Source organism: Heloderma suspectum, chromosome 2, assembly GCF_057233095.1.
Source record: "Heloderma suspectum isolate Gila_16-S chromosome 2, 16-S_ref, whole genome shotgun sequence".
NCBI classification, from domain to species: domain Eukaryota; kingdom Metazoa; phylum Chordata; class Lepidosauria; order Squamata; family Helodermatidae; genus Heloderma; species Heloderma suspectum.
Window position 1 is genome coordinate 223,218,236 of NC_139459.1, and position 144,179 is coordinate 223,362,414.

Here is a 144,179-nt window from a genome sequence, read left to right on the forward strand (position 1 = left end):
TTAAACAGTGGGGCATGGGGCTTATACAAATACAGCAAAGAAGGGCCTGGGATCTGTGCCAGACACATCTCAAATATATTTTTTCTGTTTGCTATTGAGCAGTATTAAAATACTATAAACCAAGATGTAATTGACTGTTCCCATATTACAAAGGAACGGGTATGTAGCCATCTTCTGGCTATTTTGTTGCATGTGTTTTTATAACATTAGAATCTGCCCATAACTCTTAAGAGGCCATCTTTGATTGACAGCCAGTCAAAGAAGCCAAAAGGCCATAGGGAAAAATGCACATGCCAGAGATATTTGGAGAGGTACACCATGTAGAGGTGTTTATATGCTAATGCTAGAAGCTTCTAAGCCAAGATTGGGGAGTTGGAGTGCTCAGTTTCAAAGGAGAACATAGACACAGTGGACATAACAGAACATAGATATCATGGCAAAGCAACTGCAGGCACACTTGGAAGATACGGATTATGTAGAGCCATTCCAGTCTGGATTTCAACCTGATCATGAGACTGAATCAGCCTTGGTCACCCTGATGGATGACCTTTATCAGGAGAGAGACAGGGGGAGTGCAACCCTGTTAATTCTGCTCGATCTCTCATTGACTTTCAATACCATCAACCACGATATCCTCCTGGATCAGCTCCATAGGCTGCACATTTGAGGCACTGTGTTACAGTGGTTCCAGTTTTATCTGCGGGGTGGATTTCAGAAGTAACATTGGGTGACCATTCCTCGGCCCCTTGGCAATTGAGCTATGGGGTTCTGCAGGGTGCCATCTTGTTCCCAATGTAGTTTAACATCTATCTGAAGCTGCTGGAAGCTGTCATTGAGGGATTTTGAGCTAAGTGCCATCAGTATGCTGATGACACACAGCTCTGTCTCCCTATGACATCTGAATCAGGTGAGGCTGTGCAAGTCCTGGATCAGTGCCTAGACTCAGTGATGGGCTGGATGAGGGCCAATAAACAGAAGCTGAATCCTAACAAGATGGAAGCCCTGTGGGTGAGTGGTTCCTGGGTCTGGGAGGTCAGCTCATTGCCTGTTCTGGATGACATTGCACTCCCCTTGAAAGATCAGGTTTGTAGTCTGGGGGTACTCCTAGATCCATCACTGTTACTGGAGGCCCAAGTGGCGGTGGCAGCTTGGAGTCCTTTTTGCCAGCTCCAGACTGGTATGCCAGCTCCAGCCTCTCCTGGACAGCGATAGCTTGGCTACAGTGGTACAGGCGCTAGTAACCTCAAGACTGGATTACTGCAGTGTGCTCTATCTGAGGCTGCCCTTAAGACTCGTCAAGAAGCTGGAGCTAGTGCAGAATACAGCAGCTCAGCTATTATCAGAAGCTGCCCTTTTTCAGCATGTAACTGCTGAGGGAACTGCACTGGCTGCCTATTTGCTACCAGGCCAGGTTTAAGGTTTTGCTACTAGTGTATAAAACCCTAAACAACTTGGGACCAGAATACTTGAGAGAGCGCCTTCTCCCTTATCAACCTGCCCAGTCACTGAGGTCATCCGATGGGATGCTGCTGGTGGTTCTGCATGCACTGGAGTCCACCTGGTGTAGAGTCTTCAGTGTGGTGGCTCCCTCTCTGTGGAATTCCCTGCCTCTGGAGGTCAGGCAGATACCAACATTGTGGCATTTTCAGTGCCTGCTGAATACATCTTTATTTCAAGAAGCCTTCCTTGATTGATGAGCCAGTTTTTATTGGTATTGTTTGTTTTAAAACTTTTAATATGTTGTTTTATATTTATATGTTTTAATATGGTGGTTTTATTATTTTTATCTTGGATTGTTCACTGCTCTGGAGTCTGTTTAGATGTGGAGCAGGTATATAAATGTTGTAAATAAATAAATAATGGAAAACTGGTAAAATGGAGAGAAGCAGTGGGATACAGTTATCTCTGGATACAAACTCTACAGGAAGGGAAGGGGTATTGGGGGCAGCATCACTCTGTGGATAAGGAAATCTCAAATGGGACAGACTCTTTCACAGAATCATTGTGGGTGGCAATACCAGGCCACAAAAGTAATTTAGTACTGTGTACATATTAATACCCTCCTAACCAAAATGTTCAGGGTCAACTTGAGATGGAGAATGAAATCAGAGAGCCATCCAAAGGAGAAAGTGTTGAAGTAATTGGTAGCTTCAATTGCCCTCACATAGACTGGATAAGTGAATGTTTTGGTCACAACAAAGAAGTGAGTGTGATTAATGAGCAGAGTCAAAGATGCTATTAGAAGCAAAAAGGCTTCCTTTAGAAAATGGAGGTCTTGTCCAGATGAGCACAAAAAGGAAAACAAACCTACACACACACAAATGTAAACAATCGTTAAGGATTGCAAAAAAGGGAAGAATTTGAAGAGCATATCGTTAAAAGCATTAAGAACAACAATAAAAAGATCTTCAAATACATCAGGAACCGGAAACCACCTAGGGAGGTTGTTGGACCATTAGAGGACAAGGAAGTTAATGGAGGATTTCAGAGCAGGTGAATGAATTCTTTGCAACTGTCTTCACAGATGTATCACAGATATCCATACCTGACCTGGTATTTTCAGGAAGGAAATCTGCAGAACTGAGGCAAACAGTGGTGACTGATTAAAGTCAAGGCCTTGTTGACAAATTAAAATGTTTAAATAAATAAGAGTGCAATCCTATGCACATTTAGACACAAAGAAGTCCTACTGCCTTCTTTCTGTCTAAACATGCATAGGATTGCACCCTAAATAAATAAAAATATGCAAGTTTTCTACATTTAGTTGGAATTGCCTCACTTAATTAGTCATAATTGCCTCTCTGTTTTCTGTTGTGCCATTTACAACGTTTTCTTTGTCTAATAAAGGTGCAGGGATTGCACTCCAACGGCACATGATGAATGATGAGGCAGAAGCTGCGGAGACTGGTTGAATACAGAGACAACTGGGCACTCTTCCTGAGCTCACTACAATGGGGCAAATAAACCCCCTTTTCCCAGCACAAGTGCTGCTGCTGAAAGTGAGGATATATTTATAGGGATCATACTGGCAAATCTTGCCAACTGTCTAGTAACTAGGCTCTAGTTGAAAGGAATATGTCTGTTGTGTCTGTTAAGGCTGGGCCTTTAGCCAGCGCTTCCATAAGCCTCTGGAACAAACAAAAATAAAAGGCAAAGATCCGCAGCTAAAGCACATTCATTGTATTGCACTGGGGAACTTTTTCAAAAAGTATGCAGTATACACACCATATACACACAAGTATACACACCAGACCTCATTCGTAAAACAGAAGCCATTTACAAACTCTCTCTTGATAGAACTCTGTTGATTTCAGAGGCATCAGTGATAACCTTGACACAAATCTATGTTGTTACAGGACACACAAAAAACAGCAGAAATAGTTGGTCAATGCAGAAAGTTGTCAACGGCACTCCAGTAGAGCATGTAGAAGGTCTCAGGTTCAATCCCCAGTGCCTTCAGGTAGGGCTAGTAAAAAAAATCCTCACTGGAGAGCCACTGCCAGTTAGTTATGTACATTTTGAGGTCTGTACATTTCTAATTCAACAATCCTCTGCATGTTTACTTACAATGCACCTGAGTGAGACTTACTTCTAAGTAAACAGGCATATGAACAAACTGCCCAAAAGCAAAAAGTTCTATTATCCACTCTCTTTCTAGTTCTCTGGATCTTTATTGTCATCTGAACAAAAAACATCCAATGACAGTACAGTATGTAGTTTGCCCTTTTATAATATCAGTGTTTCTTTAAGATGATCTATCAATAGATACTGGTATTTGGTAAATACCATACAATAGGTATTTGGTATAGCTGCATGAAAAGAGAACCCATATATGGCTTACCGAAAAACTGAAAATATAGGGAATTGGATAGTTAGAAGTGATACATTTGAGAAAAAAAACACTCAAGAATAACTTCTCCTGCCAGGATCAAGTCCTTCAACAGGAAATTTTCCCTGTAGACATTGTAAATATTGTGAACATTAACTAAGACTAAAATAGTTTGTAAATCTTGCAGATGGGAAAAATATATGCTGAAAGATTTTACCATACACAACAGTAAATTTGTGTTAAATGCTATACTTTGTCCTTGCAACTAATTGCAGAAAAGTAAAACTACAAGGAAACTCAAAATCAGAATAGGAGAACATATTAGTAATATTAAACATCAAAATGTAGGGCCACCATTAGTACAACATCGGGAAGATAAATCTCATAGAATAAAAGATCTTTCTTTTTGGATAATAGAGACATTATAAACAGATAGACAAGGTTCTTTTGAGAAAAGGCATCAGGTGGATTTTGAGGTTAAATACAATGACTCTCTTTGGCCTTGATGACTCTCAGCCTTGCAACACTGTTGTTTCCAATCAGTATTTGTGCAGGATTCCAAAACACAGATGTTTCTAATCAGGATTCAAGCACATATTCGCTTGGTTTCTTCACCCTGGTCTACTATTGCCCAGGAAACTAGAGTCTGAAGAGTAAGCATTATCAAATTTGGTCTCATTGTGTAAATTTGTTTATTCCTGACATGTTATCATTCAATATATGCTATGGTTAGGCTTAGTTTGGAATTTTGAACTTCTGTTTCATCCGATTTTTTAGCTTTGATAAACAGTTGTGTTGTTGTTTCAGTAGCTATGTTGTATATGTTTTTTCAAAATACAGGGATATGTTTAAAGTCTATAGTATATTTTTTTGTACATTGTTCCACATATTTTCCCAAAGAAGGAGCTACACGTGATCTAAAATGCATTGGAATTGTTTGTTTTTGTGGAATAAAACATCTTTTTGTGGAATAAAACTTCTCGCTTTTGGTATGCTTCAGGGGAGGGGGGGTTGTTGGATTCTATATGATCTGAACAAGATGCACAGACTACTTAACAGGTGAGGATGAAAAGCTCTTGTCAATTACACTGTACATGATTTGATTAACAGTCTGGTCCCGTATCCAGCTATGCTAATGACACTGAAAAATGTGCTAGAGTGGGGTGTCTGTGTGGCAGATTTCCTGTTGTAGTGCCATTGCTTCTGAATTCAATAACCTGCACTGGTACTGTATGAAGAAATCTGCTTAGGTGCAATATGCTATCACTTATGCTGCTATACCTTGGACAGCCGGTTCAGGGGCTGGAGGACAGACTCGGTCAAGAGGCAGGTGCAGAATGGCGGTAGGGGAACTGGCCTGGTATTGAAGATGCAGCCTCAGATTATTTATGCTAGTGCAAAGGTTTGGAGGGGAGAAAACTAATTACAATCCTATGTTTAATACAGTGCCAGAAAACTCTATAACCAGTGTGGTGTAGTGGTGAGAGTATTGGACTGGGGGCTGGGAGGTGTGGGTTCTAGTCCTCACTCAGCCATGGATGCTCACTGGGTGACTTTGGGCCAGACTCTCAGCCCAACCCACCTCACAGGGTCGTTGTTGTGAGGATACAATGGAGAGGAGGAGGATCATGTAAGCTGCCTTGGGTTCCTTGCGAGATGATAAAGGCAGGATATAAATGCAATAAACACATTATCCAGTTCTCTACACTGATGAAGCTGCTTGTTACACCTATTCTTGAAAAACCTCCACCAATGATTTCCCCATTTCTGTTAGTACACTCAGTCCATATCCACCTGTTCTTGCGAAAGTGATGGTGGAAGTAGCCTTGCTGCTGCAATCCTCTGCACTTATCTGCGCGTAAATCCCACTGGACTTAATAGCGTTCTGAACAGGCATGCACACGATTGCATTACACAAGGGTCACCCTAGTAGCTACAATTTGTTTTTATAAATTGATGTTCTGAGACTCAGCCTTCTGGCTTTCGTTTGTCGGCGTTCGCGCAAGGCAGTTGTGAACACTGAATTATTCCGGAGATGTTTAAGTCCGCTTTGTGGCCTTCTAAAGCCAGCTACTTGCTTAACTTGAAATGCGACATTTGTTTTATTTGATTTTCAGAAATTATCTCCTGATTTCTACTACACCAACTGACGACGGGACTCAAACAGGATTTGTCATCGGCGCGTATATGATCTCCTCGTCAGTCGTGACAGCCGAAGGAAGGACCGCCTCTCCGTCCTGCGGGGGCCGCTCTAGCCGCAAGGGTGAGCCACGAAGAGACTTACTTCCTGTTCCTGCTACTTAGTTCATCCTTGGGGCCGTGATGACGCAATTCCGTTCCGGCGTAACGCGGGCCTCGAAGGTGCGCGCGCATTTCGCCGCGGCTTAGCGACGCGGCTGCCCGGGCAGGGGCGTTGATCGAGGGAGAGAGGGCGGCGCGGGAGACGACGCCGGGGAGACGTGGCGCCTGCGCAGTGAGGAGCGGAGGCTCAGCCGCCCCTTCTCCGTGGGCCGTTCGCTTGGGGGCCGCGTGGCTTTTCCCGGGCCTGTTCCGGGCTGGCGTCAACCCTGACGTGCCCCGAGGGGAGCCGTGCTGGAGTCGCTCTTGGCAGCAGCGCGGCCTTCTCTGCGGCGAGGCCGCTGCGGTTGCCTGAAGCTGGGCCCCTCTCCCCGCTTCCTTTGCGGCTTTTAAGGCAGCCTTCCCCAGCCCGGTGCCTTCCAGGTGTGGCGGGCTTCAGGTGTGGCGGACTACAGCGCCTATCCTCCCCAACCTGCGGGGCGAGGCCGACACACCCGTAGGACGCCAGGTCGAGGAAGGCTGCTCATGTGCATTATGCTGGATTTTATGTGCTGAAGCGGGGGGGGGGGGTGAAGGGGCCTGTTCTTGGTGGACACCAGACTACCTTGTCCCCTCCAGCTTTACTGGAGTGCGCTGGGTGCCCGGCTTGTTATGTGTGATGGCTTAGCAAGCCTAGCAGCACCCTTGAAATGTGGGAGTGGGAATTCTTCTGTGCTTGTCTCCTTTGCCTGATCCCTGCTGTAGTGATATTCTTTGGTCAGGCTACACATTGCATTAAGCATGCTTTTTTTTTTTAAAGCAGCTTTATATTGCCCCTTCTCTTTTGAAGGAAAAATAACCGATCAGGTTAGGAGAGGTGACCAAAGAATGAACTTTACATGGAAATCTCTCCTCTTTTGTCCTGCTTTGCAGCAGAGGCTGGAAATGTGGGAGTTGGGGAGACAGACCCAGCAGCCAGGAAGTTCCCCACACCCCTTGGTGTCTCCTTTGGGCTTTATGGCTTCCTCCCCACCATGCTGCCTAATGAGAGAGGCAAATGAGCAGGCCAGACAGTAGCTGTTTAGTATCTCCTTTTGCTTGCTAGTTCTGGCTAGCCCCACTGGGCTAATCTTTCCTGCTGCCATCTAAAAAGAGGATGTATGAGCAGGGAAGTCTTCCAAAGGGGGCAGGCTCTGGAGGACAGCAGTAACCATCATTTGTCCCAGTCTTTGCTGCCAAAAGAAGAAAGTTTGAGTGATTGGAGGTAGATTGCAAGGAGCCGTAGCTGCCTCCTGCCCCTCTTTCTCTTAGTGGCATGATGGAGGATTTGATTCACTGGGCTGAATCCCCAGTGAGAAGATAAGGTGGTTGATCCTTCCATGACCAGTTGATGTAAAGTACTTCCCTCTCACCAAAGTGTACTGTAGCCTAGGGGAATCCAAATATAGTAGGGAGGCAGGGCTTCCCTGTGGTGGAAAGAGAACTTCTGCAAAAAGGGAGTATGCGGGGGGGCGGTATTTCCAAAGGGGAAATTTTTGCCAATGTTGACAGTTATTGCTTTGCTCATACTGAAACTTTGTTTTATCTGTAGTGTTGGAGTCATCACCAGAGTGAAACCTACTCGCATGTGAACAAGTGAGCCTCACCGTTCTGGGAGCATTGCAGGTTTTCTTGAGGTAATGCATTTGAATCATGCAGAATACAGGTCTGTCTTGAAGAAAAAAGTGTGTTAGGAAAATAATGGATTTTGCTGCTAGGTTTAAGCCAGTGGGCTGGGAAATGGTTGCTGTGTAGCTGGGCCTCTTGGGGTCCAGCCTTGTACCTGCCAGCCTGACCTTGCCCTAGATTAAAAAAAACTGGCACACCCCTTTCGAGGGTCTGCCCTGTGCAGTAACAGGTGTGAGCATTCTACCAGTAGCTTGATGATCATGTATAATACTGCATACAGCTCTATTGTGACTTACAGAAAACCATACTACGGCTTACACTCACTAATAAAGACATTCAGATATCTGAGTTTAAATAATGAAGGACATAGGCCATAGTGCTTGAAAGATAGTGTGCCAATTTTAACTTCTACCTAGTACAAAATGGTAAATTTAATCCTGATGTACAATAGTCATTTTATTCTATTTAGGCTTAGTGGCAGTTCCAGATTGTCTTAGGGCCACCTTTGTACCTCTCCTGCATGCCTTATGTGGCAAACAGCCACCCCTGTAGCTAAGAATTCAGTCTGCTTGGTTAGGCCCTTCTAAAGTCTCTTGGATCTTCATGCTAAATACTAGAACTCTAGAAATCTGCTTCACTATGATTGTAGCTGGTATATTAAACATCCTTCATCTATAGGTTTAGAAGTGCCCCCATGTACAGTAAATGCTAATAGCGTTAAAATGAGTCTGTCAATAACAAGTATTTCTTATAGATGCTAATGGTACAAAAAGAGCAGGAAATGACTGGTTATACTGCACTGTCTTATAGGTAACTATCTGGTCTTTCAGATGTGCCTAAAGATATTTTAGATGCAAACAGGTGAACTTAGCACAGGGTCATATGTTAGACTAGAGCTACAAGTTTTATGTTTCTGTTGCACAGTAGGCCTTGAAAGGGAGCCAGATCAAACTAGATACACTACTAGAGCTCACTTGTGCATTGCCATGTGATTTATAGGTCCTCCTATATTTTCTTTTAGGAATTAGTAAACAATTGGGCCTCTTGACTCTTTTCTTACTAGTGTAAAGCTCATGTTGTAATGGGCGCTAGTAGTCTGAGAATGATTTGATGAAAAGATGTCTGCCCGCTTTCCTTGTGAATGGAACAACTTTCAGGGGCATTTCCTTCTTTCCCTTGCTTCTTCCTCTCTCAACTTTCCAGTTACATCCTGCATCAGCTTCCCTTCAATGAGCACCCTAATAATATGACCTCTTCCCACTACATTAAAGCAAGCCTCCCCCTGCCATAGCAAATGGGGTCTTCCCCACCTCCCTCCCTCCCTCTCATTCATCCACACAACTAGCCTCCCCCTTCCAATAAGAACCCCCTCCCATTGCATGAAAGCATAGACAGACCCACCCATCCTCTGTTGCAGGGAAAGGGGGTATTCCAAGCCCCCACCCAAGAAGCCCCACCTTCACCTGGGCCTGAAAAACAAAAGGTGAGACCTTGGGGGGGGGGGCAGGGGAGAGAAGAAACACTGCCTTTCTCTCACCTACTCTGAGCCAGAGCCATCCAATATGGTGACAGTCTTGCATGCACCCCCCACACACACTCCTGCCATGTTGCCCCACCCACTACCCCCCTCTCTCTCATACACCCTTCACCCATGTGCAGGGTGTCACAGGAGGAGCACCAGCGGCCCCTCCCCCCTCACTCTGATTCGTCCTGTTCAAAACAGCACAGTCCTGGTGTGGGGGAATGTGGCCATTTCCCCTAGCAGCTGCCCTGTGAAGCCTGCCTGTGAACCAAAACAAACCCAAACAAAAAAAAGGAAAGGGGGAAGATGCAGGTAATGGTGGTTGGAAAAAATGCCATGTCAGATCAGGTGCTGTTTGACGTAGAGCAAATAAACTGGCACTGAACCATAGAGCAATGGGAGGCTGTTTGGCACAGAGCACGCCAACATTTGAAGCTCTAAGCTCAAGCTTCAAAGTTTCAAAATTTTCTGCACATCAACACTGCTCAAGCTTCAGTTTTTAAAAGGGCAAAATCACTCTGGTAGATCTCTAGTAATAAGCGTTATACTACTGCATTCTCTTACAGATTGCATTAATTGGTTGTAAAGCGTGCTGTATTTCCAATACTTATAGAAAAGACTAGGGAACTCAAAGCTTGAAGTACACACGTTTTACAGTCATATTCCAGACTTCGTGAAATCATTCAGGGAGTTCCTGTTTTGATGTGGTTTAGAATGGCTTATTTCCTACATGCCAAGTACAGTAAGGGAGCAATCTTATCCAGATAGACGGCTGCCTCCAGACTCGGAGGTAACCATCTATCCAAAGCAGGGCAGGAGAAGCATGGAGGGGATCGTTCCCTCCGCACTTCTCCTGCCCTGCTTTTTCAGCTAGACAGCTGATGGTGACTGTCTAGCCACAGGAGGATGGGGCAGGGAAGGAGGCTGGCTGCCTTATGACACATAAGATGTGTCATACAGGCAGTTCTGCCCTGGAACACCCCCAGCCACGCCTCTTTTCAGCTGCTCCGCACTCCTCTTGCGAATGCAGAGGATGGGGCTGTTCCACGCTGCCTTGTGGAGGAGTTCCCGGAAAACAACATATCCTGTCTAGCGGCCGTAGGATTGCTCCCTCCGTTGCTTCTGTGCTGAAAAGTAGAGTGTTGTGTTGTAGAATAGAGCTGGGCTTTAGATTTGTAGCTTGGACCAACTTGAACTGTGCACTCTACTTCTGCAGGTAGCAGGTTAGTTTTGGTTACCTTTGTTCGTGGAGTGCTAAACTAACTGGCCGCCTTGGCACAGGGAGCCCTTGTGTGCAGTCTTGGAACTCTTCTGTAAAGGTGGCTGACATAATTCCCTCAAAAATGCTACAACATGTATCTCTCCCAAGAGTGTCACCTAACTATAAATGCTGTGCTCATGTATCTCATGATTTTCCTGGTAGGGTGGATGTGAGTGGCTGCAATAAGTTCTTTTTTAACCAAGTATTTTTAATATTAAAGTGTATGGAAACTACTGTGCAGCTCCTGCATTAGCCTTTACTTTTAATAATCGGTGTGAATGGAAAGGTTTTGGCTACCTAGATGAATATGCTACCATCTGCTTAGTGCAGCAATTCTTAAACTGGGTAACAGGGCTCACTAGTGTGCAATGAGAGATCACAGGCTGATACGTGGGAGCAAACTGTCCATGCGTAGAGGAGGCGGCATTTGCATGATGCTCACCTGTGACTTTGCCTACTTCAAATTGCCTGTGCTAGGTAACTGCATTGGGGTAACTCATAGGATTGCACCCAATGCTGAGATTGAGTAGAATTATCCATACTTCAGGGTATGTATGGGCGGCTGCCCATTGCATCTGTGCATGAGTACCATTCCAAGCTATAGACAAGCCAGATCAGTGATGTATTCAGAAACTCGGGATGGTTGGTAACTCTCTGTACCAGTAAAGGTTTAACACTAAAAGTAGGTCTAATCTTAATTTAGGAACAAGTGGACCTTTTTATCTGAAACTTTGGGAGACAGTGGCTTGGGATTTTATGTGTGAAACTTCTGAGTTGTCTTCATCACAATGACCCTTATCAATATTTTTTTCCAGGTAAACACCAATAGAAGAGTAATGCTCAGGTACTGCAGTGAGAACACAATCGTATTCCAGTTTGATGTGTGTTTTTTGTTTCGTTTTTACATTCTGGTTTATGCAGAGTAATTTAATTAAATTGATTTTTAGACCTTTCCATGGCTTGAGTTTTTAATGTCTTGCAAAAGGCACATGTCTCAGAAGAATTTGGTCTACATATTATTAGGAGCAAGCAGAAATGTTCCTATCTTCACTATCCCTGCCTATAGCCACTTTATGATGTGGCATCTGCATTCTTAAATTATGCTGGACGTGGCATCCCTTTCTACCACTAGAGGGAGAAGAAGTACACTAAATGGCCTTCTGCCTGGTGTCTCTTCCAGTGAAAGCAAACTGCTGTAATTGCATTCAAGGAATTGTTACCTTGATAAGTTACATAAGGGGGTTAGCTGTACTAAAAACAAACCATATGACAAATACTGTGCTTTTTAGCAACTCACTTAAGGAAGTCTTGCAGGAGCATCACTAGAAGATTGCAGCAATTTACTCTATGCAAATTATGTTCAGTATGTACACATGAGCACGTACCTGGCTACTTAATTCAAATTTCTGTATGCAGTCTAAAGTGGTAGAAGGCAGGAGTGGGAGAGGGGACAGAGGGGCACAGTGAATGTGTGGAGGGGCTACATAAATGCTGTTCCCTTTTGCAATGCTTTCTCCGTAATTCAGGGCGCTCGAAGTAACAACTTTTAAGCATAGCTTTTTGTGATTACATAGAGTCCTGTTAGATGTGGGATATGCAGGGCCTTCTTAGTGATAACCATTCAAAACTTTACCTTAACATTCATCTGGCTGTGGGAGGGTGTGTGGTGCTAATTCAGAGTGTGAAGCCCTGATAACTAGGAAATGGGTTGTATGTGTTGCCTAACAAAACTACTAAAATAAGCATTCTTATGAACATTGTCTGTTAGAGGGGCTATGGTCCGAGTGCATCTTGACACTTACATAATTACACTTGTATTTTTGTATAGTCTGGCTTATCAACTGTGGCCCCACATTAAAATTTCTGGCCATGCTTAAAACCAGTGCAAAACCTATCCCATTCCTTTCCTATAAGACTGAGGTTATGATACTGAAAGATAAGGTTTACCGTTTGTGGTGTAGAGGATTGAAGATTTAATAATACTTGCAATGTTTGGAAGAATACTATGTAGGTATAATTTGCAATTGGATTTATATTTGGATATTTGGTTTGTTTATATAATCCTTTTTTTTTCTTTTCCTCCTTTTGCTATCCTCCCTTTTCCCCCCCTCAGAATACTGTAATGTTAGAAACTGAACATTCTGATTATGTTGTTGGTAGTGTTTATTTCATTTATAGAAATAAAATTAAAATAGATTTTTTTAAAAGTGCAAAACTTCGAAGGGGTGTGATACTACTGGAGCACAATGAAAGCAGTTGAATAACTCAAGCTCTAGCAAGGATTGAAGTAGCAGGGGAAATCTGATGGAAGGGACAGCAGGGAGATAATAGCGGACAACTGAAGAAGGGACAGGTCATGGGAAGCACTAGAAAAGGCCATCTGGATTTTGATACAGTGAAGTATTAAGTTTTCTGCATTGGAGAGGTCTAGAAATCAAGTGAATTCAAAATAAAATCTCGTATATGCTCTACTCAGTTCATGTGTCCATGAGTTTGGCAATTCTGTTTGCAGCTCTTTGAAATGTTGACAACTCATGTAAGTGGCACATTTCCTAATGCACTACACCTGATATTTTTGCAACCCTTCCCTTGATCTGTGAACCCCATACTTGGTCAGCAGAGTATCTAAGGGTGCAATCCTAGCGAGTGTACCCTCAGTGATCAGATGCCTCCAGGTTTGGGAGCTTCCAACCATCCAATGCATGGTGGGAGAACAGCAGAGGCAATCTTCGCCTCCCTGTCCTCTGACCCTGCATATTTCACTAGACAGGCTTTCGTGCCTCGGAGGGAGAGGGAAGGAGGCTGGAAGATTCTCAGGATAACTTGTATCCTCACCTTCCCAGTCTCTTCCCACCGGAATGCCCCCTTTCCTCCTCCCCTGAGGTTGCTTTTTCAGCCTTGGAGAGCAGCCAGTGGGGTTCTTTCTGTGCTGGTTGCGAGGAGGCAGAGGAGGAGGGTTGGACTCCCTCTCCCAGGATTGGTTCACTCTCTCCAGCCTTGGAGAGGGGAATCTGAACAAGCCTATGGTCTCTGGGATGCTCACCCAGGGACTGTAGAATTGCTCTCTTAATGGCTTTAGAAAGAAGTCTTGGCTAAAAGTAGCATGTCCTTAAGCATTCGAAGTTACATTAAGCAGCTGTATTTGGGAAGGGTTGTGTTATATAATCTTTCAATATTTCATAATGGTCATTCTGGCATAAACTGTTAGGAGTGGTTGTAGCTTGCCTGATCTAATCACATTTTTTTCTGTTGATAAAACAGTATTGGGTGTTCTAATGCATTACACGAAGGTACTTGTTCCTTAGGGCCACAAAGCAGCCCTGCTTTGGAGTCTTCTAAGTGAAGTAAGTGTGTGTGTGTGTGTGTGTATGCTTAATTATGCAGCCAAGAAGGAGAAATGCTTGCAACATAGGGTTGATTCACATTTGGGGTGGGGTGTAGTGAGCCCAGCTATATAGAGCTCCTTCCTACTTTTAACTTCAAGACATGGGATGGAACTACATTAGCCTTGCTGATGTGATTCCTTTATGCATATGTTTCTGGGTAGTATGAGAAGATGCCATGGGGAATTGGTTTCCATGCCACTGCCAGAAAGCATGAATCATTTCATTGTCGGCAAAAGGCAAGGAGTGTTTAAATGAGCCAAGGTGACAGAGGTAGCCCATTGTCTGCTGAATTTTCACCTGGGCTGCTTTTGTATTTCTAAGCTCTTTCATTCTAAAGGCTTGAAATCCTGCTTAAAATGGAAGTAGGCTGCTATAATATTTGCATAGTGCATGCATGGCGGCATTTTAGCCTGCAAACCAAGCTACCGCCTGTGTGGAGCACATTCAAAACATGTGGTTGCAACATAAACATCACTTGGTGTATAGCATGTAAAGTAATTTGCTGGCTGCTTTTAAGAATTCCTCCAGCTGACAAAACAGCTTTTCTTGTAATGACACTTGAGATTGTCCTGTCCGTAGCGAAAATACTTCATTTTGCTTTCTGTATGTCTAACTTCTGTACTGAAGCTATATATCTTAGTGAAAGATGTGCTCAGCTTTTAAAAATGTGTTGACTGCTTAACTGTCATATGAGGCTTTCGAGGCGTCTTCTAAATCACAAATTATATGTAATGTGAAGAACAAGGAGGACTTCAAACTTGGAAATAGCGAAATGCTGGCTTTTTAAAGAGAAGTTTTATCCTTCAGCTGTTTTACTAGATACGTTAATAGAACATGCTATATTCTTGCCTGACTGACTAGTTTTATGGGCTAGGGATGATTATGATGCCCTAATAAGAGAACATTGAGTCGGCCTTCTATGGTGTAAATCATGTGACTAGTATACTGTACTATCTAAGTAAACTGTACGGTGGCTGCTCACACAGTGAAAGGAAAATCTTTCACTCATTCAAAAAAGATGAGGGCAGACACCAGGCCATATCAAATGGTAGTTGCTTTCTGGCTGTGGGGTGACTTTAAAAACAAATTCCCACTGAGGCCATATAGTTTATGTGCCTTTTTGTTCTGAGGGTTTGTTGCAGTGCAACGGAGCGAGTGGGAAAGAACTGAAGACTCATTACCTAATTTTTACGACCTGCTGCAGTAAAGTTAAATACTTGCGTTAGTGAAGAAAGCACCCATTCTGTGGCCTTCAGCTGAAAATTCTTGGGCACAGTTCATGGGGGCAGGCACTGCCAAGCTTGTCCTTCCTGTTCCTTAGAACTAGATTAACCATTGCTCTGCAAAAATGTGTCGCAATAGGAAGCAAGTGGTTATATGAGGCTTAAACAACTAATTTTCCAGTTGAAGGAATGGCCCTTAAAGGCCAACTGTTTTAGTGGGCAAGCATACAAGTAGCCTAACTCTGTTGATAAAGGATCCCTTCTATTTTAGTAGCTTTAGGGTGCAATCCTATGCCTTGTGGGCCTTTTCTCTATCTAAACACGAATAGGATTGCACCCTTAGTAGCTTCATGTTTATTTGGGTTATTAAGACTATTGTTATAGTATTGTATTTTTGAGCAAAGTTGTACTAGAATTATTATAATTATGTATTTTAAATTGTCAAGTTATTTCTATTATTATTATTATTATTATCATCGTCATCATCTCAGCCTCTCCTCTGAAAGGGCTAGATTGTTGTACTTCAGGGTAACAGCCAAGGGCTTTAAAAGGACTCAATCTCTATTCATTTCTTCCTTCCCTCTCACTGATTAGACTTGAGCCTTATCATTCATAGGAGTGACTGGTTTGTGAAAATGCTTGTGCAAAAATCTCATCAAGTCCTGTCTCCTTCCCTAGCTTGGTAGGAATGCCACTGCAGGTATTTCTGGGGAACGGATAAAAGCAAGAGTGGGTGTCAGCAGTTGTCTGCTTGGTGATGCTCCTCTGTTTTCTCCCATGTTTCCTCACCAGGCCAGGGGATTGCTGCAGAATACGCCACCCCCGCTCACAGGGGATTATTCTAGGTTTTTTTTCATCTCTATGCAGTTACTATGAAAGGTTTGAATATATATTTCCTTTTTTTAGTTAGTAGTTGGATGTACATAACCTGGGTGCTTTCTCATCTTCATTCTAAAGACCCTCTTTTTGTGAATACAGGATTGCCCCAAGACAGAAGCAGTTACACTGTGTTAAGTAACTGTGGGAAATGACTACAAAGGCTTCAGTGTGTCTTATCCTTGTTTTTATTTATTTTTTATAATTATATCCTCAGGGTAATGATTCTCAAAACAGTTTACAAAAATGGAAACCACGATGCAAAAATAATACATATGTTTTAAAACCAATCCTTAATCATGCTATAAAAACAGTCAGAAACCATACTTGGCATATACACAGAACAATCCAGTATATCCCTCATCCAAAGAGGAAAAGCCCTTGTAGCCTTGTTCAGTCTTCACCAAGTGAAATTGAGTGAAAAAATTGTGCAAACAATTCCATGGAGCGTGTGACACAACTTCTGATTAAGTAGCTTTAGTGTTATGAAAGTAGTTGGGAGAACTCGGCACAGCTTCAGAGTAGCACTGCTATCATAATATTTACCCAAACTGCTGTGGATACACATTGCTATCTCTGTTTTTCTTTCTTTCTGAAGCAAATGCTAGTCAGTAATGATTAGTAAACCTGGTTCCCTCTCACTGTAAACAGAGCTCCACCATTAGAAGATGCCTTTTTCTTTGAAAGACTACCAAATAATGTAGCTTTGAACATGGAACTGAGCTGTGTTTATGTTGTACTGAGGCCGAACATTTGTTCAGGTTTCCGGTACAAAGGTTTTTTCCTGAATGGGTAAGAATAGTTTTTCTTGTGAAGTACATGATTCTCTACTGGCAGTGATTTTATCTGTTTGGATTAATGCCATGTGTTGACTGAACATCGAAGAGGAAATGTCTCTTCGGTTGAGGAAACACTCCTGTTCTAACGAGTTCCTGCTCATTCTGGGAATGCTTGCTTCTACTTACATCTACATATTCAAACGCTATGAATAGCAGCCTAAAGTTGTGACTTAAGAACAATCACATGGAAGCAAGTTCACTACACCAGAGGCCTTGTTTCTGAATAAATAAGGGACAGAAGGGTTATTGCAACTCTGTTACAATGCTGGAGAACAGTGTAAGGGCAGAGCTACATGTTATGTGTAGTTCTGCAGACTCTCCCCACCCCTACACACACACACACACACACACACACACACACACACACACACACACACAGCCCCACAAAATTCTGGACCCCTAGTAAAATATGGCCACAAATACATGGTAGAGTACGGATTTTGCATGCAAACACAGGCATCTTCAGGTAGAAGATGACAATACTGAGCTAGATGGACCAATGGGCTGGCTTGGTATAAAACAGTTTACTGTGTGTCGTGTCTTCCTTTGACCTTACACTTGCAGAAGCTTCTTCATCTTATTAATAGGCTGAAACACTGCCTGCTGTGGGGGGAGGGGGAAGAAGAAGAAAAGCAAAGCCAAGAGGGCGCCTTGATGTTTGCCTAGAACTTCGTGGTTTTATCACAAGCTCTTTTGACAAAATAAGCCCTTGCATAGGAAAGGAGGTGTTTACAACAACAGTCCAGGAAAAAAATAAAAAACCTGACCAGTACTTCAAGGAGACTGTTGCAAGCCTTGCTGTGGATGTATTATTGAAAGGACAAGGCAATTTGGCCAGATGTGAATCTATGATAAGTGTCTTAGCTGTGTGCACATGTTCTTCAGAAGAGGAAACGTAGTGAGTGACTTGACATTATGGTGGTAGTACTTACCTGGGGTAGCAGGGGCTTTATCAGGCAAGAATGGGAAGCATTCAAGAATCCTAATCTTGATCAGTAGGACCTTGCACAGATCCTGCCTGGTTTCCTTCTGTAGGGAGTACCTTTCCTTTCAGGTATTTGCTATATAATAAGGGTTAGAAACATGATTACGATTATCAGAAAGATGTGCTTCAGTGTTGAGCCAGAGCTAACTAAGGGAGAGGCCATTCATATGGATAAGTGTGGCAAATGTTCCACAGATAACACACCGGAATGCCTCACTCCATGGATAGGGCTAGTCCTGATTCCTCACCATACCTGCACAACCTATCATCCAGCAAGTTGCATGTAACTTAGCAACTCGCACTATGAGTGCTGTTCAACCCAGAGATAGCAATGGACATCCTGTAGGCTGGCAGGCGTCCCCAACCTTTTTGGGGAGGAGGGCATATTTGAAATTTTGCGAGAATGTCATGGATGCTCTCACAAAATGGCAGCCATGGGGGTTGTTACTTGTTCACATAATGATTGCTGTGATAGGTGTGGCCAAAAAAACTCCACAACTATTTCTCAGAAGGCAATTTGGTAAGGCTAAAAGAAAAGTAGCTTGCCCAAGAACCGAAGTCCAAGGCAGAAGTGGAGGCTGAGCTCCAAAACACAAAACCACTCTTTTGAACCAAAAGACACCCACCTAACTGCCCACAATGCACAGCTACACCAATAAAAAGGGCAACATACAAAAATGCCACACGCACACAAGAAATGCAGACAAAACACAAAAACTGGCAAATGCACACAGACATAACAGACCTAACCAACAAACCAGCTAATAGCGCGTGCACACGCACAACAAGCAAAACAATGCCCCTTGCTCTACGTCATATCCTTCTAGCCCCAAGAATTCTCCCTGCCACCCCCTAGCTCACTTTTCCCTTTCTGAGGGGAGCTGGGCACAGGTCAAAACAGCACTGGGCTGCAGCCACTCACCCTTTTTATTTCCTAAGAATGCCTCTGGGGTCTGTGTGGGGCCCAGAGACATTCTTGAAAATAAAGATGGCACTGAAGGTTGGTGCTTCACTTTACAGAATAACAGCCTCCCGGTTAAAAACTTTTAAAATTATTTGTTTAAAATATTTAAAACTAAAGAAAAAAAACTCAGAGGGCTCGAGAGCCTGGCAGGCACCAAGGGAGATGTCTGTGGACACACCGATGCCAATGAACACCGCATTGGGGACCCCATGGCTGAAGCAATGCCATCATTTTGTTCCCTCAGCCCTTGTGTGTTATTTCTCCACATTTCTCTGTACCTCCCTTCCTTCCGAAACCTTTCAAATGTGTGCAAGCAAAAACACAGTTTGGAGTTGGACTAAAGGCAGGAATACAAATAATCCCCTCTGAGATCAATTTTTGGGCTCTCCATTTTGTAAATAAACAAGGTTTTTGATTCCAGGGCTTGCAGGGTGACAAACGTGGCTATTTTAGATCCAGCAATTTCTGTGGAGCCTTATCATCCCCAAACGATCTCATGGTTTATTGTCTGACGTCAGGTGCAGCATTCTGTGTTTAGCAATAGCTGCCAGGGAGGCCAGTATGTTGCTTTTGGAATCTTGATTGCAAGTCAGATTTACAGAGATTTTAAAAAGATTATTTGCTTGAATCCAGGAGTCTTCAAGAATGTATTTATCTTAAAGTAACATGGCTTCCAGGTTACTAGAGAGAGTTATGGCAGCCTTCCTTAACCTGGCGCCTGCCTGATAGGTTGGACTACAACTCCCATCATCCCAATCAACATGGATGATGGGAGTTGTAGTTCAACATATCTCGAGAAGGCTGAGTTATGGTACAGGTTAATTATGCAAACCCTTACACTTTGCATTAGGAAATTGTTTGTTACTCTGCAAACCATTCAGTGCAATTGCTGCACTGATTTGCACACAGCTGGGGGTCTGGAACCTGCTCTTAGTGAATGGTGGAACAATTTTGTCCTTTCTTTGATCAGTGCTCTCAACTAACTCTTCCAGGGATTCTCAGTTGCCTCCCCAAGAACAATGCTCTATGTTGCCAAGTGTAATCAAAAGACAAAGAAAGATGGCTCTGATGGTATCATTTGAATCTGCTAGTAGGGAACACGTAGTACAAATGGGATGCTTCAAAGGATGGGAGACCTCATGGAAGCAAAAGGTTTATGGTCAAGCAAGGGGTGTGGTTGTATAGGACCCTGCTACATTCACCATAAATGAGGGTTACAGTATCTGTCCAGCTTCTAACTATACTTAGATTAGTTGGGTGGCAGGGGATTTGGCTATTCCAGGATTATATGTTGACTAGGTCACAAGGTGGCAAGGAGAAGGACTCCTCCTGTGAGGTATCAAATGCTTCAAAACAAGAATTTGAAAACCCCCAATATGCTTGAGGTTTCGTTATCAGCAAAGGTGATCTGTAGTGGTTAAGGACTCAGCAGAACATCCTATTCTGTTTGTATAGTTGCTAGATGTAAGTAGTAATATAATTTTATCTGCACATTGGTGGAAATGTGAAAGTAAGTGAATTCCCCTTCTCATACCTTTGAGCAAACAAAAACACCTTTGACAAAAAAGTTCATGCTCTGTTATGTTTTTGCAAAAAGGGAAATAGCTACTTTTTTATTTAATTTAATTTTTCTTTCTTATTACATTTACAGCCTGCCTTTTTTCCTCTTACAAGGAACCCAAGGCAGCTTACATGGTCCTCCACCTCCTCTCCATTGTATCTTCACAACAGCCCTGTGAGGTAGGTTAGGCTGAGAATCAGTGACTGGCCCAAAGTCACCCAGTGGGCTTCATAGCGGAAAGGGAACTAGAACCCAGATCTTCTGAGACCCGGTCCAATACACCAACCACTACACCTCACTGGCTTTAGGGAGCAAATTGGGGGGGATGATAGTGTGAAAGGAGGGTTAACCTTCTCCTCCTCCTGCACTATGATTGGAGGTTCCCCACAGCTGCCATTTCTATGTCTAGTTTGGCCCTGATGCAAGCTTTAGAAGGGGGGGGGGGGTTCCCTGACTTTCCAAGTGTTGTTGGAACTCCCCACCACCACCCCCATCAGCTCCAGCCAGCATGTCCAGTGGTCAGGGTTGATGAGAGTTGTAGTCCAGCAACATCAGGAGAGCCACAGGTTTCCCACCCTTGGTTTAGAGTGTCTAGGCTGCAGTGCTGTGCACTGTTTTCCTCCTGAACCATATACATCCAGAATGAAGATTTTCCTGGCAAGGCCAGTCTGGATGTTTGGGAACACTGCACATCTCCTAGGAATTGTTTGTACCTCCATTTGGAGAACAATGATGTTCACAAAATGTGGCTCTGGATTCACATTTCATTTTTAATAGGAAGAAATGTGAAGTATTAAGTGGCTCAGTGTGCCCCAGAAAGAGTCAGCTTTCCCTTGTGGCTGCATTCCCTAAGTTCAGGAAGACCTTTGAAGGGCTGGCTGCATTTTCCCCCCATATAACTCCATCACCTTCAATCAACCTGATTCTCTAGTCTGAACTACAATGAAAAAAACTCCAGTAGGCCGGAGCACAGAAGTTCGGTAGCAACTGATATTTGGAGAGAGGTTGACACAACATTATGCATTTAGGAGCACAAATGGGATGGTGTGAATATGTACTGTAGCCTTGTGTATAGTTGGAAAGATTGTTTCTGCATCTATTTCCCTCCTGACCCCTGCATATTCAATTAATCATCCCGGCCAGAAGCAACATTTTCAGAGATCATTAATGTGTTTTGGAATATCTTCCTTTGGGGTATGTAGACTAGGTACAGCAGGGTCTCTCCTGCTTTGCTACTGGAGAGGAGTGTCGGAGAAGAAAATTTCAGGGAAATTCTCATAGGTTGGGCTCAGTTTTCTTGGGCTTGCCTTACTTAGGAAGTGGCCGAGGAGTGTCCTGTCTTTCATTGTACAATCATCTGTCTGGCAGCCTGTAGCATCCCGGCTTCCTGCACTTCAATTAAAGCCTGGGGAAAGGCATTATGAGGTAATTCCTCCCATAGAGTTTTTTCAGGTCAGGAAGCACAGGCAGCCTGGGAGGCTGCAGAGCAATGCAGAGATGTATAATAGAAAGAAAACACACACACAGCAGCCTTGGCTGCCTCACAATAGGCCAATATTGTCTCTTCTGTTTGGCAGTTCTGTTTGGTCATCCAGGGAAGGCTGGTTTACACCAATCAGAACCTACCCAGGCCTGGAGATCAACCTTGGAGGCCTTGTTCTCAGGCCCACCACTGAGATCGATCAGGTTAGCTGGAATGGACAGGACCTTTTCAGTGGCAGCCCCTCACTTGTGGAATTTCCTTTCCCAATATGTCACTAAACAAAATGTGGGGCAGAGACTGTCTGACATATCCCTACAAATCCATAGAGCAACTCTGTCAGCTGCCTTGTGAGAGCTTGCCCTAAAAGGTGGGATAGAAATGTATGAAATGCATAGTGCCTCCCTGTTGCTGGGGTAAATCTACTGTTCCAGGGAATACTGCCTCTGAACATGGAGGCTCTATTTAACCATGATGACTGGTAAGGGGAGTTTCCATGAGCGGATCTGAAATGGCGCTGTTGGAAGAGCTGTGGGTGGGTGGTTAGGTGCGGTGGTAGCAGCTTGGAGTGGGAGGACTTGTAGCACCCCTACTTTTTGAAGTCACCAGCCTCTACTGGTGTGGAGGAGTCACATCTAGGTTTTTCCGTCTGGCATACCAAGAGATTCTGGGACAGCCTTTCTTTGAGGATGTAGTGCAGAGCCAGTTACCTGTTCAGTGATAAACCTGACTGTGGTTGGGTTTCGGTTTGTGCTCAGTTAATAGGTGAGGTTGATTCTTTGGCATGGCAAGCCTGGGCTGATTCCATCGTCTCAGCAGAGTGTTGAACCTCTTCCAGCCCAAGGCCTGAATTCCATTTCAGAGAAGCTCTCAGAGGCTACATTCCAGTGGTGGGTGGAGCAGAAGGCAAAAAGGGCAAAATACCAACAATGCCAGCCTATTGTAGCTTGAAGCTCTTCCTGCCAGTAACCAAGCCTTGGGAGAGGTGTTGCAATAATTTAGAATGAGGGGGAAATTGCACCAAAGCCAGGAAACCGCCAAAGAATCAGTGATGAGATGGGGGGGCGGGGTGGAAGGAGGCATAGCTCTCTGGAAAACCCCAGGCAGGACAGATGTGACCCCTGGGCCTGAGGTTCAACATCCTTGATCTATCTGATAGAGTTTATCAGAAAGTTGTACAAAGAACCAGATCTACCACTGCTCTTAACCAGCTAATAGAAGAGTGTATTCCTGCACCCAGTCTTTTGTAAATTGGGTTTCAGTAATCGTACTGAGTAAGAGTGGGGGAGACAGAGGTGGCGGCAGCAGCAGCTACCACTCCCACCACATCTTTGCAGGAGCAAGAGCTGTGCAAAGGAACAGCTGCGCTGACCAGATGCCTTAAGGCAGCACTTCAGGTTAAAAATGTGCATCTATTTAAATGTGCACCCAGAGTGCTGGCTCAATGAAACCTAGAACAAAGCCACTAGACAACCCCCTCCTTAATCATTGTAAAAAGGATGCTCAAAGGAATAGACAAATTAGACCAAGGTTGGAATTCTTCAGGAAATTTTTGTCAAAGTCATGGCAGAGGGAAATTGTCCCCTCAATTTCTCTGTCCAAAAATAGGCTGGAGAATTTTGAGAGGCCCGTTGTGCACAGCTCTAGTCTTGAATGAATCCATTCTGGTGCATTGAAGTGCCTTTTGTTTGTTACCTCTTGGCAGATATGTGCATGTATCTTGTTTGCGCTTCTTCGGGTATCTTCAAAAATTGAGAACATGGATTGATCCACTGTTTGAACATATGATCAAGTCCAGCTCCTACAGCCCCCCTCCACCCCTTCCCCTGGTGTTTTATTGGCCAACGTTCGCTGCATCATGGAGAAAGAGAATTCCAGAAAAACGTCTATTTCTGCTTCATTGACTACGCTAAAGCCTTTGATTGTGTAGATCACAACAAACTGTGGCAAATTCTTAAAGTGATGGGAGTACCAGACCACCTTACCTGTCTCCTGAGAAACCTGTACCAGGGTCAAGAAGCAACAGTAAGAACCAGACATGGAACAACCGAGTGGTTCAAAATTGGGAAAGGAGTACGACAAGGCTGCATATTGTCACCCTGCTTATTTAACTTATATGCAGAGTACATCATGAGAAATGCCGGGTTGGATGAATCAGAGGTCGGAATTAAGATTGCTGGGAGAATTATCAACAACCTCCGATATGCAGACGATACCACCCTAATGGCAGAAAGCGAAGAGGATCTCAAGAGCCTCTTGTTGAGGGTGAAAGAGGAGAGTGCAAAAGCTGGTTTGAAACTCAACATTAAAAAAACTAAGATCATGTCATCTGGCCCTATCACTTCCTGGCATATAGAAGGGGAAGAAATGGAAGCAGTGACAGATTTTACTTTCTTGGGCTCCAAGATCACCGCAGACGGTGACTGTAGCCATGAAATTAAAAGACGCTTGCTCCTTGGGAGGAAAGCTATGGCAAACCTAGACAGCATAGTAAGAAGCAGAGACATCACCTTGCCGACAAAGGTCCGTCTAATCAAAGCTATGGTTTTCCCAGTAGTAATGTATGGCTGTGAGAGCTGGACTATAAGGAAGGCTGAGCGCCGAAGAATTGATGCTTTCGAACTGTGGTGCTGGAGAAGACTCTTACGAGTGCCCTGGACTGCAAGGAGGTCAAATCAGTCCATCCTAAAGGAAATCAACCCTGACTGCTCATTGGAAGGACAGATCCTGAAGCTGAAGCTCAAATATTTTGGCCACCTAATGCGAAGAGAAAACTCCCTGGAAAAGACCCTGATGCTGGGAAAGACTGAAGGCAAAAGGAGAAGGGGACGGCAGAGGATGAGATGGCTAGATAGCATCACGGATGCAATGAATATGAACTTGAGCACGCTCCGGGAGAGAGCGCAGGACAGGAAGGCCTGGCGTGCTATGGTCCATGGGGTCACGAAGAGTCGGACACGACTGAACGACTGAACAACAACAACAACACAAAACGAAGTTCTCAGAGGGGCACCTATGAATGCAAGATATCATCGAATGATATGCGTTGATGGATTTTTACTGAGCAATTTAAATAAAGCTCCTGAAGTTTTCCTTGTGATAGAAACATGAGTGAATCAAGTGAAGGCCTGTTCAGTTCTATGTAATCAATCAATAGGTCCCTTCTCAGGCTACCTTTGTGGTGTAGGAAGTATGGCGGTGTAGCTCCTTCCTGGACTGCTTGGATAATGTGACTGAGCCCAGGCCATGTGGGGGGAACCCAAGCTACAGTTCCTCTCCAACATTGCCTTAAGACATTTCTACACAAGGCTTTTACTGTGTGCTCATGATTGGTCACTCACTTTTTCTGCAGGTCCTTCTTACGATGTCATCAACTTCCAGGGCCCTTCCCATGCTTTCTTGCCATTATAGCAACGCAATTATCAACAGGGATAATGTGAGATTTTATCACACTTTGAAGCACAATAAATTTCCGGTGAATTTCTGGAATCCCGCTTTATCACAGCGCCATCTAGTGGCTGCATAATAAAACATATAGAACTTGCCCCCAAAGACACCCCCCGGAAATAACCACGTGTAAAGGAGGCAATCTTAATCTTGCAAGGAATATGGAAGCAGACACTCCGGTAAGGATGTGGGATTTTAGCCCCATGTGGAGAAGCTCTTAATTTCTGGGTTTCTGCTGTGTGTATGTGTGTGTGGGGAGATTCAGTGCAAGCTCCTCCCATGTGTCCTAGGGCATCTCCTGTTTACTCTTGCAGCAGGGGAAGGAGTTGCACAAAGGTCGAATAAGAATACTTACTTACATAATGTATATACCACTCTATATCAATAAAATATCAGGGTGGTGAACAATAAAAGGGTAATAATAATAGTAATAATAAATACAGAATTAAAACTTTAAAATCAGATTGTTCTAGTAAAACTGTGGCTGGTTAGTCATAAGAAGAGCCATGCTGCATCAGACCCAGGGTCCATCTAGTCCATCATTCTGTTCACACAGTGGCCAACCAGCTGCCCATGGAAGCCCACAAGCAGGACATGAATGCAACAGCACCCTCCCACCCTTATTCCCCAGCAACTGGTGTATATAGGCTCACTGCCTCTGATAGTGGAGGTAGCATATAACCATCAGGGCTAATAGCCATTGATAGCCTTTTCCTCCAGGAATTTGTCCAACCCCCCTTTAAAGCCATCCAAATGGGTGGCCATCACTACATCTTGTGGAAGAGAATTCCATAGTCTGACTATGCGCTGTGTGAAGAAGGACTTCCTTTTATCTGTCCTGCCTCTCCCACCAATCAGCTTCATGGGATGGCCCCGGGTTCTAGTATTTTGAGAGAGGGAGAAAAATGTCTCCCTATCCACATTCTCCACACCTTGCATAATGTTGTACACCACTATCATGTCTCCCCTTACCCACTTTTTCTCCATGCTAAACAATCCCAGCTGTTGTAACTAACCTTCTCTCATAGGGAAGATGCTCCAGCCCCTTGATCATTTTAGTTGCCCATTTCTGTACTTTTTCCACCTGTACAATATTTTTTTAAGGTGTGACCAGAACTGCACACAGTATTCTAAGTGTGGTGGCACCATAGATTTGTATAAGGGCAGTTGTGTAGGTTCTGTGCTATGTTACATTTATTTATTTAAAAGAGAACCACCGATAACTTCTTGCGACTTTGAGCAGAAAACAAAAAAAAGTCTTACAGGAACATGCCATATTGAGCCATCACATGAAATCATAGTTTAGTGCACCCTTCCCTAACCTGGTACTTTCCAGATATTTTAGACTACATCTCCTAGCATTCCTGACCATTGGTCATGCTGACTGGGGTTGATGGGAGTTGAAGCTCAAAACATCCAGAGGTCACCAGGTTGGGGAAGGCTGATTTAGTATGACATGAATGAACCTAGGTGAACCTTGGGCTCACGCACTCCTCCTCTCCTCTCCTCCTCTGGCACAGCCCTGAGTAGGAGTCTGGAAGCTTTTGCTTAACCACAGCTTATTGTTTCATCTGAAATGACAAACTGTGGTTAATGTTAGCTACAGTTTATTTGAAACCAGCCAACTTGAAACCCAAACACGGGCATTAAGTCAAGAAGAGGCAAACTGGACAAGTTTGTCTCTTCTTGGCCTGGAAAGAGGTCAGCTGGTATAAACACAGCTTTAGATTTTTTACAAAATTCTCCTATGATGTCTCTGTTCTGTTGTGGATGACATAGCCTTGCCTGGGACATGTGGAAGTCTATACAGTGATTTTTATTATTTTATTCTTTATGTTGTGATCTGATAAGAACTACATGGGGAAAAAATGTAAATAGGAAGCACAAGGAAAAAGCCTGTTGAGACAGACAAGCTGTATTTGGGTCGCTTGTTCTGGGGTGGCTGAGGACCAAGGGCAGAAAAAACCACAGTCATGGATATCTTCTGAATGAACATACTGGCTAGTTTTGTTTTTGATTTTTTTTCATGGTTGTACTTAATTGGACAGCCATTTCTTAAATATTTAAAGAGCTGTTCAGAATAAACTGAACACAGCCAAGTGGTGACCTGAATTCCACTTGCTCTAAATTTCATTAAAAAGTGGATTTGTTTGCCTGCCAAGAATCTGACCAAGGCCGTTTGCTGCTTTTAGTAATGCCTTGATCAGCAGAATTCAAAATGTTTGCAGTTAACAGAGCTTCTTCTGGTTTGATTCCACACACCACCACACACACCCCTTGCATTTTTAAAAGCACAAATGTGCTTACTAATGCAGAATAAAGGCTAGATGCAGAAGTACTGCACAGGCCACTTATACTGGATAAATGGTGGTGGACTTGCTTTGTTTTAGTAGCAGCACTAGCTTTAAACATTCCCATCTATGGCAAATGCTTACCACATCCCCCCTCCCCCGCCGCCCCAATATGTCTGCAGTAAGAACATGTGGCATAAATGGAATATATCACTGGATACAGCAGCAGGCAAGACCAGATTCAAGAGCATTGGCTGTGTGTCAGCTTTCCAGTAATTCCTAACGTTCCTGTTTGTTCTCTGACTGCAGCACACTGAGGCAGTATTTGTGCTAAGATCATCCTCTGTGACTCTAGGTTCTGTTCCATGAACTGGCAATTCTAATTCTAGACCTCAATCTTTTGTATGTGTAGTTTCAATGTATTTATTTATTTCCAGCATGCCTCCTTTCACATGTCACAGTCATTCTTAATTATATGCTACTGAGTGTTCCTGAACTACAAAATAATTGCACTTTCTACACCAGTAAGGTTTCATTGTATCTATAAAAGGTAGGCTAATAACTTTGTATCTGGTTTTGTAAACAAGGCTGACATAAGGAAAAAAAACCCATATATATAGCAGCTGCCTTTCCACTAACTGCCTGCCAATTTTTTAGAGACAGAAAGAGAAGGTGATTGCTATTCAAGTTTCACTTCTTGGCACAAAGGGAAGCTCAGCTGCTGCAATGCTGAATTCCACATTCCATCCCCCCATAGTCCTGTGAGACCAGCTGCAAACCAAAGGCAAGAGACAAGAAAGGCAAGTTTCCCCCTTAGAGGCAGGTTCTGATTGAAGTGTGGAGCCCAGCCACAAGAACCCTGTCCCCAGCTTTTTGTCTTTTAATATGCTCACACAAGAAAATGGCCAAGTAAACTAGAAGAAGGTGTTTTCTCCTGCAATGAATATATAACAATCCATTTCCATAAGCCAAGGTGAAGTCCAGATTTTTATTTTAGGGCTGTGAGCTTTAATATGTTTGTTCAGCAGATTAATCAACCAAAGCATACTTGATTAATTCACAGAAGCTGACATTAACCAACCATCATAGCCACGAACATTCAGTTTGTTTGTTTACCCTCAGTTTCAGTTTATTGATTATATCTAGTCCATAATAGTCTCCAGATATATTCAAAATCCCCTTCATGGATCGCTGCCTTGTTGTGGCGAAGGGGCTTGCGTAACTCAGTGAAGCCATAAGCTATGCCGTGCAGGGCCACCCAAGATGGAAAGGTCATGGCAGAGAGTTCTGACAAAATGTGGTCCACTGGAGAAGGAAATGGCAACCCACTCCAGTATTCTTGCCAAGAAAACCCCATGGAACGTATCACAAGGCTAAAAGATATGGTGCCGGAAGATGAGCCCCTCAGGTCGGAAGGTGTCCAATATACTACTGGGGAAGAGCAGAGGGTATTTCCAAGTAGCGGCAGAAAGAGTGAAGCGGCTGGGCCAAAGCCGAAAGGACACTCAGCTGTGGATGTGTCTGGTGGTGAAAAGAAAATCCGATGCTGTAAAGAACAATATTGTTTAGGAACCTGGAATGTCAGATCAATGAATTAAGGTAAGCTAGAGGTGGTCAAACATGAGATGGCAAGATTGAACATTGACATCTTGGGAATCAGTGAACTAAAATGGACAGGCATGGGCGAATTTAATTCAGGTGACCATCATATCTACTACTGTGGGCAAGAATCCCTTAGAAGAAACGGAGTAGCACTCATAATCAACAAAAGGGTGGGAAAAGTACTGGGGTACAATCTTAAAAATGATAGAATGATCTCAGTACAAATCCAAGGCAAACCATTCAACATCACAGTAATTCAAGTCTATGCCCCAACCACTGAGGCCAAAGAAGCTGAGGTTGATCGGTTCTATGAAGACCTACAACACCTTCTAGAACTAACACCAAAAAAAGATGTCCTCTTCATCATAGGGGATTGGAATGCTAAAGTAGGAAGTCAAGAAATCACTGGGATAACAGGCAGGCATGGCCTTGGTGTACAAAATGAAGCAGGACAAAAGCTAATAGAGTTTTGCCAAGAGAACACGCTGATCAGAGCAAACACTCTTTTCCAACAGCACAAGAGGCGACTCTACACATGGACATCACCAGATGGTCAATATCGAAATCAGATTGATTATGTCCTTTGCAGCCAAAGATGGAGAAGCTCTATACAGTCAGTCAAAACAAGACCTGGAGCTGACTGTGGCTCAGATCATGAGGTTCTTGTTGCAAAATTTCAGCTTAAATTGAAGAACGTAGGGAAAACCACTAAACCATTCAGGTATGACCTCAATCATATCCCTTATGAATATACAGTGGAGGTGAGGAATAGATTTAAGGGATTAGACCTGATAGACAGAGTGCCTGAGGAACTATGGACGGAGGTCCGTAACATTGTTCAGGAGGCAGCAATGAAATCCATCCCAAAGAAAAAGAAATGCAAGAAAGCCAAGTGGCTGTCTGATGAGGCTTTACAAGTAGCTGAGGAAAGAAGGGAAGTGAAAAGCAAGGGAGAAAGGGGAAGATATATCCAACTGAATGCAGAGTTCCAGAGAATAGCAAGGAGAGAAAAGAAGGCCTTCTTAAATGAACAATGCAAAGAAATCGAGGAAAATAACAGAATGGGAAAGACTAGAGATCTCTTCAAGAAAATTGGAGATCTCAAGGGAAAGTTTTGTGGAAAGACGGGCATGATAAAGGCCAAAGAAGGCAGGGACCTAACAGAAGCAGATGAGATTAAGAAGAGGTGGCAAGAATACACAGAAGAACTATACAGAAAAGATCTTAATGTCCCTGATAGCCATGATAGCGCGGTCACTGAACTTGAGCCGGACATCCTCGAGAGTGAAGTCAAGTGGGCCTTAGGAAGCATTAGTAACAACAAAGCTAGCGGAGGTGACAGTATTCCAGCTGAGCTATTTAAAATCCTAAAAGATGATGCTGTTAAAGTGCTGCATTCAATATGCCAACAAATTTGGAACACTCAACAATGGCCACAAGACTGGAAAAGGTCAGTTTACATTCCAATTCCAAAGAAGGGCAACGCCAAAGAGTGTTCAAACTACCGCACAATTGCGCTTATTTCACATGCCAGCAAGGTTATGCTCAAAATCCTACAAGCTTGGCTACAGCAGTATGCGAACCAAGAACTACAGGAAGTACAAGCTGGGTTTCGAAGAGGCAGAGGAACTAGAGATCAAATCGCCAACATTTGCTGGATCATGGAGAAAGCAAGAGAATTCCAGAAAAACGTCTATTTCTGCTTCATTGACTACGCTAAAGCCTTTGATTGTGTGGATCACAACAAACTGTGGCAAATTCTTAAAGTGATGGGAGTACCAGACCACCTTACCTGTCTCCTGAGAAACCTGTACCAGGGTCAAGAAGCAACAGTAAGAACCAGACATGGAACAACCGAGTGGTTCAAAATTGGGAAAGGAGTACAACAAGGCTGCATATTGTCACCTTGCTTATTTAACTTATATGCAGAGTACATCATGAGAAACGCTGGGTTGGATGAATCACAGGTCGGAATTAAGATTGCTGGGAGAATTATCAACAACCTCCGATATGCAGACAATACCACCCTAATGGCAGAAAGCGAAGAGGATCTCAAGAGCCTCTTGTTGAGGGTGAAAGAGGAGAGTGCAAAAGCTGGTTTGAAACTCAACATTAAAAAAACTAAGATCATGGCATCTGGCCCCATCACTTCCTGGCATATAGAAGGGGAAGAAATGGAAGCAGTGACAGATTTTACTTTCTTGGGCTCCAAGATCACCGCCATGAAATTAAAAGACGCTTGCTCCTTGGGAGGAAAGCTATGGCAAACCTAGACAGCATAGTAAGAAGCAGAGACATCACCTTGCCAACAAAGGTCCGTCTAATCAAAGCTATGGTTTTCCCAGTAGTAATGTATGGCTGTGAGAGCTGGACTATAAGGAAGGCTGAGCGCCGAAGAATTGATGCTTTTGAACTGTGGTGCTGGAGAAGACTCTTACAAGTCCCCTGGACTGCAAGGAGGTCAAATCAGTCAATCCTAGAGGAAATAAACCCTGAGTGCTCATTGGAAGGACAGATCCTGAAGCTGAAGCTCAAATATTTTGGCTACCTAATGCGAAGAGAAAACTCCCTGGAAAAGACCCTGATGCTGGGAAAGACTGAAGGCAAAAGGAGAAGGGGACGACAGAGGATGAGATGGCTAGATAGCATCACCGATGCAATGAATATGAGCTTGAGCACGCTCCGGGAGAGAGCGCAGGACTGGAAGTCCTGGCGTGCTATGGTCCATGGGGTCACGAAGAGTCGGACACAACTGAACGACTGAACAACAACAACAATATTCAAAATCAAGACCATCAGTTTGATGACAAAAACATAGTTGGCTGTCATCAGCATACTGATGACTCATTCTAAAGCTCTGGGTAATCTCTACCAGCAGCTTGATATAGATTAAATCCAGCAGTTTTCCTCAAGGCAACATTCATGGGGAGAGTTGTGAATGCTATTTAAAGCGCAATCCTATGCATGTTTAGATGGGGAAAACAGTCCTACAACTTCCGGCATGACTGGCTGGGGAATGCTGGGAGTTGTGGGAATTTTTTCTGTCTAAACATGCATTGGATTGTGACCTTAGTCAAATACGAGTGGATGCATCATAAAATGGAGACCTCCACTCCCACTGTATCTTGAAGTTGGTTCAGAAGAATGTGATGGTCCATTTTGTGTCATAAAAGAGATAGTTACTGTCCTGTGAATGTCTTTAAGGTTAGATTATCAACACATTGTTTGGTAATCTAGAGAAGGAGTGAATCAATTTTCTGCATACAAGAAGTTTTCACTTTGATTCCTTCCACTAATATGAGCCTTCTGCTCAAAGACCTTTGCTCACCCTCTGATGCCGTTCTTGTTTTTCACACACATACACACACACACACCACTGTCATGTTAAGCTGGTGGTGATACAGGGAAGAACCTTTTCTGTTGTGGCAGCCAGGGTGTGGGGCAATCTCGCCAGAGAGATATGTCTGGCCCCCTTTTGCCTGCTTTTAAGCAAGCTTTGAAACATGCTATTATTGTGGCCATTTTTATATGCTCAACAGCTTCTGCTTTGGTTTATTTTGATTGTATTTTAAATTGCTTTTTATACTTGCTCTTATTTTTAACTTCTTGTAAGCTACCATGAGTTAGCGTGTGTCTAGAAAGGTAAGATAAAATGTTTGTAATAAATAAAAATAAAATATTTAATATCCCTCCACCCGCCCTAGTGGTTGCACTTGTATTTGCTATAAGCCTGCTCGAAATGTGTTAATAATCAGCAGTGCATGTATTCTACATAAGCCTTGAAAATGTATAAAACATGGTATTGGGGTGTGATATTCTGTTTCCTGAGAATCTCAGCTCTTTGTCTCTAGTCCTTACACATTTGAAGATTATTTGTTTGGCAAGCATGGGAAATGCCTGTTCAGATCTTAGACGTTGGGTGTGTATGTATGCTTTGCTGATGGTGCTTTCCAGTGCTTGGCGGGGCGGGGGGGGAGAGCGAGACTGTCAGTGCTTTCCTCACAATTAGCAGAAACAGAATATGCAGTGCAAACATTTTAAAAATTGTTTCATTTACATGATTTGTGAAGGCCCCAGCATTCAGTTTTTTGTTGTATAAATCTTTGGGGGTCCCCCCCATAAGGCTGACTAGACCCCTGCTAATGATTTCTTAACAATAGTTAAACTAGAATTTTTAAAGGGGAATTTTACTGCTATTTTTCCTTCATGACCACATCCAGTTCTGTTTTGGACTCATTTACATTAGTTTGAATTTAATTCAGGCGTTTCTCTTTCTCTTTTTTGCTCACACATGAAGTGGAGCCCCCCACCCCCCACCCACACCGACTCTCCTCCCAGTTTCTGAAAAGCCTCAGGCTTGGAAAACCTTGCATGAGTTGTTTGCAAGGACACTGTATTCTACTAGAGCCATCACAATGAGGTGACTCACAAAAGGTCAGTTATTACCCCACAGCCATGGATGATTTATTGTATGCTTTTTATGTACCTTTGGAGAAAGTGTATATATTTAGCAGATAGCACAGTTACAAGGATTCAATCTGAATTTTGTTATGGAGTGCTCCCCTCCCCCAAGACAAACCCACCCAACCTCTGTCTCTTCTCAGAACTTACACAACAATTCCAAACCTCTGAATTTCTATCTGGGTTCTTTACACGTTTTCATTTATCAACCAGTAAAAAGCTGAGAGGAATCCAGCCATTGGCCACCTAGGCTGCAATCCTATACAGAATTACTTGAGAGTACGCTCCATTGAACTAAATGGAGCTTCCTTCTGAGTAAGCATTTATTTATTTATTTATTTAAATAGCTGAAGCTCTCTGGGCAGTTCACAACAATTAAAACCAAAGAGCACACAATATAAAATATATAAAACATTAAAACCACAGTATAACAATACAACCAGAATAAAACCAGAATAAAACCTAGCAGCAGTGCAGTGATTTAAAATACAGATTTAAAACAGCAAAGCTAAAAGTCTAGAAAGCTAAAATGCTAAAATGCCTGGGAAAATAAAAAGATCTTCACCTGGCATGGGAAAGAATACAATGTAGGTGCCCGGCGAACCTCACTAGGGAGCTCATTCCACAGCCGGGGTGCCACAGCAAAAAAAGCCCTCCTCCTAGTAGCCACCCGCCTCACTTCCTTTGGCCAGGGCTCATGGAGAAGGGCTGCTGAGGATGATCTTAAGATTCGGGCAGGCACATATGGGAGGAGGCGATCCTTCAGATAATCAGATAATGCTTTGGGTTGTATGACTAAGGATCACTGACAGTAGAATTCAAGACAGGGAAGGATTAGTTCTTCCCATAGATAACTTCTAAAAAATAATGCCAAAACTAGGTTTTGACAAACACCCCCCCCCCCCCGCCATCCAGTTCCTGTCATCTGGTCACATGACAGAAAAGACAGAGTTTTGTTGGTGCTGGTAAGAGAAGCAGATGGTGGGTGCTTCCATGCTAGCTGTTTTGTCTGGAATTGCATTCCTTATTCGCTCACTGTTTACAGAGGAACTACATGACTGTTTCCAAACCACTATATTCCGCTCTGTGCTGTGTGCTGTGCTGTCCCCCCATCCCCCGCCCTGGACCTGATTTGTGGTGATGTTCTTTTTGTTAAAACAAAACAAAAACACAGTTATCCAGACTGAACAGGCAAAGCACTATTGAGTCCTTAAAGGGGGTGCCAGGAGGCAGGGGCAGTGAAGCTGTAGCTCAGTGGCAGAGCAAATGCTTTGCATGCAGAGGGTCCCAGGTTCAATCCTTGGCATCACTTCTATCTGAAACCCTGGAGAGCCGCTGCTAGTTAGTGCAGTAGACCATACCAACCCTAAAAGACAGCTTCCTAAAAGGGTCCTGTGCCTATAATTGAAATGGTCCTTTTGCAGATCCTGCCCATTTTACTGCTTTCTGTGAATCACAGCTGCAGGGTTTTGGATAAATTGTATCCTGAATAGTCTCTTGTATTTTACTCTTCTTCACCATTCATTCATTCAGTCAGTCATTATTACATTTCTATCCCGCCTTTTTTTCTCTTGCAATGAATCCAAGTTGGTGTATATGATCCTCCTTCCCTCCTTGTTTATCCTTGCAACAACCCTGTGGGGTTGTTCAGCCTGAGAGTCAGTGACTGGCCCAAAGTCACCCCATAAGCTTCATGGCCAAGTGGGGAATAGAACCTGGATCTCCGGAGTCCCAGCCCAACACTCTAAACCACTACACCACACTGGCTTTCTTATCAGTTATTGGGAGAATAATTCATTTCCCCCCCTTCTCAACATTACTAGTTACAGACTTAGTAAAAACAAGGCCTAAAAATACTGGCTTGTATTTTTACAAGTGCCCTGTACATGAGTGGAAAACATGACTGCTGATGCATAGGTGAGTTTCCCCCCTCCCAATTTCTACCAACTGTTCTTCCATATTGTATTGCACTTCATCTTGGAGGGGACCTGTAGCTCTCAGGAACAGCTATTCAGGGTGGGGGAATGCAACAGGCTGCAGCAGAAAGAGGGCCTGGTGCATATATGGAACATCCTTGGATCCAAGCTATTGAATTTAGCAACTTAACATGATTCTCTTAAAACAAATAAGATGGTATTGCTCAAAATTTGATTTCAAAATTCAAATCTGAAACTGCTCCGAATTAAAAGTAACAACAACCCATGAATGTGACATTTTTTTCTTTGCTTATTTTGCCAAATCTCAAATTTGTGCAAAATTCCATTTTGGCTTTAATTTCTACAACTGGCACGTCATTAAAGATCAAACCTACCTCTGTGCTTTCCTTCCTGTGTCGCTCTCCCACTTCACTAATCCTATGACTTGGTGAATAATGGCCCTCAGTTCAATTCTGCATCCATTCAGAAGCGGTGGCATAGAATGCTTGTCAGCTCAGCAAGATGGCGATACGGGGTGGGCTTGCCAAACTTGCTGCGAACACACGGTCTTCCTGATTAATAATTTCCCTGAGTCAAGTTTGGGTCTTGGACCCATGCCAGCGTTGGTCTGCGTAAACCTTGGGCAATGGTGCATTGACGTTGGAAGGTGAAGTCAGAATGCTGGCAGCTGAACCTATTTGGCCAATGCTCCATCTCTATCTTTTGATCTTCCCAGGATTCATTGTTTTAAAAGGGAATGGATGAGTGAAGACAGTGACCAAGCAAAAGTGGTGCGAGAAAAGGCAAGTTTGGTGTTAATACATGGTTAAGAAACAGACTGAAGACACAGAGAGCAAGTATCATAAATGCCATTTTATACATTATGGCACAACTGCATTTGGAATACTGTGTACAATTCTAGTTGCCCAATGTCAAAAAGGATATTGCAGCACTGGAGAAGGTACAGAAAAAGGTGACTGAAATGACCAAGGGGTTGGAGCACCTCTCGTATGTAAAAAGGCTGACAAGGCTAGTGTTTTGTGTGTGTGTGTGTGTGTGTGTGTGTGTGTGTTTGCTTTTTAGTTGTGGGAGGAGAGAGGACAAAGAGGAGGCTATGATAGAAATTTTTAAAACAAATAATCAGAAAATACTACAAACGTTGACAGTTGGCTGAAAGTCAAGTGTGTTCCAAGGACACTTGAGGACAGGGTACCATGCACAATAATGAAGGGTGGCATAGAAATCCTGGGACAAATTAAGCCTCCTGTTTCCTTTGTTAAGGAAATATCTAAGGCAGGTTAGATTGAACAGTCAGAAATTTATTAAATAAAGCACATCATAGCAGAACGAGAGGCACACGACACTGTGTCGCACCTAAGAAAGAAAGAAAGAAAACAGCATGCATTTATACAAACTAAAAGTTGGAAAACAAAGAAAATACACTATGCATGCTCAAGAGCTAATTTAACTCAACAACAGTCTTATCAGCACAGCTGCCTGCTTATCTTCAGGGATGGCTCCTTTGGTGGATAGGAATTATAATGAGCAAGTTACACTACCTTCTCATGGTCAGATACACACACTCTCTCTCTCTATCCCACCAGGCACCTCGCCTGAACCAAACTACTTACAAGGCCTAGTCAGGCCTACCTTCACACCCTTGCCAGGTACCTGCCAAGGGGGAATGCTAGCAGGGAGGAAGCTGGAACCAGCACTTTCCTTTTTTGACCCTTAGGAGATGGGGGGAATCAGCTCAAGCATCCAGTCAGAGCCCACAGAAGCCTTGAGTTGGCTGCCTAGATAGATTTCTCCAAGCAAACCCTGAAATAAGGAGACAAGACACAGAAAGGTTGGGTAAACTCGGGCCACATGTTTATTATATACATCAATCAGTGATCTGCAATGGTGGAGACAGTGCAGGATCCTGCCCTCTTAAAGGGCGAGCATACCCAGCCCTAGGCCAGAGGCAGCAGATACACTGCCCCCGTCCCCTGGCACCCACCAATTCTAGGTGGGTGATTCACTCAAATGAGCCCCAACAGGGAGTCCTTCCCCATTCCGAGCCCCAAGACCCTACGTGGCAGGTACCAGGCATGCCCTTTTCAGCTTCAATGCACCTCCAGATGCTCACGGGTGTTCCCTACCCCTTTCCCTGCCCGCACTGCCTGCCTACTGTGACCAATTCACCTAGTTAGGCGCTGCCACCTCTAACAGTCAATCGCACCCTTAGCTGATATCACAGAGTAGGCAAAAAAATCTAAGGCCCCCCAGCCAATCAGGCTTTAGATAAAAATTCCTACTCGGCCCCTCCTGTCGACCAGCATAGCCTGCACGACCTCCAGCATTAGAGTGGGTGGGTGCTGACAAAGAAAATGCAAGAGGATGGGGAAAGGTGCGGAGCTGGCTTATAAGCCCCAGCCCCGCCCTTTCACGTGGCGCGCCCCACCCCACACTCACCTCCTGCAGGGGCTGGCCACAAATGCTGCCCCACCCACGACCGCTGCGTGGTCAAGTAGCAGGCATAGCGCTATGCTCACTGCACTTCTCCACGTGGTGCAAAGATCCAGGGGCACAGCACTTCCCAGCTCCCCTTGGAAGGAAGCCACTGGAGGCTCATTGGCGTTTTGTAACATCTGCATTCCTATGCAAATACACTTCCGCTGTCCCCGAGGGTCTGTCCTTGCAACAACCAGGAAGTGGAATCTGGCATGTGTTCTTTTTGTTCTGTAAAGTTTTATGCTGGAGCTCCTCAGTGAATTATTGCCCCCTTACTGGTCACAGGAAGGTCAGCTCAGTTTTATGTTAAGTACTTGCTGACAGATGGGTGTTGTAAGCAGTGATCAAATTTTTGTCAGTGGCAGTGAGAACACGGAAGCAATTAACTATCTGACTCTGGAAGGACATTTAGTGTGGGGGGATGAGGGGATGCGGTTTTCTATTTTGTATATATGCATATCTGAGGTGATGGATCCTATGTTGCTATACTTGATGTATTGTTTGGTTTGGTTTTATTCCTGGTCTGTTGACTGTAATAAATAAATGGATGGATGGAAGTATGCAACTTGAGCGTAGGTAGAGGTGCAACTTAAACACTCCAACACAGCCAAAGTCTTCCACATCAGACCAGATCTCAAAGGAGATAGTCACCACACTAAGAAGCTTTTATGAAGCTCAAGCTAAGCTCTGTCTTTTCCTCTCCAAAATCCGCTTCTGCCTTCACAGACATCTGGATTACAACATCCCTAGCTAGGGCGCTGGGGGAGGCGGGATTCACCCTCTTTATTGATGGCTCCTCTGATTCAAAATATTCCTCAAAATATTCCTATAGCTAAGAAGTGGTTGGCTAACCATTTAGTGTCCATGCCAACATATAGTTTGAATGTCATGGGTCATCGGGGGGGGGGGGGCAAACAAGCCTACTCACAGAAATCTGATAAGAAACCACAACAATACTGCACAGCATGATGCAACAGAACACTCTATCTCATACCAATGCAAAAATAGATGATTTGGAAAAGCGCCAGTTTTCAGAAGCTGTGTCCTAATTACAGCAAGTGACTCCTTAATGAGAATTTTTGTGGCTCTTGCCATGCTGTAAGCAAAGTACAGTTCCTTAATCTGAGCATATTTTCACAAAAATCTGCTAGATTTCCAAAGAATGCATTGTTCAGGCTGCCAGAAAAGGTTTCCTTGAAACGTGACATTTAAATACTTGAGAAATCCAGATGTTTCTCTTCTTCAGAATCAGTGGTGAGCGTGGGGAAGCATTAAACATTGTTACGAATCCTGAACTACTTTCTAGAGTATATGTTATGTTATACAAAAAGAGTATCTTCCTTTTCAAACTCTGCCCGTCTTTCCATTCTCAAACTGACCTTTTGAACATGGCACATCCAGTTAGGAATAATGTAAGTGGATCAGGCAAAGAAAGATACATCCCTGGTGTAAGTAATGGCTGGGCTTACTGGTGATAATAAATATAAATAGAACAGAATCCAATAATATTATTTTTATCGATGTAGTTAAAAAGTATATACATAAAAACCAATAAGAAAGAATAGACTGTTATTGTGCTGTAAAGAAACACACATCAAACCAATACCAGAGAATACAATGCTGTTGTACTATGAAGGCCTACCTATCACTGCCTTGTTGTGGCGAAGGGGCTTGCGTAACTCAGTGAAGCCATAAGCTATGCCGTGCAGGGCCACCCAAGACAGACAGGTCATGGTGGAGAGTTCTGACAAAATGTGGTCCACTGGAGAAGGAAATGGCGACCCACTCCAGTATTCCTGCCAAGAAAACCCCATGGAAAGTATCACAAGGCTAAAAGAGATGACGCCGGAAGATGAGCCCCTCAGGTCGGAAGGTGTCCAATATACTACTGGGGAAGAGCAGAGGGAATTTCCAAGTAGCGCCAGAAAGAGTGAAGCGGCTGGGCCAAAGCCGAAAGGACCCTCAGCTGTGGATGTGTCGTGGTGAAAAGAAAATCTGATGCTGTAAAGAACAATATTGTTTAGGAATCTGGAATGTAAGATCAATGATGAGATGGCAAGATTGAACATTGACATCTTGGGAATCAGTGAACTAAAATGGACAAGCATGGGCAAATTTAATTCAGGTGACCATCATATCTACTACTGTGGGCAAGAATCCCTTAGAAGAAATGGAGTAGCACTCATAGTCAATAAAAGGGTGGGAAAAGCAGTACTGGGGTACAATCTCAAAAACGATAGAATGATCTCAGTACGAATCCAAGGCAAACCATTCAACATCACAGTAATTCAAGTCTATGCCCCAACCACTGAGGCCAAAGAAGCTGAGGTTGATCGGTTCTATGAAGACCTACAACACCTTCTAGAACTAACACCAAAAAAAGATGCCCTCTTCATCATAGGGGATTGGAATGCTAAAGTAGGAAGTCAAGAAATCACGGGGATAGCAGGCAAGCATGGCCTTGGTGTACAAAATGAAGCAGGACAAAGGCTAATAGAGTTTTGCCAAGAGAACACGCTGATCAGAGCAAACACACTTTTCCAACAGCACAAGAGGCGACTCTACACATGGACATCACCAGATGGTCAATATCGAAATCAGATTGATTATGTCCTTTGCAGCCAAAGATGGAGAAGCTCTATACAGTCAGTAAAAACAAGACCTGGAGCTGACTGTGGCTCAGATCATGAGCTTCTTATGGCAAAATTTCGGCTTAAATTGAAGAACGTAGGGAAAACCACTAAACCATTCAGGTATGACCTAAATCATATCCCTTATGAATATACAGTGGAGGTGAGGAATAGATTTAAGGGATTAGATCTGATAGACAGAGTGCCTGAGGAACTATGGACGGAGGTCCATACCATTGTTCAGGAGGCAGCAACTCAATCCATCCCAAAGAAAAAGAAATGCAAGAAAGCAAAGTGGCTGTCTGATGAGGCTTTACAAGTAGCTGAGGAAAGAAGGGAAGCGAAAAGCAAGGGAGAAAGGGGAAGTTGCAGAGTTCCAGAGAATAGCAAGGAGAGAAAAGAAGGCCTTCTTAAATGAACAATGCAAAGAAATCGAGGAAAACAACAGAATGGGAAAGACTAGAGATCTTTTCAAGAAAATCGGAGATCTCAAGGGAACGTTTTGTGCAAAGACGGGCATGATAAAGGACAAAGAAGGCAGGGACCTAACAGAAGCAGATGAGATTAAGAAGAGGTGGAAAGAATACACAGAAGAACTATACAGGAAAGATCTTAATGTCCCTGATAGCCATGTTAGTGCGGTCACTGAACTTGAGCCGGACATCCTAGAGAGTGAAGTCAAGTGGGCCTTAGGAAGCATTACTAACAACAAAGGTAGCGGAGATGACAGTATTCCAGCTGAGCTATTTAAAATCCTAAAAGATGATGCTGTTAAAGTGCTGCACTCAATATGCCAACACATTTGGAACACTCAACAGTGGCCACAAGAATGGAAAAGGTCAGTTTACATTCCAATTCCAAAGAAGGGCAATGCCAAAGAGTGTTCAAACTACTGTACAATTGCGCTCATTTCACATGCCAGCAAGGTTATGCTCAAAATTCTACAAGCTAGGCTTCAGCAGTATGTGAACTGAGAACTACCGGAAGTACAAGCGGGATTTCGAAGAGGCAGAGGAACTAGAGATCAAATCGCCAACATTCGCTGGATCATGGAGAAAGCAAGAGAATTCCAGAAAAACGTCTATTTCTGCTTCATTGACTACGCTAAAGCCTTTGATTGTGTGGATCACAACAAACTGTGGCAAATTCTTAAAGAGATGGGAGTCCCAGACACCTTACCTGTCTCCTGAGAAACCTGTACAAGGGCCAAGAAGCAACAGTAAGAACTGGACATGGAACAACCGATTGGTTCAAAATTGGGAAAGCAGTACAACAAGGCTGTATATTGTTGCCCTGCTTATTTAACTTATATGCAGAGTACATCATGAGAAACACCAGGTTGGATGAATCACAGGTCGGAATTAAGATTGCCAGGAGAATGATCAACAACCTCAGATACACAGACGATACCACCCTAATGGCAGAAAGCGAAGAGGATCTAAAGAGCCTCTTGTTGAGGATGAAAGTGGAGGGTGCAAAAGCTGGTTTGAAACACAACCAACTTTTTAAGTGTTCGTTAAAAAACGAAGATCATGGCATCTGGCCCCATCACTTCCTGGCATATAGAAGGGGAAGAAATGGAAGCAGTGACAGATTTTGTTTTCTTGGGCTCCAAGAACACCGCAGACGGTGACCGTAGCCATGAAATTAAAAGACACTTGCTCCTTGGGAGGAAAGCTATGGCAAACCTAGACAGCATAGTAACAACCAGAGACATCACCTTGCCGACAAAGGTCCGTATAATCAAAGCTATGGTTTTCCCAGTAGCAACATATGGCTGTGAGAGCTGGACTATAAGGAAGGCTGAGCACCGAAGAACTGATGCGTTTGAACTGTGGTGCTGGAGAAGACTCTTACTAGTCCCCTGGACTGCAAGGAGGTCAATTCAGTCAATCCTAAAGGAAATCAACCCTGAGTGCTCATTGGAAGGACAGATACTGAAACTGAAGCTCCAATATTTTGGCCACCTAATGCGAAGAGAAAACTCCCTGGAAAAGACCCTGATGCTGGGAAAGATTGAAGGCAAAAGGAGAAGGGGACGGCAGAGGATGAGATGGCTAGATAGCATCACCGATGCAGTGAATATGAACTTGAGCACACTCCGGGAGAGAGTGGAGGACAGGAAGTCCTGGCGTGCTATGGTCCATGGGGTCACAAAGAGTCGGACATGACTTAACGACTGAATAAAAACAAAATATCAAAAATAAACAATACAAAATAAACCAAATGCGTTTCGACATAGATTTCCTCAGTGGTCTAGTAAAAGGGCCACAGTCTAGTAAATAATAATACAGCGCAAACCTATACCTGTGTACTCAGAAGTAAATCCCATTGAGTTCAATGGGGCTTACTTCCAGGTAAGTACAGATAAGAATGCAGTCATGAGTGCTTAAAATAGAACCACATAATATTTTTGGGGCAGCAGGTTTTTATAAATTATTTTTAATACAAGAACTTAGAAGAACTGTTAAGTGGCCACAGTTCCAACTTGGGGAAAATATTCTTACTCCTCTCTCAAACAGGTGTCTGCAGCAACACTTCCTTGCATCATCTAAAAAGGAAAAAGTATGCTTTTTAAATTCGTATGTAAATTAATGTAGATTTCACTGATCAACGAAAACGGAAACAGGATGGGCAGCCTTTTCAGTCGGGCAGACCTACAACTCCCAGCAGGGTTAGCTGCTGCTCATGCCCACCCCTACATACACCCACCCACACAGGATGGAGGGAGAGATGGGACTGGCTGCTTCGAGGTTGCTAAGGTGGTGGGGGGTAAACAGCCCCCTCCATCCAGTACTTCCACTATTAGTGGCAGAGAAGCAACACGCTCAGAGACTAAAACCTTACCCCCCCCCCACCACCACTCCAACTACCCTGATTGCGATCGCTGGCAATTGGGATCACTGGCAATTACCCAGTACATCTGATTTCAGTACATTTCACTCTACCTGCTGTGGTTTCCCCATTGTGTTGGCTTCAGTCCTGGAATGGTATGACACCTCAGCTTAGAGCTGCAATAGCTGAGCATGCCAGTGTCTTTCCTTAAGTGATTACACCTGCATGGCCTTGACCAAGGTATATGCTTGCCAGTCAAATGTGAGCAAAACATATTCTGGTAAAACTGCAAGTTCCGGATCTTCATCACAGCATTCTTTGAACAGTTAAAAGAATCCACTCCTTCCAGAATAACTCGTGGGAGCTAATCATGCCCCAAATCACAACTGTTCACAAGGTAAGTTTCTATATTATCACAGGGTGGGGTGGTATTTTGCTTGTGTTACGCCCTATGTGTGCAAATTCATGGGGTCAGTTCTGTCACCATGCAATGCTGCACAGCCCAAGTATTCCTGCAGACAGATCTGTGTGTGTGTGTGTGGGGGGGGGGGGGGATGTCTCCTAAGCAGCACTTTCCACAGTTGTGAGGCCACATTTGTATATCTGAATCTTTTTTAAAATTATTCCTTGTTATAGGCCACGGTACCACTGGCTGTTGCAGAAGACTCTGGAGTGTCTTCTGCAAGCACACTTGTTTTTGCAGTGCACCCCTAGAACATTCCCAACAGCCCACAGTCTTTGCGCTTTGCAGGGGAAGATTGAACCCGGAGTTCGACAAGCTGCCTTTCAGGCAGATTGTCCATAATCTCTTACTGATCTTGCAATTAAGCAGCTCCTGTTAGGCTTCTAGTCAATTCCAGGGTTCCTAGGAATGCAAATTAAAAACACAATGCTCTATTTTAAGCACTAACATCTACTTTATTACCCAAGAAACCAAATGTAAACAGCCTGCATGTTTTTACGGAAAATATTTTTCTGTATTTATGTTACTGTGGAGTCATTTATTTTAGCGTCACAGGAGCGGATGTCTGAATGACTAAGCAGTGGGTGAGTTGAGCTTTTTATTTATTATAAAATGAAGCATTAATTAACCAATTTCTTTTTCAATACCCAACTGGGGTGTCAGGAGCACCCTAGCTGCCTCTTGCAGTCCCTTCCAATAGCCAACTCAGGACACAGACGACAAAGATTCTTTCCAAGGCTTTATTCCTTTATGATTCTTTCAGATACTAATCACTAGCGACAAAGCAAAGAACAGCACTGGGGAAAGATAGCAGAGTAGCCTAAGCTCCAGGTAAGGCAGTTGGTCCCCGTTTGAAGGGGAACCACGGGAAGACCCTGAACTTATGGGCTATGGAGAGATCCTCCCTCTTTCCCTGGGGTCCTCGGGATGCGACCATTGTTTGCACGCCAAACAAGCACTACACCGCCTTTCGGTGCCCTCCACCTGTCGTCGCTCCCTGCGTCTGCACCGAGCATCCAGCAAGCCCCCCTCCAGCACTCTCTCACTGCCAGGGTCACTATCTATCCCAGGAATGCTGGCAAGAGGAATCTCTGCCAGCTGCTGTGCTTGTGAGAGATGAGCGAGCTCCTCTCCCACGGATTGCTGTTCCTCCTCAGAATCAGAACTGCTCTGGGGCTCTATGGGCTCAGTTTCCACCCTGACATGGGGATTTAAGAGTTGAAGTCTAGATGGTACATACACTTTGAAGTCAAACCACAATAAAGATTTTCCAGACACAAGGTATACAGTTTATTAGTGATCCTGGGAATGGAGTCTGGCATGAGTTATGTAGAACCAAACCAAAAAAGGAGGTATCTCCCAAATGTGCTGTATGTGATATACAATATGCCTGTATACATATGCCTGTTTTCTTTTGGACGTACCTCTTATTTACTAGACCGTGGCCCTTTTACAAGACCACTGAGGAAATCTGTATGTCGAAATGCATTTGATTTATTTTGTATTGGTTATTTTTGATATTTTGTTTTTATTCAGTCGTTAAGTCATGTCCGACTCTTCATGACCCCATGGACCATAGCATGCCAGGCCTTCCTGTCCTGCACACTCTCCCAGAGTGTGCTCAGGTTCATATTCATTGCATCGGTGATGCTATCTAGCCATCTCATCCTCTGCCGTCCCCTTCTCCTTTTGCCTTCAGTCTTTCCCAGCATCAGGGTCTTTTCCAGAGAGTTTTCTCTTCGCATTAGGTGACCAAAATATTTGAGCCTCAGCTTCAGTATCTGTCCTTCCAGTGAGCACTCAGGGTTGATTTCCTTTAGGACTGAATTGAAGGGATTACAGCATAGTAAGAAGCAGAGACATCACCTTGCCGACAAAGGTCCGTCTAATCAAAGCTATGGTTTTCCCAGTAGTAATGTATGGCTGTGAGAGCTGGATTATAAGGAAGGCTGAGCGCCGAAGAATTGATGCTTTCGAACTGTGGTGCTGGAGAAGACTCTTACGAGTGCCCTGGACTGCAAGGAGGTCCAATCAGTCCATCCTAAAGGAAATCAACCCTGAGTGCTCATTGGAAGGACAGATAATGAAGCTGAAGCTCCAATATTTTGGCCACCTAATGCGAAGAGAAAACTCCCTGGAAAAGACCCTGATGCTGGGAAAGACTGAAGGCAAAAGGAGAAGGGGACGGCAGAGGATGAGATGGCTAGATAGCATCACGGATGCAATGAATGTGAGCCTGAGCACACTCCGGGAGAGTGCGCAGGACAGGAAAGCCTGGCGTGCTATGGTCCATGGGGTCACGAAGAGTCGGACACGACTGAACGACTAACAACAACAACAAAGTGTGCGTGTGTAGGACAAACGGCTGAATTCCACGGGAAACTGAGTGGGACTTACTTCCGAGTAACAGACATAGGATCGAGCTATTAGTGCTCTTCCCAAATTAAGCTCAAGCTTTGCTAATGTAGTCTTTGTTTAGCTTTACTTGTACGATACCTTCTATAGTGAAACCTGAATCGAACTAATTCAGCTTCTGGTTTTGGGGGGTAATTTTAGGGCGCAATCCTATGCCGGTTTGGGCAAAAAAGTCCCACGACTCCCAGCACGCCCTAACCAGGTGGCTGGGGCATGCTGGGGGTTGTGGGACTCTTTTTTGTCCAAACACGCATAGGATCGCGCCCTTCACTTGTAAGGCTGCCGCGCCTGCTGATCCCCCTTGTCCTGAAGAACGCGAAGACGCCTCTGGCGCCCCTGGACGCGCCTCAAAACAGCGTTGGCGCCTAACACCGGGCAGCACCACGCAACTCCCCCGACGCTGCCTTAAGCCGAAGGACGCGCGCTCGCGTTCTGCACCTCAAACGCCATTCCAACGACTAAAGAAACCTCCCCGTGTGCTGAGCAAAGACGTCGTCCCGCCTTTGCGTCTCCCGTCTGCGGAAGCGAGCTCGGAGCCGGTCCCAGAGGAGCATGCGCAGAGCGCGCGCGCGCACGTGCCCTCCCCCTTCCCTCCGAGCGGGGGAGGGGGCGAGTTGCCGCTCCTCGTAGTGCGCAGGCGCACGGGTCGGCAGGCGGCTGGGGCCCTCCTCCGGCCTGTCAGTGGTTAACAGCGAGGCAGCCTGTCGCCGCGCTCAGTTCCCTCCTCTGCCCCCCGCCCCGGAACCGGCGCGGGCAGCAGCACCGCAAGGAGGGGCGCCGGCACCACCAGCACCAGCGGCCGAGCGGGGAGCCGACATGAGGCAAGAGGCAGCCGGCCTTGGCGACAGGAGGTGGGCAAGCGGCGCTCCCGGCGTCTCCCCGCTCCCCTCCTCTGCGTCCTCGCCCGCCGGGACACTCGTTCCTCCCCTGCCGGCACCCTCTCCCTCGCCCCTGCCCCCGGCCACAGGGCGCTTCGCGCGCTCTTCCCCGGCCCCCACCCCTCGTTCTCCTCCCCCCCCGGCGCCGACCCTTCCCCTCCTCTTCTGCCCTTGTGATGGTCTCCCGCCCTCTGCTGCCGCCTTCGTCTCCTCTTCTGCATCTGCCCCCGCCGCCACTTTCCCGGAGACGTCCCCAGTCCCAGATTTCCTGCACCCCTCTCGCACGCGAGGATCGCGCCGCCCCTCAGCCTCTCCGTGCTCACCCCGGACTTCTTTCTCCCTGGCCAATGAATGATGGGTCTGTGTGTGTCTCTCTCTCCATCCATCTCTCCCCCCTCCCCGCTCCCCCGGCTTCCTGGCTTCCCTCTTCGACCATTATTACTGGCATCCTCGGGCACATCGTGCCCCCCTCTTGAGCCCTGCAATCCGTCCCGTGCCTCCTCCCCCACCTCCAATCAAGTCCTCCGTTCTGCCGTCCAGACTGTGCCTCTTGTGCTCAATCTGCGTTCCCTCGGAGTATCTCCCATTATTTCCTCGTGTGCCCTTGCTCTTTGGCTTCTTTCCCATTGATCTCTTCCCACCCTTCCCCTGAAATGCCTTTGTTGTCTTTGCTTTAATACTCGGGTCTTTGCCACTGCCCCTGCCTTTTTACTGCTTGTCCACATTTTATTAACCTAGACTCAGTGTATTGACGTGAGCGCCTTTTGATCTGCCTCGGAATTATTCTTTTCATTCTGTCCTGCCCCCCCCCCCCGCACTTTTGTCTTGCTGCCCACTAAGCTGTTTTTCCGTTTGCGTATTTTCCTTGTTCTGCAGTTAGGCAGTTGTTCCCTAGTTGAAAACTCTGAGCCCCCCCCCCCCCCCCACACACACAATAGGGCAGATGGATAGTGGCATAATTTTCCGGGCAGGTTTTTGCTTTGCTTATTGATTATGTCCTGTCACTCCCAAGCCCTTTTCTCCTTTCAAGTTGGGGGAAGTCTGACTTCCCATTCACCCTGGCTTTGGGGCTTCAGTTGGTGGAAAGGGCTGTGTTATACAGAAAATTGTTGAATTGCCTAAAGGAATGCAGTCTGCACCATGTGGCGGTTCTGAGAGTCTGGCAGAAGAATGTGGACTAAATGGATCTCAAAGTTAGTCACTCTAATAATAATAATAATAATAATAATAGATTAGCTTCTGCTTTGGACTGCGTTTTAGGCTCCAAAATGGTAAAGGAGAGCAAAGAAAACAGTTCCTTTTTGAAGTAAATCTTGATTTGGACCGAGGTGAGAGTTGTTCTGCTTAAATGCCTCAGAAAAGATTCTTGACTGTATGGCTAGATGTTCCTTTTCATGTAGATGTTGTCTTTTTAGCCACCTAAAAATAATTGTTTGGCTTGCTGACAAATAGATCACTGTGTTTTTGTGTTGGAGGGAGTTGAATTTTCTCCAGCATTCTTTCCTCTTCACTGGTTACAGAGCTCTTGTTATGTAAAAAACAAAATCCCTGGAAGAGACTGTTAACTTTCATTGGCATTCCAAGGCTAATTTATAGAGGCAGCTATTTTGTTTGTTTGAGAGATGGGTTTTTTTCTGCAGCTGTAGAAACTGGTCCTGATTATCTGCCTTTCAAATAGATGTTAAAAGGCTGTTCCATGTTAGCTGTGTACACAAGATTGGTGCATGCTTTGAGGGGGACAAAGAATCATAGAATAGTAGGATTGGAAGGGGCCTACAAGACCATCTAGTCCAACCCCTGCTCAATGCAGGAATCCAAGTCAGAGCATCCCCGACAGATGGCTGTCCAGCCTCGTCTTGAATGCCTCCAGTGTGGGAGAGCCCACTACCTCCCTAGGGAATTGGTTCCATTGTCGTATTGCTCTGACAGTCAGGAAGTTTGTCCTGATGTTCAGCCGGAATCTGGCTTTCTATAATTTGAGCCCATTATTCCGTGTCCTGCATTCTGGGATGATCGAGAAGAGATGCTCTCTGTGACAACCTTTCAAGTATTTGAAGAGAACTATCATATCTCCCCTCAGACTTCTCTTCTCAAGGCTAAACATGCCCAGTTCTTTCAGTCTCTCCTCATAGGGCTTGATTTCCAGTCCCCTGATCATCTTTGTTGCCCTCCTCTGAACCCTCTCCAGCTTGTCTGCATCCTTCTTAAAGTGTGGTGCCCAGAACTGGACACAGTACTCCAGATGAGGCCTAACCAGTGCTGAGTAGAGGGGAACTAGTACTTCCCGGGATTTGGAAGCTATGCTTCTATTTGTTGTTGTTCAGTCGTTCAGTCGTGTCCGACTCTTCGTGACCCCATGGACCATAGCACGCCAGGCCTTCCTGTCCTGCGCTCTCTCCCGGAGCGTGCTCAAGTTCGTATTCATTGCATCCATGATGCTATCTAGCCATCTCATCCTCTGCCGTCCCCTTCTCCTTTTGCCTTCAGTCTTTCCCAGCATCAGGGTCTTTTCCAGGGAGTTTTCTCTTCGCATTAGGTGGCCAAAATATTTGAGCTTCAGCTTCATTATCTGTCCTTCCAATGAGCAGTCAGGGTTGATTTCCTTTAGGATGGACTGATTTGACCTCCTTGCAGTCCAGGGGACTCGTAAGAGTCTTCTCCAGCACCACAGTTCGAAAGCTGTGGTGCTGGAGAAGACTCTTCTTCAATTCTTCGGCGCTCAGCCTTCCTTATAGTCCAGCTCTCACAGCCATACATTACTACTGGGAAAACCATAGCTTTGATTAGACGGACCTTTGTCGGCAAGGTGATGTCTCTGCTTCTTACTATGCTGTCTAGGTTTGCCATAGCTTTCCTCCCAAGGAGCAAGCGTCTTTTAATTTCTTGGCTACAGTCACCGTCTGCGGTGATCTTGGAGCCCAAGAAAGTAAAATCTGTCACTGCTTCCATTTCTTCCCCTTCTATATGCCAGGAAGTGATAGGGCCAGATGACATGATCTTAGTTTTTTTAATGTTGAGTTTCAAACCAGCTTTTGCACTCTCCTCTTTCACCCTCAACAAGAGGCTCTTGAGATCCTCTTCGCTTTCTGCCATTAGGGTGGTATCGTCTGCATATCGGAGGTTGTTGATAATTCTCCCAGCAATCTTAATTCCGACCTCTGATTCATCCAACCCGGCATTTCTCATGATGTACTCTGCATATAAGTTAAATAAGCAGGGTGACAATATGCAGCCTTTCCCAATTTTGAACCAATCGGTTGTTCCATCTCTGGTTCTTACTGTTGCTTCTTGACCCTCGTACAGGTTTCTCAGGAGACAGGTAAGGTGGTCTGGTACTCCCATCACTTTAAGAATTTGCCACAGTTTGTTGTGATCCACACAATCAAAGGCTTTAGTGTAGTCAATGAAGCAGAAATAATGTAGCCCAAAATAGCATTGGCCTTTTTTGCATTGTTGGCTCATATTCAGTTTGTGATTTACAACAATTCCAAGATCCTTCTTGCTTGTGGTATTGTTTAGCCAAGTATCCCCCTTCTTGTAACTGTGCATTTGATTTCTTTTTCCTAGGTGCAGAACGTGGCATTTATCCCTATTAAGTGTCAGTTTGTTGTTTTCTGCCCAGCGCTCCAGCCTATCAAGATCACTTTGAATTTTGTTTCTGTCTTCCAAAGTATTAGCTATCCTGCCCAATTTTGTGTCATCTGCAAATTTGATCAGCATTCCCTGCACCTCCTCCTCCAAGTCATTAATAAAAAATGTTGAAGAGCACTGGGCCCAGGATTGAGCCCTGCGGTACCCTGCTCATTACCTCTCCCCAGTTTGAGAAGGTCCCATTGATAAGCACTCTTTGAGTCCGATTCTGTAGCCTACTGTGGATCCACCGGATCGTTGTTTCGTCTAGCCCACTTTGAGCTAGTTTGCTAATCAGGATGCCATGGGGCACTTTGTCAAAAGCTTTGCTGAAGTCGAGGTATATTATGTCCACAGCATTCCCACAGTCCACAAGGGAGGTTACCTAATCAAAAAATGAGATCAGATTTGTCTGGCAGGATTTGTTCTTGACAAATCCATGTTGGCTTCGAGTAATCACTGCATTGTTTTCAAAGTGCTTACAGATGGATTGCTTTATAAACTGCTCCAGAATTTTCCCAGGGATTGATGTCAGACTGACTGGTCTGTAGTTCCCAGGTTCCTCCTTTTTACCCTTTTTGAAGATAGGGACAACATTATCCCTCCAGTCATCTGACAGTTCACCCGTCCTCCATGATTTCTCAAAAATAATAGACAGTGGTTCTCAGCGTTCTTCTGCCAGTTCCTTTATTACTCTAGGATGCCGTTCATCTGGCCCTGGAGATTTGAATGCATTCAAAGTAATTAGGTGTTCCTTGACCATATGCCTATCGATCTCAAGCTTCAATCCTGCTCCTTCAGCCTGTACTTCGCCTTTGCCAGGGGGTCATAGACCCTCTTTTGGGAGAAGACTGAGCCAAAGTAAGAATTGAGCACTTCTGCCTTTTCTTTGTTATTTTGCCATCCTTATTTAATAGCTGAACCACCATTTCTTGCCTCTGTCTTTTACTATGCACGTAGCTGAAGAAAGCTTTTTTGTTGCTTTTAGCATCCCTTGCTAACCTCAGCTCGTTCTCAGCTTTAGCTTTCCTCATGCCATCCCTGCAATTCTGTGCTACCTGCCTGTACTCTTCCTTTGTTGCTTGGCCTTCCTTCCACTTCCTGTATGTGTACTTTTTTGTTTTCAGGTCATCTCTAAGCTTTTTGTGAAGCTACATTGGCTTCTTCTGTTGTCTTCCACCTTTTTTTCTTGTTGGAATGGTTTGTAATTGTGCCTTGAGAATTTTCTATTTAAAAACTCCCACCAATCTTTGACTCTTTTTCTCATTAGAGTCGTTTGCTCTGGGACCTTACTTATCATTGTTCTGAGTTTATTAAAATCAGCTTTACTAAAATCCAGGGTACACATTTGGTTACGCTCAGGTTTGATTCCTTTAGAACCAAGAACTCCAGTATAACATGGTCACTTTCTCCCAGAGTTCCTGTAACTGCTACTTTACCCACTAAGTCATCTTTGTTGGTTAGGATCAAGTCAAGGATAGCTGATGCTCTTGTTCCTTCCTCTACTTTCTGTAGGAGGAAGTGATCTACCACAGGTCAGGAATTTCCTGGAGGGGCCATGTTTTACAGAATTTGTCTCCCAACAAATATCGGGGAAATTGAAGTCCCCCATTACTACTATATCATGCTTCCTTGAAAAATTGGCTATTTGCTTTTCAAAAGTTTCATCCTCGTCTTCTCCTTGATTGGGTGGCTGGTAGTAGACTCCGACCACCATGTTCCATTTATTCTTTGCTCCATTTATTTTAACCCAGATGCTCTCTATGGGGCTACCAAGCTCATCCTGTATTTCTGTTCAGAGATATGTATTTTTAACATATAGTGCACAACCGCACCTCCCTTTCTGTTCCTCCTGTTCTTTTTGAACAAGTTATATCCTTCAGTTGTTGTATTCCAGTCATGAGAGTCATCCCACCAAGTCTCAGTTATACCTGTCAAGTCATAATTTCCCTCCTGTATTAAGAGTTCAAGTTCATTCTGTTTGTTTCCCATACTCTGGGCATTAGTATATAGACATCGAAGACCACGTGCTTCATGGTCTGGCTTGCTTCCTGTGTCTTGAGTGTGTTTACCTCTTTTGGGAGTTCCACACTACAGGCAGGAATGTTCAATTCCATAAATCCTTTAGGGTGTCCTGATGGCAGTTAATTATCTCTAGTCTTCAGAACATTTTCTGTGCTGATCCAGGAAAATTGCATTAACCAAACACAAAACAAGATGTATAGCTAGAATCCATTATATTTGCTTTCTTTGTTGTGCTTATAAAGTTGAATATCTATTTGTGTTTGGGGTAACTTTATACTTGTATATTTAAATGGTTGTTATCAACCCTGAGCTAAGTAATTTGCCCATGTTGCATTCAGAGGCCAAAAAGATCCGGGTTCTAGTTCCCACTTGGCCATGGAAGCTCACTGGGTGACTTTCGGCCAGTCACAGACTCTCAGCCCAACCTACCTCACAGGGTTGTTGTGAGGATAAAATGGAGAGGAGGAGGATCATGTAAGCTGCCTTGGGTTACTTGCAAGAGGAAAAAAGGCAGGATATAAATGCAATAAACAAACAAAATTTTAAATAGGCTACTTTTTCATTTGGAGAATAGTGACTTGGCAAAAGGTTGCCTTAGATATTAATGGCTGACTTACCTAGGATTTGAATAAAAATCGTATCCTGGATGTACTTAATGTCTTCAAACTCTCTGGGACTTAAAGTCCTAATTTATAAATAAGAACATTGTTCAGTGCTGTTTTAATAAAGCCTGAAAGTCAGTGTAGAGTAAGAATATTCCCTCAGTAAAATATTATTCCTAGTTTTCCCATTTTATTTAACACCTATCTTGTCCCATTTTTGAAAAAAATCTACCTGCTATATTTATCAGTTAAAGCTGATGAATCTGTGGATATATTGACACTATATAGCTTTATTAGGAAAGCATACCGGCTCTTTTGTGGGTAGTCACCCCTCCACTCTAAAGAAGAAACTAGAGGAGCTTGCTTAACAGATGTTTAGCATGATTTCTTGGTCTGGGAACCTCCTTGAGTGCTGGACGCTAGTTTTCTTTGCATATATGACATCTATTCTCCTGTGGGACAACTCACCTGGTAACGTACCCCATTTGGGCCATCTGTTCATCCTACTGTATGTTAATACAGCGCTCTGAGTCTTGGGAAACATAGGCCATTTTCAGATTATCAAAATTGCGGGTTATTAAGCCGAGATATGCATGAGCTATCTGCATGGAGCTGCCTCACTCTTCCCACCATGTGAGTGGCAAAAACAAGACAGGAAGCTACAATTCACAATATGGTTAATGGCTTCCAAACAAGCTAGAATATGAAATGATGGTTTAAAGCTGGCTTCCATATCCTGGCTTGTTTGGAAGCCATTTAGGGCGCAATCCTATGATGATAGTGAGCAGCCTCCGAACTTGGAGGCTGCTAAGTATCCAGTGCAGGGCAGGAGGATAGCAGAGGTTCTGCACTCCCACTCCCTGCATTTCTGCTAGACGGGTGACCTTGCCTGTCCAGCAGCGACACTTTGGAGGGGGAGGGAAGGAAGCTGGGGTGGGGCATAGGAAACAGTGTACTGCAGCCGCCCCGTTCTCCTTTCCTTCCTGCCCCTGCGAACTTCCCCCTTTCCCCATCGTTGCGCTCCATTTTCTGAGCGTGGAGAGGTAGCTGGCTTCGAGTGGGTGAGGGTGGGGAGTGCGGTTTTCTGGCTCCCACATCAGAGCCCTATCTGCGACCTTGTAGCCAGGAAACCAAACAATCCTATGGCCCCCCAGACACTGTCTAGGGGTCATAGGATTGCTCTCCCCACCATAGTTCCTAGTTCAGATGTAATAGGAAGGTATCGTTAACTGCGGCAGATTGGCGTGCTCACTAGTGTATGACAAAAAGAACAGAGTGGCTGTGTGCAGGTGCCTGAAGCTCATGCATATTGTGGTTTATTAAGCCCAGATTTCATCATCCAAACATGACCATAATTTGCCTTTGTACTTGCCAAGTAACATAACTTGTACAATTGAGGTGGATGTCCTTTTTTTGCCATTCAGCATTCTGGTTAAGTAGAACTTCTTAAAATATTTGGTAGCTCCAAAAATCCAGCTGTCATAATTTGAAGGAACTGGAATATGCAAGTGAAATGGAGGCCTAGTTGTCTATTGGGTCTTTCAAATGCCTTCACTTGTGCATTTAAGTCCATCTATACAACCATGAGGACTACAACTTTCAAATGTCTTGGCTGAAATTAAAGCACATTTGTAGTTCAGATATTGCCTTGAAAGTTCTGCTGCTGGTGATGTGTTGGTTGCCTATTCCTAATCTATACCAGTATCTATGCAGCCTATGCTGCTGTTCAGTGTTCTTCTGAATGTGAAGTTGAACCAGAAGTGTGTTGCTTAAAATAGGAGGTTGAATATATGTAATGGGTGTATGTTCCCATAGTTTTAAGCACATTTAAAATATAGTAACTTCTGGCTAAATACAGTTCTTCAAACTCCATAAAGATAGTGAACCTTGCTGATACATTTAGGCATATAATGGGGAAAATATATTTAAAAAGCTCTTGCCGAAGAAATATTCTGATAGTGGCACTACCAGTATGATCCTGAATTCTTTTCAAAATCTTCTTGCGTGTGTTATTGGGCTGTAGAATTCTGGTGATGGGAAGTGACTTGCAAAGTATCCATGGTTACTGTTTCAATTGTAATATGTATGTATTGATACCGTTTCAACCACATCTTGTTTTTTTTCCAGATCTGTATAGTACTAATCACTTGCAACCATGGTGCAGAAATACCAATCCCCTGTGAGGGTGTATAAACACCCCTTTGAGTTAATTATGGCTGTAAGTATCAGTTTTCTAATATATTCTTAAATTGTATTGGCTGTATTACGCAACAGCTTGGTTGGGGAACTTCGTGAAGGTTAACAAATCTGAATGGTGTGGTGTATCCTTTCTCTGAAGAGGATGTTATCAAAGGCCGTTTTTAGTTACAAATAATTCATGCTGAACTGTTTACATCTGCTCCAGGACATGATGGCTGTTTCAATACGTGATCTGGAACAAATATATGAAGGCATTTGGAATAATATGCTCTGTATTCTTGCTGTCTGATAATCCAGATCAGTGAGGCAATTCATGGGTTCAGTTCAGACATCACACTAAACCATGGTTAAGGAAGCTTAACTATGGCTGGGCATGATATCTGAATTGACAAACTTTACTTATGGCTATTGCTCTGCCACTAGAGGCCATTGCACCTAGATACTGGAGTGCTGTGCAGATGAAAAACAAAAGCAAAGAGGAAGCTTTAAAATAATGGGTTTCTGTACTTTTGAAAGATCGTACTATTGTTGGGGTCTAAACTCTCATTAGACATACCATGGCATGGTATGATGTCTGAATTGAGCCATTGTGGAGCACCGGGTTCTGAGATTGCAGTGTTGCACACAACATGTCTTGGTGTGGTCTAAGATAAGCAACACGTGTGGGGAGGAGGGAAGAGAGTTACGTATTCCTTGCATAGAAATTTGTGCTCCTAAGCCGAGCGATAATACCAACAGACATGTTGTAGGAGGCACAGCAAGTCTGAAGGCGTTGGCAGTGGCCTTTTAGGCAAATAGTCAGGACGTGCTGTGCAAAAGAGTTTCTTTTAACTGTGGTGCCAAGATATATTTGAAATACTGATAAAAGGATAATTGAGCTTGGCATTGTTATAGCTGTGGCTTAGAAAGTAATCGACACACAAGTACAGGAACAGAAAAAAAACGCTCTACATTAAGGCAGTATTACATGATGGCATATTAATGTGTAGATTTAATTGGATCTTCCTCTACCCAATAATGATAGCATTTCTATGCACACCTCTTATTTGGGGTAGTGTTGAGATCTTCCAAAACAAATGATTTGCCTTATAAAACTGAACAACTTTATTGAAGATGGTATGATAATTCTTGTGAACAAGGATGAAAAAGGAGGTAGAGAAATGGTTTTGATTAAGTGAAAAAAATCTTCAGAAAGGCAAGGGGCAAAGAGCACTGAAGGAAGATTTTAGCCATTCCTCTTATGTTGGTTGTTGTTGTAGTTGTTCAGTCGTGTCCGACTCTTCGTGACCCCATGGACCATAGTACTCCCGGCCTTCCTGTCTAGCGCTCTCTCCCGGAGCATGCTCAAGTCCATATTCATTGCATCAGTGATGCTATCTAGCCATCCCATCCTCTGCCGCCCCCTTAGCCTTTTGCCTTCAGTCTTTCCCAGCATCAGGGTCTTTTCCAGGGAGTTTTCTCTTCGCATTAGGTGGCCAAAATATTTGAGCTTCAGCTTCAGTATCTGTCCTTCCAATGAGCAGTCAGGGTTGATTTCCTTTAGTATGGACTGGTTTGACCTCCTTGCAGTCCAGGGGACTCGTAAGAGTCTTCTCCAGCACCACAGTTCGAAAGCATCGATTCTTCGGTGCTCAGCCTTCCTTATAGTCCAGCTCTCACAGCCATATGTTACTACTGGGTAGGAAGGTGCTTATGTGAATGAACATAGTAGAAGCCACCAAGACTTGACAAAAAACCAAGGTTCTACAAATGCAGTTTTTCTCAAGAAACCTGACCACTTAAGAGCCTTAAATTGTGCTGATGAGCGTAAGAGAGCTGTGCTTAATAAAATTCTCTTGATTTGAGGGGTGGGGAGGGAGGAGTGTGAGATGGTACTTTATTTTGGCCAAGCTCACAGTTGTTATACTTCTATTTTTGTTAAAGGATGTTGGCAGAAATCATGTCAGCTTCATTGTCTGATTCTGAACATTCTTAATTTATTTTGAGATCTTATGTGTCCTGCTAGCATTTTTTGAGGCTTTCACTTGATTTTTGGAATTCTTGCACAAGCACAAAGTTGGAAATGAATATTTGAATAGACTTTATTCCTGCATGTGAGTGTGACAGTAATGGATTTGGAAACTTTGTTTTTATCAAAATTGTGTTACATGTGAGTACTTACGTAGGCCTTGATCCTCTCCTGAAGAGAATTTTCAGACAATCATGACATTTAATGTCCTCTACCATAAACACTCAGCTTCTTCGGTCCATTGTTCATTGCTTGATGGGTACCACCTCTGAAGTGCTTGAAAACAATTGGCTTGTATGAGGATGCATAAAATGCCACTTAACAGGGGAAAGCTGTAGTGAATAATGTTACATTGGAACTAGGCTTTTAAAGTTGTGCCACCTGAAAATATAGCTCTCTTGCCCTACTTAGAATGACATCTAGCCATGATATTACTAATCCATTTTTGTTGGCATGAGTCATGGGTGGGTATATGCTTGCATTGTTTTGAAAACACATACATGCTTGAATTTACTCTCATAGGTGCTCCAGTTCCGGAGTGCAAATTAGTAAGGGGTTTTGTAGTAATGGGTGTCTTCAGTTACCCTTGCCTGGTTAATGCATGTTCCAGTCATGAAAAAGAACCAGAGGGAAGGTGATATTGAACTTAGTGCAAGCACTAGTGTGAGATGTGAATGTTGAACCAGTTGGAGACAGTGACCACACTGCTATCAAATGTAATTTATATATAAATGGGAAAATTGCCAAAGAAGTCCAACATGATCACATTTGTCTTCAAAAGAGGAGACTTTTTAAAAATAAGGGTTTTTGTAAAAAGGAAGTTGAAATGGGAATGTCAAGAAGGTCATATCTCTCCAGAACATTTGTGTGTGTGTGTATTCAAAACTGCAATTCTAGAAGCTCAGCAAGAATGTGTACCACAAGTTACAACAGGTACACCAAGATCAAGAGGTCACCAGTATGGTTCTCGAGTGCTGTCAAGGAAACTTTTGGAGAAAACAAGGCTTCCTTCAGAAGGTGAAGTTTGGCCCAAATGAGAACAAAAAGGAACACAAACTTATAGAAAAGAAATGCAAGCAACCAATAAGGCATGCATTTTGTTGTCTGTGCCCAAAATGAAGTACTATATTTCCCCACTTAGACTACCACATGCAAACTGATTCTTCCATTGAATGCATGCCATGTACTGTATTTTCTTTACTTAAGTTAGACATCTCAAGCTATAGCAGGAAAAGGGAGTGCATTTTTCCTAGTGGTTCTTTGTTTGAAGTGGGAGGCATGAGGAGGCTGCCGAGTGCCGAGTAGGACTGTCCTGTGTTCCCATTTGCACTCCTACTTCCTCCCCACTAGGAGGTATTGGAGGTATGGTGGGATGCAAATTGGCATACGTTCCATTCCTCTCCTGTCTCCAGTTTGAAAATAGCTGATCGGAGATAATTCTTGATTTGTAGGATGCAGGGGAAAGTGCAGTTGGGAACAGGTTTAAGAGTACATGCTGTCTATTTTTTCTGTAGCCTTTCCAAACAGTGTTCATCCAATAAAAAGTGCATGGCTGCTGTTGCTTGCATTATTCTTCCTGCTTGTTTTATATAAGGCCTCAAAGTTTCACTTCAAGAAACAATTTCCTAGGATCTTGAATGACAAGGTCTCCCTCTTCAATTGAAGTCCTGTTCAAAAGTCACTGCTGGGTAAAGAGTAACATGGGGAAAGGTTTTGAGTAATCTAACTACGTTTGATATATGGGAATATGTCTGGAAGACTGGATATAAGGTTTCATTATGCATATGAACATTACTATAAGGTAATGACTAGATGGCATTTGACCTCAGAAAGGCTTCATAAGGTAAATGGGAATTTGGATAACAAATGTTGGAAATGCAGACTGAATCATATGTGGTGGCTGTGTGATAAAGGAGTATTGGTTATCAATAAGGAAACAACTGATTTGTGCATAATTGGAATATGTTTAATGTCATAATAAGCATACACTTCAGGAGATTACCAAATTTTTATTTGTCATGTTGTAACAAGATTATAAATTGATTATATTATAGCACACATGTTAGATATTGTATTTTATTAAAATAGACTAAAGTATTATATATATATTTTTTTTTAAAGTAGTCACTGATGAGAGTTTTAACCTGGTAAGAGGTTTAGGCGTGTGCATGCTACATCCCCTCACCGTGGGGAGAAAGTAATGTCTGATCTGGGCTATACCACAAACAAAAATATAATAAAACTTTAATATAAATGCCAATATCTCTTTCAAATTGAAACCAATAAATTAGCGGTCACAAATACCCAACAATACATCAAATACATAGACTGTAAAAATTCACAATATTGATATCCCAAACACATTTCAGCCTATCTGGTCCTCTTCAGTGGGAGAAAATACACAGATCAGCAATCATTACAGCCTTTACTAAAATAAGATGAATACCATACTTGAATCCCTACATGGAACCTGAAAAACAAAATATACAAGCTTAAATATACGGGAGATAATGTGCCATACCATAATAATCAAACAAATATATCTACCCTGATTGGTCTGTGACTAATAAATCATTCATTCAGTGTATCTACCAATAAAAGAATCAATTGTGCCAGTAGTTTTCTACATACAGAAACTGTATTTTCTCCCACTGAAGACCAGATAGGTTGAAACATGTTTGGCATATCAGTATTGTGAGTATGTATGGCCTGTATATTTGATGTATTATTGAGTATTTGTAACTGCTGATTTATTGGTTTCAATCTGAGTGAGGTATTGGCATTTACATTTTGTTACATTTTAGTGTGTGTGTGTGTGTGTGTGTATAGTTCTCTTTTAACAATTTGAGGAAACAGGCTGTTTATGTAAGGGGAAGAGCACAGGGTGACCACGCACTTCAGAGGAAAACGTGAGAAGAATTCAAGAGAGTTTTCAGCGTAGCCTGCGCAAGTCCACTCGTCGTGCCAGCCGAGAACTTGCGATCTCTCATACAACTGTCTGGCATGTGTTAAGGTGACGTTTAATCATGAGGCCATACCGGTTGCAAGTTCTCAGCTGGCACGACGAGTGGACCTGCGCAGGCTACGCTGAAAACTCTTGAATTCTTCTCACATTTTCCTCTGAAGTGCATGGTCACCCGGTGCTCTTCCCCTTTCATAAACAGCCTGTTTCCTCAAATTGTCAGTACCAACGACGAATGCTCTTTGGCATTGGCAGATCAATGCCAAAACGCCGTTGAAACGCACGCTGCAGATTCGGTCTTGCTGAACTGCAGAACACAAAACGCCTTGTGTTGCAGGGTCGCCATCTTGCGAATGACTGAGGCTAGGGGCTGTTTGTGCGCTGAGAGAGGCATTTAGCGGTAATCATTTGAAACTCCATGCCCCACCTTTTCAAGTGGTAAGAGTTTCATTCATGGGCAGTTCGTGGTTGCAGAGATATAGCGATTTCAAATCGGGTCCATCTTTTTGAAACACCCTGTATATAAGGTTGGATTCAGATCCTTCATTCAGTCAGTGGAATAATACTGCTTGGGGAATGGGATTATCATGTCCTCTACTGCTGCAGCTGCCCCACCCCCATGCCCTCCAGATCTGCTCCTGAGGGTTGGGGGGAAGTTCCATTCCACAAGTTGTGTCCTGCTGGCAGAACGAAGGATCTGGCTCCAATCCATGGTGATTCAGTTATAGATGTTAAAACACTAAAGCAACATTGCCCATGCCTTGGGAATTTGCATCTAAAGTTGGGCATGAAATGAGACTTGAGGATAGGGAAGGGAAACCTTTGAGGAAGGATCTAAAAATTAAGAGGTGAAACTGTGTTGGGAATTTATTTGCACTGTTACCTTCAGTAAAGCAAAATTCTCTTCATTGAAATTGGACTTCAGGACAAGCAGTGCATGTACCTTTAAATGGTTTCCTAGATTCATGCTCCACAACACTAATTATATTGACTCTTTTCTCCAGTACTGTGAAGTGTGGTCTGAACAGAAACCAGTAGAGCAGGATTGATCTAGGTTTTAATCATTTGTTTTCTACTGAAAACGGATGGAAGCTTTTCTTGTCAAGAGGTGGTGCTGAAAAGATACTGTGTTGGGATAAGCCAGCATTTTTTTTTTTTACAAAGGAGCAAGGCTTTACTTGACTGATATGGGCTATTTAAAAATGGCTTCAGTTCTGTTAACGTCTGTTGTCTCTTTATAATATTGCTGGCTAGTGATCATTATTTTTGGCTTTTATAAGACTGTTGTAACTGTAATAGCTGACACTTCTTAGTGTAGTATGCCTATATTTGCAGTTGCGCTGATGGCATGATCTGGGGAGGAGGGACTACTGTGTTACCTTAATTTGGTGTAGTTAAGCTGGGATATAAAGAACCACACAGCTAGTTACCTGTGAATTGCCACCAGCTGTTGCCATCTTAAAAGATGACAACTCTGCTTCTCAAGCTAGAAATACAGTATCTGTTTGCATTTTTAAAACTAATAGGAATTCTGAAGCTTATATATATGGGTTCTGGTGTGGCAAAAGTTATAACTAAACATTTGCATTGAAATCAGGCAGCTTTAAACAAGCTACAGAATCCTGAGTTTGATTTTCAAAGCAAACTTAAATTGTGTTTCACTGGATGCACATTTATCAAGGAAGGGATTAGAGGCAAGATAGACGGAAAAGTTTAATGGACCTTCTGTTGGCAAGTTTTCCCCATATGTTTTTACTTGACCCAAACTGAGGTTGTGCATCGTCTGGGTTCGCTTATCAGCAAACTGGCATGGTTGGCAGGTATACTTAATTGATGAGTTTTCAGCCCATGCAAAAATGAGCCTTTCTGAGGCAGGAAAATAACTTGAAATTCTACCAAATAAAAAAACTTGGCAGTGTTCGTATAACTCTGGGGCTAAGCTGACAAGGGAAAAATGAAGTGATAAAGGTTGCATGAGCCCTATAATCTATTTAAATCCTTATAGAAAAGCAAAAGGTTTGTGGAATTAGTAATTGCTTCATTGCCTAACCATTATGTTGGGGCTGACCTCTCTGCCATATTGTACTGACTTGGATTGGTGGCTGGAGTGGGTTAGCATTCTGTATACTGGTTCAGTCAAGTCTATGTATCTATACACACGCACATGCACACCATTCCCTAGGCCAGGCATTGTGATACCAGCAGACATGAATGTGCCCCCAGACACCTCTGCTGGTGCCCACCAAGGTGCCTTACCCATCCACTTTTTAAATATTAACACACTTTCTTACCAGCAGCTGGGATTGCTGTGAAATTGGTTACTGTTGGTTCTGAAAACTAGGTTCAAAGAAGCGGTTTAGTGTGTTGGGGCTCAGACCCCACCTATGGCTTGTACTCTTTTGGGCAGGTTACTTGTCCTTTGCCATGCTTCCCATGACAGCCATTTTGTGGTGGGGCCCAGGACAGTTTCTTAAATTGCCAAATGCGTCCACAGCCCCCAAAGATTGCCTACCCCTGCCCTGCATTGAGCTGCTTTGGGCCCTGTTGGAGGGAATATGAGTTTTATAAACCTTTAAAATAGCACTGACCCAAGAATAGTACCTTTCTCTGGTATAACTGTCCATACCTGTAAGAAGATTGCCTCATACTTTGAGAACTTCTGGGCTAAAGGCCTTCCCAGACTATAATTTTTCATGCAATAAATTCACACTGGTACCTCATTTATTGAAGACAATCCAGATGTCTACCTTTAAGGTAAAGTTTCTTGTGTGGGGACACTGCATTTTCCAAGCACTCAAAACAGCACTGTTTTGTTAAGGGAAATATGATTCTCCATCCAGTTAGCAAAATGTTAAATCTCCCATTGAATTCAGTATAATTTTATTAATATACAGGGACCTTTTTCACTGAAACAGCAGTTTTAATGTAATGCAGGAGTGTTAATTCCACATTTAGTTGTTTTTTCATCTGAAAGTGGCGTGATAGACTGTGGTCTCCTTTGAATGTAGCACAGAACTTTGGTTAAGCAGTACGTGCATGAGCCTTGGGCCTGTGTGATCATGAGGAGGAGACCAGAAGCTTTCACTTCCATTTAGTTAACTGCAGTCTCGTGTTGCATCTGAACCCTAAACTGTAGTTTAAATTTAACTATGTGTTATTTAAGCAAGACAGTTTCACCCTTTGGAAGTTGGCTGACTTCGGTGAACCACAGTTAAAACTAGCCATTATGTGTCCAGGTTTGGACAGAATGCTAAACTGCAGTTGGTTAAAAATGGAATCAAAAGCTTCCAACCTCCTCATAGCTACACAGGAGGAGGAGGAAGGAGTGTGTGAGCCAGAGACTTACTTATATAATGCTAAACTATAGTTTTTAGCGTTATATCTGAATGAGGCCTGTCTGTTCTTTGAGTGAAGACAGATTCCAAATATAAATGGAAGTGAAATGTCTGCAGCCATGTTTAGAAATCAGTGGGAACTTTACTAAAGTGACAGTTAATTGCTAGGAAAGAGTAACTGCCTGAGTGTTTGCCATGCAGAGATGGCCCTGTGTGTAACTGGAGATTTCCACAGCTTGCCATCTTCTGTGTTTAGCTGAACCGCAACTGAAAATTAGTTCCCTGGGATTACTATCCAATTCTCTTTTCAAAGCGGTTTACACTAAGAGTGATAAACCAAAGCCAGTTCTGCCAAACTTCAGAACTGAAGAATAGTGCACACTTTTTAAAGGTGGTGATGCTACTTTGCTATAGTATTTTAATATGGGGGGAGGGGCATGCAAACAGTGAGGTCAGAGGGAACTTTTAATTTCCCTTTGACCTTGCTGTTTACAATTCCCACTACTACCATGTGTGTGTATATACTTGGGCATTGCAATATTTACCTTCATGTAACTGGTGCTTTAGCATGGAATTGAGAGAACGCTGTTACTCAGATAATGAAACTGGCCTCTGTGATTGGAAGAACCCCAGTGTGTGTGTGTGTGTGTGTGTGTGTCTGTGGGGTTTTTTAAATTGCCTCCTTGTTATGCCTTATTTCTGGGCACTCTATCTTTATTTAACTTGCTTAAATGTCAGATAATGTTCTCTGGGCCACATACCACAAAGAAGTACTAAGGGGTTATCTTCAGGTAAGTATTTGCATGAAAATAAGTTCCTTTAGAGAACTTAGGGGAACACCAGCCTAAAATCCTGCATTTAAAACGGGGCTTTCTGCTTCCGTTTTAAATGCAGGATCACAACTGATTCCCTTTACACGCGCTTCCCATAGTGTTATGTTGCCGTGAAGAGGCATTACACACGCTCCAGGTTCAGCGATACTTGCTCCTGGGTTCCTGCTCCTTTCCCCTCCCTTGCACGTTACTGGTGGATGGGGAATGACATACGGACAGCACCCCCACTGATCTCCCCGAGCCCCGCCTCCCTCTTCCATGCTTTTGGCCAGTCCCTGCCGCTCAGCCCCTCAGCTGCTCCTCCGCTCTGCCCCCTCCCGCCACCATGAGCTGCTGCTCTGCCGCTCCACAGGCTAAAAATGGCGAGTAGCCAAAATGGCTCAGGCGCAGGAAGGCTGAACGCCCATCAGACCTTCGTCACCACCTTCGACATCATGACCACACCCCCAACAACCACACTCAGCGCTTCATTCACACTAGGGGAGAAATACACGGGGAGGACATGGCGCTCCATTTGCGCATATCTGGAAAAGTACCCAATTTTTTCTGTTTGAGGAAAACATGGGATAGGTGGGAGGAAATAGTGGAATAATGACTGGACAACAACAACATCCTGTAATGGCCCCGCACAATTCAGTGAGTGAGCAACCATGAATGCGCAATAAACTTGAGGTGTAGAGATCCCCTGAGTAAAATACAGGCATTTCTGTTCCTCTGTTAACACTTGAAGAAATGATGGTGGAGAACTAGGTTATATCCTGAACTACTAGGAATTATGGGAGAGGCTGATAATTGCATTTATGGATGAAGGGTTTATGAGCTTTATTTATTTATTAAATTTATTAATTGCCCATCTGGCCAGTCACCCAGCCACTCTGGGCGATGTACAAAGTATATAATAGGACAATTTAAAACAATAAAATTCTACAGTAGAAACACCATATTTCTAAAAATACCCTAACCCACTCCAAATGCCTGCCTCAACAACCACTTTTTTAATGCGCGGCAGAAGCTCATTAAAGAGGGGGCATGGCGGAGTTCCCTAGGGAGGGAGTTCCACAGAGTTGAGGCCACCACAGAGAAGGCCCTCTCCCTCGTCCCCACCAGTCTAGCTGTCCTGGCTGATGGGACAGAGAGAAGGCCATCCAAGGCTGATCTTTGAGCCATGTTGTGAAAGTTTCTGCAACTGAAAAGTATAAACACTTTCAAAGGTGTGATTTGTGTTGATACTCTTTCCTATCCCCATTTCAAGCTATTAAAAAAACTGAGAAAATATAGCACAAGGAAAAAATTGAGGTGGTTGTGGGCACCTGAATTAAAATCCAGAAGTTTCAAGCATATAGGCAGATTTCTGAGAGTCCAGTTGTGTGCTGCTGCTATGCAACTACTTTCAAGCTGCCATAACATAATGGTCTTTCTGAATATGGCTTGTGATTTCAATGCAGCAGGAGGCAAAGATGTTATCATGCTCTTGATAAAATAATACTGTACTATGCATACACCCGACATGATTACAATGGGTATGTTTATTGTCTTTGTAGCCTTGTGCATCCCACAAGACTGTGGGAACAAGTGTCATGGAATTTAGACATGTTTGGGACACAATAGGAGAGTAAACAATGAGTTTCCTGATGGAGTTGCTTACTTTTCCAGAATGTATTGTATTTCTCCTTTTGATGGAAACTTATGAACGACATCAACCTTGGGTTTCATTCAAGAACCTGAGTGGCTCTGCCAGTATGTCTTTCTCCCTCACTCCCGAAGATTGTTTTTGAATCTGTGTATGAAAAAAAAAAAGAGAGAGAGAGGAAGAGAGAGAGATGCTATAACACACCTAAACTTAGATCGCCAAGTTCATAGTACTATCTGTGTGCTGCTGTGGTGGTATTCCATCTTCTGCAAACTGTAGATAACTGCTGTCATACTGAACAGTGTTTAATGGGAGTGGATTCTTTGAACTTGTTAGTTAATACTTCCTGTTTTTTGGGTTGGGTTCCCAAAGGCAGCAGGTTGGCGGGGGGGTGGGGAGAGAGAAGGAAATGTCAGTGTAGGGTTTTTAAGCAAAGCCGGGTGCAGTAGGAGAGCAGATGGCCAAAAGAGAATCTCAACAGTTATACTTTTCTGTCCAGCCTTAGTTTATTTTTGTATAAGGAGATGATGCTCTCAGCACTGCACATGAATTGCCACAAGTGCCTTAAGTCTTCAGTGCCTTAAGTAGGTAGCAAGAATTTAGCAAGAATCATCTAAGAAGATAATTTAAAACAATAGTTTTCTTTATAAGTCATAATGTAGCCTTGGAGCATATACAGTCAGGGCCACAAATATTGGAACAAGGATAATTGTTTTGGCAGTTGGCCTCTGTAAACCGCCACATTGAAGTTGAAAGGAAACACACCCAGATGGGAGAGAAGTCAGGACTTTCAGCTGTAATTCAAGGGGTTTGAAAGAAGTGGGGCACTAAACATTCAGGAAGTGCAGCCAGTGGCATACCCCCCCCCCATCATTGGTGACTCATAAGTAATGGAACGAATGGCTGACAAGCAGCTGCATGGCCAGGTGTAGCCTGTTTCCTGGGTACCCCATGACCAATCAAGCAGATTAAAGCCCTGGAGGGGGTTCTGAGTGTTACATTTGCATTTGGTAGCTGTTCACTGGAACTCCCAACATGAGGTCCAAAGAGGTGTCCATGCGAGTGAAGGAGGCCATGAAGGAGGCCATCATTAGGCTGAGGAAACAACATAAACCCATCAGAGAGATAGCAAACACATTGGGAGTGGCCAACACAACAGTTTGGAACATCCTGAAAGAGAAGGAATTAACTGGCAAGCTCAGCAACAGCAAAAGGCCTAGCAGACCACGGAAGACAACTAAAGTGGATGACCGCAGAACTCTGCCCATGGTGAAGAGGCACCCTTTCACAACATCCAGCCAGGTCAAGAATGCTCTTGAGGAGGTAGGCATGTCACTGTTAACATCTACAGTCAAGAGACGGCTTTATGAATGTAAATACAGAGGCTTCACAACAAGGTGCAAACCACTGGTAATGCTCAAGAACAGACAGGCCAAATTAGCCTTTGCCAGCAAACACCTAAAAAAGCCTGCCCAGTTCTGGAATAAGATTTTTTGGACTGATGAAACCAAGATTAACTTGTACCAGAATGATGAGAAGAGAAAAGTATGGAGAAGGAAAGGAACAGCTCATGATCCAGAGCATACCACATCATCTGTCAAACATGGTGGAGGCAGTGTTATGGCATGGGCATGTATGGCTGCCAATGGAACCGGATCACTGGTGTTTATTGATGACCTGACTGCTGATAAAAGCAGCAGGATGAATTCTGAAGTGTATAGGGCTATACTTTCTGCTCAGATTCAGCTGAATGCTGCCAAACTGATAGGACGCCACTTCATATTGCAGATGGATGATGACCCGAAACATACAGCAAAAGCTACCCAAGAGTTTCTCAAGGCAAAGAAGTGGGATGTTCTTCAATGGCCAAGTCAGTCACCTGATCTCAACAAACTGGAGCATGCTTTTCACTTACTGAAGACAAGACTGAAGGCAGAAAGACCCACAAACAAGCAGCAGCTGAAGGTAGCTGCAGTAAAGGCCTGGCAAAGCATCTCGAGGGAGGAAACTCAGCATTTGGTCATGTCCATGGGTTCCAGACTTCAGGCAGTCATTGACTGCAAAGGATTTTCATCCAGGTATTAAAGGCGATCTTTAAGTTTGAAATGATGTTGGTTTGTTCCATTACTTATGAGCCACCAACAATGGCTGTGTGTGTATGCCACTGGCAGTACTTCCTGAATGGTTAGTGCCCCACTTTTGTCAAAACCCTTGAATTACAGCTGAAAGTCCTGACTTCTCTGCCATCTGGGTGTGTTTCCTTTCAACTTCAATGTGGTGGTGTACAGAGGCCAACTGCCAAAACAGTTATCCTTGTTCCAGTATTTCTGGCCCTGACTGTAGAAATGCACATTTACACATACTGTAATGCAGAGATCCCCTGGGTGAAGGTGGTATATGAGAGAAATCACAAGTCTGTTTAACTTTTAAGTATTTTTTTAACCTTAACCACAAGAGGCCAGATGTTTTGAATTGCACACATGCTTGCTCTGAGCGACTATTATAAATAAGCACATCATTAGTGGGAATTAGTACCAAGATTTACTACAGCTATTTTAAGCTTTTGTGAATAGTATACTGGCCACCATACTAAACATAAAACTCGCAGGTGCTTTCAGGCTCTCAGACAAGATAGGAAGATCATGTCCTCTGGGGTGGATTCGTTGTGGTCAATAGGTGGAGTAGTAGGGTAGAGACACATGGCAGTTGAGTCACATGGCAGGGAAGAGAAAAAGAGGGGGCTGGGAAAAAAGGGCTAGGATTATTCAGGAATGGCAGTTCTAAAGAAGGAAGCTGTGAGAATGGATCGCGGGGGAGAAGGCTGTCAATGCCTCCTAGTCCTGATGGCTGTATCTACCTCTATTATCAGAGGTAGTATACTATGTACACCAGTTGCTGGGGATCATGGATGGGTGGGTGCTGTTCCACTCATGCCCTCCTTGTGGGTTTCCGTGAGCAGCTGGTTGGCCACTGTGTGAACAGAATGCTGGTCTAGATGGACTCTTGATCTGATCTGGCATGGCTCTTCTTATGTTTTTAAAAGAAGCAGCTTGGCAGAATGGATGTTATAGGCAGAGAGAGCAGCAGCAGAGGCAAAACATGTACTAAGGAGATGGCAGGATGCGTATGAGATAAGACAAGGGAGCCAGTTAGGAAGCTTCAAAAGTAATAGAAGGTGTTTGTTTTGCTTTTACTAAATTTTGAGATACTTGATAGGAAGCCTGATGTACATAGTTAGAAGGGTGGTAAGGTCATAGAAGCAGAAGAGGATCTGAAGCACATGGAAGACGGAATGCTAGCAAGGAGGAAGCTACATTTTTGCATTTTAGTCAGAAGGTTTAAGTAGCCTACCGTTATTAAGCCTAATATACACAAATATTTTCTGATACTAGTTAGAATATTGATGGTATACCTCTAATATTTATTCCTGTTGGACGTATATACCCTGCTGGAGGCGACGACAGTATTTTACAGTATGACTACTATTGTTCATGGAATAGTATACCATCAGTGCTCAGCAAACAGCATCATATGCACAACCACATTGCAGTAATTATATACCATCTTTGCTATTATTTCCTCTAGGGAAAGTCTTCATAACTTTAAATTAGTACTTCTAATTACAGCTGGTAGTTTTATGACTGTGAGGTATAGTGTTTACTTACTTAACTTCTCTTGAAGCACCTGTGCTGCCAAGGAAATGAAAGTAACTAGTGCTATTCTGTTATGGTGGGATTTGCCTATGTTTATATGGGGCTCAGTTACCTTGTTATTCCCTGGAAGATATCTGTTTACTTTACAGCACAAACTTTCCTGTCCTGTAGCATTTTTAGGAGGCCTATAGCATTAGCATCATCAGGGAACAGAGGCTCATTAACATAGCCCTCTTTCCCCCTGGTCCTCTTAAAAACATGACTAATATAGCATTCTTTTTTCTTTTTTTATTCTACAAAAGAATACATACATTTTTAAAAAGACATTTGACACACAGTCGCATCACAGCTTCCATTATATAAAGAACAGATCGGTTGCATATTAAGAAAACAGGACTTCAGAATTCTTAACAATACTTCCACAGTACATTTTCAAGATCATGCTTCAAGATAGATAACTACGAAAGAACTGCAAAGGAGAATGACTCCTTATACTAATGTAAATAATGAGTAGGGACATTATTCTATCAAGAGGACACTTGAAACTCCTCTCATGCTGGACTTTATTGCAGTCTTTACTATTGGCCGACTGTTCCGAATGCTGTGGCTATGTGATTGATGAGCTTGCAGTTCCAGTTTGGTGAGTGCGCCAGAAATACGTAACTGAAGAGCAAATGGTCATAGCTGTCACAGTGGTAGTGAGGGCCTTGTAAATGACCAGTGGTATTTGGAAACAAAGGGCTTGTGAGCATTCAGTGCCTTTGCAGGTGTTCTGCTACAGGTTTCACAGGATCCTCTTGAAATTCCATAGTGACAGTGGGCTCTCAGGTATAACACACTGCAACAGCTGCTTTTTTGTCTGAAAACCTAGCAGTAGTTTACAGGTTAGGTCTCCTTATTAAGCCTGGGAAACTGGGAGACAGTCTTTGTTTTAAATATTTTTTTGTGGCAACAAATTGTATAGCATGAGTATAGAGCATAACAAATTGTGACAGGCCTATGCCCTTTCAGCAAATTTAGGTTTATTGAGAGTGCAGATTCTCCAGACTGCCATGTCATTGAAGCCACCTAGTCTGGAGTGACTACCAAAAGGCATTTGCCAGTCAGTGCAAGCATGTTATGACCCAACGATCCACTCAGTATATTGAAAAAAAGTATGGGTGGTAGTGGAATGAATTGCATGAAAGGATGATGTAGCTTCCATCTCTTAAAACTCTAAGCCAGGGTCCCCAACATGGTGCCTGCGGGCACCTCCAGTGGTACCCACAAAGCTCTTCACTCCCTGCTCCCTTTAAAAAAAAAGAAAGAAGAATTTTGATTAAAAAAAAAACATTAGGGCACCCAGTTCTGTAACTGAACCTGCTGCTGATCGACTGTTCAGCAGACAGGAATAGAAAGCAAGGGAAAGGGGTAGAAGGGAGAGAAAGGGCACGGCTAGATGGTAGGACGGGGGAGAAACAGCGAAGTAAAGAGGTGGGGGAGAGAAATAGCAGGCTAGAGGCTGGGAGTGGAAAGAAACAGCAAAATAAAGGGATGAGTGGAAGAGAAAGAGCAAGGCTAAGCCAATGTTCTAGCCACTGAACTGTGTATTGTCAGAAAGTTCTGCTCACTCCCAAAAGCGCAGGCATTAATGATTATTTGACATCTTAGGACAAGGAAACCAAATAACATAATTGAAGCAATCTGATTGCTTAGAATTTTGTGACAGATTTGGCGTAACTCTGTAAGGCTGTAGGCAAACTTAATACCAGACTTCACTGATGTGTTATTATTGGAAAGTTATATAAAAGAAGCCCAGACAATGCACCCAAAGAAGTCCTGAAACTGTACAAGTTGAATCAGCTTTTAAACAGTTAAACCACTCTTTCCACCAAAAAGTATTTCAAGTGTTGTGGTTGCTAAGCAACTCTACATTTTCATGGGTTGAACTGAGATTTATAGCTGGTGGCGAGGGAGTAATGTTTGACGCGCTCGTTGAGGCTCAGCTGATGAGGGGCTATGTCATATCCTAGCATACCAAGAATTGCTCTTGGAAAATGAAATGCCACATCAGCTAGCTGCACACAGCTCTTTTGAGGAAAGTCTAAGTGCTGAACTTTTAAAGTTAAATTGAAAATGTCTGCCTCTTGATCTTCACTAAAGCATTCGAACCATGGCTATGGTCAGAATACCACTACTAGCCATATATGACTTGGTATCTGCCATATTTTTAACAATTATGTAGACACAGAACAAAACTAATAATAATGTAGATTAGACAAGTGCTACTAGAGCTAGATGTAGATCTTAATGATGAACAAATTGCCTATTCCTGATATGGAGCAATCGCCAGCCAATAAAATGGTAATACATGGCACAAATGTCATAGTTTCAGGCAAGGCATCCGCTTCTTCTAAGAGAGCTTTCATGCACAGTTAACCCCATTTAGGCTGCCTAAGACGTGGGGGTCAAGAAAGTCCTAGGCACGTGGCCCAAATACTGAGTTGGCAGTTCAGAATTTTCAGTTCTGATGATAGCTCAGAGGCAATGGGCAGAAAAGCCAGGGAGCTGGAATGTCTCTCGAGGATCAAAGGATTTGTGAATTGGCCTCACCATTCCCTAGCACCATTGCTAGTTTCTAAGCTTTTAGCAAAAGTGCCCATATTTCAAGATATATTTCTAAATTATGCTAAAACATATTAAGATTTTTATATCCAAGCCAAGGCTCACTTGTGTTTAGTCAACTGAACTAGAAGGTGAGATTCTGCAATTTGTTGCATAAATTATGGGCACACAGTTCCCATGACCCATGTTCCTAGCTTACTGTGCATTATTTTTTTTAATATTTGCTTCACCCACAGCTGGTATTAATCCCAATTTTGTTTTAGTGTTCCGGTTTTGTGGCTTTAATATCCTAGCTGATTCATTTTGGGTTACACCATTACATAGTAAGTATGATGATACAGTTATGTATCTTGCACTTTGAGGGGTTCAAAGCCAGCTTTAAAAAAACCTAAATTCCACCGAGTTTAAATAAAATTATAATATTCAGTTCTGCTATAATATTACAGTTAAGCTATATTTGGAGCGCTCAGAACAAAATATGATCAGCACTCTAATCCCAGAAGCTAGGCTTTTAAGACCAAATGGTATGAGAACACAGAAAGGCAGCAATTAAAAGGCAGCAATTAAATGAACTTAATAAGCTTCTTAAGAAAATTATTCACAGCAATGTTAAGTACAAGCAAGATCAGCGGTTACAGTTTATATGCAGAAATAATAATGTAAAGTACATTCTGTAAGTAAATTCTACTGGGGAGTAAATGTTCTTATAATCCTGTTGAGCAGAATTTGTGTTTTAAAACATACTTGATTGTCTGAATTCACTTATTTTGCTGTTTGGCAGCCAGTTCAGCCTGCCAAATTTAAGGCAACCTAAATGGGAGCTTAAACAGTCTCCTTGGTGTCTTAGGTACAGGAAAAATAAGAAAATGCTGGTTTTTGTTCAGCAAATATGTTATGATACATCAAGCATATAACTACATTTGCAGCACTTTAGATTGCATGTTAAAACAAAATTACTTACATGACTGAAGGCAGCACAGTCATCACAGGAAGTACTACAGAATCTGAGAGAGACTTGAAGATTTGTCATTGCACTGGAAGTGGTTTATTTAGCAGTTCTGATATGCAAAGAGATTGATATTGAGTTTATCTATTTTATATTTTCAACAGCCCATCTAAATTGATCGGGAACTGAAGCAGAGAGTGAATTCCTTAAAGCCCCTCTCAGTAAATTAATGACTGAGCTACAATTTAAACTCAAGTCTCATAGTCAAACTCCAACAATATCCAGTCGATGAGAAGGTTCGATATGTTGTCAAGTCTGATAAACTAACAAATTAAGCCCTGCCCATGCAATCAATGCATATCAAGTTTGCATCTCCAGTTAAACTTGCATCTTCAGTTTAGTGCAAATAAAGTTTGCATCTTCAGATCCTGCACCTAGTGCTTCTGCCCAGAATCAGGCAGGGCTGATGTTGCCCCAGCTGAGGCACTGGTTGGATGATCCACCTGGTGCCACAGCAGAGATGGCTTGGTCTGCTCCACACCTTTCCCCATTGGGGAGGATGCAGGGTGGATGAAGCCAAGCTGGCTCAGTCCATTACTTCTCCATCACAGGAGCAAAGGGGATTGAGCTGGCTCTGCATCATTCCTGCTTTCACCCAGATGAAACCAAGCATGCCAGGTAGAGGTTCACTCTTCCACCCAGGGCCTCTGCCAGGGAAGCACTTAAAGCTCGACTTGTGCTTCCATTTGGGAGGGCGAGCAGTGTGTTAAGTGAGGGGAATTCCCTGTGCACTTCTCCCTCTCCCATTTGGGAGGGGGAGTGGCACACAAGGCAATCCCTGCTGCTTTCTCTGGTCACAGATCAGAGAGAAAAGCGGGGACTCCTTTTCCCACTTCCAGGGGTTGGGGCACCAAGGGGGCGGTGCCTGCAGAGGAAGCCCAAGCCTCTGCAGACTAGATGGGAAACCTCTGCAAGCCAGATTAGGCCCACAGTCCAAACATCTCCATCCTTATTCTTTGGCATGTGCTTGTCAGCCCTGTGCAGGGTGTGTGTGTGTGATATGTATATATAGATATATATGTGTGTGTATAGGCGGGGGTGTATAACATTGAAAAGAAAATAAATGTGTTGTTTGCATAGAGGGGCATTCTAACATTTAGCTACCCTCCCCCTTGAGTGATACAGACCAAAGAAAGTATGCTGGCTGTATAATTTGTCCCAGAGTTATGCCTTATCTTGGAGCCTCCTTGTTTGTTCACAATGTTCTTGTTGAATTTTGGGGTGGAAAAGTTGAGTATTTTCTTTGCTTTGTTTACTGACACCTCATATTGAGTCACTAATTCTTTATAGAACAACTAACAGAGAAATTGGAGGCTTTAAAATGACCACTTCCCTATCTTAGGGGCAGAAGGTTGATTTGATATTTAGCAGGACTTCAATCTGTTCCATTAAGAAACTGGGCAATTTAATTTCTATATAATTCAGTCTATCTTCTCAAATAGAGAGGAAGGACACTTTGATTTGTGGATGTTGCTTTGCCCTGAAATCCAAATCATGGTTCCCTAGGAGAGGTATGGGCTGGATTAAGCACAATGCCCAACCGTGGATTGGTGCTGTGTGAACGGTCCTTTAAGGAATCTTGGGCTCACAGGTTCCCTCCTCCCCTACTGGTGAGCAGCTATTCATCCAAAATGGCAAATTATGGTTTGTGTTTGCTCGGCAAACCAAGGCTACAAATAATGACTGGTTCCTGGCTTCCATTCTTGGTTGCAGGGAAAGCACAACCCATTACTTGCTGGAAACTAGGATGTGAGGGAAGGAACTACAGTGTGCTGGAAGAGAAGGGAGTGTGAAAGTGTCCTTTAAAGTCTCATTCACACAACATCAAATCATTGTTTGGTATTACATCTGAAGCATCCTTAAATCCAGTAAAACACCATTATGATTTCAAAACTGAATCCAGGAAGCTTAAAAGCTCAAACTGCCTTACCATACTGTGTTTGTTTCTTGGAGAACAATGCCAGCTTTTAGGATTTGAGAAAAAATGAAGAGGAAGTAAATGTTCCAGAGAGAAGTTTTTAAAATACCATGTATTCCAGCAGGGAAACTGCAGCTTTTTGTAGGTGGTAATGTGTAGGTGGATATTGGCCTTTTAGCTTGAAGAGTTCTGTGTCTTCAGTATGGTTTTTGTTTCTAGTTTCAAAAGGAGGTTTAGGGACATGTGTGGCTTCAAGAAAGGATCTAAGACTCTCAGCCTTCACGTGAATACTCTTATTACAACAAAACTGTTATTCTATCCAAGAGGGTAAGATGTGAGGTGTGGGTTGGTTGGCTACTGCTGAACATTTTAAATGACTTTTGAAGAGTACAAACTGTACTCACTGCTACATTATACCTCCTACTGTTGTATAGTGGTGTTGCACAAATCTGAACCTTTCCCTAATTCTGGGGTAGGCAACCTGATGCCCTCCAAATGTGGTGGTTTGCAACTCCCATAAGCCCCAGCTAGGATGGCTAATGATCAGGGCTGATGGGAGTTGTACTTCAAAACATCTGGAGAACACTAGGTTGCCTATCACTCCTAATCCACTAAAGAAGAAGAAAAGTTGTTTTGAGGCCAACAAATTGAAAACATGCAAATGTGTGGCATTACAGGTGGAAGCTAAAGCTCTGAACACTTAAAATAATGGACTTGCATGTACATATAGCAAATTTGTATTACAGTCAGGGCCAGAAATATTGGAACAAGGATAACTGTTTTGGCAGTTGGCCTCTGTACACCACCACATTGAAGTTGAAAGGAAACACACCCAGATGGGAGAGAAGTCAGGACTTTCAGCTGTAATTCAAGGGGTTTGACAAAAGTGGGGCACTAACTGTTCAGGAAGTACAGCCAGTGGCATACACTCACACCCATCATTGCTGGCTCATAAGTAATGGAATGAATGGCTGAGAAACAGCTGCGTGGCCAGGTGTAGCCTGTTTCCTGGGCACCACATGACCAATCAAGCAGATAAAAGGCCTGGAGGGGGTTCGGAGTGTTACATTTCCATTTGGTAGCTGTTCACTGGAACTCCCAACATGAGGTCCAAAGAGGTGCCCATGCGAGTGAAGGAGGCCATCATTAGGCTGAGGAAACAACATAAACCCATCAGAGAGATAGCAAACACATTGGGAGTGGCCAACACAACAGTTTGGAACATCCTGAAAGAGAAGGAATTAACTGGCAAGCTCAGCAACAGCAAAAGGCCTGGAAGACCACGGAAGACACCGAAAGTGGATGACCGCAGAACTCTGCTCATGGTGAAGAGGCACCCTTTCACAACATCCAGCCAGGTCAAGAATGCTCTTAAGGTAGGCATGTCATTGTCAACATCTACAGTCAAGAGACGGCTTTATGAATGTAAATACAGAGGCTTCACAACAAGGTGCAAACCACTGGTAACGCTCAAGAACAGACAGGCCAGATTAGCCTTTGCCAGCAAACACCTAAAAAAGCCTGCCCAGTTCTGGAATAAGATTCTTGGGACTGATGAAATCAAGATTAGCTTCTACCAGAATGATGGGAAGAGAGAAGTATGGAGAAGGAAAGGAACAGCTCATGATCCAAAGCATACCACATCATCTGTCAAACGTGGTGGAGGCAGTGTTATGGCATGGGCATGTATGGCTGCCAGTGGAACCGGGTCACTGGTGTTTATTGATGACCTGACTGCTGATAAAAGCAGCAGGATGAATTCTGAAGTGTATAGGGCTATACTTTCTGCTCAGATTCAGCTGAATGCTGCCAAACTGATAGGACGCCGCTTCATATTGCAGATGGATGATGACCCGAAACATACAGCAAAAGCTACCCAAGAGTTTCTCAAGGCAAAGAAGTGGGATGTTCTTCAATGGCCAAGTCAGTCACCTGATCTCAACAAACTGGAGCATGCTTTTCACTTACTGAAGACAAGACTGAAGGCAGAAAGACCCACAAACAAGGAGCAGCTGAAGGCAGCTGCAGTAAAGGCCTGGCAAAGCATCTCGAGGGAGGAAACTCAGCATTTGGTCATGTCCATGGGTTCCAGACTTCAGGCAGTCATTGACTGCAAAGGATTTTCATCCAGGTATTAAAGGCGATCCTTAAGTTCATAGATCACGGATCACTGCCTTGTTGTGGCGAAGGGGCTTGTGTAACTCAGTGAAGCCATAAGCTATGCCATGCAGGGCCACCTAAGACGGACAGGTCATGGTGGAGAGTTCTGACAAAACGTGGTCCACTGAAGAAGGAAATGGCAACCCGCTCCAGTATTCTTGCCAAGAAAACCCCATGGAACGTATCACAAGGCTAAAAGATATGGCCCCGGAAGATGAGCCCCCCAGGTCAGAAGGTGTCCCATATACTACTGGGGAAGAGCAGAGGGTATTTCCAAGTAGCACCAGAAAGAGTGAAGCGGCTGGGCCAAAGCCGAAAGGACACTCAGCTGTGGATGTGTCTGGTGGTGAAAAGAAAGTCCAATGCTGTAAAGAACAATATTGTCTAGGAACCTGGAATATAAGATCAATGAATCAAGGTAAGCTGGAGGTGGTCAAACATGAGATGGCAAGACTGAACATCGACATCTTGGGAATCAGCGAACTAAAATGGACAAGCATGGGCAAATTTAATTCAGGTGACCATCATATCTACTACTGTGGGCAAGAATCCCTTAGAAGAAATGGAGTAGCACTCATAGTCAACAAAAGGGTGGGCAAAGCAGTACTGGGGTACAATCCCCAAAATGACAGAATGATCTCAGTACAAATCCAAGGCAAACCATTCAACATCACAGTAATTCAAGTCTATGCCCCAACCACTGAGGCCAAAGAAGCTGAGGTTGATCAGTTCTATGAAGACCTACAACACCTTCTAGAACTAACACCAAAAAAAGATGTCCTCTTCATCATAGGGGATTGGAATGCCAAAGTAGGAAGTCAAGAAATAACCGGGATAACAGGCAAGCATGGCCTTGGTGTACAAAATGAAGCAGGACAAAGGCTAATCGAGTTTTGCCAAGAGAACACGCTGATCAGAGCAAACACTCTTTTCCAACAGCACAAGAGGCGACTCTACACATGGACATCACCAGATGGTCAATATCGAAATCAGATTGATTATGTACTTTGCAGCCAAAGATGGGAAGCTCTATACAGTCAATAAAAACAAGACCTGGAGCTGACTGTGGCTCAGATCATGAGGTTCTTGTTGCAAAATTTCAGCTTAAATTGAAGAACGTAGGGAAAACCACTAAATCATATCCCTTATGAATACACAGTGGAGGTGACAAATAGATTTAAGGGATTAGACCTGATAGACAGAGTGCCTGAGGAACTATGGACGGAGGTCCGTAACATTGTTCAGGAGGCAGCAACTAAATCCATCCCAAAGAAAAAGAAATGCAAGAAAGCCAAGTGGCTGTCTGATGAGGCTTTACGAGTAGCTGAGGAAAGAAGGGAAGCGAAAAGCAAGGGAGAAAGGGGAAGATATATCCAACTGAATGCAGAGTTCCAGAGAATAGCAAGGAGAGACAAGAAGGCCTTCTTAAATGAACAATGCAAAGAAATCAAGGAAAACAATAGAATGGGAAAGACTAGAGATCTCTTCAAGAAAATCGGAGATCTCAAGGGAACGTTTTGTGCAAAGACAGGCATGATAAAGGACAAAGAAGGCAGGGACCTAACAGAAGCAGATGAGATTAAGAAGATGTGGAAAGAATACACAGAAGAACACAGGAAAGATCTTAATGTCCCTGATAGCCATGACAGTGCGGTCACTGAACTTGAGCCGGACAGCCTAGAGAGTGAAGTCAAGTGGGCCTTAGGAAGCATTACTAACAGCAAAGCTAGCGGAGATGACAGTATTCCAGCTGAGCTATTTAAGATCCTAAAAGATGATGCTGTTAAAGTGCTGCACTCAATATGCCAACACATTTGGAACACTCAACAGTGGCCACAAGAATGGAAAAGGTCAGTTTACATTCCAGTTCCAAAGAAGGGCAATGCCAAAGAGTGTTCAAACTACTGCACAATTGCACTCATTTCACATGCCAGCAAGGTTATGCTCCAAATCCTACAAGCTAGGCTTCAGCGGTATGTGAACCGAGAACTACCGGAAGTACAAGCTGGGTTTCAAAGAGGCAGAGGAACTAGAGATCAAATCACCAACATTCACTGGATCATGGAGAAAGCAAGAGAATTCCAGAAAAACGTCTCTTTCTGCTTCATTGACTACGTTAAAGCCTTTGATTGTGTGGATCACAACAAACTGTGGCAAATTCTGAAAGAGATGGGAGTCCCAGACCACCTTACCTGTCTCCTGAGAAACCTGTACGAGGGTCAAGAAGCAACAGTAAGAACCGGACATGGAACAACCGATTGGTTCAAAATTGGGAAAGGAGTACAAGGCTGCATATTGTTGCCCTGCTTATTAACTTATATGCAGAGTACATCATGAGAAACGCCGGGTTGGATGAATCACAGGTTGGAATTAAGATTGCCGGGAGAATTATCAACAACCTCAGATACATAGACGATACCACTCTAATGGCAGAAAGCAAAGAGGATCTAAAGAGCCTCTTGTTGAGGGTGAAAGTGGAGAGTGCAAAAGCTGGTTTGAAACTCGACATTAAAAAACTAAGATCATGGCATCTGGCCCCATCACTTCCTGGCATATAGAAGGGGAAGAAATGGAAGCAGTGACAGATTTTACTTTCTTGGGTTCCAAGATCACCGCAGACAGTGACCGTAGCCATGAAATTAAAAGACGTTTGCTCCTTGGGAGGAAAGCTATGGCAAACCTAGACAGCATAGTAAGAAGCAGAGACATCACCTTGCCGACAAAGGTTCGTATAATCAAAACTATGGTTTTCCCAGTAGCAATGTATGGCTGTGAGAGCTGGACTATAAGGAAGGCTGAGCGCCGAAGAATCGATGCTTTCGAACTGTGGTGCTGGAGAAGACTCTTACGAGTCCCCTGGACTGCAAGGAGGTCAAATCAGTCAATCCTAAAGGAAATCAACCCTGACTGCTCATTGGAAGGACAGATACTGAAATTGAAGCTCACATATTTTGGCCACCTAATGCGAAGAGAAAACTCCCTGGAAAAGACCCTGATGCTGGGAAAGATTGAAGGCAAAAGGAGAAGGGGATGGCAGAGGATGAGATGGCTAGATAGCATCATTGATGCAATGAATATGGACTTGAGCACACTCCAGGAGAGAGCGGAGGACAGGAAGGCCTGGCGTGCTATGGTCCATGGGGTCACGAAGAGTCGGGCATGACTGAACATAAGTTTGAAATGATGTTGGTTTGTTCCATTACTTATGAGCCACCAACGATGGGTGTGTGTGTATGCCACTGGCTGTACTTCCTGAATGGTTAGTGCCCCACTTTTGTCAAACCCCTTGAATTACAGCTGAAAGTCCTGATTTTGCTCCCATCTGGGTGTGTTTCCTTTCAACTTCAATGTGGTGGTGTACAGAGGCCAACTGCCAAAATAGTTATCCTTGTTCCAATATTTCTGGCCCTGACTGTACTTGCTGAACTGTAGCATTCTAATTTTCTTATAGGAATACTGAATTATAAACTAATTTCCAGTTTGCTTCCTCCCTGAGCCTTTGAAAGAGACAATGATACAGGTTTAGGGTAGAGTTCACCAGGAACTTGTGCACAGCTCTCCTCTTTCTTACGGGGCGTGCAGAGGAGAACTTCCCAGTCTAGTTTGTCCGTAAGTATCTGGCTAAGCAATGACATGCCTTAGCTATATAGGCGAACAAAGTGACTAATTCAGTATTCAGATTAGCAAATATTTCTTTCACAGACGCAGCCACAGGCTAGTTTAAAGGAACAATATCAGTACAACTGCCCAAAGTAGATTTAGAAGAACGAATTGTTTTGTCTAAAAATAAAAACAATGTTGGAGAAACATCTGGCTTTAGCTTTTCATAATTGCATCAAACTAAATGCCATTGTGTAAAATAACCCCATTCAATTTGAGGAAAAATAAAGAAATTGGCTGATATTTGAGAAAGATGAAGAGATTACTGTGCTTCAGTTCAACAAAGATTTGTTGTGAAGGATAAGGGTATCAATAGCTACTACTCAGGGTGGATATATATAACCTCTTATATCAGAGACAGTAAGCCTCTAAATACCAGTTCCTGGGAAACACAATTGGGAGGGTGCTATTGCATTCATGTCCTGCTTGTGGGCTTTCCAGAGGCATCTGGCCACTGTGGGAACCGAGTGCTGGACTAGATAGGGTTTTGGTCTGATGCAACAGGACTCTTATGTTGCATAAGTAAACAAGACTAAACAAGAGCAAGTATATGAACTGGTCCTTAAGTAAACAAGACCAAGAATTTAATTTCTGTATCTTCAGATGAATCCATGGCAGCCAAACTGCGAGTTCCCTTGCCCTACTGAGCATATGTATCAGGACGGAAGGTGTGGAGGGGCAGCATTTTTCCTTTTTCTGCAGTGTTTTATGGCAGTTTTTTTCTTTAAACGTTCCCTCCCATTATTCTCAGTGGAATGGAAATAAACGACAGTGCCTCCAGGGCTGGCATAGTCGCTGTCCCCCTCCCCGAATGCCTCCTTTTGCCCTCTCACCCTCTTTGGAGTTCTGAAGCAGAGGAGCACAGTGGTGACCCTTCCTGCTGTTGCACAGAGGAGTCTTCACTGGGCAGACCTCCTTCACCCATGGACCCTCCTCTTGGGTAGAGAAGAACTTTATCCCATGCTCCCTGGGAGGGGGTCCTTGCTGCCTTAGATTTGGCTGTGATCTTGGCTAAAGCCTAATTCTGACCGATGGTACTATTTCAGATTTTAGATAGGGCCTTTCAGGGCTGAATTCTCCTCTATATTGAAAACTAGTGTGCAGGTGGAGGAAGAGGAAGCTTGGCTTAGGACCTTCTCCTTGGATACCCAGCTTTCTGTGTGAAGGGAGGAATGTAGGTATTTTGTGCTTTGCGTGCATGGAGGAGCATTGCCATGCGAACCCCCATCCATAGACTGAAGCATTACAATCTTGACACTGGTTTACCACGTCAAGTCAGAACTAGGCTTAAGTCACAGCCCAAGTATACTGGGCCTCGAACAGCATGCCTTCCCACTGCTGCTATAGTTACACCTGGCCATGCTAACAAGGCAGGCATTTTGGCAATCGGCTTCCTTACAAGGAACTGTTTGTAGTTCTACTTTCCTTTCTCTCTCTGCCTCCCTTCCTCTCTTCCTGCATCCCTCCTTTCCCTTCCTACCCGAGATTAACACCTTTAGGGGTAAGGACCTTACTTTTAGGTAAATCTGCCATGGGGAAGAGCATCAGTATAACAATCCAACCACCTGCCCTGTCGCTTCGGCTGCATGTTTTTTTTTCTTCCAACGCATAGATATCCTTCTCTTCCCATGTTGCCTCCATAAAAAAAACAACCCACTGTGAATTAAAATATTGGGAATGAAGAAAACCTTGATACTATAGTTGGGCATCTTTTAATTATGTGCTGGTGGAAGGGCTTCAACTGGGCTGATTGTGTATTTGAGGCCTCTGCTCTTGACTTTTTTTGTAGGGTGAGAAGAGTTGTATTGGGGGGTACATACACTCCTAAACTGTGCCTCTATGCTTCAAGGATGGCCCTGAGAATAAGGAATGCAAAACTTTGTAAATCTGAAGTCTAGAATTTCCAGGAATTACATTGTCTAGTCACCTGGAGTCTGTCTATTTTTCCATGTAAATGCAATGTCATTTTTATTGATAAAAAAAAATGCAAAGACTCATGGACTGTTGTGATTATCATTATTGTTGAACTGGGGCTGTTGGTCTGTGAACAACTTACTAAAAGGCATGATGTTCCTGGGTACAAGTGCAGGCTGGTAAATGGTGCACTGCAATCATTAGACGAATTGAGCTGCTATGTTTGGGGATGGCTATTATGGTAAGGAACAAGCTTTGGATATCTTTATTAGGCTCTGGGGAGGTACTTGGGAAAGCACTCTAGATAGTTCTCTAAAAGAGACTAATTTTCACTCCTTTAAAGTCCTCCAGTGCCCCATGATGCTGTTGATTGATAGATATTTGAGATACACAAACCAGCATCGTTTAATATTTAATATGCTTGAACAATTTATTGAAGTGAACAAAACAGTTGTGATCAATTTAACTTAAGCATATGAAAACGCTATCTGGAGAGTCTTGTAACAGAGCTTTGAAGTATGTTCTCCCTTTCTTACCATTACAGGCTTATGAAAAAAGGTTCCCCACATGCCCTCTCATTCCCATGTTTGTAGGCAGTGATACTGTGAATGAATTCAAGAGCGATGACAGGGCTATTCATGTGATTGAAAGGCGCTGTAAACTGGATGTAGATGCTCCACGACTCCTGAAAAAGGTAACTGAATTTGGTTCAGTTGGAGGCTATTATGGACTGGGAGGGGAGTGACTTTTCCTACTGGTAGACTCTTTCTTAACCAGGCTTCCCCCTCACCCTACCTCCAAAAAAGAGTTACTGAAAGGCTGTTCCCAGTCAGGATGAATCTCCTGATATACCCTAGTGTGTCCAGTTGCTTGGAGAGTTTCTCAGCCCTATTGCCAAGGATGCCTCCCTTCAGCCCAGCTATAGAAAAAATAAAAAGAACAGTGCTTTGGATTTTCTTGCTCAACCTTAAAAACACAGCAAAGCCCTTATGAAAATCCTAAGAATGCCAGTGTTAGATCGGTAGTTGTGTGGGGAAGAGACTAGTGAGAATTCCCATTTTAAAACAGTGTAGCTAAATATCCAAATATTAAAAAAGAGTTTATTTCTGGAAAAAGGGAAAGAAATGAGGGAAGGCAAGAATTAGATTCACAGAATTCCAAATAAAACCAGTAAAGTAAATCTAACTTAAGTAGTTACATATTACCTACTTGAGTGACATCTTGGATTCTAGGGCATAGGCAGAGTGAATTGCAGAGAAAATAGTCTGAGAGAGCATCTTGGCCTCCAGTCAGATGGTATATGGAAGGCTCACCAGGAGGGAGCAAACATTATTTTATGGGAATCTAAGTTCAGTAAAAGCCAGCTCCTTAGAGACTAGTTGGACAAAACAGCAATAATTCAGTAGCCTCTATTTCTGATGTCAGTGGTCTAGCCAGCAAATCTGAAGATTAATAGCTGGACCCACCTTCCTAATGCCCCCCACCTTACATCTCAAAAGATGCAGCCAATTAGATCCAGTTAGCCTATTCTAAAAAAGAGCTTTTTGAATGCTTATTGGTGCCAGTGTACCAGGTGCTCTAGGGGGCACTGTTGAGCTAAATCAAAATATAAGGGTTTGTCACAGAGATCTTAATTATCATAGATCATAGAATCATACGGTTGGAACGGGCCTGAAAGACCATTGAGTCCAATCCCCTGATTCCCAGACAGTCTCCCATCCAAGTACTAACCAAGGCTGACCCTGCTTAGCTTCTGAGATCAGATGAGATTGGGTGCATCCAGCCCTTTGTCTGTTCTGGTCTGGGAGGCTTCTTCTTCTTAACCTAATCTCTGCTCTTCTCTTAGATTGCAGGGGTAGATTATGTTTACTTTATTCAAAAGAACTCCTTGAACAGACGAGACCGCACTTTACACATAGAGGCCTACAATGAAACTTTCTCAAACAGAGTTGTCATTAATGAACACTGCTGTTACACGGTGAGTTGAAGTTGAACTTAATCTTCAGACATTTCAGTAGAGGTTTGCTTTTGGCTCCTCCTAGCTAAGGATTATATTGCACATAGTGATTCCTATCAGTTTTCAGCTGGTTAACTGGTATCAAACATTGTTCATGAATGTTCTTATTTTGGTCAGAATTCCTCAGCACTGGATATAAAATCTGTCATATTTAGGCATCTGTGCTCAGACAGTACAAACATATGGAATATGTTAGGACTGGTGCATGTGTTCAGAAGTCTGAACGCTGCATTTTACCTGCCTTGGCATATGCCTAAGGTCCTTGTTGATAGTTCGTTGATGGCAGGACATAGCTGAGATGACCAATTCTTGTACCAACATCTGTTAAACTTGCAGATGCCTCTAGTTTTCTTTTTTTTTTTCAAAAAAAGAAAAGCTAACATACAAAACAATGGGTAGTATCCAATTGTGCCCGTATGCTTGCGGAACTCACCATTGGTGCAATGGGGCATTTGTGGTTCTAAAGATAAGCTGAAACAAGTGGATATGTTTATTTCCAGGGCAGTGGGGACCACAGAAGGGAGGTCCGCTGACCTGTCCTGATCCGGAACAAGCATTTCCGCTCAGTTGTTTCCAGGGTTATTTTTAGAAACACAAAATTCCATTGCGCAAGTGGTGGGTTCCGCGAGCGCAGTAGAACCAGCAAAGGCAGAGCAGCCCCACTGAATATTGCTCAAAGTGTTTTATAATGTGCAAGAGTTTTCATTCTTGCCAACTGAAGTTGATCCAAGGAAAATTGAACATGTACGCCTTGAAATATTGCAGGTTTGTCACTGCACCTTTGTCTAAAAGTGGCCCAGCTAAAACACAGATAGAAAGGAGGGAAGGCCCTGATGCAGAAGAGGGAATCTATGAGGTACACATAAACATACTAGTTATTAAGCCTAATGCATTTTATTAAGGCAAATGCATCTTGAATGATCTTCAGGGACGCTGATAAAAAAAAGTAACGCTATTGCCTGTGTATTCATTTTGTAGCAGGGCATATAGGAAATAACATTGCTTTGTTTTACCAGTCCTAGCTAAGGATTATTTGAAATACGTTGGCTGTGTACCTTAAAGGCTCCTTCTTCTTTAATTTGGGCTTAAACATTCTGTATATGGGTTAATGGAAATGTTGCTCAGTCACATGCAAGTCATAGGAAGGCTCTTATTTGTGATGATGGTATATTCAGCGAGAACAGCATATTAAAACATGTCTGGGTAGATTTCAGTCTTGTAGGATCTACTTCATTTTTTTTAATTAGATCCTTGAGGTCCACCAGCCCAAGCCAGACTCAAAAGTATTGGCTGAGGAAGAGGGTGGAGCCTGATGCAAAGCGGTGGCTCAGAGAAAGGATCCAATTGCCTGCTGCACCCCATGAGCCATACACGGCATATACCAGTATAAATAATTTTTTGTGTGGTGGCATGTTAAAGTCTTGTTCCTATTAAATAATTGGGAGCCAGAAACTCCTGCGGATAGACTGCAGATTATCTAGTGATCTATCTTCTCTCCACTCCTGTTTTAAAAGGTCCGTATTGCATGCACAGCCCGTAGCAAATGTAGTAGTAGTCTCTGACAGCAGGGGCACTGGCATACATCTAACAGAAGTAGACAGATGACACATGTGCTAGGATCTGTGCATGCAAGTAAAGATCTAAACATCGCTTTCCTTTCATATTGCCACTGGTGCCTTTCTGCAGCCTGCATACGAGGCATGTAACATCTAAATGAACTCTTAATCTGTCCTTTTTAGGTTTCTGAAGATCAAATTGCTTGATATATGAGCTGTTCATTCTTAAGAATAGGGAGGTATTGCTCTTTCACATCCACCATTCGTTACAATGGGGAGGTGGGCATGGCACAAGACCATCAAGCCACAGGGGATCTAGTAAGAAGGGATACTTCTCCCTCATAATAATACAGTACTTAAAACATTAAACTGGCGTATGCCTTGCCAATAGTATTAGTAGCAGGTTCCTTGTCATGCAGACTTGCTCATTTCCACTTTAGACGATCCAAAGACTGAAATGCTGGCAGCCCAATTAACTGGTCAATATTTTGGTTCAGGAGAATCTAAATAGCAACCTAAAATAATCATATTAACCAGGTCTGTGTTCACTGTCTGTATATTTTTTAAAAGTTGGCTAGACACCAAAGCTGAAGAACATAGCTTCATCTTTTCAAAGATAAGGGGGCTTTAGGCAGCTCCTTTTCTCCTGAGAGGTGACAGCTTCTCAGCAGTCACCGATGCTCTTGGCTGCTTATGATAAAAGCAGAGAACCAGATTGAGAGCATCTTTGAGGAGGAAGAAATTAAGTAGTGAACGGCATTATGGATACTAACATCCAATTTAATCCTGGCTGCTTACCAGAAATTTTGATATTCATATAAAATTGCTTTAGAAGAAATAACATAGTGGCTGGGTTCACACAACACATCAAGCCAGAGTGTGGGTTGAGTATGGGTTGTCATTGAACTGTGGGTTGTTGTGTTGTGTGAACTTAGCTGCACTAACAAAGCATGGTTTGTTAACCATGAACAACACACAGAGGGAACCCATGGTTTGTTGTTGGGTTGTGAACTTTGGGCCTGTTTGCATGTGGGTTAATTCAACCATGGCTGCCATTTTGAATATTCAAGCTGCAGCAGGGGTGCGCCGCAGCTTGTCATGTCATGCAAACCCAGGCATCGTGGGTTATTTGAGGGTTAAACAACCCTCAGATAACCCTAGAACAACCCATGGAAGTATTTTTGGAGTACTATGCAAATAATTTTGCAGGAGTTGGCTCTCCAAAAGTGACAATGTGGCAGATCTCAGCTTGCAACCTTATTTTATGAAGACTTGGGTGAGCCTTACATTGATTTCAGCTAGGCACACTCTCCATATGGCCAGATGGTTAAAATGCGTATACCTTGACCTAAACGATAAATAATTTAATTCCTTCCTATATGACGAGTTTTCATTGAGACTGTTCTGACAGGAATGGCTAACATTGACTTCTGTGGTGGTGGAGGGGAAATTGGAAAATTAATTGAAGGGCTGACACCAGTAACTTTCATGTGGTATTAAGTGTAACTGCTAAAATACTTTTAGCACCTTGCCTTCTCAGATCTTGAAATGGGACTAAAAATCAAGAGTTGTAAATGAATAAAATGTGAATTTTACAGAGTCCACTGTCTCCTACGACAGGGGTGGGCAACTTGTGGCCCTCCAGATGTTTTGTCCTATAACTTCCATCATTCCTCACCATTCACTGTGCTGGCTAGGGCTGGTGGAAGTTGTAGGCCAAAACTTCTGGAGCGCCACAAGTTGCCCACCCCGTTCTAAGATCTTAGAGCATATTGCTGTTTTCAAATCTGTCTCCTCAACAAAGAACCTTGGTGCTGTTAACAAGCTGTTAAGTCACGTATTGATGCTCCAAAAATGCAGCAATGTATATCGTATACCATACTTCAAAAATAACTGTGCTTGTGTTACTTGACTAGACTTTTTGATATACGTTACGTGCCCACCTTTGTTTCTTAACTCCCTAGGTGCACCCAGACAATGAAGACTGGACATGTTTTGAGCAATCTGCAAGCCTTGACATTAAATCTTTCTTTGGCTTTGAAAGCACAGTAGAAAAGATTGCCATGAAACAATACACCAGCAATATTAAAAAGGTGAGCTTTCAAGTTCGTAGGTCCCTGGTATTGTAGATCCCCAGAAGTATTGATGTTACTTCTGGATGCTGGGAAGATGGGGAGTAATTTTGAACCCACTTGGGATTTATCTTAGTGAATATTGTCCTGGTATGGCTTTGTAGTTGTGGCTGCTGTCATCTTCTACTGGTGGGACATTCTAATCTGAATGATATGGACAAATCAGTTCATGCTGGGAATAGGGGAGCCTGAGTATAAAGCAACTTCTCCATATGCTTTGTGTCCTTACAAATGTACTGAATGAAGGATTGCCTTGCTTTCAAAGGGCAAAGAAATAATAGAGTACTACCTGAAGCAGCTTGAAGAAGAAGGAATAACATATATTCCTCGTTGGAGTCCACCTATAAAATTTACATTTGAACATTGTGCATCTCATGCAAGACGGTCACTGCCCCCTCCAGTCAGCATACCTGAAACTGCCATCAAAGAGGGATTAAGCCCTAAAGAAATCAACACTTGCAACAGTGCAACAGATCCTACAGCTGGAACGTCTGATGGTGAGTTGTTTCCCTGTTCTGCTCCCTTATGCAGCTATTTTGGGTGCATCTGTTATAATCTCAGCTGGCTTCTAATGATACAGGCAAGGAGTCTGTGTGCCTGTGCTGAAAATCTACACTGTTTTGAAATTGAACTACTTGGTTTAAGCTGCACAGAGTAAATTGTACAAGCAGGTAAAATTGTAGGGCTGTTTTCAGAAATAAAATCTGTAGATAGTGGAATTGTATTGACTGAGGACTTGGGTACAGAAGGGAGAAGGCACCTGGTATTGCTTGGGGTTATGCAGAGCCCTTGAAGGGTAGAACTTTTGGAAGGAAAGCAATTCAGCTGGAGAGAGTTACCAAAGTTAATGTTTCCCAGATACACCAAAAGCTCAAAAATAGCAACTTGCTCTGCGAATGACAAATGTGCTTCCACTTGAAATTTTATTTATTTATTTACTTACTTACTTACTTCTATCCCACCTTTTTTCCTCCTTAAGGAACCCAAGGCGGCATACATAGCCTTCCTCCTCCATTTTATCCTCACAACAACAACCCTGTGAGGTGGGTTGGACTGAGAGTCTGTGACTGGCCCAAAGTCACCCAATGAGCTTCCATGGCCAAGTGGGGACTAGAACTCGGATCTCCCGACTCCCAATCCACAAATATGTGCAGATAATCATTTGTTAATTGACCTACCAATCATTGCCTCTAATAGCATTGTGTAAATACCATTTCAGACAAGCTAGATGCAGACTACATCAAGAGGTATCTGGGTGACTTGACACCACTTCAGGAAAGCTGCCTCATCAGGCTTCGGCAGTGGCTCCAGGAAACACACAAAGGCAAAGTAAGGATCTGTGTCTCTACTTGGCTTCCTGTCCATCAGAAAAGTGTATAGCATGCAAGATGCTCTGGCAGGATGTCAACAATCCATCCAAGGGACATTTATACATAAGTTTGCCTTGAACTGATTTGAACCTGATACCTTTAGTTTTTTGTGGGCTAGAAAAGTTTAATCTTTAAATCTACTTCCCAGAGTGCAGAGTCCAGATGCTTAAAGAAAACAAAGCTTTGGCTTGGAAGCCTAGAGACCCTTTCATATGCTAAGGGTTATGAAATCTCTACAGATTAACCACTTTCGCTTTGTCCCATGAGGGGATTTACTCTGCTGCTGCAAGGCTTGCTAATAAGCCATTACTCAATGCCATGACGTTCTCAGTGTGCTGAGCATTTGAATGTACACTAGAATACATGCTTGCACAGGAAGTTCATAATTTATGGAACGTTGCTGCAAGTTGATACAGTTTAAAAGTTAATGAAGGCCAGTTATCTATGCAAATACCTCTTTCCCACAGATAGCCAAGCTCCATTTTCCCATCTCTTTTTGAGCCTTTCTGCACAAGACATTTATTGTGTGCTTGTGATTCCTCGCTCATGGTAGTTTGTGGGTGCTTTACACCATGTCATCCTCCAGGGCCTCTCCTGTTCTTTGCAACCATTATAGCGATTTCTTTTCTAACAAAGAAAGTCTAGTATTTCTGTTAAAGGTGACATGAAACCCTGGTATATTTGCGCAATTCTGCTATACCACAGTGCCACCTAGTGGTTGAGTAATGGAACATATAGAAAGGCAGAGACAGAAAACCCCCAGAAAAAAACACATGTAAAGGAGCTGATCTTAATCCCACAAAGAATCCAGAAGCAGAAGCCTTGGTAAAGTGGCAGTGAGAAGCCTCATGTAGAAAAACCCTTTTTCTTTCCTGGACAAGAACTTATAAAGGTGTGTGTGTTTGGGGATGGAGGGTTACTTTAAAATGAAGGCTTGCTTACTATGATGGTAAGATTGAAGAGTAGGAAGTAAATCTTTCATTCTCGTCTCTTCCTCATTTTACTTAAGAGCAAATCAATCTTGTTTACTCCTAGGACTTTCAGTTTCTACCTTAAAGCAAAATGCCTTATCTAAATTTAATTTATTTTCAAAACCAATGGTCATGATAAGAACAGAAGAAATTAATACAATAAATTGAAAACCACTGGTAAATTCAGAAACTACTAAAACATAAGTAAATTTAATGAAATGCATTTTAATTCTAATGATAATGTTACTTTAACATCTAAAATGTCTGCTGTAATTTGACTGCATTAGCAGCAAAAAATATGCTTTAAGCATCACATCTCTTAGCAAATAAATGTTTTCTTCTGTAGAGGCCAAGAGTTGACGACATTCAAAATCTGGGCCAAGTATTTTGTTCTAACAATTATGTAAATTCCACATCTAGCTCTCTTGTTTGTTCCATCCCTACTTACTTTTATCCTGCCTACATTACAATTTTTAAGATCTCATTACTTTTCCAAAGTTTACCTAGTGGGTTGATGTCACTATTTAACTCTGTTATCAACTGTATATCAAAGTTCCGAGTGCCTGTCATTCCCCCCCCCCCCCCCGGTTTTAACTGTCTTGCCTGATCGGTTGCACTTGTTTTTCTTGGATTAAACTAAAGAAATTGTGGTTCTTTTTTTAACTGATCATTCTGACAGTGTTGTTACTGTGTTGTGTTCCTATTACTCCACTCCAGTCTTACTGCTCATGTCTTTGACACATGTTTTTAATCTAGTCTGGTTTTAGATAACATAAAGTAATGTTTTCAGGACAGTCTGGAACATTATGAAAGAAGCCAATAATTATCTAATACAATACAGAAAAACAAATGTACATTTATTTGCAAAGAATATTTGAAATTAGACAATGAAGCAAATTGAGTGAAAATGTAGTCGTGCTTACCGTTCTCCAGCTTGCTTTTCTTATTGGTGGTTTATGGACAGCAATGCTGAGAAGGTGGAGCTTCTGTGCTTTCCCTTCACCATTCATAAAAGGGGATTAATTGAACAAGGACTACTAGGGGTCTTGTCCCGATTCTTAATCCCATTTTGTGTATGTGCCCTCATCTTCATTAATAGGAGTAGCTCTTCCTTTAAGTGAGTGCTTCCTGTTTTTGCTACAAGTATAGCCCTTAATGTTTTATAGCAGAAAATGTAAAACCCACTTTAAAATGAGCCTCATTCTTATACTTTCCGGCTTCCTTCATCTTCTCTTACTGAAACCTCATGAATTCAGAAGAATAGAATCTGGTTTATAATGGATGGCTTCAATAGTCACCTCTATTGACTAATTTTTTGTGACTCTGGAATTGTGATGTCGAAATAATTTTTTATCTGTACTACCTGTGTATTCCTCCTTTTCTCTGAGCGAGAGAGAAGGGGGTACTGTAGTACCTGCTATGACACATGAGCTTCTGAAGGCAAACCATACAGTACTCATATTACGTTTTATAATCTCATCTCAGGTACTGACCTGATTCACATGGAATGACAACCATGGTTGAATTAACCATGGCTTGTTGAATCGTGGGTTGTCTTTACATGCAAACTCAGATCTGTGGGTTAATTATGGGTTGCTAACCATGAACAACCTACGACGAGAACCCATGGTTTGTTGTTGGGTGTTGAACTGTGGGTTGTTTATACCATTGTTGTTACACGTGAACCCAGAATTGTGGGTTGTTCATGGCGTGTTTTGTCAGGCAACAGAGGCAACAGTAAAAAAAATCCAGCTTCTTTACATGCCAGTACTGCAGTGCCTCAAAGACAGTTGAGATACAGGGAGGGAGCAGGAGGAGGGAAACAGGGACTGAGAAAAGAAACCATGGCTTGCTTGTTCATCAGCCAGACAAACCCTGGGTAGAGCAACAAACCGTGGGTTAGCATTGCACACAAACCAGGCCATCAAGTAGGCATTTTGCCTAGAAAGACAAGATATAATTTTTAATAGAAAAATGGTGATTATTTCTATTCTGCATATATTTATGAATGACTGATCTTAAGTCTCAATCATTAATCAAGGTATCAGTCCTAGTTTTTTGCAGTAGGGTTGGAAAGCTGATACTTCACAGCTTGCCAAAGGCAAATGAAATTTACTTCCATTGCATTAGATACTTCGGAGTAAGTTAGTTTTTGACCTTCAATCATTGACATCCACCTTTTACAGATTCCAAAGGATGAACACATCTTAAGGTTCTTGCGTGCTAGAGACTTCAACATTGACAAAGCCAGAGAGATCCTGTGCCAGTCATTAACATGGCGCAAACAGCACCAGGTGGACTACATTCTGGACACTTGGAACCCTCCTCAAGTACTCCAGGATTACTATGCAGGAGGCTGGCATCACCATGACAAAGGTATACTAGTAGGTTTATAGAGGGCATTTTATAGGGGGAAGCTTCCGAGCACCTGCCAGATGGAAAGATATGCTTGTCTACTCAAATGCTGTAGGTCAACACAACTTACAAAAAGGAAGCTGAAATTCCAGTAGGACTGAGTATGGTCACAAGAACTTATTTTGCCCCCCATTCAGACCTCTATTCAGACTTTATGTACAGACACAACTGGGGGCCTGTTGAGCATAACAGATAGAGCAGTGGGATGGCCCACTACTTTCCTTAATATCAATTATTATGCACCAACACTGTACAAAGTTTTGTTTGCTAACAAAGAATGGAAAGAAATGGAAAAAGACAGAAAAGAGGGCAGTAAGAGATCAAAAAGCATAATGCATGTGTATCTTTCAAGAATTTGGTATGCACTCTTCTGCTCCCATAAGCATCTTGTTGGGAGGGAGGACTAAGAATATCTCTTTCATCAAGGTTTTACTTAACCAAAATTCTGCCATGCTGGACCAAATGAAGCTCCACCCACTTGGCATGATGTAGTAACATCAAAGGAAACTGCATTGGCTACATGTGAATTCCAACTCTGGGTTGTCTGTCTCCCAAGAACTCAGAGTTTTGGGTTCAGACACCATAATAAACAACCCAGGGATGGAGTATCCTTGGGTTGTTCATCTTGGCAGGAGCAGGCAGGTGGCCGGGAACCAACACGTGCACTCGCTTCTGCTCGTCTGTTCAAAAACCCATGGTTTGTTAACTGTGGGTCCTTACGATGTGTGAACTGGGCCACTCACCTATTCTACATTTATTGGAAAGAGTAAGAAAACAAATTGGTGATCTTTGTGGGTAAAAATAGTACTTTAAATAAAATATTGCTACTCTGTGCTAAAAGTACTCAGGCCCTGAAAGTTATACTTCAAAGGTAAATGTTGGCATTCAGATATATTGAAAGCCTGACAACTTCATCTTGATTTAAAAAAAATAAAATAAAATCTAGCCCTCATAATGGAGAGAAACATGATAGCACATCCAAAACTTCCCAACTTCCTCAAGTTATGATCCTACAGATTTAAATGGAATATCTAAACTTTTGAAGAGGCTAACACAACCTCTTACCATAGAATCATAGAATAGTATAGAATAGTAGGGTTGGAAGGGGCCTACAAGGCCATCGAGTCCAACCCCCTGCTCAATGCAGGAATCCAAGTCAGAGCATCCCTGACAGATGGCTGTCCAGCCTCATCTTGAATGCCTCCAGTGTGGGATAGCCCACCACCTCCCTCCTTTTTGCCAAGACACTTCTATATTCTGCATATGTACTAAACCTCTACACATTCATACAAATCTTTAAAGTTCTTCTTTAATCTTGAGAACCAGATGCTTTGGGTTAAATGATAGCTGAGCTTCTCATCTAGCTGCATGATGCCAGTAGTTCAGGCCGTAGGAAAGTTGGCTTTTGCATGGCTGCTTTGCCTGAAGTCTCGGCTGTTGAAATAATTAAAAAAGTGCAGCACAGCTGCTTCAACCAAATATACTCCTGGAATCCCACAGCCTAATTTTCCTAACTTTCTGCCAAGTTACCAGGGCTGCCTCATTTCTTATACTATTAGTGTGAAAAGAAGAGGCATGTTTTTCCTTTCCCCTCAGCCCAGGACACTTGATAAAAAAAGGGAGTTTCTAATGAGGTTTGTGATGGAGGGAAGTTCCGACCCATCTTTGTGAGCCAAGTCAAAATTCAGGTTTGTTTTGCAGCCAAGCAGGTGTACTGGTGGCTTTTGTAGAAACCCAGTTTACTAAGCAAGTACTGATTACTCCAGTTGCCCACATAAAAAATAAGGGCCTCCTCACAAATCCTTTGTGTATATGAGCATAAGAAAATAACTAACACCAGTTGTCCATGCTTTTTGTTCAGACGGGCGTCCGTTGTACGTACTGAGACTTGGCCAGATGGATACCAAAGGTTTGGTGCGAGCTCTTGGGGAAGAAGCATTGCTCCGCTACGTAAGTGCCTTTGATGCAAGTGGGTTTGGTAGTGAACATGGTGTTCCCCTTTTATTGCTCTGTGTTCTGCTAGAATGAAGAGCATGCTGCTATTGTCTTCAGCAGTCTGTGTTCATTTTGAACAGATTTTGTTCTGCCAGAACATGTTTGCTTTTTTGTTTTTGTCGAAGGCCTGGCCTATACGTGTGGGAGGATGATGTGTTCATCCTGAGATGGCGGAATGGCTTGTACCACTTCTGACTGCAGATGGGGATGTTGCTTTTTAAAATGTTCCCCATGTATTATAAAAACAAAACAAAAAACAAACCTCTGCAAGCATGCAAAAAAAGAAACAAAAACAAAATGCACATTGGGGAGAAATTCTAAGCCAGCCTCTCACTGCTTTGCTAGTTTTCTATTTGCCAGGAGTTTTGATTTTACAGAGCATTTAACAATGTGATCTCTCACCTGCAGTCTGAGTAGTACAGTCCACTCTCCTGCTACATTCTGCAGTATGTGGAAACCAGGCTGAACCATAGATGGGTGACAGAAAGATTCAGGCTTAGCAGTTCTCTGCAGTTCTATGCTGGGCCAGCTTTTGCTGCTTTCAAGTAGCATTTTAACTAGTCTCTCAATTTTCCAATGTTCCTAAGCTATTGAAGAAAAACTCATCTGCTTTCAAATTATTTCCAGTCTACACACTTAAGCCCACAGGAAAATAGCTAGCAATTGGCACTATTTCTTTGTATTCAATACAATACACCTGAACTGCCATCCCATGGTATATGAGAGGCAATGGAAATGGTAGATAGAATTCATCATTGGTCTTTCACTATGGGGGGCGGGGGGAAGAATTGTTATGCTTAAACAAAGCTGGTAGTAAATTAGCTAACACTGCCCAAAGATAATTGCAGGTAGCTTCTTGAGACATCATTTCACTCAAATGTCAAACAAATATAACAGCAGGATAAAAATAAAACCAGGAAAATCTTAAATGGCCCTCTGCTGCCTGTTCACTTATGTGCTCTTTGAGTACTGCCTCCAGTTTTGCTCACCTTTTTAAAGTATAGAAGTGAAAAGCTTAAAGCAATAAACTGGAACAGAAAAGAGATGAATCGTGCAGTCATATATGGGTAAGTCCATTGAATTCAATGGGACCTATTCCCAGGTTAGTATAGGATTGCAGCCTAAGGTAAAGTTTCTTAGATAAGAGATAAAAACATGTATGTCTAAAGTCTTTAAAATCAGTGAATTGGCAAAATATGAACATGGAATTATTGTCTCTCTTTTCAAATACCACTGTTACTAAAACAGCAACAATACCCACTTAAAGCTAAAACACCTAATTAAAGCTAAAATAGGAGCATCTCTATTGCCCAGATTTCATCCATGATCACTCTGCAGCAATGTCTCTGCAAGATCCCCTTCTCTCTCTGTCTCCTGTGTGTGTGTGTGCAGGTTCTCTCTATAAATGAAGAAGGACTGAGAAGGTGTGAAGAAAATACAAAAGTGTTTGGAAGACCTATAAGGTAAAGGAGCATAGTTAGCATTCCACCATTCATTCGCTTTCATTCAAGTCTAGAGATAATCCATGCTAACCTGGATGGTGTTTTGCTATCCAGTGTCCTAAGGTTATGAATCCTAGGTTAACTAAGAGGGCATACTAGTGAAACTCGTATATGATCAGGGTCCACTTGTTATATAGTAACCACAGACTCATGGTCTATAAGGCTCTGACAGCCCATCCATTGTGTGCAAACTAATCACTAGAAAGCAGAATCCTTGAAGTGAAACCATTGATTGTCCAAAACCTTTGAAAAAGAGATAGGAGTTCAGAAGACAGTGCTGGCAGGACTTGAGGAGTGATGGTTGTCCCAGGCATAAATGTGTAATAGAAATTGTAAGTAATTTGCTTCTTTCTTTCTTTCTTTCTTTCTTTCCTTCCTTCCTTCCTTCCTTCCTTCCTTCCTTCCTTCCTTCCTTCCTTTCTTTCTTTCTTTCTTTCACCACCAGCTCTTGGACCTGTTTGGTGGACCTGGAGGGCCTGAATATGCGGCACTTATGGAGACCTGGTGTCAAGGCCTTGCTGAGAATAATTGAGGTGGTTGAAGCAAATTATCCAGAAACACTGGGGCGCCTTCTGATTCTGCGAGCTCCTAGGGTGTTTCCAGTCCTTTGGACACTGGTGGGTTTATCGGGGGGTTTCTCTTTTGGGTTCTACGGTTTGGAAATCAGACCCAATCTGTACTTTGAATTCTTGAAGCCATTTGTGGACCTGGGGACTTTACTAACTTGGTATTTTATTTACAGGTTAGTCCATTCATTGATGACAACACTCGAAAGAAATTCCTGATTTATGCTGGCAATGACTATCAAGGTCCTGGTGGGCTGTTGGATTATATTGACAAAGAAATTATTCCAGATTTTCTTGGTGGAGAATGCATGGTAGGTAAACCGGTGGTGTAAGCAGAACTGTTTTGGTTTGTATTACAACAAAGGTGGAAAATGGTATTGTCAAGTGTCATTTTTTACCGTTCATGTAATCAGATAACATAATCGTTGGAGCATTCTGCAGTTCTAATTAGCAAATCTAAAATCGTTGATTACTAGAAATTGCCAGATGTGAGCAGGGCAGTCCAGTTTCAGTCTGGCCTCATCCATGAAGGTAGCCTCAGTAGGTAATCTTGAGCCAGCTGCTATCTCAAGCACACCCACCTCATGTACAGTATGGGAATAATACTGATCTGCCTTACAAGGTGGTTATAAAAGATTTTTGAGCAAATGCATGTAAAGTGCTTTCAAAGCTCTAAAGTACTATGGAAATCCAAAGTATGAGAGTCCAAGTAGTCTTGCTTTCAGATCTCCAGAACTCCCTGGCACAGATGCCATATCATCTGCGTAGCACATTCTGCTAGTGGCTTAAACTGCTGTGTGCCACACACCGCATGGCACAAATTCGTTTCATCCCTTTTCTTTTTGATGGATGATAAGAACCAATAAGGGAATTGTGTGTTGGTTTGAAAGGTGTAGCATAGTATATAGGTTTTGGGCCAGCATTTTTCTAAATCAAAACACACAAACTTGCTGTTTTTCATAGTATGCTTAGTATCTTCATTTTTATATGAAATGGTAGGTCAGCCTTCCTCAACCTGGTGCCCTCCAGATGTGTTGGGCTACAACTCCCATTGGTCATGTGGGCTGTGAGTTGATGGGAGTTGACGTCCAACACATCTGGAGGACACCAGGTCGGGGAAGGCTGTGGTAGATGGTGAAGTTCTTTAACAAATCAGTTCAAATCTTCAGTGGTAATTTAGTTGGTACTTGATCACTGAAACCAAACGTTCTTCACTGACTAAAGAATCAAAGTGACTTTTTGGTGTATTCTTCCTGGGTTGTTTTCTACCTGAGCAGAGATCTAATGCTGCTTTCCTCGCCTCTTAATTACATTTCTAAAGTGTGAAGTTCCAGAGGGTGGGCTGGTTCCCAAATCTCTGTACCGGACAGCAGAAGAACTGGAAAATGAAGACATAAAGTTGTGGACAGAAACCATCTATCAGTCTGCAAGTGTCTTCAAAGGAGCTCCCCATGAGGTATGTTTCCTTGTTCTTTTCCTTGTATCATCTGACATGAATAGAGAAACCAGCCCTTGGTTGGTTTGGAACAGGATTTATGCCAGCTACACTCTCTTGGACCAGATTCAGATAATATTTCAGCTTGCTCCCTCTTGGAAATAATTGCTTATGTGAGCAGGGGGCTTCTGCAAGATTGTCATTCCTCTTCCAAGTTAGAAAAAAGTATCTTATGGATTTGTTATTCATAGAGAAGGAGCTCAGACCTTACGCGTCTCCCCTCAGACATTCCACTGCTCATGAAAGTCAACCTCACATGAGTAGTTATTGGCAGGAGTGAGCTATCTCAAGTATCATCTGAGCTGTCCCAAAGTCCTGTCTTGCTATGAATTTGTGTTGGTGGGCAATGCTCGAATTATGAGGAAGAGGGTAGGGGGCCCTTAATGAAGTCTACAAGCCCTAACCCCTGACTTCCCCTCCCAATTCTAGTCAAATCATGCCTCCCCTGTAGTTTTCTAAAAACAGTAGCTAAAGGGGCTGTCACATGCAGACCCCTCTGCATGGCTCTGTCCCCTGGTAATTTCTGTATTGCTGGCAGATCTATGACAGTACTTTCCTAGACTCCTCAAGCACTGTTCCTATTCCTGCTGGGAAGGTAACCCTTGACTTTTTTTTCCTTTAAAAAAAAAAACCTCAAATTTTTTCACAGAAAACAAGAACGAAGATTGCATCCTTTTTCCTATGCAGTGCAGTTTGAATAAATTTAACGTAGAGCTCTTCAGTCAGTATACATAGCATACTTTTTAATCTTCTTAAATATATAACAACGAGAGGAATATATATGGCCCACCAATGTTTTTTCTAGCAGCATTTATTTAAGGACCAGTCTTCTAATCTACTTTTCCCTAAAGGAGCATGGCAGGGTATGGTGCTGGATGAGTAAGGTGTCCCTGTGGTTGCTGCTCTTAACCTATATAAGGCATGTGTCTGTTCTCACCGGTCCTCACCCCTTGTTTCCCACTTTTAAGGCACCAGGTTTTATTCTGCAATTAAGGGCTAAAACAAATATCATCTGAAATGAAAACTGAGATTGGGTAATGACAATTTGACTGCTTTAAAAAATATGTCACTCATGAAATTTACACAGTCAGATACAGAAACATTTAACAAACTCTTGCATCTGCTTACCACATTGCTCGTAGCAGGTGCTGTAACAAATATAGACACAGTAGATTGGTACTCAGAGGATTCATAGTGTGAGAAACCTGACAGCAGTGCCAGGGTGGCTCTTCTCATCAAATACCTTCTGCCTTGACTGAGCTTTTAATACAGTCTCTTTCTTCCCTTTCTCTCTAGATTTTCATTCAGATTGTGGATGCTTCCTCTGTGATCACCTGGGACTTTGATGTTTGCAAAGGTGACATTGTTTTTAACATCTATCACTCCAAGAGAGCACCACAGCCTCCTAAAAAGGACTCCCTGGGGGCTCACAGCATTACCTCTCCTGGTGGCAATAATGTACAACTGATAGACAAAGCCTGGCAGCTGGGGCGAGACTACAGTATGGTGGAATCTCCACTTATCTGTAAGGAAGGGGAGAGCGTGCAGGTGAGAGCAAGTCTGCGAATACGGATGAACCGACAAAATGCCATTAGAAGCCATTCCAAACCGTATAAGCCTTTCAGGCACTTGTGTTGGGAATAAGTATTCTCAGGTTGTCTCCGTGTAATCGCAGGCAAAGGTAACTAGCCAGAATTCCTAAGCTGCGATAAAAAGTCGCAGTGGTGTGGAATCTTTCAAGATTAATGGTTTGTCTCCTGGGCATCCAAATCTAAAGTATGTCATCTTAGTGCTGTTGTTGGATGAAAAGATTAGACAAATGCATGGAGGGTAAGGTTATCAATGGCTACTAGTCCTGATGGCTATATGCTACCTCCAGTATCAGAGGCAGTATGCCTATGTACACCAGTTGCTGGGGAACATGGGCAGGAGGGTGTTATTGCACTCATGTCCTACTTATGTGGATGGAATGTTAGACTAGATGGACCCTTGGTTTGATCCAGCAGGGCTGTTCTTTTCTTATGAAAGGATCTTAAGACACTCTTTCTCAAACTTCTTGAGCCCCCCTGATAAACTTATTTTGCCCTCTGCCCCATCTTAACACTGTGCTGACCATCTGATCCACAGGTAAATATGCAGAGATCCTTGTATGTAGTTGTGTACATTCAAGGGTCTGTATGCTGGGGCCACAAATCCAACTCTGGCATAAGAAGAGGGATACAACAGGGCATCACCAATCCCTCCTCAAAATCACGCATAATAGCACACAGCAGCAATTCTTTCTGTGACACATGGGGAAGTGGCACTTTCTCCCCAACAAATTGAATGTACACCTGTGAGGACTCTCTGCCCAGGGGAGGTGGGGAGGCAGTCAATCCATCTACATCTTGGTTGTTGGTGGGAGGAAGGCCCCAACTGTCTTCGGATCCTATCTGCCTAAAATTTTGCACCCCTTTTTGTAGGAGTCCTGTGCACCTTAAACTTCTCATACAGTTTGAGAAGCAATTACATTAAGGGCATCAGTGCTTTTAAAAAGTGCAATGCTGAAATCGGTGTAGGAGCAATGAATTAATATGCCAGACACCTTCCATGCATAGGTCCAGGACAGCTGCCTTTCTTTTCCCAATAGAAAGCAAGTCAGCCAATTAGATCAGAAAAGGAGAGACTCTGATCCAGCTCCCTAGAAGCATTCATGCACATTTATTATTATTACTAGTATTACTGGTATTACTATTATATTCCTCTTCCTCCTCCTCCTCTCCTGGAGCTATACACAGACAGTGTCTGGCATGTTAATTCATTGATGCTACACTGGTTTTAGGCAAATATATAACTAGCCTACCAGCCCCATTAACTTCGAGGTTTCATCATCACCACCCCTGCAAATCTAAGGTGGGTGAATAAATGTCCTCTCACGCCCCACCACTTGAATCCCCACTGCCATCCTTGCAGTCCAGACTATACATTTTAAATAAGGTATGCTGGCAAGCAAGGGATTACAGCTCATTAATTGTCGTCCCCTCCCCCCCTGCCGCTCCCAAAATGATCTATGCATGCACTGTTCTAGGACTCAAGCCTATCATCTGGGATTTGAAGCAGGTGCTTTGAGATGCAGTACTTTGCAGTTTAATGCTTGTCATCTGGATTGGTTTGCCCCAGCCAGGATGAGTGGTCACAGACCACAAAGTTCAGGTGAACAGGCAGGGCTGAAGGAAATCCATGGGAGTACCAGCTACTCTCTTTGCTACCACTACACATACTGATTTAAGTAGGCTTGAGCATGAGAGGAAGATCCAGACACATGAGAAACTGAGCATCATGCCAGCCTCACAACCGCAAGGCTGAATTCTGGTGATCAGTTTCCCACGTGGTTGGAATTGCCACATGGGGCATTCTAAGTGGTGACCATTTGATAAGTGGTGGCGGCCTCTTCGTCTCGACCATAGACAAGCCCACTGCCATTTTCTCTGCTCTTGCTTTCAGGGGTCCCATGTGACTAGATGGCCAGGCTTCTACATTCTCCAGTGGAAGTTTCACAGCATGCCTGCCTGTGCTACAACCAGCATGCCTCGTGTGGATGATGTCCTGGCATCTCTACAAGTCTCATCTCATAAGTGCAAAGTGATGTACTACACAGAAGTAATTGGGTCAGAAGACTTCAGGTACTGTTAGCTGTGGTCTTGCAAGTGCTCTCTTGGGGAATTCCAAAACCCCTTTTAAAAAAATCAAAACTGTCAAGGACTTCTCCAGAACATTAAAGAAATACAGGCAGGGTCCTTGCAACTCTGCCACTTTCACAATGTCTTTCTGTTAGGGGTTCTGGCAGTGATCAGAGACTAAAGCCCATGAATGTAATGTCTGTCTCAGTACTGCACTTTTTGAGTTTCAGGCAACGTCTCTGGTTGAAAGCGGTTTGGCAGCAATAACAGCTTATGTATCACTCCCTTGGGCTATTGCCTCCTGTCATCTCTGCTTGTAAGAAAGCATCTTTCATTCTACTTTCTAGGATCCCCATCTCTCTCACCACGTATGGATGCTTTGCAGGGATCCTGATTTCCAAAGCCTTGACTGGCTTCCCTTACTTTGCATTACTTATTTTACAAAACTAGCATTTAATACGTATTCAGTGAAGAAATCAGAACTTTTTTTGTCCTTGATTGAAAATGTTGATCTATATAGGAATGTTTGATCATATGTCCTCTGCACGCCAATAAAGAAACAAATACACTTGGTAAATGGAATAAATTAATATTAGGCAAGAATTGAGGGAACAGAAAAAGCAAAAGGCATTGCGATTGGCCTTGGCCTTTTAGGTCAGGGATAAAGGGAAAAGAGTATAGTCATGAAGGATCTGTGGAGGCCTCTAAAGCCCCATTCCATACTTGTAGAAAGTCCTGGTTATCCCCATTCAGACTGTTAAGCATGACCAGATCAGACACTGGCTGCATGGCTCCATGATTCTTCCCTATAACCGCAAAATTTTCAGGGAAAATATATTTATTTAGACAAAAGGTTTATTCACACATTTGCTGTTCCTTAGTTTTTAATATTTTAATTTACTTGCTGAATCAAAGGTTGAATTGAAGTTTGAAGTATAAGGAGAAGAACATCTCCTTTGTGGAATGATTTGTCAATGGGAGTATTGTCAGGCCTCTTCACTGGAGGCTTTTAAAAAGGCCCTAAAGACTGACTTGTTTTCTATGGTGCTTCTTAAACAGGATTTTATCAGGTGGTTGAATTAATAAAATGGTTTTAGCAGTAATTATTTACTGGAACTTGGTACTTTTACTGGGCTGGAGGCATGCTTATGGTTATTGCTCGTTCTTATTTGTTGATTTTTAGCATTATGGTTTTGTTGCCCTTGAAGCTCATAGTTGGTTGCATATTGATGTAAGCTGCATTGGGAGATTTTCTCCTCTAAAAGGCGACTTATAAATATTTTAACTAAAACGTCATCATAATATAATTCACCTAGTAATGGACTATGTAAACCATGCTACGGTCAAGACCAAGCATCAGAGTACAGGGCTTTTAGCAGACCACTGGCAACCCTGTTTGCAGACCCCTGGTAAAGAATCCAAATTGAGCAGCTCTTTTGTGCAGCTCCACATGCGAAAGTGTCTTCTCCCTAATATGTCTCTGTTTCTCTGTGCAGGGGATCCATGAGCAGCCTTGAATCAAGTCACAGTGGATTTTCTCAGCTCAGCGCTGCTACAACTTCTTCTGGCCAATCTCAGTCCAGCTCCATGATTTCCAGGTAGTGCCACTGCCAGCAAAAAGCCAATTGAAGAGATGGCCGGACCCTCGTCTGTGGCAGCCAACTGCAATTCAGCATAATCATCAGTGACAATTGCAAACACACACAGACACACACACACACACACACACCACCAAACACACACATGGAAGGCCTTTTTATAGATAGTAAAGTAGCTGTGTGCATTTAAATATGGTGGTTTTGTTTTGAATTAGAACTGAAAGAGTGTGTGTAACCTTAACTCAGTAGCCATAGTTGGGGGGGGGGGGGGTGTTATAAACATGCTTGCACAAATCCTAACCTGGAAATGCAAGGGCTATTTTGCAAAGAAAGGAATAATCAATGTGCTGGTGGTTGAGAGTTTATTTAAAAAATTAACATCCTACCAAAACATTTTATAGTGTATTAGAAACCTAACCTAAAGCTTTTGCTGGTGAGGTTCTCACAAAATTTGAAAACACTTTTTCCCTTCCTGCTACTGAGAGCTCCTTCCTAGTGAATACCCATGATTAAGGCCTAGAAGGGAGCAGTGGCTGGACGCTTGACATTTCGTGAAGTGCCAGCTGGTGACTGGCTGAACTACTACCTTTTTCTCTAGCTTTGTCATAGGTGGATGCTCCCTTCTACAAAGGAAGCAGAACTACTGGTGCTCTCAAGCACCCATTTTGACATTAATGCATTCCACATAATCACACTGTTAAGGGCATACTCCAGCTTTGGGCATTTGAAAGGCTTTGAGCCAGAATTTACACTTCTGAGTACTGAAGATGGGACAGAAGAGGGAAGAGCAGGCTCTCCTCAACTCATCCCAAAGGCTGGAACTACTTTGGGTCCTCAGGTTCATTTCTTTCTTCTGGAGTGTGTCTGACCCCTCCTCACTTGCATCTTTTCAAGCACTCATTGAATGAGCTGATTTAGAGGAAGGTGTGGCTGCAGCAGTTCTTCCTTTCCTGCTCTTCTCCAGATCCCCCCATGTCTCCCATGAATGCAAGGAGAAACCCCATGCCACTGCACTATGGACAGGGATCTTAGCATCTTAGCAAAGCTCAGTGTGCTATGGCAACAGTGACTGCAACCCACCCAGATTTTCCTAGAATGGAAGTTTTAGTTGCTATGCTAAATGCTCTTTAAGTTCCAGCAGTCACCATTAATACTTTGAGAGACTTCAGCTTGAAACTTGCCATGTATTTTGGAAAGCTCAAGACCCAAAATATTCAGCCTGTCAGATTACGTTTGCTGTGTTACATCAGACCTTAATAGCCAACTGGATAAAATATTAAAAGGACTACAAATTAGTTCCTGAGGTGGACAATAGCTGCTGAAGCAGTGTTCTCTTCCGCTCAGAGATTTAAAATAAAAGGCCCCCCTTTTCATATTATCAGGGCCTTGCCCAGGGAAGAATCTTGGCTTGCACAGCTTGTACAACCCAGTGGTGTGTTCCATTTTGAGGAGAACAAAGGAATGAGGCATGCAGCTGTTAAATAAGGGAATTTAAGTAAGGGAATTTGTTTAAAATTGGGCTGTTAAAAGCTTATGCTAGTTTAAAGGACATGAAATGCTGACAAAAAACAGCTGTGGTCAAAATTAGGCTGCTAACAGTTGTGTGTGCTAAAAGTATTAGGCTAAAATGACCACCTTAAGTACTGGCTAAGTGGAATCGGGAGAATATAAATTAGTTCCATAAACCCATACATGCTCTGTTGCTTCTCCTGCTGCTGCCTGTAAGAGCTGCTTAAATAGTAAGACCCCAACATGATATCCATCTTCAGTAGCAGTTTTAATTATTGGTCTGCAGTCATGAACATGGTTCCTGACTCCGAGAAACCTAGTGCCATGTCAAGCCCTCTCTCATTGTTAGTGTCCATGGTGCCCTGTTGCAAAAGGACATGTTCTCTTCTCACTTGTAAGGGCTCTGTCTTGAAAGATGGTCCCCTCTTTCTTTCTCTCTTTCTCTCAGATGGCGATTTTGCTGACAGCTGTAAAGAAAACACTTCACTCAACAGTCCACATCATCCCAGAGATGTCTGACTTTGTAGAATCTTTTTTTTTTTTTTTTTGAGTTGCAGCCACTTCTCCTGTCTGAAGATCTCTTTAATTTTGCTCAGTAGTGTCCCTTGGGGAGTCTTGAAATCTAATACATCTTTCAGAGCTCAAAGCACAAACACTTGAGGGGGTCCATACATCACAAAAAGCAAGACTTTTTTTAGTAGAGTACCCATGGCAACTGTGACCCAGCTCTAACCGCCTTCTCTTCTCCTTAACATGTGATCTTACTGCTGTTCTTACTCCATTCCCCCTTCCTGCCAGAATGGATAATTCTGCTGGTCCTACTTTCTCTGAACTTAACTTAACAACTTGGTCCCTCCTTCTCTGTGTTCATGAACTTCATATCAATTTCTGTAAATGTTTTGTAAACATATTACCTCAATCTTGGTAATAAGATAACAGTCTTTAAAAGATTTTTTAATTTGTATCAATAATAAATGTGAATTGTTTGGGGGGGAAAGTCTGAATTCTTTCTTCTCAGCTTGCTTCAGAAGAGATGGCTTTTCCTAAGATGCAACAGAATTCTGAAAAAGAAACAGTGTAATAGGATTGAGCTGAGCAAAAAGAACTATTGAGTTCTCTGAGCCGTATATGGCAGGCATTTAACTTGCAGCCCCCCCTTTTTCATAAGGGCTTAAGGCAGGCAGTACTTCCAGTCTTCAGAGGATTCTATCTGGTTGCTTTCAAATGGAGGATTTTGGAGGGTTCAGGCACACCAATCACACATTACTTTGGGGCTGTTATCAGTCCTTGTGCTGATGGACTGCTCCACGTGAGGGATTACCTAGGCCTTATCAGGTAGCCACTGCTCTCCCTTTTGCACCTCTCTTTCTAGGTGCTTCTTCCCTTGCTTTCCCTTGTGTAGCACTACCAGTGGTACATGAAATGCCAACTGAATATGGAAATACAGGTGACTAAAGATGCCTGGTCTCACCTTCACACAGTTGTGAACACATCTCATCTTTGTACTCCTTTCCTCAGCTCCCTTTGTTCATGTTTAGAAATCCCATTAAAGTAAATTAATGGAGTGGGGATGGGGCTAGAGAGAGCATAGCTGAGTTCAGCTGGAGGTTGAATTTTAATTTTGGAGGGATTCAAAAGTTAAGAGGGTTCGAGAGTAGAAAGGACATTCCATTGAGTTCAGCTTCCTGTGGTCATAAGGATATAAGAGCTCTTGTCTTTCTGAATGGTGCATGGGAAAACTGCACAATTCAGCTGTGAAGATACTGCTGAATTAAAAACTAATCTTGTTTTTGTTTTGTTTTTTCTGGGAGTCACCAACAGGCGCAATAACAGTGCTAGGCTGGGGGAGGTATGAGTGAATATTAATGGGAGCAGTGATCCATATCCACAGTGCCAAACGTACTGGTATATTATGCTGGAACAGCAACACTTGCTGCATTTTCCTCTTGCGTCTTGACTTTTGACAGATGATTCAATTGCAGGTGCTAATTAAATAGCGGTGTACTGGAGATGGCTCGCCAGTTCTCCTGTAGTGCCACCTGCTGGTCACATCTGAACTGGGCATTTCTAAATGCTTGTGGACCTGTTTCACACAACTGCTATTTATGTTTTATCCTTCCCAGTTTTCACATCAGCATACGTTCAGCCTGCCTCCTCCTCTCTGCAGCCATGGGAGAGTGTTTGGCCCAAGGTCATCCAGTGAACTGTAGAAGTAAGCGAGGATTAATCAACATACGATGATTGTTTACACTGGGGTTTGGCAGCACAAAACCCATGGCTGCCTCCCATTGTGCCTGTGAAGTACTTGTGATCTGTAAAACAAAACAAAAACACCAAATTTTTTAAAAAACAAAACTTTTAGGTGGGGGGGCACAGAGACATTCTTTGGAAGTAAAGATGGCGGCGGCTGGAGGCCACCACTTCACTGTGAAACACCACCCTCCCCAAAAGGGAGGTGGGGAGGAAGGGACTTGCTGGCCCTGCCTGCTAAAGGGGGAAGCTGAGGTAGGGCTGGGGGTGGCCCAATGCGGAGGGAGAGGAGGAAGAAGCATCAAGGAGATGAGGTCTATGGTAGGAGAGTGAGATGGGGAGACAGAGCCGGGCTGGGGGTGACCTGAGGGGAAGAAGCAGGGAGGATGGCTGCAGAGATTGATGGGAGGCATTCGGGAGGCTTAGCAACATGTGAAAGTGAGTGTGTGCGTTGGCACAGTGAGATGAAGGTTCTTGAATACAGGACAAGCATCCCACATTGCATCAATGCAGTGTTGCTATTCATTCTCACTATCATCTGGTTAAAGAAAAAAAGAGCTTCAGCTATTGGGCAGTATAGAAATGAAATTGAATTGATTGAATTGAATTGAATTTGAATATCGCATTTGAATAGGGGTGTACACTGACCCCAGTTGAGTAGTTCAGAATTAACAGCCTGATATGACTTGAGAACAAATCAGAACCTCACCTTGGAAATCTTAAGCTTCGCAACTCCTCATTGACTTATCATTGGAAATCAACAAATGGCTGCAACGTTTTGGCCAGAATTGGATGAAATTTGCAGGCATAGTTACCCCTTCTGAGGTGGTGAAGCATGCCAAATGTCAGGTAGGTGCAATAGTTTTATGCTAAGTGTTGTATGCACAGAAATTGTCCACATCATAGAGGCGCCCCTAAGTAAAAAAAAAAACACAACCCTGCAAAATTTCAGGACAGGTTCAGCAGTACAATAATGTCATGCTGTTGTGACTACTGTCCTACTGGAATGTTGCAATGCCTCATAGGATCTGGTACATTTCCTCCAGCCCAGGGCTTGTTTAATTTAAGCAGTAATGATTTTCAGAGTGGTGTGTATTCTGCACCAGTGAATTCAGCAACTCGAGTATCAGTTTTTCAAAGGGAGGGTTGTGAGGAGAAGCAGGGCTCTAGCCAGTGGGTATACAAAGAGTATAGTTAATGCCCAGTGAAACCTCAGAAGCCATAGGAATTGTTTCCAGAAGCCTAGATTTTGTGCTTCTCCATAGCGCCTTCCCTATAACCAACCAAAGAGAAATAAGTTATATAAAATATGTAAGACTATTTGTTTAATTTGCATAATTTATAGAGGATGCAGAATTTTGAAATGTTGGCATAAACACAGTCCTGCCCGTGTTTTCCTCTAGAATGAAGCCCCTGTGCATGTGTGAGTGAGAGTTATGTGCACCCAACCACCACCGCCCCACACAAATAAGACCCATTAGGTCAACCCTGGTAAAGTAATACAGGTTATAAAACAAATCTACATCCAAATAACCCAAGAAATCATAGTCACTCCATGTCAATTTCAGGAACATGCAATATTCGTTCCGTGTTGCCCTTTTTGACATGGCTTGTGTGCTCCTGCTCTCTTTTTTTTCCAGCACAGTCTCAAGGAAGGGATTAGATCTTTTGCTTCCATTTTCAATTATCCCTGGTTTATTATGCCCAAACCCAGAACTGTGGTTAATCTTAATTATGGTTTAGGGCAGGGTTGAGCAATTTGTAGCCCTCCAGATGTTTTGGCCTAGAGCTCCCATCAATCCTAACCAGCATAGCAAATAGTGAGGGATTATGGGAGTTGTAGTCCTCCAGATGTTTTGGCCTACAAGTTGCCCACCCCTGGTTTAGGGAAATAAGTTTGGATCATGAGTCATGTTGTGAGGTTAGCTTGTTTCCCTAAATCATAAGAAGGCTGACCGCTGTAAACAGGTAACTAGTTAGTTGGAAATAAAAACAAAAAGCTTCTGATTTCTTCCTTGCTGCTGTTCTGGGGGCGGGGGGGGGGGGGAGCTCACAAGCCCAAAACTTGTTCATATACCACAAAACCATAGTTTAGTGTTACTCCTGAACACAACTTTTGTCTCTTTCCTGTTATAGAGGCGTGCTGGCCAGTGGAGAATAAGGCAGCTGTGCTCTGAAGCAAAAAATAGGTTAAAATTTTGTCAACCCAAGGCTTTGAAAATTAAGTGTAATAACTCCAATGAAGTGGACACCTAAGGGTTTTTATTGTGCAATTACCTTGACTTATTCACAGAATAAGTCCAGATTATGGGGGTCCAGATGTTGCCAACTCCCAGTTGTTTAGTCGTTAAGTCGTGTCCGACTCTTCGTGACCCCATGGACCATAGCACGCCAGGACTTCCTGTCCTCCACTTTCTCCCGGAGTGTGCTCAAGTTCATATTCATTGCATCGGTGATGCTATCTAGCCATCTCATCCTCTGCCGTCCCCTTCTCCTTTTGCCTTCAATCTTTCCCAGCATCAGGGTCTTTTCCAGGGAGTTTTCTCTTCGCATTAGGTGGCCAAAGTATTTCAGCTTCAGCTTCAGTATCTGTCCTTCCAATGAGCAGTCAGGGTTGATTTCCTTTAGGATTGACTGATTTGACCTCCTTGCAGTCCAGGGGATTCGTAAGAGTGTTCTCCAGCGCCACAGTTCGAAAGCATCGATTCTTTGGCGCTCAGCCTTCCTTATAGTCCAGCTCTCACAGCCATACATTACTACTGGGAAAACCATAGCTTTGATTATATGAACCTTTGTCAGCAAGGTGATGTCTCTGCTTCTTACTATGCTGTCTAGGTTTGCCATAGCTTTCCTCCCAAGGAGCAAGCGTCTTTTAATTTCATGGCTACAGTCACCGTCTGCGGTGATCTTGGAGCCCAAGAAAGTAAAATCTGTCACTGCTTCCATTTCTTCCCCTTCTATATGCCAGGAAGTGATGGGGCCAGATGCCATGATCTTCATTTTTTTAATGTTGAGTTTCAAACGAGCTTTTGCACTCTGCTCTTTCACCCTCAACAAGAGGCTCTTTAGATCACTTTCTGCCATTAGGGTGGTATTGTCTGCGTATCTGAGGTTGTTGATAATTCTCCCAGCAATCTTAATTCCGACCTGTGATTCATCCAACCTGGCGTTTCTCATGATGTACTCTGCATATAAGTTAAATAAGCAGGGCAACAATATGCAGCCTTGTCGTACTCCTTTCCCAATTTTGAACCAATCCGTTGTTCCATGTCCGGTTCTTACTGTTGCTTCTTGACCCTCGTACAGGTTTCTCAGGAGACAGGTAAGGTGGTCTGGGACTCCCATCTCTTTCAGAATTTGCCACAGTTTGTTGTGATCCACACAATCAAAGGCTTTAGCGTAGTCAATGAAGCAGAAAGAGACGTTTTTCTGGAATTCTCTTGCTTTCTCCATGATCCAGTGAATGTTGGTGATTTGATCTCTAGTTCCTCTGCCTCTTTGAAACCCAGCTTATACTTCCGGTAGTTCTCGGTTCACATACTGCTGAAGCCTAGCTTGTAGGATTTTGAGCATAACCTTGCTGGCATGTGAAATGAGCGCAATTGTGCGGTAGTTTGAACACTCTTTGGCATTGCCCTTCTTTGGAACTGGAATGTAAACTGACCTTTTCCAGTCTTGTGGCCACTGTCGAGTGTTCCAAATGTGTTGGCATATTGAGTGCAGCACTTTAACAGCATCGTCTTTTAGGATCTTAAATAGCTCAGCTGGAATACTGTCATCTCCACTAGCTTTGTTGTTAGTAATGCTTCCTAAGGCCCACTTGACTTCACTCTCGAGGATGTCCGGCTCAAGTTCAGTGACTGCACTATCATGGCTATCAGGGACATTAAGATCTTTCCTGTATAGTTCTTCTGTGTATTCTTTCCACCTCTTCTTAATCTCATCTGCTTCTGTTAGGTCCCTGCCTTCTTTGTCCTTTATCATGCCCATCTTTGCACAAAACGTTCCCTTGAGATCTCCGATTTACTTGAAAAGATCTCTAGTCTTTCCCATTATATTATTTTCCTCCATTTCTTTGCATTGTTCATTTAAGAAGGCCTTCTTGTCTCTCCTTGCACTTCTCTGGAACTCTGCATTCAGTTGGATATATCTTCGCCTTTCTCCCTTGCTTTTCACTTCCCTTCTTTCCTCAGCTACTTATAAAGCCTCATCAGACAGCCACTTTGTTTTCTTGGATTTCTTTTTCTTTGGGATGGATTTAGTTGCTGAACAACGTTATGGACCTCTGTCCATAGTTCCTCAGGCACTCTGTCTATCAGGTCTAATCCGTTAAATCTATTCATCACTGTGTATTCATAAGAGATATGATTTTGGTCATACCTGAATGGTTTTGTTCATATGACTATGGTCATACCATAGTGGTTTTCCCTACGTTCTTCAATTTAAGCCGAAATTTTGCCATAAGAAGCTCATGATCTGAGCCGCAGTCAGCTCCAGGTCTTGTTTTTACTGACTGTATAGAGCTTCTCCATCTTTGGCTGCAAAGGACATAATAAATCTGATTTCAATATTGACCATCTGGTGATGTCCATGTGTAGAGTCGCCTCTTGTGCTGTTGGAAAAGAGTGTTCGCTCTGATCAGCGTGTTCTCTTGGCAAAACTCTCTTAGCCTTTGTCCTGCTTCATTTTGTACACCAAGGCCATGCTTGCCTGTTATCCCGGTTATTTCTTGACTTCCTACTTTGGCATTCCAATCCCCTATGATGAAAAGGACATCTTTTTTTGATGTTAGTTCTAGAAGGTGTTGTAGGTCTTCATAGAACCGATCAACCTCAGCTTCCTCGGCATCAGTGGTTGGGGCATAGACTTGAATTACTGTGATGTTGAATGGTTTGCCTTGGATTCGTACTGAGATCATTCTATCGTTTTTGAGATTGTACCCCAGTACTGCTTTTCTCACCCTTTTATTGACTATGAGTGCTACTCCATTTCTTCTAAGGGATTCTTGCCCGCAGTAGTAAATATGATGGTCACCTGAATTAAATTCGCCCATGCTTGTCCATTTTAGTTCGCTGATTCCCAAGATGTCGATGTTCAATCTTGCCATCTTATGTTTGACCACCTCCAGCTTACCTTGATTCATTGATCTTACATTCCAGGTTCCTAAACAATATTGTTCTTTACAGCATCGGATTTTCTTTTCACCACCAGACACATCCACAGCTGAGTGTCCTTTCAGCTTTGGCCCAGCCACTTCACTCTTTCTGGCACTACTTGGAAATACCCTCTGCTCTTCCCCAGTAGTATATTGGACACCTTCCGACCTGAGGGGCTCATCTTCCAGCGTCATATCTTTTAGCCTTGTGATACATTCCATGCAGTTTTCTTGGCAGGAATACTGGAGTGGGTTGCCATTTCCTTCTTCAGTAGACCACATTTTGTCAGAACTCTCCACCATGACCTGTCCGTCTTGGGTGGCCCTGCACGGAATAGCTTATGGCTTCACTGAGTTATGCAAGCCCCTTCGCCACAACAAGACAGTGATCCATGAAGGGGAACTCCCAGTTGTACCCCTCCCATATTTTCCCACTGCTGCTTCTATCTTTTTGATTACCACATAAAATCCAGTAAGGACAAAAAGTTGGAATAGCTGCACAATGCCTTATGATCCATAGCACTAAGAGACCTCCATCTGGAAGCACCCAAACCCATTCAGTCTACCAACTTAGATGATAATTCCACGGAGTCAGAGATCTCCACTAGATGGTGCTAGTAATCTTTACTCATTGTAGTATCCTCCAGGTGGAGGGTCTCTACATGGGTGCGGGGGGGAGGGGGAGAGAAAAAAAGAGGTGTGTGTTTGGGGGGGGGGATTTCCTGCCTGATGAATGCAAGCTTAAATTTTGTTAACACTTAGGTCGTACAAGTTAATGACCGAGAGTTGGATCATACTTCAAATGAAATACTGGATATTTGTAACTCAGTACATGTCAGAATTGCATGCTAGATTTCAAGTGCAACAGTGGAGTTATAGGTGTTATAACTAAGACAGGATAGTGGCATTTTGTGTGGTAGCCCATGTTAGAGCAGGGTCTGGCAAAAAGTAGATGGGATCTACTGAGAGCTGCAACAGTTTCTGACTTCTCAGTGTTTAGCAGTAACAACTAAAAGGCTGACTAAAGGGGCAATCCTACTCATGTTTATACAAAAAAGTCCTTCCGGTATGGCTGGGGAACGGAGGGAGATGTAGGACGTTCTTTCTGTCTAAGCATGTAGGATTGCACTCTACAATAATAAATTAGGCTGCTAAAATCCAGATAGCTTGGGGGAAAGCAAGGACTAGACTTTTGTTTGATGGGACAGTGAGGTAACTTCTATTGAACACAAATTCCTAGGCTGACCATGTGCTCGGAAGCATCCTGTTCTTTAATTCTAAAGATGCATCTGCTCCCTGAGTCACTATTTTGCACTTGGTTCTGGCTGGTAAACCTAGTAAAAAAAATAAGTAGATCCTGCAAATCCAGTGTCTGCCCACCGCTGGGGTTCAGTGAGGAGGAGGAGAGGGATTCTGGTACCACTCATAGGGGTAAGAGGGTGCAGTGCCCCCTCCCTCCAGATTCCAGTTATGATGCCATTCTGAGAGGAGCAGCAGCAGGGTTGCTGTGCTGCGTCTGCCCCGGCTGTCTCTGCTTTCAGTTTCCAGCAACACAGGCAAGGCTCAGGACAGGACAGTTGGTGTTTTAGGGAAATGCAGATGGGGCTGTGAAACTGATTGTATCAGCAGTGCAATTCATTAAGGTTTAGAATGGTGTGTGTGTGTGTGTGTGTGAGTGAGAGAGAGAGAGAGAATCATTCACATGGGCACACACACGGGCACGCACCTTTAAGAATGCCAGTTTTAGCTCTCGCAGGAGGCCCAAGTAGAACCTCTTCCCATCTCTATCTTAGTGTTGGCCTTGGAGCTGAGACAGTGTGCCATGCAGCTCCACAGAAGTTAGTGTTTTCTCATGTATAGTATAAATAAAGAAACCTCTTGTGAAGGTACCTCAACCTATTGTGCATTGCCTGTAGAGCAGAAGGGCCATTACAGGGGTGAAGGGAGCCATGGAAAGAACTGAGGGTTCCAGCTGTGGGTGGAAAGACATTGTCTGGGCACCAGTTCTATCCAACGAGAAACATCAGAAGGGCAGACCTGGTATGCAAATTTCTCAGAGGCGCCATCTCCCTATCTAGACCTGATGCCCAGGCCTTATCGCTACTCAGTCACCAAATCTACCAGAGATGGTAGACTTGTTATCTGATGCTATTAGGGCTTTTTATTAAAATGTGCAACCGTACACAAAATGTACAATTCAAGGAAAAGTATCTATTCCAAAAGAACTTTGCTGTATTTCAAAATTCAAGCCATGCAAAAATTATATTGTTAGCTGATGTAAAGAGTGGCTGATAACAATGTGAATAAAGAGTGGTCCAGGCTCCTCTAGAACCCTAAAACCTGATCGAGCAGACTTCTCCTCCCACTGCTAAAGACACTCTCCACAGACTCCACTGCTACTCTCTGGAGCTGCCTTCCCCACTCTGGTGCCCTTCAGATGTTTTGGACTTCACATCTCCAATCAGCCCCAGCCAGCATGGCCAGTGGTCCAGCATGCTGGGGCTCTAGTCCAAAACATCTGGAGGGCACTAGGTTGGGGAAGACTGTTCTAGGGAGTGTTCACCAATGTTTCCAAGATGAAGGGACTCATTCTAGGATGATTCATGTGAAGTTGTTGATGTTATGATAAGGCCAGTGATGCCATAAAATATACGTTATGATGTTCTTAGTTGTACTGTGTTTCTGTATTTGGGATTCTTCCCCCTTGTTCCTATGTGTGTGTTTTTAGTCTCTCACTCCGAATCAAATTTTGTTGGAGTCCATGATGCTTCCGGAATATAACACTCTTCTGCATTAGTGCTGTTCAGTTCCCAGGGTCTTCTACTACTCTGTAGAAGAAAGTTTACAAACTGCTGTAAAGCTTTGTCCCCACCCACCCAGAAAAATTCCAGTGGACTGCCCATCCCAGCCTTCCCCAACCTGGTGCCTTCTCAAAGTTTTAGCTCCAGCCAACATGGCCAGTGGTCAGGAATTCTGGGAGTTGTAGTTAAAACATCTGGAGAGCACCATGTTCAGGACAGCTGGCATACACACATGCTAGAGCTGGCTGTAAGGGACCTAAGTTTTGCAGAACACATAGCTCCCACAAATGTGCAAACAAGCCATCTACAAGGGCAGGTTGCAGAACACCTTCGTGTAGACGAGACGAGAGATGCCTCGCAGACAGCCAGCACATGTAAATGTAAAGCCCACATGTGGGGCAACCTGCACATTAAACTTCTCTTTATTCCTACGGCTCTAATATTATAAAAAGGATTTTTAAAACTTAACTACTGAATACTCACAGTTGCTATTCATGGATGTTTCATATTCATTTGACAGTACTAGTAAGTGTCTCTTTTCCCACAACAGCTGCAGGAAAGCCATGCTGGAAAGCTACTTCTCTAGCTAAAACCTTCCAAGTAATTTACATTTTAATGTTTCAGTATGATGGATTCTACATGTGTGCAGGGAGTTGGCCTAGCCGGTCATAGTGTCCTCCTAGGAACGTATGATTTAATTTTAATCTGAACTAGGTATCATGCATTCATTTGTATTGATGAACTAGATATTAAAATACCCTAATTCAAATTTAGTTAGCTGAATTTCAAATGAATGTGCAAGTTCTTTAATTGATCATTATGTATTTTTCATCTAAAAAATGATTAATCTTTAAAAAATATGACTGACTGCTCAGATATTTTTATGAATTGTATGACACAAAATAACCACATTTTATATAAAATTACGCTTGCATGAAAGGAGTGGAATAGGCAGGATGTAGTCCACGGGGGTTATGCGTCTCTGCTGCTCACAACAGTGTCCTGCGAGGGAAAAGGCCTTGCCTTCCTGCAGCTGGAGACCGGGAGACGCCCCTGGTACTTCCTCCCATTGTGCCAATAAGTTAAGAGCTGTAGTGGATCATCCTGGAAGCATGAATTTAAATTTCCCCTCATACTACAATTTAGAAAAGTGGAGCAACATAAGGACAACTTTGATTCTGAAACAGCATCCTTTGAAGGAACCAAATTTCCTGGCTTCACAGTTGGCTTTGTTTATTCAAAGATGCATCAGTTAGAGTTCTTGTTCTCTTGCACTCTCACCTTCCCTAGACACCAAGGTAATGGGCTCTGATAACTATTTGTATGTCAAGTTTGTTATGGTAAAGCACTGGATTTAAAATCAAAATGTTTAAGAGGAATTATGGGATGGTTCTTAGTCCCCCTAACTATGGCATGCAGCACTGGGAAACTAGGGGCGCAATCCTATGCATGTTTAAACAGAGAAAAGGCCTACAGCTCCCAGCATCTGCCACCTCTGGTGGAGGTGGATCATGAGAAGTTTTGATGATTAGGCTCAGGGAAAGTGTGCCCTACTGCATGCTCCCCATGACCCCATCCAAGCCTCTGTGATCCTTTAGGTGAGGGTTGGCTGAGCATGCTGAGCTGACTTCTACTCTGGAAATGAACATTGCTGTATTCAAGCTGGGCCCACCAGGGGAACCCAGTTCACGTCCCACAGACATGTGAAGTACTAAGTTTGTGATGCGCTCTGTGTGTGTGTGTGTGAGAGAGAGAGAGAGAGAGAGAGAGAATGGGAGCAGGGAGGGTCAGGCAAAAGGAGGCAGTCCAGCAGGTTTTTGATAGGTTCATGAGATGCAAGCTGCTAGCTGCTGCTCACATCCTCAATGCCCACCAGAAGTTCTATCACAAATTCTCAGAGGGCTGAGATGAGCAAAGAGCAGATCCCCATCTAAAACCGACCACACAAGGGTTTCAGATGGGCTCAGGGAATGCGGCCTTATTCAGCCATTATCAATTGTGCCTTTGGGCCTGCCCACTGCCTTTTAATTGTTTATAACAATAACCAATCAGAATGTAGAACCAGAGATACAAATAATTGTAAGGAACGCTCATGCTCTGAAATACGGAAACTGCCCCCTCTGCTCGCTTCCTACCGTAACTTGCCTATTGCCATCTTTCTCTAAAATTTAGAGATATAAATAGTCAGGAAGCATAATTCCAGAAACGGTTAGGCTGGCATAATTTTAAAAAATAATAAGTTGTTAGCATTTGTTATCTGCTTTGTTTTTACCCCCTGGGGATCATTGTTATCTTGTTTTCAAGGTTTTCTGTGAGCTTAAAACCTCCCCTTTAAAATAAATACCTCAAGTGGTTCCCAAATGTTGCACTTTTACCCTTTAAGAAAAGTGTTTTAAAAAACACAAGAGTTAGTCAGCATTGGGTGGGACTGGAGATTACTTGCTGGGACAGACACAGATAATTAATCACGTTTCTCTATGTTTTAACATAGCAGGTGATGGCTCCCCTGTCCATTCAATTCAATTCAATTCAGGTGGTTTCTTCCCCCAAGGTATTACAGCGAGGGAGTCTTAGCTTTGATCTCTTGTGCTTCAGTGTTCCCCCTGGCAAACACAGACAATTTTTTAAAAACAAAAACAAAAGCTCAAAGAGCAAGAAGACAATGAGGCATCTTTATGCTGTATTGTTGTGCCATTCTGCTCCATTTCCCGCACTCTGCTTGGGCCATTAGGTGAATACTGCAATCCCAGCAGCTTCAGAATGATGTTGGCAGCCCGCTAGCACATTGCTAGATTGAAGCAGACTCTTGTCCTATCTTGGAGCTCCTTCACACTGAGCTTTTACCCTGAGATTGAGATTGCTCCTTCATGGAAGTTTGCAGGCTCTTTACATCATGCCATGATTATTCAAGGCATCTCCTGCACTAAATGCCCTTTGTTCTGTTTTTAAAATAGATCACAGATAATGAGCTATCAAATTGCCCCATTGTGTTCCGCTTCAATTTCTCCCTGAAAAGAGTAAAAGCTAAAAGTCGTGATCCTGCATTTAAAATGGAAGCAGAAAGCTGTGTTTTAAATGCAGAGCACCTTTGGGCCCAGCTCCTCAGAGTCCTTGTGCCATGGTTGGCAGTCAAAGAAGAGAGAGACAATGGAATTCATTAGTAGTGTGTCTGGAGGAGGATATTGTTAAAGGCAGCATCACAGAGATCATTGGGGAAATCTGTTCCTTCTAGATCCAGTGCTACCGTTGACTCCAATGCCCTAGAAGGGTATGCAAGGACTCCATCTGACCTCTGTGGGTTTGTCATTAATGATGTACAGCTACTTTCCCCTGATTTTAATTTTGTACATTCTGGGAAGACTTAAGTGGCACAGCATCATGTACTATAAAGCCAGCCATGATAATAGCACCTTGTCTTGTCCCAGAGAGATGCAAATGGATACAGAGGGCAAAAAAATCTCCTAGCCAAGGTTCATTCATAGTGTGTTAAACAAGGTCACCTTTTATAAGGGCCGCAAGGAGGTCCACAAGGTACTGGGCTTCTTGCCATAAGGGATAGACAAGATTGCAAAAGAGGAAAGGTGTCTTTTATGCTCCAGCTGCAGTAGAAGTGCTGTGTCTGAACTGGAGGTTTATTCCTGTGGCATAAGCTTATACCCTGACCTGGCACAACTGGGATGCCAACATCTGCCTTGCTTCACAGTATGGACAAGATACTAAATACGTAAACAATACAGAGCACCTCTGAGGCACAGGCAGCAGGTGCCCGAGCCTGTACAAAGCTCAACCCTTTGTATCTCATCCCCGCTTAGAGGACAGCGGAATCTCTTCCTTACAGCTCCCATTGGGCTGGATTTCCCTTTGCCTGGGCATCCCAAATGGCACTGTATTTTCCCTGATACATCAGACTGGAGATGGTGAGAAAATCTAGAGCCCTGATGGAAAACAGATTGAAGAGGACACCCAACTTTAATGAACCTAGGAAAAGCTCATATACATTACACACTTGCAAAATCCCAGGAATGTGTCCAACATTCCTGCCAAAAGTTGATTAGGCAGCCAGAAATCTTCCCACTGACCTAGGTATCTCTTTTCAAATCTACATGTAGAAGACTGTGCCCTCCCTACACCTACACACACACCCCTTTGACGCAGAAGTTCTTATCCTTTGACCATGCTGCAGGCCAATAAAACAATGGAGGGAGCAATCCTATGGCCGCTAGACAACAGCTAGACAGCCATAGGATATTCTGTTTTCCAGGAGCCGACCTCCCCGCACTTCTGCGCTGCCTCCGAGGCAGCACGGAACAGCCCCATCCTCCACGCTCGAAAGAGGAGAGCAGAGCGGCTGACAAGGGGCATGTCTGAGGGCATTCTGGGCCGGGGAGGGCAGAACTGCCTGTACGACACATCCAATGTGTTGTACAGCAGCCTTCTCCCCTGCTCAGCCCTCCTGCAGCTAGATAGCCACAATTGGCTGTCTAGCCGAAATGCAGGGCAGGAGAGGCACGGAGGAAATGATCCCCTCCGTGCTTCTCCTGACCGGCTTTGGGTAGGCGGTTGCCTCTGAGTTCAGAGGCGGCCGCCTATCTGGATAGGATTGCGCCCTTAAGGTACAATCCTATGCATGTTTAGACAGAAAAAAGTGCTCCAACTCCTAGCATTCCCCAGCCAGCTATGGCTGACTGGGGAATGCTGGGAGTTGGAGCACTTTTTTCTGTCTAAACATGTATAAGATTGCACCATTATTATTTTAATGGTTGCATTTATGCTGAGCTGAATACATTCCTAAATCTATATTAAATATAAAATAAAACCTGCCAAGTTTTGCTAAGTTGTGCCACATACCAGGAGAGAATGCACAATTTTGGGTGGTTGTTGTTTTAATTGATTTTAGTTTTAATTGAGTTGCTTCCTTCTAAAACTGTTTTCCAAAGTTTAGGGTACAATCCTATGCATGTTTGCCTAGAAGTAAGCCCCACTGAAAACAGTGGAACTTACTTCTGAGTAGACATGTATAACGGTGTACTGTGTGTGGTAAATTAATTTGCTAAGGAGCTAACGCTGTTTCAAGGATCTCTCATTTAAGTTCTTTCAGTGCTTACTTTGCTTCTCTCCAAAACAACAATAAGATTGCTTAAGAAAACAGTAAACCTTTTATTTTCTGAGAGTAAGCTGTAAAGGAAAAAGAAACCAAAGTGGTAGAGAGATAACAGAAGACTTCCCAGATCTGGTTACTTTGACAATGCAAGAGATCCAATTATTGTTGGTATGAAGTAGTAATCCCAAACATCAAACTCTGATATAAATTATTTCAGGACTGGAGTTGCTCTAACATCAGCTCTCTGTCTTCTTGGCAGGAGTTCCAGAAAATATGCGGCATGCACATAGCTCCCAAATGGTTAAATTCTGGCTCACCCAAAGCCAAGTCAGACAACCACTTAGGAGTAATAAGGAGCAATTTTCTGAATATTACAGCTTTATAAAAGCAAGACCACATACATCCTACAGTGAAGATGTGAAACTAAAATTCACCTGGCTTGAGTTGACACTGCAATCACAGACGAAAGCAGTTCAGTTTTGAACTCATTAATAAAACACACAGCAGGCCTAGCAAAGGGCCAATCCATGTCTGTTGCAGTATTGAGAGTGGAGAGGAGGGAATGAGGTAGAAACAGATGGACACGCCTGCCATGGATGCTTAGCTCACCCCCCTCATTCAAGTACATTATGTAGGATTAGGAGCCGAGAAAACCATTCAAGCGTGGAGCCATACACCATCACGTGAGGTGCTGTTTTAGAGCCTTTGTGGTTTCCAGGAACGGCAAGAGAAAGACAATATTTAAACAAGATAGCAGTCACAAAAGGAAAGGATTAGGGAAACAAGGCATTTTGCTATTTCCTCTTGGTATCGACTGGGTCACAAGATAAAGGCACTGTGCCCTAGGGAGCACTTCTAAAGTGTCTGGCCCTGAGAGGCCATTTGTAATTTGGACATCCATGATCCTCTTTCAGGAGCAGCCCAGTCATTATGCTATCTCCCCCCCACACCTTCTTCCCATCTTTCTCTGTCCTGTTCCTTTAATGCATGGAAGCCAAGATCAGCCTTTTACCAAAGCATTGTCAGGACGCTGGTGTCATGAAGGAATGAATAGATATTAGCAAACCTCTGGAGAGCACAACACGCAAAGGTTCAGTGTGAAGTGAAAAATATGAAGATTATTATTTTTGTTAATAAGCCCATAGGACCTAACCATAATAAGCTTCTACAACTGAACTGTTTGATTTAATTATTTCAGAAGACTTCTCTGGGGACAGTAGCACAGCAGGGCAGCAGCTTGATCAAAATGAGTGGGCAACAAAAGCAAAACAAAACCCAACAACCTAGTATTGCTTCTGATACAGCTGGAGTAAAAATTACCCAGAGAAATGACTGATCTGACATGAAATATCATGGAAGGAATGAGAAGATTTCTCTCCCTCTCTCTTTTGCTTTCTTAAAGGCCAAACATCCATAATGATTTTCACAGTGCATAATACACCTCATTTTAGCATCACCATGAACCTCTGAAGTTAAGAACAAGAGCCTTGTAAAACTTGGCGTAGCTCCAATCAGGAACTTCTCCCCTGGAAGGTCAGCTTAGATATAGGGCTAAGCTCCACTCACAAAATGTCCTGCCAGCAAATTCTTTTTCCAGAACTGCCCTTCCTGCCATATTTCTCTTTCTTCTCTACATTGGCAATGGGGGGCGGGGTGGGGGGGGGCGAGATTTGGCCCAGAAACCTTTAGCTGGTCACCCCTTTCATATGGTCTTTGGCCAACAGAGAGCTTTATGAGTTCTTTGTTTCTGAACTCTAAACTATTCCACGTTGGGGAACTGCATGACTCCAACCTTGTAGGAACTCCACTAGATGCAGACTGCAGTTAGTTTCCAGGTGCAGTTCAAAGTAAGTGGCTTGGGGAGGGTCTCTCATGATACAAGCTCTCCCTCTTGTCTCAGCCAGCCAGCCAGGAAGATCCTGGCTCTGAAAGGAATCGCTGTGGAGCTGGGAGAAGAGTTTTCTCAACTGTTGCCTTGGCCTGACAGAATTTCTCTCATGTTCTCTGTATGCTCTATGTTGTTAGCTTCCAGGAAATCAGTTAAGACCATTCTTTTTGAGAAAACCTCTTATGTGGGTAGGCAGACACACCTTGAAACCATGCATGATCTCCCCTGGGAAACGAGAGGAGCTAAATTCTGCTAACAGTCTCTAGGGCCACCCTGATAAGTTGTCAACGCTGTCCATGGCTTTGGAATATTTGAGACTCGTTAATGGGTCCGGATTTGAGCTGGATCACCTGTGCTGGCAGAAGTGGACTTCCCCTACCCACAGCAGCCCCTCCACCCCCAGCCCCACCCCTGCAAATGCCACATCGATATTCAGGAGACCCTGCTGAATGGGGTGAGCTGGGGGGGAGGGGATCCCCAAAATTGGGAGAGGACATTCTGCTAGTAAGGCCCTTCCTCTCGAGGAAAGGCCCCTCCTCTTGCAAAAAGGCAGATCCTGGATCCAACCCTATGAACGTTAGGGCCAAACTAGACATCAGAACCACTGGGGGTGAGGAAGAGTGTTGGCATCAATGGTGGCTTCCCTCCAGATGCAAATAGCATATAGCATATAAGCAGCTGGGGTGGAGGGAGTGTTCATCAAGACCCCAGCAGGGAGGAAAGGCCAAATTCTCCCTCCCTCCCTTCCCACTTCCTCTGGTTCTGATGCCATACAGGCTTCCCTGGGACTGATATTTACATAACAAAAAATGTGTTCTTTATTTCCATGTTTCATATTTTTAAGGCTTGACAGGGTAAGGAGAAGATCTTCCTTGAGCCATTTAAATACTTCACAGTGTACACCAATAAACATTCCTACAAACTTGTCTTTGCAAAGCAAGTAAAAGTAATATTTAAATGCTATCAGCACAGCGTGAATTACCCACATGCCTCAGAGATATATGCTATCCATGGGAAACTGCCTGGGTAATTATGGGTTGCTGAGGTCTTTTTCTGAGGTAACTTGCTGAAAAACTCAGCTCAAAAGCATTAAAAAATAAAATAACCAGCGGTAATGTTAATGGGACAAATTCTCCCTTTAAAAACTCTATTTTAAATGGCAAAAATGTTGCTGTCTATCATGAAATGACCACTGTTAAGAGGATTTTCTCATGCGCTTAGAAGCAGGGCCTAACCCTTTCCTGATAATCACTTCTGTGTATACTGTAAGGCAGCCTTCCCAACCTCATGCCCTCCAGACATGTTGGGCTGCAACTTTCATCGTTCCAATCCATCATACTGGCTGGGAATGATGGGAGTTGCAATCCAACACATCTAGAGGGCACCAGGTTGGGGGAAGCTGCTGTAAGGAAACCATTTAAACTGCACACAGTATTCACATTGATGGCAACAGATGTGTATTTTGTGAGTTCAAAAGTAAAGTGCAAATTGGTTCTTCAGTCTTTATCTGTTTGCAAATCTTCCCTAAATCATCATTTTTTCCTGCGTCCCCCAAGCTCCCTTATTTTCTAGGCGGGAAGAATAAACCCTTCAAACTGAATGACCTTGAACTGAGGTAGTGCAGCCTCATATACAAAAAGGCCCAGGCCTTCTCAAGCAGCAAACAGCAAGTGCCCTTTCAGCAGCAGGGTCAGTGCACAAAGCAACAGGCCACATGGAGAGGGCCGAGAGGCTCTTGGCCTGCCCCTTGGCTTGGTTTGGAAGGCTGCTGTAAAGCCCTTCAGGTTACAAGAGGCAACTTGGTTAGCCTGAGTTCTTTGAGGGATGAGAGTGAAGGCTGTTGCAGAAAGCAGGAAAACATTGCATAAAACGGAGCATGGATGTATATGCACTAGCTCCAGACTAGGATGATCAAAGAAGCCAAAACAGATAGCCACCTTTTCTCCCCAGTGCAGCACATCCTTATATCAGAGCCAATGTTAACTCCCCTCATACGGGTGTTTCGGGCTCTCCATCTGCCCTAGCCAGCATGGTCAATGGGCAGTGATGATGGGGTTGTAGTCCAAAACATTTTGAGGGCACCTCCCTGCCACCCCATAAATTGCCCCCCGCAGTGTTTCTCAAACTATGAGATCCAACACAGATTCAGAAGAAAGATTTCAGCCCCCTGGCACAGATGCCATGTTCCACCTGAATAACACCTGCATAGCACATTCTGCTCATGGTTGAAACTACAGTGTGGTGGTGCCACCCAGCGCATGGCACATTTCCTTCCTTTTCTTTTTGATGGATGATAAGAGCAGATAACTTAAGGGAACTGTGGGCTGGTTTGGAAGGTCTGGCGTAGTATACAAGTTTGGGGACAGATTTTTTCTAAATGAAAGTACACAACCATCCTGTGTTCCACAGTATGCTCAGTATCTTCATTTCTATATGAAATGGTAGTTCAACCTTCCACAAGCTGGCACCCTCCAGATAGGTTGGCCTACAACTCCCATTATCCCCATCCAGCATGGATGATGCTGGCTGGGGCTGAAGGAAGATGTAGTCCAACGCATCTAGAGGGCACCAGGTTGGGGAAGGCTTGACTTGAGATTCCCATTTTAGGACAATGTGGCACATATAAGATTCAAGGCCAATAGACACCTTTTCCTTGTAGTTGGAGCAGGATTCATGCCCATATTTCATTTTAAAGCATTTAGTATCACTATTTAGCCTTTATTAAGCACTTTTTGAGAGGCTTTCACATACATTATCTCAGTAATCCTTATGAATAGCCCTGTAAGGCAGGCCAGTTTTATCCCCATAAGAACATAAGAAGAGCTACGCTGGATCAGACCAAGGGTCCATCTAGTCCAGCATTCTGTTCACAGTGGCCAACCACAAAACCACAAGCAGAACACAAGTGCAACAGCACCCTCCTGCCCATGTTCCCCAGCAACTGGTGTACATAGGCTCACTGCCTCCGGTACTGGAGGTGGCACATAGCCATCAAGCCTAGTAGCCATTGATAGCCTCCTCCAGAAATATGTCTAACCCCCTTTTAACACCATCCAAATTGGTGGCCACCGCTACATCTTGAGGTAGCAAATTCCATTGTTCAACTATGCACTGTGTGAAGAAGGACTTCCTTTTATCTGTCTTCGATCTCCCACCAGTGAGTTTCATGTTATGACCTTGGGTTCTAGTATTATGTGAGAGGGAGAAAAAAATAGGGCATTGAAGGGACCCCCAGATCCGAAGGGGAAGCCACTCTGTGGCTTCCAAGGCAGGCCCAATTCAGCTCAGGCAGATTCGGGGGGGCCCCAACCCGACTCAGCCCAGAACCTGAAGCGGGATTCAGATGTTGAACCCCGCTTTGGGTCCCTCCCTGACGCCCCCGTGCAAACCCCCTTGCCGCCGCCACCCTCGACACCACCTCCTCCGCCACCTTCGTTGTCCTCGCCACCATCCTTGCTGCCGCCAACTGCTGAGGCCTGGACGTGCTTGGCAACTCTTACTGCAGGGAGTCGCCATTTTTAAAATGGCAACCTCCTGGAACTACCTGGAGGTTGCCACTTTAAAAACAGCAACTCCCTGCAGTAAGAGTCGCCTCATGCGTCCAGGCCTCAGCAGTTGGTAGCGGCGAGGGCGGCGGCGCAGTGGCTGCAGAGAAGGCGGCAGAGGCGAGGAGAAGGCAGTGGTGGAGAAGGCAGCTCAGGTAAGGACCTGGAGGCGCTTGGGGGGCTGGGCCGGCGGGGCGAAGCTCCAAAGCGCACCGAGTGCTTTGGAGAGCCCCCAACCCACTCTGAGTCGCTTCATGCCTCCTCCGCTTCGCCTCAGAAGGGGCACAAAGTGACCCAAAGCAGCCCGCTTCAACTCAGGGTTCGGGGCTTGGGCCGAAGCGGTGCACAGCCCTAGAAAAAGGTCTTCCTCTTGCAGTATGATGTGGGAGAGCAGGCTGAGGCTGAGCGATGGTAGCTTTCCAGTTGAGGCCCAGCTACTGAGCGAGAGTTGAACTGTGGACTTCCTGATTCATGGTCTAGGCTTATGCAACTCAGTCCTATGCATGTTCTTTCTAGTTCAATGGGATTTAGTCCCAAGAAACTGTGCATAGGATTGAAGCCTTACAGCACAACTCTATGCATATTTACTTGGAAGTAAATCTACTTGGAATATTACTAGGGGGTCAGCCCAGTTGAACAAAGTGCAGCATTTGTGTCTGAGTAAAATATGCAGACTTGCACTCTAAAGCTGCATTAAGGGATTGCAGGCTTAGTCACTATGCTACACCAGCTCTCCTATTTGTATATGTAGCAGAAGCTTGGTGGAATTACCTGCATAAATTACCAAAGAATTCTCATTTACTAGCGCTTTACAACTGCTTTGGAGACAAACTAGTGCACAGAGGACAGCATTTTTCAGAATCTTTCCTGATTAGCTTGATTGTCTTTTATTTTTGTACCACGATAAACTTAGATAGGCCTCAGACTATCGACAAAGTTCACCTGGGTCTGTAGGGCCCAATTCTCACAAACAGCTAATGAGGTGGTACACCTGTGTCTGGATGTTACCACTTCTGATTTGCAGGTTCACATGTTTGACTAACTAAGAACATAAGAAAAGCCCTGCTGGGTCAGACCAAGGGTCGATCCAGTGCGGCATTCTGTTCACACAGTGGCCAACCAGCTGTCCACGGGAGACCCACAAGCAGGACATGAGTGCAACTAATTCCTCTATTCCCCCCCCCCCTGAAAAAAGTTCTCTGCACATAGGAAAATAGCATACTAGGGAGAAGAAAGCTCAGCAAAACCCATTATTCCCTGGAGGGCTAATTTTTGCAAGGGTTTTATTTCCTTTATATGGACGAGCACGCTGTCCTGCAGTCCCACAACTGCAGTCCTGAGATGCAGGTTTAACATCTCTATGAAGGATGGGTAAATTGTGGCCCTCCAGATGTTTGGCCTATAACTCCCACCAAACCTCACCATTGGCGATGCTGGCTAGGGCTGATGGGAGTTTTAGGCCAAAACATCTGGAGGGCCACAAGTTGCCCACCCTTGATTTCTACGTTGTTTGTCAGAAGTTGGGTTAAGTGGATTTGGCAGGTCTGAACTCTGCAGTGGGGACCAGCAACTTCTCACCTTGGTAGGTGAAAGAGGACAGAAGACCTTAAAGCCAGCAGCACCAGAAGCAGTCCCTTCCGGGAACAGAATGCCCCCTGCCCATTTCCATCCCAGTGCTCAGCTCTGTTCTTCAGTTGCCATGTCGACGCACGAAGAGCGTGCATTTAGCCAATAATTCCAATATCAAAGATGAAGGCCCTTGGTGGAGAGCTCTCATTACCACCTTGGAAGCAGGGAGCCAGCATTTGTATCATCTGATAATAAGCTATAAAAACGTGAATTAGAGAAAAGCAGCCCTGGATGTTAATTGCTCCATGGTAGCAACGCAGCTATTTATCAATAGCTGCTTATGAGCACAGCTTTCACTTTAACTCAGACTGCAGCTAATTGCCCCCTGTCTAATTGATATTACAGAATAAGAACAGCTTGGGAAGTGAGGGCAAAGCAGAAACCAAGACGGTGGTTTGCATATGTAATCAGAGGCTGTAAGCAAAGCAAAAGGCGCCTGACCCAATTGCAGGCATGTCACACATAATGGGCTCAGGCGGGGGGTGGGGAGATGCAAGACATGAGGGACTGTAGTACCTTCAATCACTGTGCAGAAGAGAGAATTTTGTCAAGTGCCGCTTGTCATGGCATGGCAGTCTAAAGAATGAGAAAAGCTGCACTTGCCCAAAGGCCCTCTTCTGCACAACGACTAACGCACAGGAGATCTGTCTGTCCACACTGGTCATCCTACAAAGGAATTTCTGTGCTGCTCTGCCAAGGGCACATGCACCAGGGCTTGAATTTGGGGTGGGGGCAGAAAAGGCCTGTTTTTAGAACAGCACAGGGTGTCATGATTTGGCTAAAGAGAGTGTGTGCGCGCGCGGGGGTGGGGGGAGTCAGAGGCTGTGGCCTGGGGCTTAATCAAGGTTTCCTCCCAATCTCCCCCCGGGCCCCTGCACACTAAATCACGTACTGGCTCACCTGAAGGAAAACAACAATTGTGGGAGCACAGTCTGGAAGGGGCAACTCAACTGGGTCTCTGACCTGAGGTTGCTGCTAGCTGGCCTGGCTATAGTGAGGTGTTTCATATTGTGCTCACACAAGAAGGGCCATGCTAAAGAAGTAGCTGGTCCTTCTGAATCCAATTTCTTATCCCTCCCACCCCATCTTATTAACCAGCCTTCCTCAACCTGGTGCCCACCAGACATTTTGGACTTCAGCTCCCATCAGCCCCATAGCCAAGGGTCAGGAATGCTGGGAGTTGTAATCTAAAACATCTGGAGGGCACCAGGTTGAGGAAAGCTGTCATTAGCTTTCCTGCCTTGTCTCCTCCCCAGTGCAGGCATTCTGTCTCTTAGCCCCCTTTTCTCTGCCTCCCACCCTCAGCAGGACACAACCCATCCTGTCCCCGCATGAGGTTTCTCCATTTTCTGGGGAAAAGGCCAGGCAGCTATGTTTTTTACGTTAGAACCTGACAAATACACTGTAATTTTTTCAGTGTCTGGATTGTCAGTGAAGTTTTCCATTTCTTATAAAGATCAGCAAAGGGCATCAATAATTGTTTTGAGATGGGTGGGTGTTATTTTTAATGTCCTTTGCTAAAACTATAATAAAGTATGGATGTAGGGGAGAAGGGAGGAAAAGAAAAACCCTGCTTGCTCCCAGTCTTTGCTCAGTGCCTTCCACATTATGATCATATTGTGGGAAATTAAATACTAGAATCTGTTTCTTTGCTCTGAGCTTTTCAGACATTTTTTTGGTGTGGAATAGGGAGGTCATGCATGCTGTCCCTGCTCCCAACCTCCCAATTTGTACGACATAGCCTAGTTTCATAACGTGTGTGCGCGATCACATGCATACACACACGCACATCTGAGAGCTTCAAGTCATCCTTGGTTGGATTGTATTTTGCCAACTAAATAAATATGATGTGTAAGTAAGCAAACGATTGCAGAGTGGGTCTCAGATTGGCCCCACCTCCCTTACATTCAGCCCTATCCACCCACCCTGGAGAGTCTCTACAAAATTGAATTTGGCCCCTGTGCTGAAAGAGATTGCCCACCCCTGCCCTACACCGTCCTTGTGGCAGCTACAGCAGCAGTTAATGAAATAATACTATTATTAATAGTTATTATTAACAATGACAATAATAACAATAATAAACCACACCTCGGTTTAATCGCATTGGGTTTACACTTAAAATCTTAACTAATGTTGTAACTAATAAATTCATTTAGCTGATGCCCATCCAGCAGCTAATCTTGATTCTGTTACAATAAGACCAGGGCATGGTAATTAATATTGTACAGTGCATACTCCTAATTACAGGTCTATAAGCAGATAGTACGATTCATACACTATATGATACATAGTATCATACACAAGACCAATAAATACACATGAACAATAACATTATATGCTCTTGTTATGATACACAAGAGCAATAAAACTGTTATAAGACTGGACTTGATTTGGTTACACATTACAGTGCTTTGAACACAGCATCATACTGGTGAAAGCATGCCACCAACTTGCACAACATACATACAAAGTAAACATAAACAAATTAAATACAGTGGAGTGCTGCACACAGGAAACACAAATCTTGTGCAAATGGGGTTGTGATATTGATATTAATTGTAATTATTATTGTTTATTAATTTAGGGAATTTGTATCCTAGATGTCAAACCTGTCAACATAAAAATGAAATAGTAAAACAATATTTTGGGGATTTGTTATTTTGAATCCAGTGGTTGGATTGATAATTTTAAGGTGATCAGCTGAAAGGTGGAATAGACCATTGGGGTAAACAAGGGCATCTGTACACCAGCCTAAAATCCTGCATTTAAAATAGGGCTTTCTGCTTCCGTGTTAAATGCAGGATCACAACGGCTCCCTTTTTCACCCGATTCCTTTCCCCCCTCCCCTTTCCTGCTCCTTCTCCCCATAGCTGAGTCTTCCATTATCTTTCATTGATCTCGTTCCTCCTCTTTTTCACAGAGGGAACTGAAGCGGAACACAATGGGGTAATTTGATAGCTCATTATCTGCGATCTATTACAAAACAGAACAAAGGGCATTTAGTGCAGGAGACGGCTGGGATGATCATGGCATCATGTAAAGAGCCCACAAACTTTCGTGAAGGAGCAATCTCAATCGCAGGATAAAAGCTCTTTGTGAAGGAAGCCTTGGGCTGGCCTATTAAAAAATCTTGGGTTGGATGTAGATTTAAGGTGGATCAACTGTGCTGGTGGAAATGGACTTCCCCACCCCCTCCTTCCCAGGGCAGCCTCTCCAGACCCCTGAAAATGCTACACAGACACTCAGGAGACTCTGCTAAATGGGATGAGCTGTGCTGTGGGGCAAGGGGGAACTCCCCAAAATTGAGCAGAAGGTCAATTCTGTCAATTGGGTCAAATCAAAAGGTCAATTCTTCCTTTTGTTGAAGGTGAATCCTGGATCCAACCCATTCAGAGCCAAATGGCTTCCTTTATATGGCAGAAATTTGGGGTCATCATGGTTTATGCATACTAGAAAGTACTCATAAGGCAGTACTTAAAATAGTTCTGCATGTCCCTAAGAATCCCTTTCAGTACTACTTAAACTGAAAGACTGAAGGCCAAAGGAGAAGGGGACGGCAGAGGATGAGATGGCTAGAGAGCATCACCGATGCAATGAATATGAGCTTGAGCACGGTCCGGGAGAGAGCGCAGGACAGGAAGGCCTGGCGTGCTATGGTCCATGGGGTCACGAAGAGTCGGACACGACTGAACAATAACAACAACAACAACTTAAAACTGGAATGGAGTAATTTCTTATTCAGATGCATATTTTCAAGAATTAAACTACAAACCATGGGGGGGGGGGTGTTGGCAGATTCCCCAAGTTTTGTTTGAAGAGCAAATTCCCCCCACCCCACAAAAAAGCTCATTAAAACATCACTCGAATATGAAATCTTAATTCTAATCTTATCTTTTTTCTCAGGATTACTTATGTGGATTAAAGGTTGTTGTTGTTCAGTCGTTCAGTCGTGTCCGACTCTTCGTGACCCCATGGACCATAGCACGCCAGGCCTTCCTGTCCTGTGCTCTCTCCCGGAGCGTGCTCAAGTTCATATTCATTGCATCCGTGATGCTATCTAGCCATCTCATCCTCTGCCGTCCCCTTCTCCTTTTGCCTTCAGTCTTTCCCAGCATCAGGGTCTTTTCCAGGGAGTTTTCTCTTCGCATTTGGTGGCCAAAATATTGGAGCTTCAGCTTCATTATCTGTCCTTCCAATGAGCAGTCAGGGTTGATTTCCTTTAGGATGGACTGATTTGACCTCCTTGCAGTCCAGGGCACTCGTAAGAGTCTTCTCCAGCACCACAGTTCGAAAGCATCAATTCTTCGGCGCTCAGCCTTCCTTATAGTCCAGCTCTCACAGCCATACATTACTACTGGGAAAACCATAGCTTTGATTAGACGGACCTTTGTCGGCAAGGTGATGTCTCTGCTTCTTACTATGCTGTCTAGGTTTGCCATAGCTTTCCTCCCAAGGAGCAAGCGTCTTTTAATTTCATGGCTACAGTCACCATCTGCGGTGATCTTGGAGCCCAAGAAAGTAAAATCTGTCACTGCTTCCATTTCTTCCCCTTCTATATGCCAGGAAGTGATAGGGCCAGATGACATGATCTTAGTTTTTTTAATGTTGAGTTTCAAACCAGCTTTTGCACTCTCCTCTTTCACCCTCAACAAGAGGCTCTTGAGATCCTCTTCGCTTTCTGCCATTAGGGTGGTATCGTCTGCATATCGGAGGTTGTTGATAATTCTCCCGGCAATCTTAATTCCGACCTCTGATTCATCCAATCCGGCATTTCTCATGATGTACTCTGCATATAAGTTAAATAAGCAGGGTGACAATATGCAGCCTTGTCGTACTCCTTTCCCAATTTTGAACCAATCGGTTGTTCCATGTCTGGTAATTACTGTTGCTTCTTGACCCTCGTACAGGTTTCTCAGGAGACAGGTAAGGTGGTCTGGTACTCCCATCACTTTAAGAATTTGCCACAGTTTGTTGTGATCCACACAATCAAAGGCTTTAGCGTAGTCAATGAAGCAGAAATAGACGTTTTTCTGGAATTCTCTTGCTTTCTCCATGATGCAGCGAATGTTGGCGATTTGATCTCTAGTTCCTCTGCCTCTTCGAAACCCAGCTTGTACTTCCGGTAGTTCTCGGTTCGCATACTGCTGAAGCCTAGCTTGTAGGATTTTGAGCATCACCTTGCTGGCATGTGAAATGAGCGCAATTGTGCGGTAGTTTGAACACTCTTTGGCGTTGCCCTTCTTTGGAATTGGAATGTAAACTGACCTTTTCCAGTCTTGTGGCCACTGTTGAGTGTTCCAGATTTGTTGGCATATTGAGTGCAGCACTTTAACAGCATCATCTTTTAGGATTTTAAATAGCTCAGCTGGGAGACTGTCATCTCCGCTAGCTTTGTTGTTACTAATGCTTCCTAAGGCCCACTTGACTTCACTCTCGAGGATGTCCGGCTCAAGTTTAGTGACTGCACTATCATGGCTATCAGGGACATTCAGATCTTTCCTGTATAGTTCTTCTGTGTATTCTTGCCACCTCTTCTTAATCTCATCTGCTTCTGTTAGGTCCCTGCCTTCTTTGTCCTTTATCATGCCCGTCTTTGCACAAAACGTACCCTTGAGATCTCCAATTTTCTTGAAGAGATCTCTAGTCTTTCCCATTCTGTTGTTTTCCTCGATTTCTTTGCATTGTTCATTTAAGAAGGCCTTCTTGTCTCTCCTTGCTATTCTCTGGAACTCTGCGTTCAGTTGGGTATATCTTCCCCTTTCTCCCTTGCTTTTCGCTTCCCTTCTTTCATGAGCTACTTGTAAAGCCTCATCAGACAGCCACTTGGCTTTCTTGCATTTCTTTTTCTTTGGGACGGATTTCGTTGCTGCCTCCTGAACAATGTTACGGACCTCCATCCATAGTTCCTCAGGCACTCTGTCTATCAGGTCTAATCCCTGAAATCTATTCCTTACCTCCACTGTATATTCATCAGGGATATGATTTAGGTCATACCTGAACGGTTTAGTGGTTTTCCCGACGTTCTTCAATTTAAGCCGAAATTTTGCAAGAAGCAGCTCATGATCTGAGCCACAGTCAGCTCCAGGTCTTGTTTTTACTGACTGTATGGAGCTTCTCCATCTTTGGCTGCAAAGGACATAATCAATCTGATTTCGATATTGACCATCTGGTGATGTCCATGTGTAGAGTCGCCTCTTGTGCTGTTGGAAAAGAGTGTTTGCTATGATCAGCATGTTCTCTTGGCAAAACTCTATTAGCTTTTGTCCTGCTTCATTTTGTACACCAAGGCCATGCCTGCCTGTTATCCCGGTGATTTCTTGACTTCCTACTTTAGCATTCCAATCCCCTATGATGAAGAGGACATCTTTTTTTGGTGTTAGTTCTAGAAGGTGTTGTAGGTCTTCATAGAACTGATCAACCTCAGCTTCTTCGGCCTCAGTGGTTGGGGCATAGACTTGAATTACTGTGATGTTGAATGGTTTGCCTTGGATTCGTACTGAGATCATTCTATCATTTTTAAGATTGTACCCCAGTACTGCTTTTCCCACCCTTTTGTTGACTATGAGTGCTACTCCATTTCTTCTAAGGGATTCTTGCCCACAATAGTAGATATGATGGTCACCTGAATTAAATTCGCCCATGCCTGTCCATTTTAGTTCGCTGATTCCCAAGATGTCAATGTTCAATCTTGCCATCTCATGTTTGACCACCTCCAGCTTACCTTGATTCATTGATCTGACATTCCAGGTTCCTAAACAATATTGTTCTTTACAGCATCGGATTTTCTTTTCACCGCCAGACACATCCACAGCTGAGTGTCCTTTCGGCTTTGGCCCAGCCGCTTCACTCTTTCTGGCGCTACTTGGAAATACCCTCTGCTCTTCCCCAGTAGCATATTGGACACCTTCCGACCTGAGGGGCTCATCTTCCGGCGTCATATCTTTTAGCCTTGTGATACGTTCCATGGGGCTTTCTTGGCAAGAATACTGGAGTGGGTTGCCAGTTCCTTCTCCAGTGGACCACATTTTGTCAGAACTCTCTGCCATGACCTGTCCGTCTTGGGTGGCCCTGCACGGCATAGCTTATGGCTTCACTGAGTTACGCAAGCCCCTTCGCCACAACAAGGCAGTGATCCATGAAGGGGGGATTAAAGGTAGATATGGCTAAAAAGGCTCAATTTTAAATTAGGCTGAATGATGTTTTCGAGCACGATTGTTTGCCAGTGCTGAGGAAAGTTAGCATTTCTTCATGGTATTATATATTTGCAAATTAGTTACCTAACAACACTCTTTCCAAATACTCCATTAGAAGAGCATTAACACCTCTTAGTTTTCAGTTAATTACCACTGTTGTATTAGATGACTGCTACAGGAAAAACCCCTTTCACTTAAGATTCTTAGGCTGTTTGCATGACATGTGCAGCCACCATTTTGAATATGCAACCCCTCTTTGGGTGTTGTCATGTTGTGCAACCCCAGCAAGTGTGGGTTATGCACCTTAAACAACCCTCACATAACCCATGGTCTGTTTTAGCATTATGTCCCATGCATAAACTACGTTAGCTGGGTTTGCACAACACAACAACCTCCAAGCAGGAGTTGCATATTCAATTTGGCACGCATGGGCGCTGGGGCTTATCCAAACCTGGTCACTGTATATATGTATGTGCTGAAAGAATAGTGATGGACTAATCTCATTATTTGTTCTGCTGGTTCATTTACAAAGATAGTGGGTTGGATCCAGCCCTACGTGAGTGGAAGGCATATTGTACAAGTGCAACAACTCCTTTTCCCATTGCATTGTGCCATTCTGCTCTTGCCATGATCCTGATTCAGCATACTGGGTTTCATGAGCACTTGCATAGCATTGCACAGCATATTATGCACTCTTACTTTAAAACCAAATTTCAATCTGTGCATGTTGTGCTACCACGTTTTTGCAGAACTGCATCGCTGCTAAAACTATTCCATGAGTGCATAGGTGAATTCAACCCATAAGATGAAAATACCTGGAACATTTACTGCATGGGAAAAACTACTGGCCCAACTAACAAAGAGTGGAATTTTTATTAGCAAACAGTGGCAGGGATATTGCCAAAAATCTTTTACCTTTGAAGTGGCAGGTCTCTGACAACAACGTACAGCTCTTCATGTGGTTGATGGTTATCATGATAACTGCTTATATCATTGTTCTCATGTAACTTAGTTTAATGTTTATGAAACCAAAATCATATGACCGATCACCTAAATAAATACAAATAATTCTGATCCTGAGATATTATCGCCACTAGGTAGAGCTACTACTACACAGGTTATGCCTGGAAACCAGAGTTCCTAAAGCTGCATTTGCCAAGATAATGCAAAACCAGGGCAGGGAAGGCCACTTACAGGGAAGAAATGAAAGACAGGAGGGAGGGGTGCTTACCTCCTCTCATTCCCGCTGATTCTCCCCAGCAAATACTCCCTCCCCAAAGTTGTCTTCCTCTCAGCTGGGCTTACTCCTGGTTTGGGAGTCTGGCTGTGGGAAAAAATGATTTAAAAGAGCTGGGTAGGCAAGAGCAGTTAAGCACCTCATCCTTTCTGCTGATTCTCCTTTATAAGTGCCCTGCATCCCACCTCTCACATATGCCTTAAGAAGAAAACACAGGGTTGGGAACCCTGATATAGCATAGCTGTTCCAAATGAATATAGTGAAATGGCATAAACTTGTATTATGCCTCCTTCCTCTTCAAACATTGCAACATAAACTTGAGGAATTCCATATAGGGGGGGAAAGAACTCATAGGTACTATAATCACTCCCTCTAGTAGCAGACTCAGCTGGTGAGTGCCAACAGGATTGCAGCCAATGCAAGGCTCTGGGAGAAAGAGAGGGAGGTGTCAGCATGCTCAGGGGAACCCCAAGATTTGCAGAAGTACAAAAATATTTAGGGAAGCCCTATGAGGGTAACTCCCTACCCCACCCAAAATAGCCAAATGAGGAATGAGTATGCTCAGTGGCCATTGATTGTGGAGTGCATTGGGGCAGCGGGGAGGGAATAGAAAACAGCAGCGGAAGGTGAGGACATGGCTGGCTGGAATACTGAACAGCAACACTCCACCCTGCAACACTTCGTTGGAAATCCTCCTCCAAATTGGCAGTGGTTACTGTTGTCTTTTATAGTCTTGGAGCTATCCAATAAAAAGCAAAGCAAAATATGAGGACTGCATGGATTTGCAGCATCCTTGGGAAGCCAAATCTTCAAGGAGGACAACTGAGGATAGCTCCATTGAGACTCTGCCCTAGAAAGAGTGCAGGACACTAATTTGGGGTGGAGTGAAAGGTGGGAATGGCACACTATCTTCTACCAATAAGAGACACACTGGGAGGCAAGGAGGGGGAAGAGATGCTTAGCACTTGCAACAGACAAGTCCGCCTCAAGCCTTGAGAGCCATTCCCTAACACTGAGAAGCTGAGAATAATAACAAAATTGTTTTTAAAACTGTGGGGAGGAGAGAGATAGACAGCAAAGAGAGGATGAAGGCTGAAAACAGCCCAGGTGACCTCTAACACTGGCCTTTGAGAAGGTTTGTGGGCTCCAAAAGAGCAGCAAAGGGAAACCACAGCTGATGGAGTCTGCCCAGAAAGGAACAGGAGAAATTTCATAACGGGGTGGTTTAACACTGCCCCAGCTCCTCGTTTGCATGCAGACATTTTGCTGCATCTCTCCTCACAAAAGCTTTGTCATGTGCTTGCCAACAGATCAAAGTAAGGCAGCCGCTCTTGTTTGTGAGTGGTGGCTCAGCAGTTCAAGCTTCATATCATTAGAGAGTCTTTTTATGTTATTTTTTAAATGGTTTCATGCGAGGATAAAAACGGTGTATGTTTTCGCCTCTAACAAACTGTTTCCATAGAGAGTCCTAAGTTCAATCAATCGCTACATAGATCAGTTCCAAGGCTCAGAGAGAGAGAGAGAGCGCGCTCCCCGCCACCCCGCAAATGCATAGCAACAAGCACATCACCATTCTCTCTCACAAGAGCTGTCCTTCCTTTTTCTTTTTTTCCTCAGGGCCATTCATTGACCCTGGCTGGCTTCTTCTGATGAGGCGGAGCAAGAAATGGCGGTGGGGTAGTCAGAGAGAGGTATTTTCAGTTTTATCAGAAGCACAACTAAGTGTTAACCATCAGCCTTCCCTCTCCATGTAGTGCCACTGCAAAGTAGTGTCTGAAACATTATACATTTAATTAAATACCCGATAATAAGCAAATGTGTAGTTTTTGTTTTTTTTAAGTTGTCTGTGTTTTGAGATTTCCACATCTTCTGTGAAATCTGGAAGATAAAAATGAATCGGGTGCAGGGGTGAGGGGTCAGACAAATGAAATAAGTCCCTGTCAAAGACAGAGAAGGCAGAGTAAGATATCTTCCACCTTATAGCATGTATCAGAGGCAGCGAGCAGCCAGGGTCAGAGGCGCTTGTCTGACAATGGGAGTTTCGGAAGCTCTTTGGATCATAAAATAGCCAAAGGCAAGAGCTGACATCTTGTCAATTGGCCCTTGGCTGCTCCTTCCTTGCTGCTCCTGTCCTGTGAACTTAGGAAATAACACCATTCTAGCCCTACACACCTCCGCTCCATTCTGAGTACAGGTGTCAGAGTTCCCTGCCTTCATCCTGTAAAAAGGCAGGGGAACCTCACCGCTAAGACATGATCGAAAGGATTCGAGCATGATGTGCGTGGCATCTGCGAAGCAGCTTACTCATGAGTTGGTATTACTAGTTGTACTATTGGAATATAGATCAATCCTACATAAGAACTGCCTTGCCAGAATGGGCCAAGGCCCAACTAGTCTGGCAACCTGCCAGACATTTCTGAGAAGCTCACAAGTAGAGCTGTGTATGGACCCCTCGATCCGACTTGGAAGCCGCTTTGGGGCTTTCGAGTGGGCCCGATTCGGCTCGGGCTGATTTGGGGGGGCCCCAGCTCACCTTGGCCTATGAAGCTGAAGCAGGATTCAGGCATCCAAATCCTGCTTTGCCCCCCCCCAACATGCCACCCAGCCCTCAGCTCCTTACCTGGACCCTTGTTCCGTGGGGGGGGATCGCTGCCACCAGGGAAGCTGCTGCTGGGGGAGCTGCTGCCAGTGGTGCCCCGTTGCAGCCTGCCAACCACCTGTTCTGCCCTCTTTGCAAAGAGGGAAGAACAGGGGATTGGCGGGAGACACCGGCCGCCTGTCAAGCCTGCACAGCCTCCTTCCTTGCACAGAAGGAGACCATGCAGACTGGACAGGCAGGAGGGCAGGAGTTGCCCTCCAAAATGCGCCCTCTCCCTTCCTTGCAAGGAGGGGAGGGCACCTGGTTGGAGGATGACTGCTGTCTCTGCTCAAGCCTTCACGGGCTCCTTGCTTGTGAGGAGCCCGTGAGGGCTTGAGTCAGGCCAGTGGCAGCAGCTCACAATGTGGGCGGGCGGCTGCTGGTGCTGCCGAAGGAGCCGTTGCTGCTGCCAGCTCCTAGGCCCTCTGGGTGTGTGCTGGGAGCTGCCTTATTGTTCCAGGGAATGGGGGAGCCATTTTTAAGGAGCTGGGGGCTGGGCGGCGCAAGGAGGCTGGGCGGCAGCAAGGCAGCTGGGCCTCTGGATCACACCAAAGTACACGGAAGTGCTTCAGAGTGGCCAGCTTCACTTTGGGCCACTTCGTGCCCCCTCTGCCTTGACTTGGAGGCAGCCCGAAGCAGCCCAAAGCACCCTGCTTTGACTCGGAACTTGGGCTTCGGGCTGAAGTGGTGCACAGCCCTACTCACAAGCAGGGCACTGAAAGTGTTGTTGCATGTCCCTAGCATCTGGAATTCAAAGATCGGCTGCCTTGGAACATGGAGGTTCCATTTAGCTATCATGGTCAAAAACTGTTGAAAGACCTATCCTCTGGGAATGTTTCTAATCTTAAAAATCCTAGTCATTTAAAGTAGTGGCCCAATCACCACATTAGCCTCTACAACTGTCTGTACTGGACAGCCACTGTCCTCCCCCCTCCACACACGCACCAGTAGTCTTCCTTCATCTTGCATCAAACCTCCCATTCAGGAAAATGAACAAGTTAAATGCTTTGGTATGCATCCCATGTAGCTTTCTCACTGTTTTCTTCTTTCAGTTAAAAAGCGGCAGAACATGGTTTAAAAAAAAACTTTTGTGAGCAGCAATTAAGACAAACATCACCTCAGGTCCTATAAAAATGCTGAGATACTTTATGGCAGTTGTTAATAGACACACGTTAACTCTAAATTATTTTTAGTCTGAAGTCTATTGCCTTCTTTACACTTCAAATAAAAAAAGTGGGGGCATTATTATTAATTAATTATTAAATATCTTTTTCAGCTGCCCTTCATCCTTGCAGATACCAGGGTGGTGTACAACAGGATGATCAAAAATGCCATACATTGCCCTGTGGGACATATCCTTATGAGTTGTTATTTTAATATTATTTCATAGTGGGTTTTATTAATGTGTGGTTGTCTTTCTTGTAAGCTGCCTCGGTAGGATTTTATTCTGAAAGGTGGGATAGAAATAAGTATTATAAATAAATAGAACATTTCATTTTGAAGGATTTGTCAGACTTGTAGCAAAAGATAGGGAAATGGGCAGGCGGATGAGGGAAGACAGAGACTTTGGCTGGTACCCTTGTATGTTTCCAGGGAAACCATAGTATTGATGAAGCTGCTAAGCTGAATAGGATGGGGGAGTGCCCAAAATATGGGATCCATTCTTTCACGTAGGTTTTCCTGCTTTCTTTCTTATGGATCCAAATGTAAAGGACTAGTAATCTATCACATTTGTGGGAGGAAGGCTACACCTACTATTTAACTCAGATCAGCATTACTGGAATTCTAGCTAATGAACCAGCAATTTTATATTTGGGATAAGGGAGGTAACATTTGGGTGAAGGAAATGTACTTTCCTTTCCTAATTCTACATGGTTCAGGTTGTTCACCCACCCCTCTTCAGCTCGTTTTTCCCTCCCCTTCCTCTTCAGCTTTTCTCTCTCTTCCCCTTCACCTATCAAACAATGTACCTTACATTGCTAGAAGAGGAGACAGCCCTAAACAATCCAAGAGCTGAATGGCGGGGGCAGGGGAGGGGGATCTTCATGACAACAGAATGAGAAGCGCATTGGAGTGTTATCTGGATTTTCATGGAATCGGCTTTGGTCTGTCAGGGACACAAGAAGCAAGATAAGCCGAGTGTACCGTACCTTTAAAATCTGGTTTTCACAGGTCACACAGAGCTTGAAAGGAACACACTTCTGGATGGGGTGAGGGTAGGGGTGCACGAAAGTCACTTACCTGGTCTCGCAGCTTGCTTCGCAGTGGGGGGGAAGCGCTTCGCTGCTCCCCCCGAAGTTCAGGCCGGGGGGGGAGGCTTCCCTCCTTGCCGGGCCAAAATTCAGGCCGGGGGGGAGGCTTCCCGCCTCGCCCGGACGAAATTCAGGCTGGGGAGAAGCGCCCCGTCTCCCTGGCCGCGAACTTCAAAAGAAAAAAAAAACACCCCTGTGATAGGCTACGTAACGATTAACGTAGCCTATCACGGCTAGATCTGCAAAGTCAGCCGTGATAGGCTACGTTAATCGTCATGTAGCCTATCACGGGTGACTTTGAAAAAAAAAAAAGCGCGTACGCAAATGGCGGCCCCCATAGGGAGCCGCCATTCGCGTTCCTTATTTGGTCCCTGTAGTCTACGTAAATCTTTACATAGACTACAGGGACCAAATAAGGAACGCGAATGGCGGCTCCCTATGGGGGCTGCCATTAGCCGTACGCGCTTTTTTTTTTTTTTTTAAGTCACCCGTGATAGGCTACATGACGATTAAGGTAGCCTATCATGGCTGACTTTGCAAATCTAGCCATGATAGGCTACGTTAATCATTACGTAGCCTATCACAGGAGCGTTTTTTTTTTTTTTTACTTTGCTTGTAATGGCAGTGGCGGCAGCCGGTCAAAAGACCGGCTGCCGCCCCCGCCCCTGACGAAGACCTGCTGAACTGCCGCCGGGACCCGCTGCCGGGAGGGACATTCGGGAAAGGTAAGTCCCATCCCGGGGGGGGGGGCGGGGGGGCGGAGAAGTTCTCCCTGAACAACCTTCGGAGGACCGAATGCGTTGGTGCTCGGCCCCCCGAAGTTTCGGGGAGAAATTCTCTCCCATCCCTAGGTGAGGGGAGTAGAACTGAATATCATCAACTGGGCAGAGGCTGCTCAACTAATGAGAGAGGCTTGTTTCCTGGCCCATGTCCAGTTTCCACCCTGCTACTACATTATGATGAATGGAGAGCAACTAATTCACAATTCTCTAAAAACAACCCAAATATTCAGTTCAGCATCTGAAGGCTCCCTATGAGAGCAGGCCACCACCCCAATTTCACCCCATTCCAGCAAATTGTTGCAGTTATTGCTCCCACCCCCTTTTCCCCAATGTGCACAGATTTCCCTGAAGAAGCCAAAATCCCCAGTTCTCAAGTGCAGCATCTGAAGGCTCCCCCTGAGAGCATCCCCCCCATTCTGCTCCATACCAGCAAACTGTCAAGGAGTTATTCCTCTCTCCACTTTTCCCCCAATGTGCGTGCTTTTGCCTGAAGAAGCCAAAATCCCCAATTCTTGAGTGCAGCATCTGAAGGCTCCCCATGAAAGTACCCCCCCCATTTCTCCTCATTGCAGCAAACTGTCACGGAATTACAGCTTCCCCCCTTTCCCCTTCTCTGGGCACTTTCTCCCTGCTCACAATGACAGGCTGCCTTGATCCCGAGACCTCACCTGATCACTACTGCAATAAAGCTCTTATGCATCAGAGAAGTGACCTTACACAATATCAGGGAAGTGATTTAACACAACATCAGGGAAGCAAAGTAATGCAAACATCAGAGAAGTTCATCATCACAGAAGCTAATTACTCCCACTGGCAAAATGGGAGTGCAGGGCGATTCTGAAGGCTCAAAAGAGCACTCTAGGGTTTTGATGTACTGGAAAGGCAAGGGTGCTAATGACCAGGTGAAAGACACACCCCTAGGTATTCCCCAATCATACTGAACTTAAAGCAGAGGGATGGGATCACAGCAGCTCAACTGCAGGGGAGCCAAATTAAAAAACAACAACAGAGTAAAAGTACTCTGTAGAAATGCAGCTTCCCCACAGGTAAAGTTCAGGGTGGCTACAGAGTGGCCATGACGTCATGTGTCCCTAATGACTTTAAGCCACAGCAGCATCTGAGAAAACCTCCCATGTAGATGGGCCCCTGGATGAATTCCTGGCATTTGACTGGGCTGAAGAGATGGGGCTCACTCATGGGATTGGCTTTTATGTACGTGACTGGGAAATGCCTGTCATTGGGGGGGGGCATGCGGGGATCAAAGGTTTGTATGTTGCAAGACCTCCCCATGGATGCAACACCCCTGCAAGATCCATGTCAGTGAAGGCTGGTCACCCACTGTCTCTGGTGGCAGGCCGTTGTTGCCCTCAGGTTTGTATTCAGGAGACCAACATCTAAAGTATCCACACAGGAGTGAGTATGAACTGTTTACTTATGTGGGAGAAAGTGAAGGGTTGCACCACTGAGATGTGGGCTAAA

At 43.7% G+C, this 144,179-nt stretch overlaps 1 protein-coding gene and 1 non-coding gene across 5 annotated transcripts; both read left to right on the plus strand.

Moving 5' to 3' along the window:
* Nucleotides 1-6,280: 6,280 nt before the first annotated feature.
* SEC14L1 (SEC14 like lipid binding 1) lies at nt 6,281-111,008 on the plus strand. 4 transcript variants are annotated; one of them, XM_084838227.1, is made up of 19 exons: nt 6,281-6,635; nt 7,698-7,782; nt 11,373-13,901; nt 55,690-55,780; nt 83,989-84,138; nt 85,291-85,422; nt 88,982-89,110; nt 89,415-89,646; nt 90,369-90,478; nt 93,677-93,866; nt 95,767-95,855; nt 97,293-97,363; nt 97,848-98,019; nt 98,145-98,279; nt 99,290-99,424; nt 100,760-101,011; nt 102,947-103,125; nt 104,619-104,720; nt 106,678-111,008. In XM_084838227.1, the coding sequence occupies exons 4-19, from the start codon at nt 55,718-55,720 to the stop codon at nt 106,691-106,693; spliced, it is 2,157 nt and encodes a 718-aa protein (XP_084694353.1). In that variant the 5' UTR covers nt 6,281-6,635; nt 7,698-7,782; nt 11,373-13,901; nt 55,690-55,717; the 3' UTR covers nt 106,694-111,008. The 4 variants fall into 4 exon arrangements, with proteins under 4 accessions (XP_084694353.1, XP_084694356.1, XP_084694354.1 ...); XM_084838230.1 differs by having other exon boundaries at nt 104,619-111,008; XM_084838228.1 differs by having other exon boundaries at nt 6,281-13,901.
* On the plus strand, nt 7,874-8,056 carry LOC146354123 (small Cajal body-specific RNA 16). The gene has a single exon (XR_014788708.1).
* Nucleotides 111,009-144,179: the final 33,171 nt, after the last annotated feature.

Excerpts from the sequence above, each read along its gene's own strand:
- SEC14L1 (XM_084838228.1), top strand. The coding sequence starts at position 55,718 with ATGGTGCAGAAATACCAATCCCCTGTGAGGGTGTATAAACACCCCTTT. Across the intron at positions 93,867-95,766 it reads CTGGCATCACCATGACAAAG|ACGGGCGTCCGTTGTACGTA; the intron begins GTATACTAGTAG and ends CTTTTTGTTCAG. Across the intron at positions 98,280-99,289 it reads TTCTTGGTGGAGAATGCATG|TGTGAAGTTCCAGAGGGTGG; the intron begins GTAGGTAAACCG and ends ACATTTCTAAAG.